General features: G+C 44.2%; 2 protein-coding genes, 1 long non-coding RNA gene and 1 pseudogene across 6 annotated transcripts; 1 reads left to right on the forward strand and 3 right to left on the reverse strand.

Moving 5' to 3' along the window:
* Window positions 1–209: 209 nt before the first annotated feature.
* On the reverse strand, window positions 210–3,581 carry LOC307221855 (gap junction beta-4 protein-like; the record flags this gene model as incomplete). The annotated part of the gene is made up of 2 exons (XM_079986574.1): window positions 3,431–3,581; window positions 210–968 (listed from the first exon to the last, which is right to left on the reverse strand). Exon 2 carries the CDS (start codon window positions 936–938, stop codon window positions 210–212), a length of 729 nt encoding a protein of 242 aa, XP_079842700.1. The 5' UTR covers window positions 939–968; window positions 3,431–3,581.
* A 7,662-nt stretch (window positions 3,582–11,243) lies between these two features.
* LOC307221065 lies at window positions 11,244–11,662 on the forward strand. Its single transcript, XR_013841306.1, has 2 exons — window positions 11,244–11,575; window positions 11,607–11,662. It is a non-coding gene; the product is annotated as an uncharacterized lncRNA (long non-coding RNA).
* Window positions 11,663–12,460: 798 nt separating this feature from the next.
* Window positions 12,461–32,022, reverse strand: LOC307221061 (gap junction beta-5 protein-like). 2 transcript variants are annotated; one of them, XM_079985243.1, is made up of 3 exons: window positions 31,878–32,022; window positions 17,500–17,570; window positions 12,461–14,119 (listed from the first exon to the last, which is right to left on the reverse strand). In XM_079985243.1, the coding sequence occupies exon 3, from the start codon at window positions 14,092–14,094 to the stop codon at window positions 13,258–13,260; it is 837 nt and encodes a 278-aa protein (XP_079841369.1). In that variant the 5' UTR covers window positions 14,095–14,119; window positions 17,500–17,570; window positions 31,878–32,022; the 3' UTR covers window positions 12,461–13,257. The 2 variants fall into 2 exon arrangements, with proteins under 2 accessions (XP_079841369.1, XP_079841368.1); XM_079985242.1 differs by lacking the exon at window positions 17,500–17,570 and having other exon boundaries at window positions 31,878–32,021.
* Window positions 32,023–35,120: 3,098 nt separating this feature from the next.
* Window positions 35,121–44,532, reverse strand: LOC307222746 (gap junction beta-5 protein pseudogene; annotated as a pseudogene). 2 transcript variants are annotated; one of them, XR_013843855.1, is made up of 2 exons: window positions 44,398–44,532; window positions 35,121–37,658 (listed from the first exon to the last, which is right to left on the reverse strand). The product of XR_013843855.1 is annotated as a gap junction beta-5 protein pseudogene (transcript). The 2 variants fall into 2 exon arrangements; XR_013843856.1 differs by lacking the exon at window positions 44,398–44,532 and adding an exon at window positions 41,172–41,318.
* Between the last annotated feature and the right edge of the window lie 99,647 nt (window positions 44,533–144,179).

Consider the following 144,179-nt stretch of genomic DNA (forward strand, 5'->3'; position numbering starts at 1 on the left):
TTTGTGGAGTCAGCGTTTGTAAAATTTTCCAGAATTTTTGTAGTTAGAAAAATCTAGAAAGAAGCTGTCTTAGTTTTGAAAAATAAGACTTTATTTTGAAGTACGAGGGGGAGACCCCCACACACCATAATATTTTCAGTGTTTAGAGCCTCTAAATGACTTAATCCAGCAGTGAGGATTCCCCACTCTTGATACAAATCCAATTAGTCTCATTGACTTGTTAATGGGACTGGTTTTCCTGTGTTATTGAAATGTAATGTGAGCTTCTGTCTCAGGTTTGCTGATGCTGCAGGCTTCTTGCAACTCTTGCTTACAAGGTAGGCCATCTCACAGAAGTTGAGAATAACACATAGCATGGCAGTGGCTACCATGAAATAAGTGAAGAGCTTCTTCTCCGTAGGCCGAGCAATGAAACAGTCAACCACGTTGGGACAGGGAACCACAGCACACTTCACCACCCTTGGAAGATCAAAGTTGGGATATAGGCAGTGGAAGATGTAGAGGAAGGTGAGATCCACAGTTGCCTTGGCGAGGAGGCTGAGTAGGTAGGTCCACCATAGGCCTCCACACTTCTTCCCAGGGTTGGGGTACTGTGGATGGAAGTGTTCTCTTGCCCCTTCCAGGCACTTCTGCTCCTTGGTTTCCTGATAGGCCACATGCATGAGGACGAAAAGAGAAGGGCATGTCACCAGGATAAGCTGGAAGGCCCAGAAACGTATGTGAGAGATGGGAAAGGACTGGTTATAGCAGACATTGGTGCAGCCAGGCTGACGTGTGTTGCACATAAAGTCCTGCTGGTCATCGGACCAGACATGCTCAGCTGCCACTGAGTAGACAAGGAAACGGAAGATGAAGACCACCGTGAGCCACACACGCCCCAGACCTGTGGAATACTTGTTCACACCACTCACAAGTTCTTGGAATGAAGCCCAGTTCATTTTCTCAACTTGAGGCTAGGGTGACAAGAGCTGGAAAAGGAAATAAATGAAACAGGAATGAGTGGGATGGCCTTGATTGAAGCCCTGCAAGCTCGGATCATGTATGTGTTGGAAGTGCAACAGCAGAGATCACCCTGTTTGTAACTTAAGGGTTAATTCTGTAACCAGTAAACCAGCTAACCAAGATGGGGTAATCTGAGCTAGGAGTGGTTCCGGTACTGCTTGCATCGCTGTCTCCAGAAGGTGGTGCTTGTGGAGGGGGGGGGGATGCTACTCTTCCTCCTCCAATGTGAGGAGCCACAGGGGTCAGTTTTATTCCCATGGTGTTTAACATCTACATGCTGAGCGGGGTCATCTGGGGATTTGGACTTCATTGTCATCAATATGCAGATGGCATGCAACCCCATTTATTCTTTACACTGGCATGTGTGGCAGTGGATGTGGTAGACAGGTGACTGGCCTTGGGGATGGACTGGATGAGGGCTACTTTGGGGGACACTGTTATAATAGTGGAGACCAATGGTTCTGACTTATATTGAGGCAGCTTCTGCATATAATAGTGGATGGCTTAATCACTGTCATCTCCAGGTGAGGGTGGGAAAAAGGCTTGCCTGGAACACTGGAGAGCTACTGCCAGTCAGTGCAGAAAATATTGAGCTAGATAAACCAATGGTTCTGACTTATATCGAGGCAGCTTCCTAAGTTCATATTCTCATGCCAGGGTGATGGGGCACCTGGGTGCTGCTGCTGCCCCTGGGCTTTCATCTAGGCTAGGGGTGGTAACTGGATGGTCCTTATCTTCCACACACCAGCCAATCACCTGATAGCAACACAGAATCAGGCAACCTGTTTTTGCCTATGGTGTTTGAAATCAACCTGCGTGGCCAAAGGCATTGTGCTTTGCCAGTCCCAGTGATCTTGCAAAGCCCCATGCACCGTGCTTTGCAAGCCTTGTGCAGCTGTTCCTCAGGAACTGCAGGTGCAAGACCATTTTGGGCTCAGCCACATCTTCATGTGTCCCCCTCTTGATGTTGTATCTTTGAAAGCCGCAACCTGCCCCATATATCAGGCATAAGGCAGGTGGGTGTGCCTGAGCCAAAATGGTCTGGTGGGTCAAATGGGGTCCATAGGTTGGAGGTCCACTGCTACTTTTCTAGGTCGAAATACCTGGTGGACCAGAGTTATACTTTGGCAATTTGGCCTTTGCAAAACAACAAGTAGTGGTCACTAAAGCAAATAGTGTTCTTATCCATCTTTAAAAGGGTCAGTTCCTCCTAAGTGAGCTGCTGCTTGTCAGTTTGTTTAGCTCACTTAGCCCCTCCAGGTCTTTGCACAACCTTCAAATCCATGTGTTTAACAAATTGGGTGTATCTTCCTGGGAAAATAAGAACATGAGTCACCTGGAGTGTTGCCTCCAGGCGCAGTAGAAAGATGCACCCAGGCAACTTGATCTAGCATGACAGTCACAGTTTGGGTGTGAAAAAGAATCTCATGAGGAAAACAGAAGGAAACACCTTCCTTTCCCCTTTGTACATAGGTGGATAGCAAGGTTGATTATACTGACCCACCAGCTGCTTTACCCTGAAGGGGTGGAACAAGGCAACTGGAACAAAGTGGAGTCAGAAGTTACTATTTTGCCCTAATCCCCTCTGCTGTAGAAAACTGAGAGCAACTGGACCTCTGATCTGCTGGGAGAATGAAGCACACCCTCTTCGTTATCAATAAAATGATCTTTATGTGCAACAGGGAACTACAAAACAAGAAGGAGGAACTTCCGGAGCTGAGAAGAGTCTGTCTGTTAGATTATTATTATTTAGTGTGTTTCTATCCCGCCTTTCTCCTAAACTGGGATTTGAGATGGCTTACAACATTTTAAAACAACATTATAAAATGCATTATAAACATTATAAAAGTGATAAAAACAACCAGTTAAAAACAAGAATTAAAATACCAACAATTAAAACAGAGTTTTCCCAAAGGGAACCCATCTAGTTCTATATTTTGTTCTCACGGTGGCCAGATAGATGCCCCAATAAAAGCCCACAAGCGCTGGTCCTTATGTAGCCAAAGGAAGCTCATTTCACACATAAGGGAGGAGGTGGGAGCAGGCTCAGGGAACGCCTAAATTTAAAAAGGGGAGAAAACACATTCTTGATGGGGTGGTGGGACTAAAACAGCAAAATGAGGACTGGGCATGCTCAGTGATCATGCAATGCTGATTGAAAGTTGTGTGGTGTGTGTGTGTGGCGGGGGCAATATGGAGAACTGAGTGGGAGGAGAACGAGATGGAGCTGCTGTAATCTGCAGCAGGCAGCACTCCCCACTCCAACAGGATATAATTATTTATTACCAAAATCCCCGTTTTAAAATGCACGTTCCCGCTGATCTGCAAAATTAATCGCTCCATAGGCATTCTTAGGTTACCCTGCAGCAAAATTCAATAAGTGCTTAGCACAGAGAAGGAAGAGCCCTAGAAGAAACCCGACTCTTACCTGAAGGGAGAGCATTTTGCTGACTCCGGATCACTTTCCTTACGAACGTGACTGTCCCCAAGTCTCCTCTGACTTTGATGACGAGGCGGCAGGGCGTCTTGACATTGGGTGTGCCTCTGGCTCCTGCCAGTGGGCTCAATGACCCATTGTAACGCTCATGGTTCACAAACCAGAGAAACCAAATTAAACTGACAAATTATTTATTTTGGGGCCCAGATTCAAGCTTTAGTGAGGAAAAGTTGGTCCCCACCTCTTCTTTTTTTAATGTATTTTTATTAAAGATTTTCTTGATTTACAAAACTATGGGCAATCTCTCTCTCTTGTCCCCCCCCCCCCATGTAACATTTTTACAAATCAGTTTCATTTGTTGAGACATTAGGAAGAAAAGGGTGAAAGAGGTGGGGAGGAGGCTGGCTGGGTGGGGGTCAGGTGATGATGTTTCTATTTTACTTAATATATGTAGGCTTTGGTGTCAGCGTTGCTTGTGCAGGTTCTTTGCTGTTCACTTGTGTTCCTTTGGTGGTGAGAGAGGTTGGGGTTTGCCTAGGGTGTGGTTGTTCATTTGTGGTTGGCTGTGGTGGTCTTTGTTTTCATGTGTGAGTGGGGTGGGTGGGTGTTTTGGATCAGGTTAGCCACTGGTCCCCATCTTTGATTGCTGGCTTTGGAGAAAGAAGGGTGGTGGCCCTGAACCAGAGACTTTCAGCACACATGGGGATGATGCATGATGCAGTTGACTTGCCGCATCAAAGCCCACCTGGGTCTTGCCTGTACCTGCAGGAGAGACAACCTGGGGACCCCACCTGTGAGTTCCATCACAGAACGAAGGTGTGATTGAAATGCAATGCATACATAAAATATCCTGTGGGACTTGTTATTTGCATTTTATCGAACATTTTCTTTTGTTCTGTCTTTATAAACCTTCCCCCACTTTGACTCCCTTGTTCTCTAGCTTATGCTACCTTGTTGTGTGATCAGCATTCAGAAACCACAGGTATACTGCAGCATGGATGGGGAACCTCAGACTTGTGGGTCAAATGCGGTCCTCCATGCTTCACAAAACTCCCCAAGCCCCACCCCTCTGTGGCCTTGCTTCACACCTTGGGTGTTTTTTGCCTGGTTGGAATATGTCCTTGAACTCTTCTTGATGCCTCTTTCATGTCTGGATGGAGGACAGAGATTGGTATGTGAGCCTGTATGTAGAAACTAGCCTACTGTATAACGGTAACATTTCTTTACATTTAGGACACCATTGTATATTTATATTATTGAAAAAAAACTTTGAATATTTCTATAATTTTTTTAAAAAATACATTTCTCCGTTTCTGCCCACTTTTGCATCTGGCCCCACCCACCATTGGGATGTGGCCCTCGAAAAGTGACCAAGATGGGAATGTGGCCCCCAGACTGGAAAAGGTTCTCCACCCTTTTATTACAGCATCGGGAGATAGGAGGTGACATGGGGGACATGCAGGGAGAAACCAGCATTTCACTCCCAACCAGCATTTATAGAAATAAATCAGTGTGAAGCAAAAAATAATAAAAAAATAAGGAAAGAAAGGAAAGAAGACAATGACTTAAAATTAAACTGATTTTATTTTGAATTCTCACTCACATTTGAATATGGATACCTGTGTCTAAAAATCCAAAATTTTGAACACCAGCATTTATTTATTTTTAAGATTAGAGTTATCTTTTCCAGTTTGGAATATATACTTGCTTTTCATCTGTTCTCCATCTCTCACACTGATGATGCATTTTCCAGGTTCCAATGCCATTTGTCCCATTTGTGTTTAAATTGTCAAGGACTGATACTAATCAAGAAGGGCTTGGACTCAATAATCTTTTGAAGCACTCACAGATGTTTCGCAGATTTGATAGTAGATAATTTTAATAACTCTTGCTTATAGCACAGAATATTATAACTTGTGTTTATAAAATATAATTATCCGTGTGGATTGAAATTTGGAATTTTCAATCTTCCTTTCTTTTGCTCCTCACGTGTAACGCTTATTTGATTCTTGGATTTCTGCTGCTCTGTATGAATCTTGAATCAAGTTCCTGCCACTTAATAATTTGCTGAGCTGATAATTTTAATTGCATCTGTTGGATTAAAAACATAAGTGGCTTGCCCAGTGCAGGAAGGCGGGGGATTGAAATGCCAGCATCCCAGCAGAGCGAGAGGGGAAGATTCATAGCTTCTTTCTGACCAGAGACCTGAGCATGGTACACGTACACCACTTGCTGACTCACTCTTCTCCAGTTAAGAAGCAGTAAACCTGCTTCAGGGAAACTTGTGCTTGACTCTACTGGGTGAACCACTTCTAATTTATGTTTGCAAACTTATTTTCCCTTACGTCATTTAAAATAAAAATAAAAAATCACAGTTGGGTTTAAGATTTCTTTTTTGATCTGATGTTCTTTCTCAAAGTGCCCCTTTTCTAGAGAGAAGCACATTATTTTCTCTTACGTTTACTCCTGTGGACTTGAAGGTACATTGAAGGCACATCTTCCTAGCAATAGCACCATATCTGGAATCCTTCCTTCAAGGAACTCAGGGCAGCATACACAGCCACCCCCTACATTTCATCAGCTCAACAACCCAATGAGGTAGGTTAGGCTGTGTGTGTGTGTGTGAGAGAGAGAGAGCGCGAGAGAGAGAAGGTTCCTCGGTTCCTCAATAAGCTTAACAGTCATGGAATAAGAGGACAGGTACACTTATGGATCAGTAACTGATTGTCATGCCTAATCCAGACTCAAGTCAGGATTACTCCTCTTTACCTGTTGTTGTTGTTGTTTAGTCATTTAGTCATGTCCAACTCTTCGTGGCCCCATGGACCAGAGCATGCCAGGCACTCCTGTCTTCCACTGCCTCCCGCAGTTTACCTAAATACCCTCAAATCCCAACTCCAGTGCTACCTCAGACACCTCCAGCATCTCAGAAGGAGCCATGCCAGTCCCATATGCAGCAGAAGATGTGAAGGACACGTAGACAAGGTTCCTGCCGCACTTGGGGCAGCAGACTCACCTGTGGAATAACATGGGGGGGGTGTCAAATTACCTCCAAGTTCCAGGAAATGCAGGCACTAGAAGGTGCCGGTGCAGTTGGACAACCATTCTTAGAGGGAACATATACCTCATGGCGCAGAAGAGCCAGTGTTTTCTGGTAGGGGTCACATGGTGGGAAGCGGGAGAACAAAGAATTTGGTAGCTGTTCATCCCAAGTGAGGGGGACGTGATCTAACTAAGCTTGGCAGGGCAGCTTACTTTATGGTTGTAACCCCTTCATGTGTTAATTAAACCTGTTGGTTATATGAGGCTGGGTATATCCCTCCAAATACTGTGTACAGTTCAGGTTGCTGCATCTCAACCAAGATACTGTAGAGCTGGAGAAGGTTCAGAAAATGATCAAGAGGCTGGAGCAACTCCCCCATGAGGAATGGTTACAACTTCTTATTCTAGAAAAAGAAGGTAAGTGGGGACATGATAGGGGCATATAAAATTCTGCAGTGTGGAGAAAGTGGATAGTCATCTCTCGTAATACTAGCTCCTGGAATGAACAAAAGGACATAGTCCATGGAATTTGCTCCCCCAAGGGATAGTATTGACTTTAAAAGCTTAGACAAATCAGTGGAGGGGGAAATGGCTATCAACGTCTATTAGACATGATGGTTAAGTTCTCCTGCCACTATTGGAGGCAGTATGCCTCTGAATACTACTTGGCCAGGATGCACAAGGGGGGAAGAGTACCACAGCACACAGTTCCTGCTGGTGGGCTCCCCACGGGAATCAGGTTGAGCATTGTGAGAGCAGGATGTTGGACTTGGTGGGACTTTGGCCTGATCTAGCAGTCTTCCTATGTTCTTCCTATGTTCCTAAGGTTACACAATGAACTTCATGGCTCCACTGAGATTTCCCTTTCCAGGGAAATCACAGGACTACAGAACTTTGGGCGATATCCAACTAAATCATATTCTGTGTTAAACCCATTAAAATCAATAGACTTAAGTCCATTGATTTTAACAGGTCTCATCAGAGTATGACAGATGTACCTATTGAGGTAAGGGTGTTTTAGTGGGTCTGGAATTTATGTGGCTAGTAAGCGAGGGAAATCCTATTTTACGAGTTTTGATTTATCTGTTTTATTGTCAAATCGCTTCAGGATGTTTCATGGGTAATAATCTACAAATGAAATAACTAAGCAAATTAGAGGAAGGGTTGTAGCTCAGTGATAGAACATCTGATTTACATGCAGAAGGCCCCAGGTTCAATCCGCAGCACCTCCAGGTATGGGGGGAAGTGCCTCCTGCCCAAAACCATGAAGAGCTGCTGCCAGTCAGTATAGACAATTCTGAGCTAGATAGACCAATTGTCTGACTCACTTGTTGTTGTTGTTTAGTCGTTTAGTCGTGCCCAACTCTTCGTGACCCCATGGACCAGAGCACGCCAGGCACTCTTATCTTCCACTGCCCCCCGCAGTTTGGTCAGACTCATGTTTCTGGCTTTGAGAACACTGTCCAACCATCTCGTCCTCTGTCGTCTCCTTCTCCTTGTGCCCTCCATCTTTCCCAACATCAGGGTCTTTTCCAGGGAGTCTTCTCTTCTCATGAGGTGGCCAAAATATTGGAGTCTCAGCTTCACGATCTGTCCTTCCAGTGAGCACTCAGGGCTGATTTCCTTCAGAATGGGTTGGTTTGACCTTCTTGCAGTCCATGGGACTCTCAAGAGTCTCCTCCAGCACCATAATTCAAAAGCATCAATTCTTCAGCGATCAGCCTTCTTTATGGTCCAGCTCTCAATTCCATACAGTACTACTGGGAAAACCGTAATATACCATTTTCAAAATATATCATTTTTAATTGCTTTATGTATTATTTAGTATTGTTTGTTTTCCTTTGGGATTGTTCATGATGGAAAGTGGTACATAAATGCTTTGAATAAAGACAGGGAAACTTCCTGCCTAGCAAGTGGGTTAAGGCTGGCAGTGTAATCCTCGTGATTATGATACAACTCTGTGTAGTGCACTTTGGCACACAGAAGATCCCAGCTTCAGTTCCCAGCAGCTCCATGCACAGCTGGAATTGAATGACTCCTTTCTGAGGGCATGGAGAACCACTGCCATTCACTTTGGACAGTTCTGGGCTACATGGCCCAGCAGACCATTATCAGACAACTTCCTGTAACATAGGAAGCTGCCTTATACCAATTCAGACCCTTGGCCTATTTAGCACAGGGTTGTACATAGCAGAAGGCTCTCCAGGATTTCAGACTTGGGGACATTCCCAACTCTAGAGATGCCAAGGCTTGAATTTGGGATGTATTTCATGCTATGCATGTGCAGAACCACTGAGCTATGGCCCCTTTCATAGGAATATAGGAATATAGCCTTATACTGAGTCAAACCCACTGGTAGCTCAGTAATGTCTATGCTGACTGGCAGAAGCTTTCCAGGGTTTCAGACCCAGAATCTTTTGCAGCATGCCAGGGATAGAACTTGGGACCTTCTGTATGCAAAGCAGATGCTCTGCCACTGAGCTATAGCCCTTCTGCTATTTTTTAAAAAATAATTTTTAATTGATTTTTACAAATAATTTCCAAAAATCATACAACATACTTTCTTATCTTATACAATGTTTTGGACTTCCATCAACCGCATCTGAAGATTTTTCAATCTTTATCACTTAATCTACATTTCTTAATTTCTCTATTACTTTTAATTATCTTTAACTAATAACTCTCTTCATAATCTTCACATAATCCATGGCCCTTCTGTATTAACCTATTATGATGCGGTGACTTATGCACTTTGAGTGGAAATACAGGATGGCATTTGAAAACAAACAAACAAACAAACAAACAAACAAACAAACAAATAAACAAACCAGAAAAACAAGGCAGCCTTGGCACAGTAGATAGGCATCCATTTCCACTTTGGGAAAGCTTCTTTCACAGGTAGCGACCGAGAAAGGGAGAACTGAGGTCAGTTTCTCAAGATGCCAAATATGCCACAGGCTCACAAAAAGCAGGTGACAGGGGATCTGTGCCACCTCCTTAATGGCAACTGCCCCATCAATAGCAGTTAATTAGCCACTGGAGAAGGTTGCAAAGGGAGTGGTGGATTTTGCCACTGCTTGCAGAGTTCCAATCAAATTTGGAAGAAGGACTAAGTTGTGGCTCAACAAGAAGAACAAGACTCAAATGAGAAATGGCCAGGTGGAACTTAAGCATAAATGTTGTGCAAGACTCAGCTGATCCTTATGATTCCTCTTGCCCTGTTGCAAACTTGGTTCTTCTCCTGAACCAAGAGGGAAGCAAGGGCTGTATCCAATGCTAGTTCTCTTCAGAGGAGAAATTGAAATGAATGAACATGATTAAGCTAGATCCATTCATTTCAATGAGATCGATAGCTCAGTTGGTAGAGAATCTCAGGGTCCTGGGTTTGAAGCCCATGTTGTGTGAAACAGTCCTGCATTGCAGGGGGTTGGACTAGGTGATCCTCATGGTCCCTTCCAACTCTACAATTCTATGGTTCTACTTTGAGTAAAACTTAGTCAGATGAAACCCCAAGAAGGCAAGGCAAGTGGTAGAGTACATGCTTCATGTGCAGAAGGTCCCAGATTTAGCATCTCCAGATAGGGCTGGTAAAGATTCCTTCCTGCAACCCAAGGGAAGTGCCACCTATCAATGTGGACAAAACTGAGTAAGATGGACCAAACATCTGACTTAGTCTGAGGCTGCTTTCTATGTTCCTACATTTGGTTTTCCAGAACCCAAACATCCATTGCACTTGTGTGTAATGAGGCCTGGGCAGCTTGCAAGCACACCCCACCAAACTGAACACATCCTGCCAGTTGTGTATCACTGACCACCACAAGTCTGATGACCCCTTCTGAAGTTTTGGGTTGCCAATCTGCTCACTACCCCCACAATTGAAATGTGCATATTATGGAACTGCTGGAAATATTGGTTCATGGTGATTTCAGCCATTAATTATTTTATTGTAGATAACCAGACAGTACCCCAACAAATTGGGGTGTTAGAGGAGCGGGTAATACCTCTGGTGGGGGACAACTTGTGCTCCTTCTGGGATAGTTCATCCACCATTTGCCCCCACCCTGCACTCAACTCTCACCTGTGGCTCCCAGTAGCTGCCAGCATGCGACAGTGGCCACACCCTGGGAAATGGCTTCGACTGGCTAACTAAACCAGATGAGGGTAGCCAGTGGGTCTCAAACCCTCGGTGAGTTAGGGACTTCCTCTGCATGCAAAGACAGGCTCTGGAGGATTGAGGGGATGAGACCAATAGTGGGTCTAACGGTTAAGAAGGCAGTTTCTGCATGTGCTGCAGAGGGGAAGTGCAGAGCAGATGGGGCTCGTCAACCTGGGAAGGGAGCCCACCTTGGAGAAGGAAAACACTGATCCTAAACCTCCACTGCCTTCAAGGATATTTGCAGAAGAAGAAAAGGCTAAGGAGCAAACCGTACACAAATCCGGAGTGGAGTCCCTAAGACAGTTGGATGGCACCTTGTACACTTCCTTCTGGCAACTCCAGCAACCAAGCTGGTGTCAAACATATGGCTTTCCTTTCATTTGGACCATATCAGTGAGGCTGAGAGTGGGTTTTGTTGTCTGGGCAGCCCAGGACCTTCATACACACTGACCAAGCTTGCACCCCAGGGAGGTCACTTTGATGCTGCTAACGCAGTGGTTTGAATTCACGTCCAGAGGTGCACTCCATTGTCTCTTGTGACAGACGGATACCAACAACCACAACAGATTCAGAGGTTTTCTATATGTCAACTTAGCAAGAATTTTGTATTCAGTTGAAAGTGTAGACAACAGATGTATCTTTCCCTCTTCATCTGTTTGTTTTGTAACACAAAAAAACTTCAATAAAAACCATTTTTTTAAAAAAAAAAAAAAGCTGGGAAGGTAAATCACAAACCCAGGAAGGAAGATCTACAGTGCAATGTTGTCTGTGTCTACTCAGAAATAATCTGTATTGGATTCAATGAGGCTTACTCCCAGGTAAGTGAGGTTAGGGTTGCAGCATTAGTTGGGAATTTTGAGTACAGCTGGGGATCATTAAACTGACAATAATGCTAAGAGTTTATGACATGAAATAGTTGGAATCTTGTAGTGGAATATGTGAAAACAGAGTTGGAAATAACTGGGGCAGGGACTGATTCAGTTCTCTCACTCACACACCCATATCCACCCACATATATGATCTTTTTTTAAAAAAAATCTACATTTTATGTTCAGCAGTTAGATTTAGTAGGCAACATTCAGTGATGTCTGCCTGCTTGTGTAATGGAAAGCTCCTTGTGCAAGGGAACTGCTGTGGAGAGTCTGCCCAACAATTTGGAATTGGGGTCACACGGTGACCTATAGTGGGAAGGAGAGAAAGGAGAAACCCCACTTTGTGCACAGAGCTGTCTGTTTGTGCTCCATTGGCTCTCACCCAGAGTTTTGTATACATTCATATGTATGTATACATTTATTGTGTAAAGGTAAAGGTAAAAGACCCCTGGACAGTTAAGTCCAGTCAAAGGCGACTATGGGGTTGTGGCACTCATCTCGCTTTCAGACCGAGGGAGCCGGTGTTTGTCCACAGACAGCTTTCTGGGTCATGTGGCCAGCATGACTAAACCGCTTCTGGTGCAATGGAACACCGTGATGGAAACCAGAGCGCACAGAAACACTGTTTACCTTCCTGCCATAGCAGTACCTATTTATCTACTTGCACTGGTGTGCTTTCGAAATGCTAGGTCAGCAGGAGCTGGGACAGAGCAACGGGAGCTCACCCCGTCGTGGGGATTCAAACTGCCGACCTTCTGATCAGCAAGGCCAAGAGGTTCAGTGCTTTAGACCACAGCGCCACCCGCATCCCATTTATTGTGTATGTTATACAGTATATGACTCTCTTTCTCCCTCTCTCTCGATAAATAATATTAATAATAAAAAAATAGAAAATGTGTATATTTTTCAGAATAAGAACTGCAGTGCTGCAACAGGACTAGACCAACACCATTTCTTCTCCATTAGTGATCTTTATTTCAATATTGCTTTTCACTCCTGAGATCTCAGTACCAAGTATGCTAGCCACCTTTCACTGGTGGTGGGGAGGTCTTTAAAAATTTGACTAGATGAGTTATGGGACAGTGTACAATGTAAGTGGTTTAGATGGAATGAGCTGAGGGAACTAGTGAATTTTGAAATGACTATTTAATATATTCTTGGATCAAATATGGACATCAAAAAATCGAACAGCCTGAGCTGGGTTGGGGCCTGAAATACTGTAGGCCATTCCTTTCTCCATCTCCATCTTGCACAAAGGGATGCAAGAAAGCACTATTTTCTGTTCCATCACATATTTTCCAGAAGCAGCTCTGTTTCCCTCCTGCTGCACTTTGGCTTCTGACAGAAAACGGCATTAGTCATCTCACTGTGGCACAATCTTATGTCATTCTTCCCTATTCCCAATCATGTCATTCTTCCCTATTCATTTCAATTAAAAGGAAACATAATACTTTTTGGGGGGTGGGGGGAGAAAACACCATCAGTTACATATCATCGCATATCATTTGTGGACTGAGAACGACAACGACAAATTTGTTGCAATGATTTCCTTTCCAGACATGGGATGAATAAGTGCGCACCAGCAATGTCTACTGTTTTTATTGGAATACTCTGACATGTCTTCTGGCACATCATGCAAATGTCCTGCCTAGCAGCAGGCACTGTTCATTCTGAGAATGAAGTCATATTGTTTTTTTCATAAGGTTTCCATTATCAAATTTCCCAGGATTTAATTTTGACTGGGTAGTTTATGTGCTTAGAGTTCTCTGGGAAGGTGGAGCAGCCTTGATGATGGAGGTAGATGGTTTGTAATCTGCACCATGGAACACCTGCACACCCACTTCATTTGGGTCATGTTTGCTGTTGGGCAGAGAGCAAGTGTCCTCTCTTCTCATCCATTCACTGCCCTGCCTCCTGTGGCTTTCATTTTTGGGCTCAAGACACTCTGTACATCGTTTCCCAACAAGGTAGAAGGCTTCAACAAGGCCAAGGAGGATGCAAACACAGGTAGTGATGACCATGAAAAGGGTGAAGATGTTCTTCTCTGTGGGCCTGGCTATGAAGCAGTCTACAACATTGGGACAAGGTTCGAGGGAGCATTTCACCACACTGGGGAGTGTGTAGTTTGGGTACACGTGGTAGAAGATGAAAAGGAATATAATGTCCACAGCAGACTTGAAGATGAGGCTGAAGAAATAGGTCCACCACAAGCCTCCACGCTTCTTGCCAGGAGGATAGCGCAGTGCATAGTCTGCTCCAACCTTCTTCCTATATTTCTCCAGTTTGGCTTCTCGGTAGGCAACATGCATGATTACCAGCAAGGAAGGACAGGTAACCAAAATGAGCTGTAGGGCCCAGAGGCGGATGTGGGAGATTGGGAAGTAATGGTCGTAGCAGACGTTTGGGCAGCCTGGTTGCTCAGTATTGCAGTCAAAGTCCTTCTGGTCATCTCCCCAAACCTTCTCTGCTGCCACTATGTAGACTAGAAGCCGGAAGATGAAGACCACTGAGAGCCAAATACGTCCAAAGGCTGTGGAATATTTGTTTGCCCCGCTCAGGAGCCCTTGAAAGACTCCCCAGTTCATGGCCTCTGGTTTCTACTTGAAATACCTGAAAAGAAATAAGATGATGGAGTTAGAAATGCTATATATGTCTATGTATGTCTAGCAAAGCAACCTCTAAATCAGGTGTGTGGAACCTGTGTTACTGAACTACATCTCCCATAATTCCTGGCCATTGGCCATGGTTGCTGGGGCTGATGGGAGCTGTAGCAACAGCTGAAGGGTCAAAGGTTCCCCACACCTTTTTGAAGTTGTCAACAACACCTTGCTGCTAGTCCTAAATCACATCAAAGAGATGGAAAGAACCAAAAAGAACTGACGCTTCCCTTAACTTTCAGTCTTGCCATTTCATGTACAAGCTCCATTGTCTTTCCGTATCCATTCTGCCATGTCTACCCGATTTGATCTCCCCTCCTGAAGGTTCATATCAGGTTACAGTAAAAGTCATAATTCCATATATATCTATATCTATATCATCTATATCATCTATAGCTATATATCAACTATAATGGTGTGAATTTGCAATCAGGGACTTTGGACGTGCTGAATTATGATCATCTCTTAAGTGGCGTACAGACCTTACAGCAACAGAATGAAGGGGAACATCAGTTTAAATTATAAAATCAGACTTCAGTTAAATGCCTGCTACAATAAAAAGCAGGATTTTTGTCTCTCTTGTATCTGCCACCAGTTACCCTTGCTTGAAAAGTGTGTGTCCATGAGCTTCACCTAGTTGTTTTCCCCCCCAAGCTTTCTCAGAAAAACAAACAAATAAGTCTGCATTATGAACATTTTCCAGAAAAGTTCAGAAGAAATGAATGGTTTGTAAGACAAGTCAAGGGAACTTGGCCCACCACTAATCACAGCATGTAGAACTTTCTGGGTTTAGCTATGCCCCTCTCCTCACCACAAAGCACAATTGATTTAAGATCCAGGGCTAGAAAACACCTATAGCAATTTATGGACCTAATAGTTTTCTCTGGTCCATGGGGGTCACAAAGAGTCGGACACAACTAAACGACTAAACAACAACAATAGTTTTCAAAATCCATTCATTCTACTACTCCCACACCATGTGCCTCTCACCCAGAGGATTGAATGTTTCAACCAATCTTGCTACATGTTCTTACAGGCCAGGAAATAACCCATATACAACCCACCCTGCCCTCATCTCCCTAAGAAGGAAGAAGTGCTACTGGAAGGAAAGAGTCTCCAGATTTTCTGCAGTGTGTAACGGGTGTATGTGTGTGATGAAGGTGCCTAACATTGACCATTGATGAGAATAATGGTGTTGCAAGTTCTCAAGAGTGTCTCCATTTCGTTCTGCTGTGAAACACTGGGTACTTGGCATTTCACAGGGCACTGATTTACATAGATGGTTTGCAGTATATGGAGATTTACATAGTTTGATGCAAATATAGGAAGAAGTACAATTAAGCAGAAGTACAATATATTTTAGGGACATGGGTGGCGCTGTGGGTTAAACCACAGAGCCTAGGACTTGGTATCAGAAGGTCGGCAGTTCCAATCCCCGCGATGGAGTGAACTCCCATTGCTCGGTCCCTGCTCCTGCCAACCTAGCAGTTCAAAAGCACATCAAAGTGCAAGTATATAAATAGGTACTGCTCCGGCGGGAAGGTAAACGGCGTTTCCATGCGCTGCTCTGGTTTGCCAGAAGCGGCTTAGTCACGCTGGCCACATGACCCGGAAGCTGTACACTGGCTCCCTCGGCCAATAAAGCGAGATGAGTGCCACAACCCCAGAGCCGGTCACGACTGGACCTAATGGTCAGGGGTCCCTTTACCTTTACAATATATTTTGCCATATATTATGGTGCTGGAGGAGACTCTTGAGAGTCCTATGGACTGCAAGAAGATCAAACCTATCCATTCTGAAGGAAATCAGCCCTGAGTGCTCACTGGAAGGACAGATTCTGAAGCTGAGGCTCCAATACTTTGGCCACCTCATGAGAAGAGAAGACTCCCTGGAAAAGACCCTGATGTTGGGAAAGATGGAGGGCACAAGGAGAAGGGGATGACAGAGGATGAGATGGTTGGACAGTGTTCTCGAAGCTACCAGCATGAGTTTGACCAAACTGTGGGAGGCAGTGGAAGACAGGAGTGCCTGGCGTGCTCTGGTCCATGGGGTCACGAAGAATCGGACACGACTAAATGACTAAACAACAACAACAAAGGAAGGCTGTGACTAAGTGACCTATACGTCTGCTCAAATGACTGTCTGCCTCCTCACTATTGATGGACAACTTCAAGACCTTTGTTTTCCCTTCTTAGGGTTTCGTTACTTGGACTTGGACTAGGTAGCCCTTCAAACTGGGGATGTCCTCTTTAATGTTAGGACACGTGGCAACATTATCATCTCAGGAACATGGGGCTGACAATTTCTGGATCCTTAATAGAAGTGTCCTGGTACAGGGCAGTTATCTGGAAGAGAAGCCGGGGGCAGAGTCCATTGATGTTTGGTGAATCTGAGGTGGAACCCAACAGATTTTGGCAGAACGTCCAAAGAAGAGTTGCATCTGAGTCTTCTCTCTGAAATGCTGTCAACATGAATGTATGTGCCTATATGTAGTGGAGAAGTACCACCATATGAGGTCTCACATCAACTGATACAAACAAAAAATAAGTTTGCCACCAGGGGTGTGTTTCAGCTCTGTGTATATCTCAATTAACGAGGCAGAGTTGGGGAATTATTTCACATTTCAATGTTGGACAAAATGAGGGACTCCCCACCCACTGGAGTATCTCTCTTGCTTCAGGTTTCCCCTGTATTTTCTGAGAAACAAAGCCAAGCTGAACAATGAGAGCTTGAGAGGGCAGAACTGGAGAGGTGTGGGGAATCTTTCACTTTGACAGAAAGCTCTAGCTTTTAGTCACAGTGAATTATTTTCCTGGTGAACTCCAATCACAATAATTGGATGTGTGTTAAGTGAACATGAATTTTAGCTGTTAAAGTAGGGAAGATGCTGTGCAGGTAAACTACTTGGGTGGCCTGGTAGTTACTGAGTCATTTCTCTCTCTCTAACAATTAAAACAACAGAACTCTATTTTATTCACAGTGAGAAAATGTTGACTTTTCCATTTTTTTAAAAAAATAATAACTCCAGTGCAATAACTCTGAGCTAGGATAGCTTAGTTGGTACAGAATGAGACTCTTAATCTCAAAGTCATGGGTTTGAACCCCATGGTGGGTGAAGGATTCCTGTATTGGACTAGATGGCCCTCGTGATCCCTTCCAACTCTACAGTTCTATGATTGCCCCTGGAACCATTTGTCAGAGTTTTGGTGGGTATCTAATGCAGGGGCACCTCCCACATGTCCCTCAAACTGAGTGCCCCTCCCCCCAAAACTAGGGCTGTGTGTGATTTCTGTTCCTTCCTCCAATGCCTGTCCTTGCAGGAGAACCACTCACCTATCTTTCGGAAATTTGGCAAGCTTCATCTCTTCAGAAGGGGAGACCATGTCTGCAATCTGCATCCAATTCTGGCAGAAAATAAACAATTTAGAGACTTTTTAAATAAAAAAAAATAAAGGTTCCCTGCACAAAAACTCCTCTCTGGATCTGCATGACAATTGGCAGGCTTAATCCACTCTGGAGGGGCTCCTTTGATTGTAAATTTCACCCACGTACGTGAAAAGATTTGCTTGCTTATTTGTTTTTTGTTTCCAGATTCTCTGTACAAGTCAATGGAGGCAAAACAAAGTTTCAGATTTAACATAAAGGATTTGGGGCCAAATAACAAATTGTATTGGAAGAGCACAGAATAGATCTGAAAAAGATTGGGCTGCTTACGAATGCTACAGATTTAGATACAAGGTGAATGTTGTGGTCACTACACAACTCTACTTACCACCTCAGTAAATGAGAAGATAACATTAAAACTGATGTTTCCCTCTCCTTTAAGAATCCCTTATAGAAAATCACAGGGTGAGAGACCGGGAAGTGGAAACAAAATATGTCTCTACAAAATAATTCATCTTTAATCTATAAAATCAGCCAAGGTTTACGAATTCATCACAGACCTAGCACAAAGACCACAGCATAAGAATTTCCATGCTAGAGCAAACAGAATTTCCATTTCCAGAACTTGTTTCCAACCACAGCCAAGCTTAGGCCTCCGGATGCTCAAAAGCAGGGTGAGATGGTGGTTTTCTGCCCTCATGTTAGGAGGGACAAATCTGTTGATTTTGGCTTCTCTCAGTTTGCCCCATTTCTGCATCAGTTGATAATATTGTTATGAGTTTGGAGTGCCAGACTCCTCTAATCCCCAGATCCAGCAAGTGTTAAAATCTAATTAAGCCAGGCTAGCTTCCTCATGAGGTGATAGCCTGGGTGATGAGCCATTAAGGGAGATTAAGAGGCTCTGTGGGAGATGGCAAATGGGTGGGGCCCCTCACTCAATTTACAGAGGATGAGAAGGACAAAAGCCAGGGATGAGGCCTCATGTGTGCAGGGATTTGAACTTAAATCAGCAAGCTGGAAAGCCAGAGAGGCAGATCTATGCTTGATTTCTGTTTGAATCCAAGGCCGCAGCTATGAGAGAAACAAAACCTTTTTGGTTGATGCTGTGAGCCTCTGCATTGTAGGTTCAGGTTGCATACAGTATGTGTTTAAATAAACCATATATCATAAAGGCACCAGACTCTCTGCTATGCCTCATTCCCAAAAGGAAACACAGTCTCTGGGTAAGTGCCTGGAACCCCTGGAATCTCGCGCCGCTTGGAGATTGGGGTGGTATGTAACAATCTATATATCCACATAAACATTTGTAGTTTTAGGTTCACTTCTCTTAATATACTGATTTTTAAATGTGATTTTCCCACTGCACATCTTATTATAAACAAGTTTCTCTAATATAATGCACTTTTGTACATTTTTGCGTGGGTGGGTGCAAGAGCTACATCACAAAATGCAGAAAGAATATCTACGTTTTCTTTCACATATTGGTTCAGGAAGTGCAAATTGGGTAGGTTCTGAATGACCTTCTCCTGCATCTCTACTACGGCTGGGCGAGTTATCGATATATCTCCCAGAACCGGTATGAGGGGCAGACCGTGATGGCGGTTTCACTCAGTGGTATATCGCTGGCGAAACCGCCACCGCTCTTGAGACCCCTAGCACTCAGTGTGCTGGGGACGCTGTTAAACTGCTCCCACTCCCCAGCTGAGGAAGCCCCAATCCTTCTCCTGCTTGCATGAGAGCAGGAGGAGGATCTGGGCTCACTCAGTTGGGGGCAGGGCGCTTTCTGCTCCCCTGCTGAGCAGCCCCAATCCTTCTCCTGCTAGCGTACAAGCAGGAAAAAGATTTGGGCTCGCACAGTGGGGAGGGGGCAGCGGCGGTGAGCAAGAGGCCTCTTTCTCCAAGGAGGAGGTTGCTTGCCACCCCCGTTCCCCTTGGCCAGTGAGGGGGAAGGGAGTCCGGCTGACGGAGCCTGCCAGGCTCCATTGCAGGACTCCCTCCATCTTGGTCCAGCTTCATCGGCCCCAACTTAAAAAGGCACTGTGGTGAAAGAGCCTCAGCTCCCATGATGAGAGCTGCAGCAGTTTCACCCAGCGCCACAAGGGCTGGGGCCAATGCAGCTTTTTCAACATTGTGGCATATCGCCAAACTGCGATGTTTGGCTGGCGATCCACTGCAGTGTTGAAAACCTAATATTGCCCAGCCCTAATCTCTACCTGATGTGCTTCACTATTCAGAGTTATATGATTATTGCTCCAGATAGCAGTTCCCTGGAACTACCATGCGTGTTACGCATCAAAAGACCTCTCTTCTGTGATTCTGTCTAATCTGCTTTTTATCAAATGTGTTATATTGTAAATCTCAGTGGAAAAGCATATACTTTGATGTCAGACATCTCTGGTGTCCCAAAATAGGGCTGGGCAAATTCTTGTCTTAAACCTTAAGAGAACTGCTGGGTAGACAATACAGTGGTACCTCTGGTTACGAACTTACATAATTCATTCTGGAGGTCCGTTCTTAAGCTGAAACCATTCTTATCCTGAGGCACGCTTTCGCTAATGGGGCCTCCTGCTGCGTGTGCACCTCCAGTGCGCTATTTCTGTTCGCAACCTGGGCCAAAGTTCGCAACCAGGAGCAGCTACTTCTGGGTTAGCACAGCTCGTAACCTGAAGTGTTCATAACCAGAAGCATTCATAACCAGAGGTACCACTGTACAGAATTATACTGAGTCAGACCACTGGCCCATCTAAGGAAGCTTCAGATTCTCATGCTTTGTAAATGAATGAATGAATGAATGAATGATACAATGCAGGGCAGTACATCAAGGCTGGGGAGCATGTGGCCTTTCAGATATTGCTGGACCACAACTTCCATCAGCCCCAGCATGGCCAATGGTCAAGAATGGTCAGTCTAGCAACACCCAGAGGACACTACTTTCCCCACTCCTGTGTTAAATGATTAAGGAGAGAAATAATGGACATGGAAGAATCAGCGGAAGACCTGGGAGGACATTGGCGGAGAGGGAAGGGTGTGTGTGTGGTCATTGCTTGGAATTGCTGTTGTGTGATCTCTGTGTGATCACTTTGTTCACTCTCATCTTTCGACACCAGGCAAAAAAACATTCCTCCATTCCCAGGCCTTTGGCTAATTAAACATGGCCTTTTAAACTGCATGGGGTGTGTGTTTATGTGTGTGTATGTGTTATTGTTTTTGTTTGTTATTGCAGTATGCATTTTTGTGTTTTTGTATTGTAAACCACCCTGTGATCTTTGGATGAAGGGTGGCATAGAAATTTAATAAAACAATCATAATCATAATAATTATACAACATTTATAAGGCACCTACGTTTGGTGATGAATTTAAATGTAATCGCTAAGAACATAATGAATATTCCAGTGCGGTAGCACCTACTCCCTGCAACTCCCTGCCTTTTAATATTAGGCAGGAATCTTCAGCTGTAGTGGTTTAAATGCATGATAAACACTTTTCTTGTTTGGGCAAGCTTACCCTGACATGTAATTTTATTAGGTACTTTTCTTTTTTTTTAACCGATTTTATCTATATTTTAATAAAATCTTATTTTTCTTGCTTTCTAAACTTTGCTTTTATCAGTATTTCCCCATGAATGATTTTGTTTTATGTAAACCGTTCTGAGGTTTCTGTTGATTAATTAGTTGATAAATATTGTTAAATAACACAATGTAAGAAGAATCTTGCTGGATCACCCCCAAATGGCCAAATGGCCAATTTATTTATGAAACATCTAAGTTGCCCACTCTGCTTTGCGAAACCCATTTTATTGAAGCTCCCGCCCTCTCTTGCCTCCGTATTTGCTTTACACACTTTTTTAAAGCTTGACTGCCATCTCCATCGCTCTCCAGTCCTATCAGGCTTTTCTTTGTGTGTTTGCATCCCAATCCAACTCTACAACTTCTTCTGTGCTAGTACATGACGCTATGCATCTCTTATCCAAGAAAACAAGATTGCTTGCATGAAGGGATGGTAGAAAAAACTGTTCACATGTTAATGCACATCTGAAATAATATGCAAACTGGAATACAGTTCTCCCCTTCAAAATTTGCACTTCTCCATATTTTGATTCAGAACTCCAAACAAACAGTGCATTAAAGATGTGCATATTAGCACAAAAGAAGACTAAAGAGTGCAGTAATGAAAATGACATGCAAAAATAGAGGAAATTTAAAGAAAATTACTTGCTAATATGCACATAAAGGTAAAGGTACCCCTGCCCGTACGGGCCAGTCTTGACAGACTCTGGGGTTGTGCGCCCATCTCACTTAAGAGGCCAGGGGCCAGCGCTGTCCGGAGACACTTCCGGGTCACGTGGCCAGCGTGACGAAGCGGCTCTGGCCAGAGCCAGAGCCAGAGCCAGAGCCAGAGCCAGAGCCAGAGCCGCACACGGAAACGCCGTTTACCTTCCCCCTGGTAAGCGGTCCCTATTTATCTACTTGCACCCGGAGGTGCTTTCGAACTGCTAGGTTGGCAGGCGCTGGGACCGAGCAGCGGGAGCGCACCCCGCCGCAGGGATTCGAACCGCCGACCTTTCGATCGGCAAGCCCTAGGCGCTGAGGCTTTAACCCACAGCGCCACCTGCGTCCCGCAATATGCACATACTAGGCAAAATTGTGCACATCTCTTTTTTTGCCCCTTCACAAATACTTTAGATGCCAAAATTGACTGTTAACTGGTTAGATCAGGTGCGGGGAATCTCTAGCCCTCCTGATGTTGATGCACTACAACTCCCATTATCCATGACCCCTGGCCATGCTTGCTGGGGCTGATGGGAACTGGAGTCCAACATCAGCTGGATGGCCATTTTTTGCACACTCAGTCCTGAAGGATGTGCCTTGAGAGATTGTGCTGAGGACATAAGACGTGCAGTTTCATGGCTATGCTTCTATCCAAATCTATTTCCTTCTTTTGCAAATAGTTTCATCAGACAAAGGCGAGTAGTTGCCAGGTACAGCCTAGCAACCACAATTAATGGAGTGAGGTGGCAGTGGGAATGAGTCATGCACTCTGTCTGCATCATCTGGGTCAGCATCCCCTCCTACTCTTCCCACAGTAGGTGAATCAGATGAACCAACAGGCTCTTCAGGTCGGAATCCTTCCATGTCCCTCTCTGGTCCAAGAAACAAAATATTAGTGATAAACCATAACAACCAAAAGTGCTGTAGTTAGATGGATGGACCAAGCTTCCCATTTCTATTTCTCAGTTTCCCAAGTTCTCCACACTTCCTCATCAGTTTGCAATGACCGCTCCCCGCTTAAAACAGGGGGCGCCCTTTGCGTGGACGCGTGCAGCCCCTAGATCTGGAGCGGCCCCAACAGCATAGGCTTGGCTTTGCCTTCCCCCAGGTGGGATACCTGGAGGTCTCCGCCTACCTCAGTCAGTTGTCCAATCCCACCTGGGGGAAGTGTTGCTGGGGACTGGGGAGGGAGAACGCCCAATGCCTGAGCCAAGGTCTACTCACATTTGAAATTTAATAAAGTTGTGGCCAATTTAATCCCATAGCACGTTGTCTTGAGTCGTTATTCCACATGACGGAGGGACCGCACGGGATCTGGGGACTCCGCCTGTCCACGCAATATATTATTATTTTTAAATAAAAAATTCCTCACGACTCTGGGGTTGCGGCGTTCATCTTGCTTTACTGACTGAGGGAGCTGATGTTTGTCTGCAGACAGTTTTTCCAGGTCATGTGGCCAGCATGACTAAGCCGCTTCTGGCGAAACCAGAGCAGTGCATGGAAACGCCATTTACCTTCCCACCGGAGTGGTACCTATTTATCTACTTGCACTTTGACGTGCTTTCGAACTGCTAGGTTGGCAGGAGCTGGGACCAGCAACCGCTGACCTTCTGATCGGCAAGCCCTAGGCTCAGTGGTTTACACCACAGCGCCACCCGCATCCACACACACACACACACACGCACACACATGTTTATTTCCACTAATATGTAGATTTCTATGCACACTTTACTTTAGCAAATAATAATAATAATAATAATAATAATAATAATAATAATAATAAATTTTATTTATATCCCGCCCTCCCCAGCCGAAGCCGGGCTCAGGGCGGCTAACAACACTAAAACAGTACAACATTATAAAAACATTATAAAAATTAATTAAAATCAAAATTGATGGCAACCATAAACTAAAGTTTTGTAAAGATTGCCAAAGGAGGAAGTCAGGCTGCGCCCTGACCAAAGGCCAGGTCGAACAGCTCTGTCTTGCAGGCCCTGCGGAAAGATGTCAAGTCCTGCAGGGCCCTTGTCTCTTGTGACAGAGTGTTCCACCAGGTTGGAGCCGCAGCCGAAAAAGCCCTGGCTCTAGTTGAGGCCAGCCTAACCTCTCTGTGGCCTGGGACCTTCAAGGTGTTTTTATTTGAAGACCGTAAGTTCCTCTGTGGGGCATACCAGAAGAGGCGGTCCCGTAGGTATGAGGGCCCTAGGCCGTATAGGGCTTTGAAGGTTAAAACCAGCACCTTAAACCTGATCCTGTACTCCACCGGGAGCCAGTGCAGCTGCTATAGCACCGGATGAATGTGATCTCTAAGCGAAGACCCCGTAAGGAGTCTCGCTGCGGCATTCTGCACCCGCTGGAGTCTCTGGGTCAGTCTCAAGGGCAGCCCCACGTAGAGCGAGTTACAATAATCCAGTCTGGAGGTGACCATCGCGTGGATCACAGTGGCTAGGTCAGGGTGAGAGAGGTAAGGAGCCAACTGCTTAGCTTGGCGGAGATGAAAAAATGCCGCCTTTGTTATAGCTGTCATCTGCGCCTCCATGGAGAGGGAGGTATCGAAGATTACACCCAAACTCTTAACGGATGCTGCTGGCACTAATTGCACCCCCGCAAGAGATGGGAGTTGCCCCCTCAGTCCCATGTCGTCCCGTCCCAGCCAGAGGACCTCTGTCTTCGAAGGATTTAACTTCAACCGGCTCCCACGTAACCATCCAGCTACAGCCTCCAAGCATCTGATCAATGTGTCTGGGGCCGAGTCAGGGTGGCCGTCCATCAACAGATAGAGTTGGGTGTCATCAGCATACTGATGGCAGCCCAGCCCAAAACTCCGGACAAGCTGGGCGAGGGGGCGCATAAAGATGTTAAAAAGCATCGGGGAGAGTATCGCACCCTGGGGCACACCACACACCAAGGACTGGCGGGATGACAATTCCCCCCCCAAGCGCCACCCTCTGTCCCCGACCAGAGAGAAACGAGCGCAGCCATCGAAGGACTGTGCCCTGGATCCCCACGTCGTCAAGGCGGTGGTCCAGGAGTTCGTGATCGACCATGTCAAAGGCTGCTGACAGGTCTAGAAGAATCAGCAGCCCCGACCCGCCTCGATCCAGCTGCCTGTGGAGATCATCTGTTAGGGCGACCAGAGCCGTCTCAGTCCCATGACCAGCGCGGAAGCTGGACTGGAATGGATCCAGAGCCGATGTTTCATCCAGAAACCTACCAAGCTGTTCAGCAACCGCTCTCTCAATCACCTTACCCAGGAATGGAAGATTCGAAACCGGGCGGTAATTGGATAGATCTAAGGGATCTAATGATGTTTTCTTTAAAAGCGGGCACACCACTGCCTCCTTCAGTTCCCCTGGGAATGTCCCGGTGCCAAGGGACAGATTGATGATATCCCCCAGGGGGGCCCGCACCTCGTCTGGACACTCTCTAATCAGCCAGGACGGGCACGGGTCGAGAGGACAAGTGGTGGGATTTCCAGCTCGGAGGAGTCTGTCCACATCGGCTGGGGATATCCGGTCAAAGTGGTCCAATACAGAACCCGAGGACAGTCGAGGGGCCTCCAGTTCCTTTATTGTATCCAAACTGGCAGGGAGGTCATGGCGGAGCAACAGGACCTTCTCCGCAAAAAAGCTCGCAAATGCCTCACAGCTGTGTGTCAAATTGTTATTTAAATTTGGCTGTCCTTCGAGGGACGTTAAAGACCGAATTATACTAAATAATTGTGCCGGGCGAGAGCTAGCAGATGCAATGGAGGCCAAGAAGTAGGACTTCTTAGCGGCCTTCACTGCCATCTCGTAGGTTTTCATAAAAACCCTATAAGATGTTCTTGAAGCTCCGTCACGGGCACCCCGCCATACTCGCTCTAACCGTCTGAGGTCCCGCTTCATTTTCCGGAGCTCCTCGGTAAACCAGGGAGCCCGGTTTCTGCGGGGTCGCAGAGGGCGCTTAGGTGCGATCTCATTGATGGCTGCCAGGAGCTGGGTATTCCAGGCCTCAACAAGCTCAGTCAATGAGTCGCCAGGGGGAGAAAGGTCCCGCAAGGCTTGATGGAATCTATCAGGGTCCATCAGCCTCTGCGGGCGAGCCCAAATCGGCTCGCCACCTAAGCAGGGTGGGGGTGGAACGTCAATCCTGGCTTTCAGAGCATAGTGATCAGACCATGGCACCTTCATCGAAAGAAACATGATCACATCTATACCGACGCCAAAGATCAGATCCAGCGTGTGGCCTGCTTGATGTGTGGGGCCCGAAACAAACTGGGAGAGCCCTAGTGTCGCCATGGAAGACACCAGGTCCAGAGCCTGTGAGGAGGGAGTGGCATCCGCATGGATGTTGAAGTCCCCCAATACCAATAGGTTAGGGAACTCCAAGGCCCAGCCGGCCACCGCCTCCAGCAGGCCTGACAGGGTGGCTGCTGGTGCGCTAGGTGGCCGGTACACCAGCCAGACAGCCAAGTTCACCTCGGAGCCCCACACTAGGCCAACACATTCAATGCCGGGGATCGATGGCGATGGTAGAGCCCTGAAAGAACAATCTTCCCGGATTAATAACGCCACCCCTCCCCCCTGGCCCACAGTCCGCGACTGGTGGAGGACGGAGAAACCCGGGGGTGCCATCTCTCGTAAGGTAACAGTATCCCCTTCGCGCACCCAGGTCTCAGTCACACATGCCAGGTCAACCCCTGCGAGGTGAAGAAATCTCGCATGGTGGAGGTTTTGTTGCCTATAGACCTGGCATTGCACAACACCAGTGACGGAGGTGAGTAATCCTTGCTCACCCTACCCTCGTCTCTCGGGATGGGGCGCAGATTGGAAGGGGTACGAGCATATCCGTATCTCGATCCCCTTTACATGGTGCTGCAAAATCTGCAGAAGTGCGAATTTCAAAGGATGGCTGCATTCCAGTTTGCATATTGTTTCAGAAAGTGCAAATGAGTTTGCCTTTAAATGATAACTGAATCAAATTTCTCCCCAAATGTTCACATTTGGGAAAAGACAGAAGCCTGAGCAATAGCCACCATTTAGTGGCCTCTGCCCTCCTGAACTGCCAGCACAGGACAATCGATCCCTGAGGAGAATGAGCCCTTAGGGGAATGAGAAGAAGCACTAACAGCTTCTTCTAAACAACTTGTCTTTTCTGTTCTATTGTAACTTTAAAAACAAAACAAAAAAAGGATGCTTATTGTTGTAATAATCTTATATAAATTGCTTTATGAGGCCTGCCTGAAAAGCAGTATATAATTACTGTCAATCAATCAAACAGTCGTCTGCAATGAGCATTCTTTGCAAGAATCAACAAACAGAAGCAAAGCAGCAGGATGTCTTATAAAAGTAGCTGAGATTACATCCTGGAATGGGGTGAAGGGAAAGCATCGTAAGTCCTGGGCACAGTCTTCCAAGCAAACTGGGTGCTCCCATTTCGCAACAACATCTAGTTAACGCAGTGCCTAGTTATAGAAGGAAGAGGAGGGAGTGGTTGGCTAATTCAGAATCACTCCCAACTTGAGATACATTGTGTTATGTGTACTTGAGTGTAGTGGTGAACTGGTAGATCACAGAATCAAAGAATTGTAGAGTTGGAAGGGACCTTGTGACTACACAAAGCTTCTGTAGTCCTTCAGCAAACGGGGTTGTAGTGAGAGATGGAGGAGAGATTTATTCAAGTCCCCTTTCTTCAGCAGATAAGAGTTGACTTGAGACTCCTGAAGCTGTGTGTAGGTCACAACACACTTGCCTATAATTTTGAAGTGTAACTTCAGTGTGCTTAAAATGACCCATAAATTTCTCATTTTTACATTGGAAAAAGGGTACAAAATGTGTGTTTCATGGGAAATGCCGTGAAAAGCATTGGGAAATGGGTGCTTGATGGGTAAAGTGCATCTTACATTAAAAGTGAGAACAAAATGCACACAGTTTGAAAGGGGACTCTTCTGGCCTTCAAAAAAGAAATCCTCACAAAATGGCACACGGCAGGCTCATAATTGAACACCAGCAAAACTGAAGGGGCAGAAAATTATTTGCATTGCAAAATAATATGCAATTTTTGAAGAATGCTTGTGTTTTCCACATCAACCTGCAACTTTTTCAATAAAGTGCATGAAAGTTCACTTTACTTTTGTTACTTTTGTATGTTCAGGGAGATGGGCCAGTATAATGTAGTGGTTAGAGTGTCATACTTGGGAGACCAGAGTTCAAATCCCCACCCAGCTGTGGAGCTCACTGGGTGACTTTGGGTCAGCTACTGTATCTCTTAGCCTAACACAGGTCTGTTGTAAATATTAAATGGGAAGGGGGAAACCACTGATGTCATCTTGAGCTTCTTGGTGTAAAGTTGGGATGTAAATAAGGAATATGTACACATTTTACAGTAAAATACAAATTTTAACCTAAAATACAAACTTTTGTATGTATTTTGCTACTTTTCTTAAGCCAAGAACTGGGTCCCAAAACTTTGAGAAATGTGAAAACCTAAGGATGACTGATTTCTGATCCATATATTAACCTGGACAGTGTAAATTAGGTTGTTTTGCTTAAAATGCTTATAGTGAAATATTTGAGCACCCCAAATTCCAATCACCTTTTTGTACAATATGTAGGCGGAATGTAATTAAGCCAAGGATGAAGTTTCCTGCATGGCTGATTCAGCTTTTCAATCCAGGAGGCCATTCCCTGAAGGATGGGAAGTGACATATTTTGGGAGGCAAAAGAGGTGACACGAGATTTTAAGTACCTATCTCATGTCTGGACAGTTCCAGCACCCGTCTTCTTGTCATTTCCTCAAGGTGCCCTGTGGGCAAAATGGTGTTGTCATGTGTTTGGAGAGGAACAGGTGTGCTTTGTGGAAAACAGCACATAGGCCTTCACCCTGCATTACCTATCACATTATTTGAGGGGAAATAGATATGGGGTTGATGGAAATCGTGGAATCTGGGTGCTCCAAACCCTACCACGTGGCACACAGCATTAGAAACAACATTCAGATGGAGCTGGTACTTGCAAGAAACATTGGAGAATAGAAAGGTGTATTGCCATGGCAGAACCTACATGCTGGCCATTATTCAGACCCTCCTGTTACAATACAAGAGATAGTGTGGTGCAGTGGTTAGAGGACTAGGATCTTGGAGACCTGGGTTCAAAACCCCACTTGGCCATGGTGGCATAGCTGTCAACTTTTCCCTTTTCTTGCAAGGAATCCTATTCAGAATAAGGGAATTTCCCTTAAAAAAAGAGAAACGTTGACAGCTATGCATGGTGGTTACAGATCGGCAGCCAGTGTAGATCTTTGAGAAGAGGTGTAGCATGTTTGTAGGATCTCACTACTCTCCGCAATCATACTGCAGCATTCTGCACCGACTGCAGATTCTGGTCCAAGTGCAAGGGAAGCCCCACATACATTGTGCATGCTATGTTTTGGAAGGAAATAAGGACAGGAGTGGTGCACCATTATAGCTGATAGAAACAAGGGTGAGATACCATCCAACACTTCACATATGACAATAGGGAGCTGCATGTGAGTCACACCCCTAATCTCATACCAAGGCCAGGATCTTGCCTGACACTTGCCTCAGTTCCTCTTTTGTACATTGCTGAAGCATTTGTACACTTTATTTCTTAACTCAGCCATAGCCTGTTCTGCATCAAATTATGTATAGGGAGAGCAGTTGCTCTTCCCCTTAAAAATTTATTCAAAGACATTTATTTGTCTTCTATCTTACAAAAAGTTAAAAATGCACCTTAGTGCAGGGATGGGGAACCTGTTATCCCCCCAGATGTTGTTGGACTCCAACTCCCAGCAGCCTCAGCTAGCATGGCCAATGGCCAGGGAAGAAGGAATTTTAGTTAACAGCATCTGGAGGCCAAAGAAGCCTGTTTGTGCATAGCACATTGACTTAATGTTCATGCACATGCATTTATATACATGTGCAACAACGATTCATTCACCTCTCCACTCCAATATTTAGCTCAGGGGAGGAAGCTGAATTGTGAAAGAGGACAACCCAGTGCTTGGAACAAATTAGTTCAGCTGAACAAAGTTCACAGTTCAAAAATCTCTGGACTACAACTGAAGGTAATTCATTGGTGAACTAAAAGTCAATTAAATTCATTTTGGGGCAGAACTTTGAATGATTTCTACTTCATCTTCACGTTCATGCTCTTCCCCCAGCAGCAGGAGGTCTGGACTCTTATTTTTCATTTTAAAAACAGTAAGTAAATCAGATATTGATAAAGTTAGAAAGCAAAACATTGAGGCAATGCTTTAGGGCTTATTAGGCAGATATACAGGTGCTGCTATTGTTAAGGATGTTTAGTCATTTAATCACTGTTGCTAAACAATCAGAAGGAAGGAATGTAAGGCACTTCCTGTATCTTCCCTGCTGGAGAGATCCATTCTCTTCCAACAGGAGTAGCTTGCACAGAAAAATACAGGTACAGGAAAAAAGAGAATGATGCCATGTGCCTTTAATAGCAGTGTAACTGGCACAAATTAAACAGGGCAAGCATTTGCTTTTATGGAAATACAATAATAAAGAACACTTCATCTGTTGACATTCTGTCTGTCAGACATCTTGTGAACCCTGACTTACTTTTGGACCCTGTACTTCAGCACAGCACCTTGTAATATTCCAAATGTTGAGGATGAAGTTTTTAAGAACTAGAAAGTTCATTGGAATACAGCTGAACTGAATAGCCTGCTTTGTAAAAAAAGGAACCAGTTCCTTTTAAGTATGAACTTTCCAAGCACTAGCACAACTCTTATCAATTCTCACTTGCAAGATTTGAATAAGGCACCCCTTAAAACCAACAGTGATTTCTCAGGCATAAGTAACAGAGAACTGGGATCGTCCCTTGTAAATAAGTTGGAGCATGTAGGATGACGCTGAAGGTGAGGAGAGAGTGAGAGGTAGGGTTTTGGGTGAGCCAGCTAGTGAGGCATGATGGGTCTGTGGCAGTTCAGACCTTCCTTCATTCTTTCCTTTCCATTGTTGAATATTTCTGGTGTGATGTAACTCTCTTTGGCTTGCATGGCGTTTTCTCTTTTAATATTTTCTTAAGAATACTTTTCTTATTACTGTGGAGAAGCATTTTTTTTTAAATAAAAGGCGGAAGCAGCCCACCTCACCATTCACACGGCACACCTTTCACAAACAGTGAAAGACTCATCGTGAGGATCTAGAGGTGGGAAAGGGTGGGGTGCGCAAAATTTGCCATTTCCCCTACTTTCCAACTCAAGTTGCCGAGTAGACTACAAGTCCCATGCTTCTCAGCATGAAAGGAGCATGCCATTTGAACAGTTACGAGCGACCCTATGGTTTTGAATGTTGTGCTTTTGTTTTCTGACCAGAATTCCACTGGGATCTGCTAGGCACTAATGAACAAGATCTGCACTTCCCCACAAGGTCCCCACAAGCATCCACAAGCACTGCAAACATGGAAGACATTCCACCACACCCACCCAGCTTACAGAAGAGAATATTACTCATGCATGTTTGTTTGCAAAAATCCAGATGAGACTCTTTGCCGTTTGCATGCTGATACCTTTACAGCCAGTGTAAATTAAAGCATGAGGGGACTAGAGTTTGCAAAGTCCAGTTCCCCTCTCCTGAAATATGTGGGGTTTCTCAGGCTCTCCAAAGAGGAGAAAGTTTTCAGGGCAGCCTCAGTGGCAGCCTGGTCCCACATTGCAAATCTGAGCTCCAGCCCTGAAGAGTCATTCCATAGGAACATAGGAAACCACTTCATACTGAGCCAGCCTATTGGTCCAACTTGCATTGTCCATACACTGACTGGCAGCAGGTCTCAAGGATTTCAGAGGGGTGTGTGTGTGTGTGTGTGTGTGTGTGTGTGTGTGTTGGGGGTCTCTTTTCCAGCTGTAACTTGAGTTGCTGAGGGTGAAACTTGATACATCCTGCAAGCAAAACATATGCTTTAAGCCTACACTACAACCTTTCCCTGTTCTGCTTTTCCTGCCCCCCTCCCAGCAGCTCAAACTTTTCTCAACAGGCTAGTTTACATTTCACCCTACAGTGGTGACGGGGGGAAAACAACAAACACGCTTACCTGGTAAGAGTCCTGGCTTCCTCACGGGCCTTTTCCCAGTCTGCTGCTTCCTTCCGAAGCATCAAAAAAATATTTTCGCCAGTTAAGAGCCATCAAAGCTCAGAGGCTCCTCCCGGCACTCTGGGAGTGAGGACAAGGCAGAGGAGGAGGAATCTCCAAAAGAAACATTCCATGGGTGGAGCTTTCTAGCACACTCTTGGTTGCTAGCTATCAAGGCTGGGGAAAGCAGAGAGCTGTACCAGGTAAACAACAAGGGCCCCCATCAGACCAGCAGTGCAGAATCTATCTGAGTGATCTGAGCAGCCAGTCCTAGGATCGCGGGAGGTAGGGATTTTATGGTTAGTCCATTCAGTCCCCTAAAAGAGACCCAAGATTTCACTACTTTTGCAATCGTTTCCCTAACTTGTACAATTCCCCCCCCCCCAAAAAAATGCACATTTTATCATGCATTTTCCTCCAAACACATTTTTGGGGTAAGCATTGCAAAATTCAGAAAAACACACTATCCAATTTAAGTGACTTCAAAATGGGTATATTTCGAAGAACAGCAAACTAGGTCTGTTTACTTTAAAATATGGACCAAATGGAATCCTCCACTCCTGGGGTGCAAGTTCAGTGTTCAAATATTGTGATGAAGTTCCTGGACAAACTTGGAACTGGCTATTGTTTAATACAATGGGGAGCTGTCACAAAATGTTGCAATGCATTCTTCTCACCTAACAGGACAGCTCCTGTTCCATCCATGCTCACCTCCAGCATATTATAAATTGTGAAGGGGTTCAAGAAGACCATTTAACTCCCCGCCCTGTTTCCCAGTTTTCTTTTCTAATTAACACTCCACGTGCCCTGGTTTCTAGAGACCACTGAGCATGCTCAATCCTCATTGGGTTTATTTGAAGGGGATGTCATCGTTTTGTATCTCTGCGAACCTTGGAGTTTCCCTGAGATGCTGATATCTCTCTCTTGCTTCTCTGTGGCCTGTTTTGGTTCAGGTTGGCACAGGTGCCTTCTTTTCAGCATTAGGAGGACTGGGGTTAATATCCTGCTTTTCCATTAGCATTGACCCCGCCACCCCAGCAGCCTATAGCAAATAGTTACAACAAGAACAGCAACAGCAACAGCAACCAAGCAAACATGCAATTCAAGTTGCTGGCTTGTTTGATATATAAAGCTCTAAATGGCCAGGGGTCAAGGTTTCCAAGGGATCACCTGTTCACATATGAAACAGCCCCTGCATTAAGATCTTTGGCTGAGGCCAAGCTGCAGGTTCTCTCACGTTAGGAGGTGGAGTCAGGGCCTTTTCTACACTGACACCAAAGTTGTGGAGCCCTCTCCCTTCCCCAGCCTCATTTGTTAGGCGGCTATGTTGCTATCTTTTAAATGAAAAAATTATCATTGAGAGAACAAGCAGTACAGACATTTTGTTAAATAAACAAGCACACTAGAGCTTTAAAGGTTAAGACCCGCACTTTGACTTGCTTATGGTAAGGAAATACAGTGGTACCTCGGGTTACAGATGCTTCAGGTTACAGAGTCTGCTAACACAGAAATAGTACCTCAGGTTAAGAACTTTGCTTCAGGATGAGAACAGAAATCGCGCCGAGGTGGCAGCGGGAGGCCCCATTGGCTAAAGTGGTACCTCAGATTAAGAACAGTTTCAGGTTAAGAGCAGACCTCCAGAATGAATAAAGTTCTTAACCTGAGGTACCACTGTAGTAGCTTAGTCAAGAACTTCGCAACTGTCTGTCAATGTATCTCCACACAACTGCTTCCCATATCAATTTTGAGATTCTCTGGGAGGAGCCACTAGCACCCTTTTCTCCCACACTGCACATCCTCACTTCAACAACACTGTTGGGGAATGTTCTGGGGTGTAGCTGCTTCTGGGGATGCACAAACACCTCTGTGTTCCCCTCCAAAAGTGGGAGGGGCTTCCCATGCATTCCAAAGGAATGAGTGCCAAAGCTCCCTACCCTTCCCCACTGGGGCCCTTGTCAGCAGTTGTAGCCATGGGTGGCACTGCTGTTTTCGGCCTGTCAGAAGTAGCTTTGTCATTCACCCACTGCTAAATGCTTGCCCAGGACCCGGCAGTGAGGATGGTGAATGGTGTTGCTACCACCACCAGCAGCAGCAGCACCCCACACACCCAGTGCAACTACATTAGGGGAGGGGTCAGCAAAAGAGGTTTAAAGACTCTCTCAGGGCAAATCTATAAAAATGTGGTATAAACACCAGCAATTGAGAAATACTGGCCTGTGAGCGCTCCTATTGGAGAACAGCCTTTACCAAAGGTGTCATGGACTTTGAAGACACTCAAACTCAGGGCAGAAGGAAGAAACGAGCTAAGAGAAAGGCACGCTTGGCAAACCCTCACCATGATCAGCTCCCACCTGGAAACCTAAGTTCCCACTGTGGAAGGACGTGTGGATCCAGAATTGGCCTCCACAGTTACCTACAGACACATCGCTAAGACCGTGTTCATGGAAGACAACTTTACTCTACTATGAGTGATCGCCAAAGAAGAGGAGGTGTGTTGGAGAGTGTGGGCCCTTCTGTGATACCATGTCAAGGACCCTTGATGCCCAACATGGATCCTAATGACATCTAACCCTGATGTTGTAAAATTATGTATCTGTAACTTCTATTCCCCCACCCCACCCCGCCATTTACAAATGCAAATGAAGGACATACACGTATTACCTGACACACTTGCTAGGGATAACTACCTGAAAAACATTAATTACAACTTTTATACTACCAAGCTTGCCTAATACTAGGTCTTCAACTGGCCTAGGAACCCACACATAGAAAAAAGCAGCTGGCTTAGGCCAGAGGCCCATCTGCACCTGCGTCCTGTTCTCACAGTAGCCAATCAGAAGCCTATGGGAAGCCCACATTCAGAACCTGAGTGTAGCAGCTCTCTGTTCACCTGCTGCTGATATTCAGAGACATGCTGCCTCCAACACTGGAGGTAGGAAATAGCCACCAGGGCTAATAGCCATCAGTTGCCCCATCCACCATGAATGTCTAATCTTTTGGTCATCCAAGTTGCTGGCCTCTTGTAAGAGTGGATTCCATAGTTTAGCTATGAGCTGCATAACAAAGTGCTTTCATTAATACTAATCAATTTATGGAATGGGAAATTTCATGCCCCACACCACTGCTGGGAGACCCACGCATACTACCTTGAGTTCTGCTGAGGTATAAATGCAACACATTGATAAATAAAATGCCCAACGGGAATTTTTAAAATTATTATTCACATTTTATTGAACATCTCAATATAACACATACACCTTTCCCCCCACCTCTTTGTTCTGCTTGCATTTTAACTGATAAGGCACTTGTCTGTCTACATTCAAAAGTCACAGCTGTATTGTGTGGTACAGAATCTGGAGATAAGATGTGACATGGAAGATAGGCAGGAAAAGAAAAAGCTATTACCCCTTTCACCTCCCCAACCAGCATGTACAACAATAGTGCAATAACAAAACGACAAATCATGAATGGCTCAGATGGTGGGGTGGTACCATAGAGCCACCGTTCCAACACCGGGTTTGCTCTGCTTACCTGGATGAGGCACAGTGGCGGCAAGGTTGGGGCAGCTCAGGTGCATTGATGGTGCCAATCTGGCGCTTCTGCCCACACAACCCCAGTCTCACTGCCACCCTGGTCCATCTCTATACAGTGCCACTGTTGGTAGGTTGGTCCTTGGGTACTACCCTATCATGTCAGCCACTCCGGGACACAGATGGGCATATCTAAATATGAATGAGAATCTCCCAAGTCTCAAATCAGGTGGCAGTGAACTCAGTCTTTCTTAGAGTAGACCACTGAAATTAATAAACACGAAATTCCTTAGGTCCATTAATTTCAGTAGGTCTATTTTGCATAAAACTTTGTTGAATACCACCTATTGATTTCAAATCAATGCTCGATGAAACAAAGGGAAACAAGGGAAAAAAAACCCTAATCCAATTTTATTCTGAGTCTGTGGTAATTTTCACTAATCTATTGACATGGGCACCTGTGCTTTAAATATCAGCATTTTCATTTTATAGGCTTGAATTCTGTATTCATCCTGTAGTCACCTTTCCCCTTATCGTTCTCTCTCTCCCTCCCCCTGCTTTGGGGGACATGATTTGTGTTCAGTTTTCTCTCACCTTTCCTCTAAGGTGCTCAGGGAAGTAAGTCTCACATTTTATCTCCTCAACAATGCAGCAAGGTAGTTTAGACTGAGAGAGAGTGACAGGAAGAATCAAGGTTACACAGCAAACTTCATAGCTGAGAAGGGATTTCACTTTCCAGGGAGTTCACCAGGCTATGAAACTTCGTCATTCCAGGAAACTGGTCAAATGCACTTATTCTGTCAGGCATTTGGGGATAGTTTTGACTGACAGCTTTACACTTAGTACATCTTGTTACTTTGGCATGATGGCTGGAAGAAACTCATCCCTGTCTTTGAACTGACTTGGTTCGTTCTATCTATCTATCTATCTATCTATCTATCTATCTATCTATCTATCTCAGCAGTCAAGACCAAGTGTGCCAGCCACCTTCAGTTGTGGTGGTGGGTAGGTTTTTGAAAACTGGACTGGACAGAAATAGTGCAATCTGCAACGTGTAAGTAGTACACGTTGAACATTATGCAAACAGTAAGTGGTTTAGATTGCAAGAACCAGGGAATTTGGATACAACCATTTAATATAGACTTCTTTGATCAGTATGTATATCAGAAAACTAAACAGTCTGAATTAGGTGAGTGTCGGACAAAGGCCATCCCTCTCTCCCTCTCATACATCACATCCATGTCCTGCCTAAAAGAAAGTGCTGATATGAAAAGTAGGTAATATTAGTTCTGTATAAGGTTCCCATTACCCAGTTCCCCAGGATTTAAGGGTTGCTTATGATGGTGCTGTTTTAGAGGTCAGAGCTGTCTGAGGTGGGCAGGATGTGAAGTTGAAGGGAGAAGGCTTATAGTCGGTACTATTGAATGCCTCCAGACCTATTTCATTTGGGTTATGTTTACCGGGGGGCAGGGAGGAATGGTCTTTCTTCATAATGAATACTTCACTGTCCTGCCTCCTGTGGCTTTCACTCCTGGCTTGGAGGTGCTCCTTACATCGTTTCCCAACGAGGTAGAAGGCTTCAAGGAGGCTGAGGAGGATGCAAACGCAGGCTGTGCTGATCATGAAAAGGGTGAAGATGTTCTTCTCTGTGGGCTTAGCTATGTAGCAGTCTACAATGTTGGGACAAGGATCAAGGGAGCATTTCACCACATTGGGGAGTGTGTAGTTTGGGAACACATGGTAGAAGATGTAGAGGAATATAATGTCCACAGCAGACTTGAAGATGAGGCTCAAGAAATAGGTCCACCACAAGCCTCCACGCTTCTTGCCAGGAGGATAGCGCAGTGCATAGTCTGCCCCAACCTTCTTCTTATGTTTCTCTAGTTTGGCTTCCAGGTAGGCAACATGCATGATTACCAGCAGGGAAGGACAGGTAACCAGAATGAGCTGTAGGGCCCAGAGGCGGATGTGGGAGATTGGGAAGTAATGGTCATAGCAGACATTTGGGCAGCCTGGCTGCTTAGTGTTGCAGTCAAAATCCTTCTGGTCATCTCCCCAAACCTTCTCAGCTGCCACTATGTAGACTAGAAGCCGGAAGATGAAGACCACTGAGAGCCAAATACGTCCAAAGGCTGTAGAATATTTATTCACTCCGGTCAGGAGCCCTTGAAAGCTTCCCCAGTTCATGGCCTCTGGTTTCTACTTCCAGTTCCTGAAAAGACATGAGAAGATGGAATTAGAAATATTGTAACACCCTGATGTTGCCTGTATGAGTATAAAGAAACACCGTATAGATAGGTTGTCAACAACACCTCACCCCTAGACCTGATTCGCTGCATGGAACCAAAATAACCTAAGCCCCTCCCCTCCCCTCCCCCTTCAGGATTACTCTCAAACCATTTCATCTGCAGGCTATCTTTCTAGACCCATTCTGCAACGCCTGCCAGGTTTGATCATCTACCATGAAGGTTCATAGCTGTTTGAGATAAAAGCTTTACTTCCAAATTCAGCAACATGTTACAACTAACAATGGGGTAAGTGTGGAATTGGGGGACTTTGATGGCCTGTCACACACTGCTCCAATTTCTCCCATATCGTTTGGGACTAGTATTTACTGCTGCTTCTTGTCCACACTGACCTGTTGCCAGCCATACCCCTCAACCTTGAGAAGAAGAATTGGCAGCTGGTGACAGAGAGTGCTTGATAGAGGCTGCAGAGAGTATCACTCTGGTGCTTGCTGATGAGCTTCATCACCTGCTGGGGATCATGGGATTGGGGTTTCCTCTGCCTCCCAAACTGAATTGGGAGGCAGAGTAAGTGCTACCCCTAAGACCCCCCACCATAAAGTTGATGATCATGTTTAGGACCACTATTTCTAGTTAAGGACGATGTTTGCTTAAATCCCCTATAAGAACAGCCCACTGGATCAGTGAACCAGTGACCCATCTAGTCCAGCATCCTGTTCTCGCAGTGGCCAACCAGATGCCTGTGTGAAACCGGCAAGCGAAATATGAGCACAAGAGAACTCTCCCCTCCTGTAGTTTCCAGCAGCTGGTATCCAGAAGCATTACAGCATCCAGCTGTGGAGGTAGAGCATAGCCATCATGGCTAGTAGCCCTTTCCTCCATGAATCTGTCTAATCCTCTTTTAAAGCCATCCCAGTTGTTGGACTTCACTGCCTTCTGGAGGAGCGAGTGCCATAGTTTAACTATGCACTGTGTGAAGAGGGACTTTCTTTTATCTGTCCTAAATCTTCCAACATCCAGCTTTGCTGGATGTCCATGAGTTCCGGTGTTATGAGAGAGGAATAAAAACTTTTGTCTATCCACTTTCTCCATGCCATGCATGGTTTTTCTAAACTTCTATCATACCACTTCTTACTTGCTTTTTTTCTCTAAACTAAGAAGTTCAAGACCAGTGCTGGATCTATGTATAAGCTAAACAAGCTATAGTTTAGGGCCCCACTCTCTTGGCCCCCCCCAAAAAAAAAATTAAAGGGAAAAAATACAATTACTTTGATAAAATATATATTTTGTTATGTGCAAATGGCTTTAGATACCTATTAGGTCCATAAATTACCATATAGCATATATCCAACACAAAAACCAGCCACAATTAGTTGTTGACATATAAAGGGCTCTATTACCTTCAGTAGCTTAGGGCCTCATCAAACCTAAATCTGGCCCTGTTCAAGACACTGCAACATTTCTTCACAGGGAAGTCACTCCCTCCCCTTGATCATTTTGGTGGTACTTTTCTGAGCCTTTTCCAATTCTTCAATGACTTCATCAAAAAAGCAACAAGATTCTCTCACCCTGCTGAAGAATCTTGGATGTTTCTGAGGAAATGAATGGGTAATCGAGGAAACTGAGGGGATTTGGCCCAGCTACTTACAACACTTAGAATATAATTTGCTCCAGTCCTTTAAAACTGTAAACTGCCTTGGATGCCTTGGCAAAAAGCTCGTATATAAATGAAATGGATATGCAAATAAAATAAACTTTCTGGGTTCAGCTGTGCCACTCCCCTCACCACAGATTACAAATGATTAAAGAGCCAAGGCTAGAAAACATGCATAGCAATTTAAACACCCAATACTTTCCCCCACCCCCACACCATGTGCCTCTCCCCCATATGGATGTCATATGTTTTGCCTAAGCTAGCAACATGTCCGTACAGGCTAAAAAGAAACCACAATCTATCCACCCTGCCCTCATCTCCCAAAGGGGCAAGAACTGCTAACTGCTGCAGTAAATAAAGTGTGTGTGTGTGTGTGTGTGTGCAAGGAAGATGCCCGGTGGTGAACTCTGGTATGAGACTGGGGTGCTGCAAGTTCTCAAGAGGGTCTCCATTTGCTTTTGAAATGATGGAGACCTGCCATCTCCTATGATGGCAACTTACGCAATCCCAAAAAAGAGGAAACACAACATCAGATGGGAAAGCACCAGTTTACATAGAGTTAGCATATGCAAATAATTAATCAGGAATACAATACATTGCACCATAGTGTGGAAGACTTGGGACTAGGAAACTTATGTGGCTGCTGAACAAATATTGTAGATGGGCAAATTCAAGGTCCTTTGAGTTTCTTCATCTGTAAACTAGACTTTGACTAGACAGCTTTGTAGAGAAGATATGGCCACACTACTAACACATGAACTTAGGGTTGAACATAGGGATTGAGGAGAAATTTGGTTCTATTTGCATTTAAAGGTATACCTAATTAAATCACACTTTCTGAAATTATATGAGAAGCTAAACACAACCATCTTCCCAAATTCACATTTCTTCATATTTTTGGAAGCAGTTCTCCAGCCAAGCCATGTGTACAAAACATGCATATACTGGGGTAAAGTGTACATAAAATACATATATGAATGAGCGTAACATACAAAAATGCAATATAGTAGGGAAATTTGCTTTGCAAATATGTGCATTTTAGGGGGAATTGCATATAAAAACATGTATATTAGGAGAAAGTCATGCTAAGATCCTGACAAATTTTCATGAGGACTTTCTAAAATAAAATTTAAAAACTAGTGTGGGAATGTGAAGAACTGGACTTTAGTTTGGAAAAATGAGAAACCACAACTGACAGATTTCCCCACCCCTAGCTGACCACTCTTGGGTCTGTAGGCAGAATCTTTTTCCACAGTGGTGGAACCAGGAGGTAATCTGAAGCTGGACCCAGGGGGTAGACTATTGATTTTTTGTAAATTTGAGGTGGACCCTAACAGTTTTTGCCAAAAATTGCTGGGTGGCGCTGTGGGTAAAAGCCTCAGCACCTAGGGCTTGCCGATCGAAAGGTCGGCGGTTTGAATCCCCGCGGCGGGGTGCGCTCCCGCTGCTCGGTCCCAGCGCCTGCCAACCTAGCAGTTCGAAAGCACCCCCGGGTCCAAGTAGATAAATAGGGACCACTTACTGGCGGGAAGGTAAACGGCGTTTCCGTGTGCTGTGCTGGCTCACCAGATGCAGCTTTGTCACGCTGGCCACGTGACCCGGAAGTGTCTCCGGACAGCGCTGGCCCCTGGCCTCTTAAAGTGAGATGGGCGCACAACCCTAGAGTCTGTCAAGACTGGCCCGTACGGGCAGGGGTACCTTTACCTTTACCTTTACCTTTACCTTTATCCCGGGGAAGGGTTCTGTCTGAGTCTTTCCCATCAAGTGCTAGTTTTGCATGAATGTGTTAAAACAGAGGAGGAGTGCCCATCATATGAGGTCTCACCTACAGTCCGAAGCGATGCAGTTCAGGACTGAAAGCTGACATCACTGGGCAAAGTCCATTTCAAAACAGGTGCTCCAGTGACAACCCCTATGCTCTGTGCTTCATCTCCTTGCTGCTGCCACTGCCTGATCACTTGCTCTCTAGAAACACCTGAGCAACAACAGACAATAGGAGAAGATGGAGCTGCAACCATGGTGCACCTGGGTGGTGGTGTGGACAGAGTCAGAGGAGCAGGGCATGCAAATGGACAGCAGAACCTAAAAATTAAGTAGAAGCCCCTCCTCTTCACTTCTACTTCATTTTTGAGTTCTGAGCATGTTGCCCCAAGGCCTCCCAAACCTGGAGCCAATACTGCCTGCATCTTTCCCCTTCCTTGCAGCATGACAGTGCCGGATTCTTACAAAGGAACCCATAGGTTTTTAATGTACACATGCCTAGGCACTGGGGAAGAGAAGACACACAGGCAGCCTTAATTGCTTCCTATGGCTAGTGCTGAATTTCTGGAGAGAGGGATCTTCCCTGAAGAGTTTTGTCGAACAGCTGCTGCTCTTTGAAGTCCTCAAGGAGCTGCACGTGAACTGAAAGCCTGTGCTGAAGAAAGTAAGGCATTTAGAGCAGCCTAGAGGGAATGGGTCCAGGTGCCTTTGGAGTGGATTCAAGGTGGAGGAGTGGGGAGGGAGGCTGATTAAAGTTTATAAGAGCATTAACATGCTGTCTGATGCTCCCCTTTCTCAAGCATCTCTTCTAGAAAGCCAAATGGAGACTGAGAAACTGGAACAAAAAAATGTCTTTGCAGGAACACTGACACAAAGATGATTCATCTTTAATCTGTACGATTGGCCAAGGTTTACTAATTCATCACAGACCTAGCACTAAAAGCACAGCACAAGAGTTGCCATGCTAGATCAGACAAACTTTCCATTTTTATAATTTTGTTTCTAACCACAGCCAAGATTAGGCCCCTGGATGCTTTGGGCGTGATGCTGTTAATCTGCCCTTATGCTAGGATGGGCAAATCTGTCCATTTTGGTTTTTCCTAGTTCCTCATTTTTATAGTTGTAGTATGGCTAATTTCTGCAGCAGTGTGTGTGTGTGTGTGTGTGTGAGAGAGAGAGAGAGAGAGAGAGAGAGAGAAAGAGAGAGAGAGAGAAATCCCTGTATAATTTCATCCACATTTCTCTAAATGTCCTCATTTTTGTACGCAATTTTCTCTAATGTCTACATTTTTGCAAACCATTCCCCCAAATATAATGCATGTTTGTAAGCTGTTTTCACTAACATATGGAATTTTGTGTGTACCTTGTACATGATGTTTTTGGCTGTTAAACTATACTGTAAAATTCAGAGAAGTGCAAATTTCAGGAGACAGCTGCATTTCCCTTTGCTTATTGGTTCAGGAAGTGCAGATTAGGTAGGTTCACGTTAACAAGGGAGCTGAATTAATTTCTCCCCCATCTCCATCTGATTATGTTGGAAGAGATTTTCCGTGTAACTATCATGCATCTCTTCTTTGTATCTGCTTCATGGGTTGTTGTTTTTTTACAATCCTTGTAAAGAAATTTTGTAGCAGCAACAGCAGCAGCAGCAGAATCCCTTCCCTTCCTTTCTTTCATTGTCAGTTTGCCCCCCCCCCCGCAACTTCTCTTGGCTTGCTTTTTTGTTTTGTTTTGTTTCATTTTCTTTCAAAATACTTGCAGTATTTGTAGAAAACATTGAAAAACTGATTTGGCACTTCATCCGATACCCATTCCAAGTAACAAAAACTTATTGGAAAGGGGTGTCTGAGACAGGAAAAGCTGGGGAGTATGGACTTTCTAAATTTCCCTGATCCCACAGTCCAGTTCAAAGGACATAGGAACCTGCAAATCCCCTGCTCCCCTGCATGAAATGCTGCTCTTCAGCATGCCCAAGAACCTCAATTTTGTCTTCCTTGATGCTAGAAGCTCCCCCCCGCCCAGTGCTAGATGCTAGATGCTAGAAGCTCCCCCCCCCTTCTCTCTCTTACCAGTGAGGTGTTACTTGTTTGAAAATAGGATGAAACTTGCAGTTAAGGTTAGCTAGTGGTGTGGGGGAAGCTCATTACAGGTATATTTACACACAAATTTGAAGGGATTTGGACTCTTCCTGAAATCTTGGAGAATTTTCTGCATGCAACAGATGCTGTGCCACTGAGCTACAGCACTCCCCCAGATTGCTGTGCCTGGTTAAGCCATGATGAACTTTGTCGTGTTGATTTCAATAGAACCTAAGTCCAACTATCCTATTCTGGATCCAGCCCATATGCTGGAATATACCTTCCATATGGAAGCATAGATAGTGATCACTTGATCTTCAAACTATTGTGATCAACATTTCTGCTCTCAATGAATTCTGTCTCTGCAGCATTTTATTTTCCCTGATTAGTCTTTGTTTTTTAAAAGCTGTAAAACCAACTCTTGACATTTCCTGTAATGTTAAAATGATACATGAGCAAAGCACTGGCTCCTCCTCCCAGCTCTCAAAGATCATTTGAAAAAATACCGGGGACCATAAGATTCCGAGTGTTATCACTTTGTTGTTTGACAATAATTTCACGGGGATCTGCTGCACATGAATTAAAAAGATGAATTAACACTTCCCCACAAGGCAAGCACAACATTCACAAGACCCCGAGATCTTCATAGACACTACAGATGAGAAAAACAACAACAACATTCTCTCACCCCGCCTATTATATATATGAAACTATTAAGCCTGCATATTTTGTTACGAAATTCCAGATGCAACCTGAGACTCTTTGCTTTTACAGGAGGTGCTTAATTTCAAGCAGAAGGGGTGCCTGGGCTTGAGTTTGCCTCAGAGTCGCATCTTTTGGTTTGCGAACTCCTGTATTCCTCTCCCAAGATACGGGGGGCTTCTGTGATTCTTCCCCTTCTTCTGTGGGGAAGGTTTTCAGGGTAGTGTCAGTGGCTGCCTTTTCAAACGTTACAAATCTGATCTCGACCACCGAAGCCCTGATTTACCTTAGCTAATAGTCAGCCTGTCTTTTGTGACACATGTCCCATAGGAACACAGGGAGGCATGTCAGGAGGCATAGGTCCACCTAGTATTGTCTGCCTAGCAGCAACATCTTCCCACCAGGTTGTGGTCCCCACCTTACAGTGAACACCTTTAAAACCTTTTGCAAAAGGCATTCTTGTTGCAGTTCAGCCCACAATGGTGAGGAAAAACAAACGAACACACTTACCTGGTAGGAATTCTAGCTTCCTTGCAGGCCTTTTCCTGATCCGCTCTCGCCTTCTGGAGCATTGAGACAGCCTTTTTCCCAATTAAAGGGCATCAAAGCTCTGAGGCTCCTCCCAGCACTCTGGGAGTGAGGAGGAGGAGGAGGACGAGGCAGAGGAGGAGGAATCTCCAAAAGGCACATTCCGGGGTGGAGCTTTCCAGCACACCTTCGGTTGCTGCTACCTGTCAAGACTGCTGAAAGCAGAGAGCTGTACTCATGCAAATGTCAAGGGCCTCCATCATATAAGCAGCAGAGAACCAATGTGATTTGGGCATCCAGTCCTATGGCTAGAGCAGAGAGGGATGAACAGAGCAGGTCTTTTTGTGTGTGTGTGTGTCTCAGTTTTGTATGCACCATATTTTTCCGTCTAGAAGACACCCCCATGTATAAGACGGCTCCTATTTTTGGGGACTCAGATTTAAGAAAATGGGGAGGGGGGAGATGGTCCCATGTATAAAACACCCCCTAATTTTTGACATTATATTTAGCAGAAAAACCTACACGGAAAAATACGGTACTTAGTGTCCATTCTCCCCCAAAGAGTGCACACAAAACCTGCATTTAAATTGTGTGCAGCTTTGTACACAATTCCCCCCAAATCTATGTTTTATATACCCTTTTTTGTCTAAAATACATATTTTATATGCAGTTTCCCTGTAAGGGTCATATTTTTGTAGACACTGCAAAATTCAAAGAAGTGTAGAATATGGCAGCTGCAGCTCAAGTCCACATATCTGGAGCAAGACCAAATGAGATCCTTCTCCACTCCCTGGGGCTCAAGCCCAGTGTTTAACAGGCATAATGACACAACAGACTTGGGATTTGCTATTATATTATACATGCAAGAGCCGCTATAACGTTGCAGGGTGTTCCGCTCACCCCCTAACAGGAGCACTCCTGTTCTATGCTCCATCCATCCAAGGTCACCTCAGGATACTATAAAATGTGAAGGAGTTCAAGAAGATCATTCAACTCCCTGCCCTGTTTTCCAGTTCTCTTTTCCAAGAAAGGGCTCATCCAAACTTTCACTAGAGCCATACTCTGATTGTATTGTGTACAGATTAATTCCCCCAGGTCTGAGAAAGCTTTTGCGGTTGTTCCATAGCTGTGCCTTGCAAAACTCTGATCCTTCTCACTGAATCAGATCTTCTCAGATGCATGGGAAATCCGAAGAGACATTTTGCTTAAACCGAGGTTCAGTTCAATGGGTGAGATTGGATTTTCACAAGGCATAATCACAGAACCACAAGAAAAGCTCTCAGACCTGGGGGAATTAATCGATACACAATATGATCAGAATATAAATCAAGCAAAAGTGTGGACGAACCCTAACACTCCACATTCCATGAGTTCTAGAGGTACTGAACATGTTTAATCCTCACTGAGTTTATTTGAAGTGGGAGGGTGTCGCAGACCATGCCAATATCTCCCTCTTTTTGCTCAGTGTCCCATTTTGGTTCCAGCAATGTTGGCATAGTTGCCTTCCTTTCAGTATTAGAAGGAATTGTATTTATATCCTGCCTTCCCATCAATTATGCCTCCCATCCCCAGCCAGCTACTCCCATACAATACCCCCCCTGCACTAAGATCCTCAGCTGAGACCATGCTCCAGCTGTTGATGGTGGATGGAGTCAGGGCCTTTTCTATTCTAGCACCCTAACCATGGAACAGCCCCTCTCCCCAAGCCCACCTGCTGCAATCTTTTAAACACAATTTGGAAACGTTTGCATTTGTCCTTCAGGTACTGTGGATTTGAGCCAATCAGAACTTTATAGGTCAAGGCAATGACTTGCATGTGGAAACAAAATGGTAGCCAGGGCAGACCTGCAGCCACAGGCCTGACAGGTCCCAGTTACTCATCTGGCAACCAGTTAATCCTCTGGCAACTGCATCGTGAGTTACCTCAGCACGACTGCTTCCCACACCAATCGGATTAAGGATCTTTGGGAAGAGATGCTGGCATGCCTGTTGCCACACTTTACCTCAGGGCTGTTCTGCAGTGTTCTTGCATGTAGCTACCTCTAGAGATGAATAAACACCCTGGTGTTCTCGCCAAAGTGGGACGGGGGCTTTCCACTTTCTCCAAATCTCTGTGTGCAAATTCCTCAAAGGCATCAATGGTAGGGGTTGCTAACTTTTTCTCAGCCTGAAAAAGTGCATTGCAGGTTGACCAGTCCTCTGAGAGCTGTTTCTAAGTCTTTTTTTTTTTTTTTGCATCAAGCAGTCTGCAGTTTTTCTTGCCAAAAAGGAGTGCTAAACATTACTGCAAAGGGGAAGTGTTTCTCAACAATGCCAAAAATATTCACTAATAAAAAATAAATAAATGGTGTAGTTTAACTTAGCCTAAGAATATTACCGGCTGTCAGACCACATTCAAGAATAGTAAGAAGTTAATTAAAAGCTAAAGTGAGCAGAAAGTACCCCTTGAATAATTAAGGGTCCTTGACTCACTACCAGCAGAAAGTACCCCTTGAATAATTCAGGGCTCTTGACTCGCCTCTGCAGTGGGATCGTTTTAGATTCCAGTGGTGTAACAAGAAGATTTAGTAAGGTCCAAAAGCCCACTCTTCAATACATTCAAGGATAAACAGTGGGGTGAAGCCATCTATTTCCAAAGCCCTTTATTGCTACTTTATCATTCATATTAACCACAGCAATGCCTTAACAGACGCAGAATTCTTGGCTTCAGTTTCTTTAAACACCCTTGCCACAAATGCCTTGAACTGAGGCTATGCAATTTACTATAACTATAGAAATACTTCCATCTTTTAAAAACCATGTTCAATGCGACTTCTCTGGACAATCTGTTATCCTGCTTGAACTGTAATTTCAGTATCTTCACCAAACAGCTAAACAGCATGGAGTCGGAATATGGGGAGGGGGCACTGCTCACCACCCCTTTCCCCTTATAGCTTTTTTTGTATTATATAATATATAATATATACAGGCAGTGCCTTTTCCTTCCCTAGAAAAAAGGTGCTGGTATTCACCATGAGGTTGTTACAGTAAGTGCCCCCCCAACCCACCAGTTTTAAGAGACCCATCTAAAAAGTCATGGCACACAAGGAAAAAGGAACGGGAAGGAGAAGGGGAAAGCTGCAGTTCCCAAATCAATAATATAAATGCAAAATAAGTTAAAGAATAATAAATCTAATATGCTGTAGGTGTTTCTTTGGAGTCCTCAAAAAAACAAAAACAAAAAAACCAAAAAAACAACCAACCCAAAAAACCCCTCCTGCAAGCAAACATATTTTCATAAACATATTTTAAGAGCTTGGGTCTGTAATGTTTCCATTCAATCTGATTTAAGTGCCACTGCAAGTAATACAACAGCCACTTTGCATATGATGATTAAATGTAAATCTAAATTAGAGTGCTACCTGAAACTTGTTGCTTAGCCTACTGTAGAGAAAGTATGATGATGATGATTAATTTTAGTTACAAATTGCTTCCTATGAAGCATCTTAAAATAATTCTACAAGACAATGAAACCATATATAAAACATTTCCATAAATAAAAACAGTTAAATAATTGCATATATGAACTAATTAAAACATCTTAAAACAATATTATTAAATTTGTCAGTCACTTTATCTTGCCTGGGGCAACCCAAAATGACTTAAAATATTACATATATAGAAATAGTTAAAATAAACACATATAAAGAAATGCTGTCATTACATATATCTGTTTTGGGTTTTGGAAAAGATTTCTCTGTGTGATAATTACATAGATAATAGTAATAAGTAACTCAATTTGTGGACTGTAGTCCATTAAACCATATGCCATAACCAATTTATTAGTCTTTAAGGGACCACAAGATTCTTTAAGACACTGGTCTGCAGGGAAACTACATTCATCTTCTTTCTATATTTGTCCCTCATTTTTAAAAGCAATTGCAGAATTACCAAAAGCTAGGAAAGCTCTCACTTAATGACTGATCAACCCATGGGAACTCACCTATGGAGACAGAAAGATTGTCCTAATTTAGGGGTCACCAACATGCCACCTGCAATTCTGGAACCACGTTCACATTAGCAGCCCATGTCATGGGTTGAGGCCTTCCACAGGATAGTCCACAAGTGACTCTCCCAGCTGAAGGGTCCTAGTGGCTGAGACACATGCCATCCCGGCCAAATTTTAAAGGCCATCTGCACATGATCCATGCCACACCTCCCTAAGGAAATTTATTCTACCCATCTCTAGGTATGACCACTTTCCTACAAGGGGATTTATTGTGCCTCGATTTCACCTTGAGCAAACCCAGTACTGAGCATCCCTGGAATAACCATGGGACTTGCATTCTTAGGGATGTGTGTCTGATCACTGGCCTAGCATTGTTAACCCAAACCTTTCTGACGAACATGGCAATTGTTCTCCGAACAGAAGTGTGTTTTCTGTAGAAGTGGGACAGGTTGTCATAGGCTCCCAAATCTTTCTCTGAGCTGTGGTGCTGGATCTAAGACCACAAAGTCATATGACGTATAGTTTATGCATCGTGCAGCAACCATGTTCCATCCTGTTGCCTCTGCATCAGAAACAGAAGGTTCTCAGCAAGTGCTTGGTGGTCTTGTAAGGGATGTGGGTGGCACTGTGGTCTAAACTTCTGAGCCTCTTGGTGGTCTTGTGGAGCAGCCTCTGCAGGTTGCAAGGGTCCCCCACTAGGAGAGTGCCTCCAGGGTGCCATTAGAGGGCCTCTGCAAAATGCTGCAAGGTGTCCTTTGCTGCTTTCAAAAGTGGAGGACCAAATACATCCCTCAACTAGCAACTAACAGCACTCAGGTGCCCATTCCTTTGTTAATTGCTGCTCCATTGGTCCCAGGAGGAATGTGGTGCAAATAATGATATTGAAATGGCCTCTCAAAAGCCCTGGGATCTGGGAGTTGGCAGTTTGACTTAAGGAAGTCCTTCCCTTTGCCACATCCTCATCTTCCGTATGCATAAGCATCACAGTGAGGTGTTTGATGGGTTGCTTTTCAGCCTCACAATGTTCCTGGTGCTTGATAAGATCCTGCTAACATTTGAATGATGCCATTCTAATCTTCATTGCTTCTTATGAAAAACAAACAAAAAGTGCTTCTTGTTTTCCTATAGACTAGTGGTGCTTGCTTTTCCCATGTTCTCTCATGGATGGCCAAAGTCCTCTGGGGAAAGTTTGCTTCCCTTCATCCCAAACTGATCATAAGTTAGTCACCTGTCGCCACAAGTGGGTTGATTACCCCATCCTGGTATGTTAAGAAGGGAGAGCTTGAATTGCTTTGAGACTTTGAGATGCTAAGCTCATATAATGATACCAGACACAGAAGACCTGCTGCAGCTCAACTGCTTTGTCTACTGACCATTAGCTGGTCCATCAGAGGGAGAACTGGTATGCAAGGACTCATGCGGTGGAAGACAGAGTTGTAGTGGGCTGCCAGTGAAGCATTCAGGGATGCCTGATCTTCCTGCAATGTGTGATGCCTGAGCAGAACTGAGAAGTTCAGGAACTCCCTTGTGGTGAGACTCCAATGCTTCAATGGATAAATTTTGGGGCCTTATCACCTGCAAATATAAATGGAGATCCTGGAAAATCTTGCCAGGTCTTAGCAGTCCTACACTATTACTCAGTTGTTGATGCTGCCATCAGTCCAACCAAATAGCTACAGCATGGCCAGAGGTTTATATGTACAATTTCATCTGTTATTTCTTAAATAAATAACACCAGGGTTTTACAGGAAACATTTCTGGGAAGCTACAAAGAAAGACCACTAAAAGTAGCATGAAATCCATCACAGGTCACAAGTTGCAAAAAACATATAGCCAAAGAAAAAAGGAACCAAGAATTGGAGACCAGGGGCATATTTTCTTGGCAGTTATGCATATTGATCAAGCAGTGTGTACAATTTTGCTGATGTGTGGGCATTTTCTGAGGTGCCTTGGAGATTATGTATATTACCCAGAAAACATACAAGACCCTGTCAGGGTAGCACATTCCTTAAGGCCTGTTGGAGATTATGCACATTGCTTAAAAATGTACAAAATGCCCTTGAACTGTTGAAATGTTCTCATTCCCCAATGCACTTTGAAGATTATGCATAATGCCTGGAGAATGTACAAAACCCTGCATATATATATGCAGGGTTGTATACCCCGCAAGGCTAGCGGGAGATTATGCATATTGACTGGGAAATGTAACCCATTATTCTTCCTTTATGGACAGACTAGATTATGCATACGTTCTCCATGAGGTATGGCTAAAGCTCACCATGGATAGTTGTTATACGCAGTGCTTTTTTTTCCTTCTGAAAAAATGTTTAGGTGTACTCTGATTTTCCTACTCATTGAAATACTGTCCCTCAATGAGGCCAAACTTAGATTCACAAAATGTTTAGGGGTATGTGTACCCCTGCGTACCCCCAGAAAAAAGCACTGGTTATATGCATTAGGGTATTATCCCAACAGTGATATGAGTCAGAAAAAAGGCATCTGCCAATCTCCATTGATAGTTAATGACTTTGGAGAAATTTGTTGTTTGCTACCCTTGCATCCTGCTTTTCTCCAGGAAGCCAGGCCTGCTTTGTTTCAGTACTAAAATTGTTGCAAGATCTTTCAATGGTCTATTTCCCTTCTTTTTTTTTTTAAAAAAAGAAGATGTCCCTTTCTTCCAGTGCCATGGCAAAGCCGTCTCTTAGTATTTGTCCATTTCTTGCCTCTGTGGACATACATATTTACACTGCAGACTTCAACTGGCTTAGCAGTTGTTCCTTCTTTCCAGGATATGCTAGGAACTGAAGTTCTGCAAGGGCTTAAATGTGTGCTTTCTAGCAGAGAACACTCAGCACCCTCACCAAAGTAGAATCCCTAAGGATGTCTATGGGTACAGTATGCTGCCTTAGCAGAAAAACCCTGTTTCTGGTGCAGATATGCCTGTTGTATTTTTACCTTTCATCATGGAACATATAGAACCACCTCTCAAAAGGAGCACATCATTGGAGAAGATAGTGTTCCCTTTCTGGCCACAGGGTGCCACCATAGCACCATCAAATATCTGCAATGTTCTCTTTCATAAGTCAATATGAAAAACCATATTTTAAAAGGATGCCATACTTCCTTCCCATCATTCTGACTCGTCAATAGGTGTGGCTCTTTTAGGGAGAAGCAAGAGTGAAGACTTTGGCACAACTCTCGATTAAGGGGTGCCTAAACCAGGGCCCTCCAAATGTTGCTGCGCAACACTCCCATCATCCTTTTCCCCTCCCGCACCTTTTCTGGCTGGGGCTGCCAGAGTACCACGACATCTGGAGGGTCACAGTTTAGGCACTCCAGTCCCTTCCCCAGCCTGCTGCTCTCCAGACGCTATTGGACTGCAACTCCCACAAGCACCAGCTCAATTGGCATGAGCTCAGCAACACCTGGGGGGGGGGGAAGGTTGAGGAAGACTGCCCTGGTCCCTACTGCAACTAAGCCTGTAGCCATGGCTAAGCAAGCACCACTGAAACAACCTTATGCTGATTCCTTGTTCACACCTGTTTCTGGTGATGGGAGGGGGGATTTGGTTAGGTCTGAATTCTGGTGATCGCTGCCTAATTCGCATTTCACAGAAGCATACATGAACTGAAATGCCGAACTGACTATAGCTACCACCCATTTCACAACATATGTCAGTACAAACTCAAGAAGATAAGAAGAGCCCAGATGGATCAGACCAAATGCACATCTGGTCCATCACCCTGTCCTCACAGTGACCCACCAGATGCTTACAGGAAACCTGCAAGGAGGACCCGAGTGCAACAGCACACTTACTACTTGGGATTCGCAGCAACTGTCATCCAGAAGCATACTGCCTCCAACAGGGGAGGAAGAACATAGCCATTGTGGTTAGTAGTCATTGATAGCCTATCTTCCCTGAATTTCTCTAATCTTTCAAAGCCATCCATGTTGATGCCCATCACAAGGAATGGAAGGATTTGGCCATTTTTGTTCTCTCAGTGTCTCAATCTTCCAATTTTAAATTCCAGTTCTCTACATTTTTGCAACAATTTGCAGGGTTTTTATTTTTTATTTTTTAAAAAACACAATTCTCATGAAAATTCATCAGCATTTTAGTGTGAATTTCTCCTGTTGTACACTTTATATGTGCAATTTTGCCCATAATACACATTTTTGCAAAGCATTTCCCCCTAATTTCATGTTATTTTCATGAATACATGCATTTTTATATGCACTTTACCTTAGCGTGTGCATTTTTGTGCACATTGCTTGGCTGGAGAACTGCTTTGAAAAATTTGGAGAAATGCGAATTTGGAAGGATGGTTGTGTTTCGCTTCACATATTGTTTTGAAAAGTTTTGCAGCATGACTGTTGCCATGTTCTGCACAGAAAAATTCAGTGAAAAAGTATCTCTGGAGACTTCAGGTAATGGTGGCTCTTGTTTAATATTATCATTGTGGAAGTACGATGAAAATTGCATGAAAAAGAGGAAGAAATCTCTTAGAATATAAGTCTTCTGAGAAATTTCAGCTCAGCTTGAAATTTCTCAGAGTGGGCACTCACAACTCCTTGCAGTTGATGTCCTAGGCCAATGCATTTTACCACTAAAGCCCAAGCTCTCATGTAAGCAGATGGAATGGCAGTATTATCATAACATTGCAGCTAAGAGCGACCAACTTAGCAGCCACACTCTGGCCTGTCAGTGCTTGTGACTTCCTTAAGTATGAAGGCAAGCAGGGAGCAGGGCTGAGGGAAAGCATTGCCTGTTTGTACAAATGCAACACAATACCTGTATTCTTATGTTCTGATTAGGGAATGACATTTTTCTTTTCTTGGCTCTACTCCTCTGTCTTTTAACACCTGACTGGTACACTGAAATCTAGAAGATGAAATTTTCCTGTAAAGGTTGTCAGGTCCACTTAGAATTTTTTTTTGTTTACCTCTCAGGCTACAGTGGGAGATATGGGGAAATAGTGAAAGTTACAATAAAAAACCCACCCTAACCTTTTCCCCATTTCCACTAAAACTTTTTTAGCTCTGTCCCTCCCTGTTGTCTCCATTGAACTCTCTTTCTCCTCTCCTCTCTCAATTTCCTGCTTACCTCACTCCCTTGGAGTGAATTACAAGTAGAGCTAAAACAAATTGGTCCCCCTCAACTTCAGTGCAAAGTCATTCTCTTCATACTGCAATATCAAATATGTCAAAATTGTGTATTGTGTTGCCAAGGAAATTTAAAAAAATCTTCATGTATGCCACAAATGTGGCAAGAGTCTTAATAGCACAAGGATGGAAGAATGAGGAAATCCCGACTAAAGAACTGTGGCAAGAGAAACTGATGGATTACGCGGAATTGGCGAAATTGACACACAAACTACGTGATAAGGACAACTGTGACTTTAAAGAAGAATGGGAACCTTTTACAAAGTATTTAAAGAAACAACAAAATGAACTGGACTCCTTGGCAGGTTTTGAATAAACATTCACAAACTTTTTATTGGTATTATACAGGTAGATAAATTAAGGATCTTTACAACTTTATAATATGCAGAAAATAACATGTGCTGAAAAACCAGAGAGAGGAGGTGAGGGAAGTCTGGGTGGTGGTGGGAGGGTGGGTTTTTCTTTTTCTGGGGAGAGGGGAGGGAAAAATGGGGGGGGGGAGAGGATGATGTATTTTTGATAAATTGTTATGTTGAAACTCCTAATTAAAAAAAATTGTGTATTGTGTTGCAATATTAATGTTGTGTTTTAATTGTAGTGACTTCCTTGCCACAAGAACTTAGGGTGAAATTGTAATAATAATAATAGCAAAATGCTAAATGGTTATGTGCTGTGCTGATGTCTTAATGTGTTTTGTTTCTACTCTGGAGACAAGGAGTGGGACTCTGGCAATAATGATGGTTTGCTATTGGGTAGGAGTTCAAAAGAGCCGATTGGCTGGTTTGAGATGGTGAGGAGAAAGAAGTTGGTGGATTCAATTTTCACTCACTGTAACTGGAAAGGATTTAAGTAATGTAAACTGGAGAGTGGGCACTCTTATTGACCAGCCTCTTCTGCCAAAATATTCAGTGTTCATATTTGAAATGCAACGTGATTTGATTCTAATATTCAATTTGCTTTATGGCATTTGATTGTAGTATCTGATGTCTGCTGCCATTATTTGATAGCTGATATTTGACAATCTGTGATATGGGACAGTATGCAGTGGCATTTAGCATCTGAGAACTATTGCTGGCATTCTGTAGTGTGAGTTGACATCGTATGCCTTTTGATGTTTGGCTCTTGACGTTTGCCATCTTGCATTAACTAATAGGTGACTCTTACTTTATCTTCAATAGTCAGTTGAATGTACACAAATATAAGCTATTCTACAAATGACATGTAATCCACCATTATTCAGTCGCTGCTGATCTGTATTTTAAACTCTTTATTGCACAGCCAATATGCAACATCAGACATTAGTGAACACCAGTTGCAGTGGAAACCACTGGTTTAATAAACGCAGAAAAACCTAACCCTATTGCAAATATTTGTTTGTATGGCAGGCTTCTGCTCTCTGATGTAGAATATTTAGATTTTATCAGATTTTAGTCCCCTCTGCAAAATATTTCTGGCTATGGGCCTCCACTTTAAATGCAAGTAAATGGCAATGAATTTCAAAATTAGAGAAGTTTGGAAATGAACTTACCCAGTTCAGAATTCTTAGGCTCATTACTAATAGAAACACACACACACACACACACACACACACTTACTTCATTCTCAGCTTATAAATCATGCAATCTCTATGCTGGCAAAACTAGATCAGAAGTAATGTAAGTTAGAGACTGGTGGGGGGATGAATTATTTGTTTTATTTATTTTTTGCACCTTTTAAATTAAAAGGTAATTTGTATAATAAATACACTCAGACACAAAGGAAGAAGAAAGAACACTTAAAGCATTGTAAGGCTATGCACTTCCATGGAATTTGTCATTGCAAAACATACAGAACATTGACCATTTCCCCATAAATATGTTAGGGCAGATTGATCTGTGCTCTCCTGTAATCAGTAAATTCAACCACTGTCATGATTGGTGATATTTTCTCAAGTCAAGCCATTTGGAATAGAGAAGAAGAGCCCACTCATCCTTACTGAAAAGTCATTTGGTATTTGTAGAAAACCTTTATTCTGGATGCACTGATTTTCAGTTTGCAAGGAGTGCCTCCCGCCTCAGAAACAATGACACAAGAGAGAATTCAAAAGTGGCACACCCTGGCCTATACTTCTAGGTTGTTCATTTCAATATTCAACCAGCTTATTCACAAATAATATTTTTCCCATGTTTCCATTATTTTTTTTGTCCCCCAACTGAATTTGAAGCTCTCATTAAGAAATCTTTAACTTTGATTTAAGAGCTTGGGAATGCTCATGTGAACTTTGACTTCATTAAGTTAAATTAGTTTGGGGAATTTTAATATTTTTTTTTGGTAACAAAATTAACGTTTGAGCAATGAAGCCGATGCAGTGTTTAATTAGCTCATTAAGCAATCAAGCTAATCAAATGAGCATTTTTGACTTCATTAACTCGTTGGGTCAAAGGCTCCATGTGACACTGCCAACCAATGACAAGTGATGTAATAAAGGAACCAGCTAAAAATGAATATGCACTAATGAGTTAAGTGATATCAGATCATCTGGGATCAATTTAATGGGCTGAGCTGCATGGTTTATTCACAAATTGTGCCATCCACATCCCTCTGAATAATAAAGAAAGAAACCTACCATGGATTTTAATGAGCCTGGATTGTACCCAAAGTTTATAAACTCACATGGCTAGAAGAAATCCAGTGGACCATCTCATCCAATATTCTCTTGAGAGGGGATATGCTATACCTTAAAGCTTCCCTGGCAGATGCTTGCCCAATCTGCTTTTTAAAACCTCAGAGGAACTTAATTTCACACTCACCCTTGGGAGCTTGTTCAGCCGGCAATGTGCTCTTAAAGCTAAAATAAATACACATCGGGAAATGGAGAGTTCTTCCTCTGTGTGCATCAGATTGTGGGTAGAAGGGACATGCCACTTCAGGCGAAAGATGGGGGTTTACACCTATCCCATTTTAAAACACACACAAACAACTTCTTTTAGGAATTAATGCATCAGGGGACATGGTTCTAACCCAAACTTGTGTTGCTTTTCTGTTTGCATAGTTTTCGACATAGGGAGCTTTCACAAAAGCGCTCCTCGCCCCTCATCTACAGTATGAAGTGGAGCAGTCCATTCTAGCTCCTCATTCTGATGCATGTGGAAATCATGCATTGGACTGTAGCACTTCAGATGGAGGTGGGGTGGGGGTCAACAGTTTACATCTTCCCCCATATTACACATAACAAGATGCCTAATTTATAGAAAGCAAGCCTGTCAGGCTCTTAGCTGAAGCAGTCTCCCTGAAATTCTAGTTTTCTATGTGTAGGATTTTAAAAAAAATAAATTATATGATTTACACTTGCAGTCTGAATTGGTACTGTCCCAGGAAGCAGACAGTACCATATATAAAATGACCAAACAAAGGAAAAAATAACTTGCTTTTAATAACCGTGTAGTAAAGGGCATTTTGATAAGAAAGCTTTGAGCCGGGAGTTCCAGTTGTTTTCAGTGGGTTTGAGCTGAAAAATATATACAGTCTGGAATGGATGGGGTGAATACGTCAATTTAAGTGTCATAATTTCCTCATTTTAGTTACCCATGTTTCCATATTAGTTATTAATTTTTTTAAGTCCTCATGAACATTCAACAAAATTTGATGCAATTTTCTCTCAACGTACACATTTTTGCACGCATTTTTGCCTAATGGATACATTTGGGGGGATTATCCCTAATATATTGTACTTTTGTATGTTATATATACTAATATGCACATTTTTATGCACATGCATTTTTGTACATATTTGCTGGCTGGATAATTTGCAAATTTGGAGATGGGTGTTTGTTTCAGTTTGAATATTGTTTTGGAAAATGGATTAGGTAGGCTCGCCTGCATAGAATTTCTTCCACATCCCTACAATCAGGGCCGGCCCAGGATGCTTTCCCACTTCAGGTAAAACAGAAAGTGCTGCCCCACACCTCCTCCACCCCATATACCCCTCCAGCTACCTCCTCCACTCCTGGCCATCTCCTCTGCCGCTGCCCCCTGCCCCTTCATCGCCAGGAGGCTGCAGCGGCCAGTGGCCATAGAAGAGGCAGGTGGAGGGGAGTTGGGTGGTCTTGGAAGAAATGGTCATGCAGCAAAGGGAGCGGGCAGGTGCAGAGGAGGCCAGATCTGCAGCCTGGGGTCACTGCCTCACCTTGCCTCTGGGTCGGCCGTGCCCTGCCTAGAAGCTGGTGTTACCCTCATTAAGCGGCAAGCTGTAGTCGAAATCATTGCATGAAATGTAAGTGTTGCTGGAAGAGTATCATAATCAACAGCCGTAAAAGCAAGGCAGGGAGACGCATAGCTGAATGATACAGCTAAGCAATGATAGCAATAATGACTAATTAAACAGCCCGATCGCTCTAATAATAAGGTGCAGCGCTTGGGGAAGAAAGAAAGAAAAAACGAGCCAGACGCTCTTCGAAGCGATTCTGTTTGTTCATTTGCAATTCCAAAGGGTTTTCAGTTGGGAGGGGGCAGTGGAGGAGGAGGAGAAGCACTCCTAAACAGCTGCAATTTAAATTACTACTGTTTGAGGAATGGCTCAAGGGATGAACAATCAGGTGAGTTTCCTTCCCTCCCCCTCAAATTATTATTTGTTAACATTACCCACAGCAACTGCGGGGAAAGAGAATTGCATATTGATCTTGGTTTTGATATTTTGCATGTGAGACGGGGGGTGGGGGAGCCCTGGGTGGGTGCTCCTTTAGGGCACTGCACATGACGAGGCCCAGAACATGTAGTAAATGCACTGAAAGATCTCAGAGATTGCATCTTGGGGCAAGACATGTTCCTTGCTTTGTACGGCCTATTTCCCCCTGGCCTGGGAGGTCAGAAGCCCTGGCTGACTGCTCAAAAACCTGCTTATGCTATTTAGGATGCCTAGAGACCACCAGGATGGGATATTGTTTAGGGGTTGTTTCCTGGGGTTGAGATTTCACTGCAGAGATACATTATGTTTCACTGTTAATCTGGATTATGTTCATTGTTAGACTTTATTATGAATGATCAGTGAATTGAATCTTAGAATCATAGAACTGCAGAGTTGGAAGGAACCCAAAGGCTCATCTAATCCAAGACTCTGCAAATATATATATATATATATATATATATATATATATATATATGGTAAAGGTAAAGGTACCCCTGCCCGTACGGGCCAGTCTTGACAGACTCTGGGGTTGTGCACCCATCTCACTCAAGAGGCCGGGGGCCAGCGCTGTCCGGCGACACTTCCGGGTCATGTGGCCAGCGTGACATTGCTGCTCTGGCGAGCCAGAGCCGCACACGGAAACGCCGTTTACCTTCCCGCCGGTAAGCGGTCCCTATTTATCTACTTGCACCCGGAGGTGCTTTCGAACTGCTAGGTTGGCAGGCGCTGGGACCGAGCAGCGGGAGCGCAGGGATTCGAACCGCCAACCTTTCGATCGGCAAGCCCTAGGCGCTGAGGCTTTAACCCACAGCGCCACCTGCGTCCCGAAATATATATATATATAACACACACACACACACACACACACACACACACACAAAGCTACATACAGTTGTTTAATTTTATTGTATATTTGTCAATATGAGATGTTTTTGTTAGTTACTTGCTTGCGATTCTTTAATTTCTTTTGTAACAGTGACTTGTGTAAAACTTTTTTTTATGTTGTGAGGCTGCCTTCAGCATGGTTTGCTATGGAAAGGTAGCATGTCATTGTAGGTACCGATATCCCAAAGGACCAGAAAAGACTTTTTATCTATGCAACAACAACCGCGCAGATGCTACTAGCCCAGAGATGGAAAGAAGACAAAGCCCCGACCAGAGAGGAATAGCAAACCAAGCTGATGGACGACGCCAAAATGGCAAAACTGACCAGAAAGCTCAGGAACCAAGAAGACAAAAACTTTAAGAAAGAGTGGGGAAAAATTATAATTTATGTACGCAGATGAAAACATTAGCAGGATTTTAATAACACTTGTAATGTAACAAGTACTATGGACAATATGAACAGATTTAAAATATGGACTATGAAATAATATGCAGTTGAAAATGTTGACACTGAGACCCAAGGAAGGGATGGGGGGGGGGGAGTCTAGAGATTCAGAGAAATCTCTAAATGTGATATCTACATTTGTAAAACCCAATAAAAAAGCCACATTTGTAAAACCCAATAAAAATAATTTTCAAAAAAAGAGAGAGGAAAGGTAGCATATAAATAAAAGAGGAGCAGGATGTGGCCTGGAATGTTTAATGAGAGTTGTGCTGCTGGGTCAGGTCTGAGGTGAAGTAACTTAACAGTGATGCTATGAGGGAAAAGAGGGCCTAAAGTTGTATATCTCAATGACTGTGTTGAGATATTGTGTATCGCTGTTCAAAGTTGACTAAGGACCTTGAGCACATAAAAAGAGCCCTGCTGAATGAGGTAAAAAAAGATCAGCATCCTGATCTTTCAGATGCCTGTGGAAAATCTGAGAGTAGCACCTGAACGCAACAACTCTTCCTCCCCTCTTGTGACTTTGTAAGGTTTTATGGATATGTTACATTCATCACCCAGATACTTTGTTTACTGTGCCGTATATAAAGCCCTTAAATAAATAAATAAGCTTACAACTCCTCTCTCCTCTCCAGCATGAGACTTCTGAGCAAAAGCAGGTTGCTTTTTGAGGATCTGAGGCAAGGATTTCAATTTGATTAATCCAGCTGCTCTGGGGTGTGTGATGGGAGGAGTGCAGTCTTTTCAATAGTCCCTCAAAGCCTCTCCCTTACTGGCTTCCCAGAAGTAGTGTGGCAGAGTTCATCATCTTTGTTAAGGAAATTAAACCGAGGAGCTAAGTCCCTGGGTGAATTTGCTATTAATACTCAAAATAATCTGTGGATTGTTATCTATTCCTTTTTTTAGATTTGTAATTGGCTTTTCAAATTCTACTGTTCTAGTTGTGCTTTTGGCTTTGTAATTTTTGGGATAAGAAAAGAGAGAAAAGAGAGAAAAAGGAAGAAAGAAATTTCATGGTGGATTTTCTGTCTCAGAAATGGTTCTGTAAGAGACAAGTAGGAGAGGTTCCCAGAGCTGGCCTGTGACATTTGCTTTCTGAGGTGAAAGTCAAGATGGCGCCAATTCCCAATTCAACATACAGTTGTTGACTGGATCGGCAGCTGAATCTTATGTCGACACTAGTGGTCCTCCACTACACTTGAGATCAGTAGGCTACCTTAGGAGGCACAGGGTGTTTGTGGGGCACACACAAATCTGTTCTCTGATAGTAGGAAATGGTGTGTATGTGTTATGAGGAACAGCCAGGAGGAGGTTGCCACTGCATGACCGCCTTCTGCAGTCTGAGGCAGCCTGAGGCAGTCACCTCACTTTGCCTTATGTTAGGTCCACTCGTGGAGGCACTTACCCAGTAAGCAACAGGACACAAAAGCTGAACAAATCAAAGAAGGGCCCTAGAATATCTTTGAGAGGACCAGCCAGCACGTCCTCATGTGCTCTTTGTTGATGGCTTTAGTTCAAGTGGGATTTGAGCAAATGGTCCCTCTTCATGTAAAACATCTGAGAAATTCTGAGGGATCCCATGAGATTTTTCTCAGAGGAGGGTGGGATTCCATGTAACCCCAAAATGGCATCAGATAGTGTGTGAAATTTGAAATGGATTTTTTTTTTGTCCTCAGGCAAGTAATCTAAGACAGGCATGCCCAAAGTCTGTTTTGGGGGCTTAAACCGGCCCACTGGTCAGTCTAATCCGGCCCCTATGGCAGTTAACTTTGGTTGGCTCTTAGGTCTGCCCTCACACACACTCACTTCATCAAATCTGGCCCTCTTTGAAATAAAGTTTGGACACCCCTGATCTAAGGACAGGGTGGCAAACCACTGGCCTGCAGGCCTGATCTGGCTCACTGAACCTTTCCCAACCACCATCATTCCCCAACCCATTTAATCAGTGGCATTTGTGGTGCTGAAGGAAAGCACCATTACCAGACAAAGGCAACTTCCCTCTTTGCCATGCACTGTGGAAACAGGAAGGATCACTGCAATATGCTCTGAATGCTATGCTATCGCTGGCAGCACTCAGGAACAGATCAGAGCGCTCCTTCCTGTTTCCTGAGTGCTCTGCTCTGCACTGGTGTTTCCCACATGGTGATGGTGGCTGAGCAAAAAAAGAGGATAATTGACCATGGCTGGCAATAATGAGAGCCCAGTCTAGCTATGCCTTCTTCACCACTACTAATGCATTCCAAAGGACATTTTTATGACTAGGAACATTTCTCAAAAGGGATTTCAACACATCCCTAATCAGCAATATATATTTCTATATCTCTCTATCTCTTTATATATGCAGGAGCATGGTGCCTATATTCACCAAGCTTCCTGCCTGAGATAATATAACTGTGATCTTTCATTCCCCATTTCCCCCATGCCCACCTCTCATGGCCTGTGTCTTGGCATTGCTTGACAGCTGGGCCCATGGAAGCGAGTGGAGCTGTCAGTGGTGATGGACATTTTTTATCAGTGCATGACTCCAGGTGGAATACACCCCACTCCCGCCCTTGGCGGGTGCATCTGACAGCCAGGTGTGCGGTGTCTTCAGTGAGCCAAGATAGTGTGTGTGTGTTTATGTGCAATGGACAAAGTCTGCAGATTGCTTCTAGGCACAGACGCTTTCTCTGTCATTCACACATTCATACATTGGTGCTAAACAACCAGTGCTTTATTCACACATAACACAATTAAGTGTGTTGAATGTGCATGGATATCCTTTCCTGTCACATGCAAATGCAATCACTCTACTTCCACGTATATTGGAAGACTTCTGGATTCTGTGCATAATGAATTGTCCCAGGAGCTGGGCTTTGCTTTATTAAACCTCACCACAAGTCCCCCAAAGCTATCCTGGAAGGCAAATTAGATGTGGGGGCTTTTTTTGCAAGGTAATTGAGAGATGCAAAATCTAACATCCTTCTTTAAAAAATGGCCTCCAGACCTTTGCACTAATTCCGTGAAGACCTGAAAAACAGTTGACATACCTAGGTGAAAAACAGCTGACACATGTTCAGGTGAACATCTGAACATAGCTGCAATGAACTTGACATTAGTTCTAAAAGGTTTGCTGTAACATAGGGCTTTATAGGGTATTAGATATTGCATGATGCTTTGCCTTTACATATTAGCTTTTCTTCATTTAGGAAAAGGGCTACAGCTCAGTGGTAGAACAGCTGCTTTGCATGCAGAAGGCCCCAGGTTCAATTCCTGGCATCTCTAGGTAGGGTTGGGAGTCTGAATTCCTGGAGATCTGCTGCCAGTCAGTGTAGACAATACTAAGCTAGATGGATCAATGGTCTGCTATGGAATAAAGCCATCCTATCTTCTATATAGTTTGGAAAGTGGTCTGTCTGTCCGAGGAAAAATGTGGGTGCATGGAGAATAAGTTGCATGCAAGCACAACTTATCATTGCTGATCATGGGGTGTGTCTGTTAAGGCACCAGCCTTAGTCTCTTTATCCTCAGCTTTGTGGAACTTGAGCCAGCATGTGATATCCTTAACGCAGATCATAAAATGGCAAGTTTTTAATGAAATTATTGATAATAAATGCCTAAGAATTTGCTGTCCTTTCAAGCCAGCCAAAATCAGCAGCCAGAGCTGACTGACTCTAATGGCAGGGCACGACCGCATAGCAATATCACATTGTTCATTTGTGTTCCAAATTAACGATTACCATTTAGGAATGGAATTCTGAAAATCTCAATGTTTTTGTTAGCTGCATGGATTCCCCCCCCCCCAATTCCTGCTTTGTTCCTTAATCTCAGTGAGAAGCGAGGCATTTTTATACCAGTTCTCTTTAATATTATATGTATATTATAAATATATACATTCCAGGTTTTCTAAAGAAACCAGCACTTAAACATATACATATAACGATGCATATAAATGTACAAAAATACATACAAAATTATGCTGTAGAAATATAATACATAATATACAGTATGTTCCTGTGAGCGAAGTCATTGGGAGACTTGTACTCTCAGCAGGGTCACCCAAGGCAGCAAGGTCAAGGGGGAGGAGCTAGACAAAGAATGATCCAAGAAGTCCTCAGTGGCAGAACAGGCAGAAGATAACAAGCGGTATGTTACAACGGCTGTGAAGGCAGATGAAGGCTGCAACAGATAATAATCTACTGGTTGTTGTGATACTCATGCCATCGGAATAGAGCCTTACTGCAAAGACTGTGCTTTGGTCAGCGGGCACTGATCTCCACATACAAAACAAATTCACACAAAGGCATCTTCCAAAAACTCAATCGCTTTCCCCACCTGGGCAGCTATCTTTCCACAAGGGCTGCCACTGATGCCAAAATCCAGCATCGTCTGAGCTCTGTGAGTGCAGTTTTCTCCCAGCTGAAGTGCAGAGTACTTGAGGACTGGGACATTCGCAGGGAAACCAAAATGCATGTTTACAAAGCTATTATACTACCAACCTTACTGTACGCTTGTGAAACATGGACCACTTATAAATGGCATCTCCAGCTCCTCAAAATATTCTATCAGTTGAGTCTCTGAAAAGTTTTTACATATCACTTGGGAAGGCAGGCAAACTAATGTCAGTGTACTGAAAGAAGCAAAGATCACCAGTGTCAAAGCAATGATTCTTCAACATCAACTTCGTTGGACTGGTCATGTTCAGATGCCTGATTATCGTCTTCCAAAGCAACTGCTCTATTCCGAACTTAAAAATGAAAAGTGTAATGCTGGTGGTTTAAAGAGGTTTAAAGGCTCTCTCAAGGCAAATCTTAAAAAAAAATGTAATATAAACACCGACAATTGGGAAACACTGGTCTGTGAAAGGGAGAAACGAGCTAAGCGGAAGGCACGTGTGGCAAACCTTCACCGTGATCAACTCCTGCCTGGAAACCTATGTCCCCACTGTGGAAGGCCGTGTGGATCCAGAACTGGCCTCCACAGTCACCTATGGACACACCGTGAAGACCATGTTCATGGAAGACAATCTTATTTGGCTATGAGTGATCGCCAAAGAAGAAAAAGTATTTTGCATATAATTACTTGGTTTCTTAAAAAATGAAATAAAATCCAACAATGTACAAGTGGCTCAGATATAGGTGGGCAGTTGGTACAAAAGGCAGTTGAATGCAAGTTGCTCAGTTGGATCAGAACCACCAAATTCCATGCACAAATCTGTTTAAAACTAATTCCTCTTCCATCCATAGTGCAACTGGTAGAGACAGTAGACTGATATCCTTGCCTCTTTTTTGGCACAATAACAAAACTCTCTTCTTTTTATGTGTTATCTAGTTAACTGACAGTTCACTTGGCTTATTCCCAAATTCAACGTAATTTTATTTCATATAATTCAGTAATGCTCATATCACATTATTATATTACATTGTTTTAATTTCATTAAGTTTTATACACTCTATTTAGCAACTTTTTGTTTTATGCTGTTGTGCCAATTCAGTTATTTTCTCTAATAATCTAGCCAATTCCCTCTCTCCTTGTTAATTCAAATAAAATGATAATTCTTAAAAAAATAAAAAATAAAAATGAGCCCGTTGTGACTTTTTAGATTATCTTTATGCCGTTTTCGCCTTCATAATCACCTCATGAAAGAGGCCGCTAATATTAACATTTTAAAGATTGCTGTGATTGGGTTGAGGATAAAGAGTCAATGTCTTCTCAAAACACATTAAGGGAATTCATGCTGCTGCTCTGCTCTGTTTTAGAATGAGGACTTGAACTCAGGCCCCTTGTGTCCAAGTATAGAGGGATGGGGAAACTTTTTAGCCCAAGAGCCACATTCCCTTGAGTTGATCTACTCCCACTCCCACTCCGCCCCCCCTTCTCATAACAATGTCACAGGAGAAATTTGAACCTTGAGCTAGACAATGTACCGTAATAGTCTTTGCAGGGCTGACCCAAGACATTTTGACAGTGGCATAGCATGGGTTGCTAGAGCCCGGGGCCATGCGGAGGGAGGGAAACCGACAGAGCTGCCTAATGGTGTCCACGTCACACAGGAAATTGCAGCCACCTGGATGATAATAATAATAATAATAATAATAATAATAATAATAATAATAATAATATATTTATACCCCATCCATCTGGCTGGAGAAGCCATTTTCAACAGAGCCCAGCAATGGAAGTGCACAGCTATACTGAGGCAGCACCGGGTGTTGAAATTTTGCACCCCAAACAATTTTGCACCCGGGGCAACAACCCCTGTGACCCCCCCATGCTACGTCTCTGCATTTTGGCACCTGAGATGAACCATGGAACTGCCACCTGATGCTGCAGCTCCTTCACCCTTCTGAGCTGCTGCAATAAAAGGCAAGGCGATGAGGGGCAGGAGGAAGAAGTGGATGGGTTTGAGCACCCTGTCTATCAACTGCCCCTCTCCCTTGAGCAACAAGAGAGGTGACTGATATATGGTGGGGACAGAGGGTTTGTACAGTGCAAGAGGAGAGCTGGTGGGCAGAAGAGGAGGCAATGATGGCAGAGGCAGCAGTGGGTTGATCCAACACCCAGGGGGTCCAGATCCATTGCCCAAAGCAAGGTGTTTCACTCTGCAGCATGGAAGGGCCACCCACGAGTCTTTGCATGCATAAATGCATCTGCCTCCACAATCAGTGATCTGGGGACAGAGATCTGAGGATTTGAGGAAGCCCTGAGAAAAGTGTCCTCTGGTAGAAGTGGTGGTGGTGGGCTGCTGGGGTGAGCCGGGAGCATCGGTCTGCCATTTAACTTTCCCGCAATGCCTGGGAGCAACACTACTGTGTCTCACACAGAGAGGCAACAAGCTGTGAGTGGCTGCTATGGGTGCAATTGAATCAACTGGCTTCCTGCAGCTCTTCTGTGGCACACTAGTGCATAATATGGGAATCAAGGTGACACACATTCCTGCTTGAGCCTGTAGAGGGGCATTTTCATAAATCTTGAGACCCAAGAGAGAGAGCAGCCTCTGTGCTTTTTGTAAAGTCACATGAGCCATACAGTCTTAGGCAATGCTAGATTAAACCCTGTGGGGGCCCCTAGGCAGTTGAAATCTTGGGGGCCCCCTCATAGATGATCTCCTAATACATTTTTGTAATTTTATCTCAAGATCAAACCAATATTATTTTGATCCATTGTCTCCTCTCTGGGCCCCTAAAAGATGTGGGGCCCATAGTCCAGTGTCTATTCTGTCTATTTGGTAATCTGGCACTGGTTTTAGCAACTTCCTGTCCTTTTCTGTTCCCGAGCAGTGATTGCTGGGAAGTGAACATGACAAGGTCTGGGCTGCAGTGAAAGGCAGGGGGCAGGTGCTAATGCAGGTGACATCAATTAAGCGAGCCCTCTGCTAGCAACAGCCGGGTGAAGGAAGAGTGATAATTAAGGAGGGACTCACTACTTCGCAAGCCAAGAGAAACCTAAGCCTTGAAGGATAAAGAAGGGCGATGCTGGGGCATGGTGATGACAGACAAGAGAGCGCCATTGCCTTTGTCACTCTGAAATCAAATGCAAACTTTTCTCAACATGGCGTTTCTTAAGTGGGGCTGCAAGCTTTGATCAGCTCATCAGCATAGTTAATGGCCTAAAGGAGGGATGGGGAACCTCAGCTGAGTCTGTCTATTCCTGGCACTGAGATATACTGGCTAGGCCAGGAGAAGTGAGTTATGCTGGCATAACCCTGAATGAGTCCCAGCTCAGATGGGACAGCTAAGACACGCCTATTCCAAACTCACTCATCCTGGCAGATTTTGGATTTCGATTGTGCTGTTAAGGGCAGGTTGTTGCTCCTAATGGGATGGGCCGGCCACTGAATCCACTCTGGTTACAGTTCTGAGCAACCCCAATAGAGAATGAGAACAGAAATTATTCCATAAACGACAATAAACAATGCATCACACAGTTGTCAGAGGAATTCAGTCTTTGCACATTCCCATAGGAACTGACCTGATCAACTTTACTACCCAGATTAATGAGAAAACTCAAATACAGTTATCCACTTTTGCTCCTCCTACATGTTCTGACGCTGGCTCAATCATAATCATAGAGGAATCACAGAATTGAGGGTTGGAAGGGATCATGAGGGTTATCTAGTCCAACCCCTTGCAATGCAGGAATCTTTTGCCCAATGTGGGTCTCGAACCCACATCATGCTCTACTGACTGAGTTGTAGAGGTCTCTGTTTTTATTTAAAATTGCACTAAATAATTCAAAATGCATTTAAAAATGTGTTTCAATTGCAGATTGCTGTACACACTAGAGAGGAGGCAGGGATGCCTTCACTTGTATTACCTGTTTGGTTTTCCCATCTCTGCAACCCTCACTGCCCCCCCCCCAATCTCCTACTCATGAAGCTGTCACCTGCACATGTGCAATGGCTGTCTGAAATATGCACACACAAAGAGAATATGGTTTAAGTTTTCCTTCTGAAGCTGGCTTGAGGGAAATGCATCAAACAGCAGTATTTCTCAAGAAGCTACAGCATAGCTCTGCATCTGGGTAATGTCATGTGTACACTATCCAAAAGTCAACAGTGGAAGCACTGGTGGACGAAGGGGCGGGGGGGGGGGGGGCGGTCCGCCCCAGGTGCCATCCGGGGGGAGGGTGTGACATCGTTGTCACCCCTGCCCCCATCCCTGGGATGCTCGGTGCTCGACACGCACCCCACCGATGGACACCATGGCCCCCGCAAGCAATGCGCCATGCACCCTGGGATGCATATCAGCTGTACCCTTGGATGTACGCCGCTCCCGGTGCTGGAACAAGTAGCTTCGCCACTGAGCGGAAGTGCACTGCGGCAATGTGTACACAGCCTTAGTTCATCCTGATATTCACTAAATCAGAATGGGTTCCCTCACCACCATTGCTTTTGTGTATTCACCCAGGTCTTGTATTTAAAGTATAATCATATTATTTTGAGCATCTGCCTATCTCTTGTGCCAAACATTTCACCCCTGTCTATTAGCAGATCCTGCTTCAGAATGCAAACTCTGCTGCAATCCTGCCTGGAGGGGGAGAAGACCTGGGTTCAAAACATCCCACAGCCTCTGATGGTATCCAATTGTCAGTGCTCACCTGATTACAGTTACGCCAAACGTTCCTCCACCGAGCTACCATCTGAAAAATACCCAGGACCCTATTAATCTGCTAATATTTATAATTGTGGCTGCAGGGAATAACCTCATTTCTGTTGAGAGCTTAATTAATCATGGAATCAAAATGACTCAGGAAGAAGGTTTCACTAAAGAGAAGATAAATTTGTTCAGCTGGCGGGAGGAAGTGGAGCAGCCTGGGTCGGGCGGATCCTATATCACGGATGCCAGTGCCAGCCAAAAGCTCACATGAACTCGCCACAGAGAGGACAAGGGGTGAAGGTGAAGTCATCCATCAGAAACAAATAGCAGCAACATGAGAGCATGCCTTGAGTTCCAAATGGAGATGGGATGGCAATGGGGGAGGAGCGTTGGACTTATTTCTCAAATGTTTCAGAGAGTTTGTAGCTTGTTCTTGAATTGGTTTGTTTTTGGGAAGGTGAGGAGGATGAATTTCAAAGTGGATCTCCAGTAAAAATAATAAAAAAAGGAAAGGTAAAGGACCCTTGGACGGTTAAGTCCAGTCAAAGGTGACTATGGGGTTGCGGCACTCATCTCGCTTTCAGGCTGAGGGAGTCAGCGTTTGTCCACAGACAGCTTTCCGGGTCATGTGGCCAGCATGACTAAAATGCTTCTGGTGCAACGGGACACTGTGACAGAAGCCAGAGCGCAGTGAAATGCCGTTTACCTTCCTGCCACAGCAGTACCTATTTATCTGCTTGCACTGGCATGCTTTCAAATTGCTTGGTTGGCAGGAGCTGGGACAGAGCAATGGGAGCTCACCCCATCGCAGGAATTTGAACTGCTGACCTTCTGATCAGCAAGCCCAAGAGACTCAGTGGTTTAGATAACAGCGCCACCCACTTCCCTCCAGATCTCCAGTATGATTGGTGCAGGAGAAAGGTCATAGCTCCTTGGTGGTTTTCCTGACTTCAATCTCTGGTATCTCCAGGGAGGGCTGCAGAATAATCTTCTCTGAAATCCTGAAGGGTCAGTGTATATCAGGTGTAGGAAACCTGTATCTCTCCAGATGTTGTTGGACTCAACTCCCATCAGGCCCAGCCAGCGTAGATAATGGTGTGGGATAATGGGAATTGTGGTCTGACAACCTTTGGAAGGCCAGAGTTTCCTCACCCCTGGTGTAGATGGTTGAGCATTTAGATGGACTAAAGGCCTAGGGACTGCTAGGGAGGTGGTGGTGGTGGAATGATGCATTAAGGCATAATTAGCCGACATAATGAGCTGAGAGAGAGCACAGTTTATATTGTAAACCGTTCTGTGGTCCTTGGATGAAGAGCAGTATAGTTAGTTAGTTAGTTAGTTAGTTTGTTAGTTAGTTAATAAGAATAACCCTCAGATGGCAGATGAAAGGTTTTTCTGTTTTTTGTTTTGCAAATGATCACGTTGAAAGTTCATAATTTACCAAAACCAATTCTGAGCCTAAATAAGTTCAAGTAATCACTAATCTGACTGTACATGGAATAAACAAAATTTCATCTGCTTTTGCGAAATGGCAAACCTAGCCTTATTTTTACAGAGTGCACTACCTTAAAATCAAACCAGCTCCAAGTGCAAGGTATTGTGATTCATACCTTACTTTATCTGTCAGAGGGTAGGTACCTTCTCTGTATTCTTAAAGTCCTGTTTAGGCCACTGTGAAGGAGAAGAGATGAGCTGTGGCAAGTAACACCCGCTTGTTAAAGCACCGGGAATGATTGCTTCACTAAAAGTCAAGGATGAAGAGCTATCTGTACTTGTGCATTTGTTATTGATCCAGGTTGAAATCAAATCACTAACCTTGCCAGTCGAAGTGCTTATATCCCATTACCAGCCCTTTCTCCCCAGATCATAATCCCCCATCCCCTAGCAAGTCATATTAGCTTGAAACGGTGTCTAAACTAGATAGAGGCCGTGCTCCTAATCCCCCAGCAACAGGACATTGCTGAGTGATTTAGCCTGGAGTGGTGAAGGCAGAATGATTATAATCACCAAAGACACACTATAGTTCTGAGCAATTCGTACCACCTACCATTCGAAAGGTCTAGATCCCATCTTGATATTTAGAGCAAGCAATCAAATCAAAGCAGGGATTCCTGCCACTTGCAGCGCTTGTGCTATTTCTAATAAGCATCTGGGCAGGACTGCTGGCCCTCTTAAGCCATCTTGCAATAAACAAGAAGTGATGTCCGGCATTTTGACATGTATCCTCTTCCTCGCCTGGTGTCTGCTGAGTAGCAATGAGGAGCTGTTCTCTGAATGGACAGTAGGTGGCAGTGGAGACACATCGAGGGGACTTCTTGGCATGCCCTTCCTGTCTCCAAACAATTTTGGTAGAGTCAGGATGACAGAGCAAAAAAATGCCTTTGCGCAAGGAAGACTCACTGTCCGGATTCATCCCTTTAGCAAGGAGTGCCCCATTCTGACTTACTATCTGTCCTGGTCTCCAGATGTCTCAATTGCAGCTGGCCGGGGAAGTCAGAGGGGGGCAGATGGGAAAGGCTAGCAAGTACATTGCACACAGCAGTTTGGCATATCAGTTGCAGTAAAGCCACAGGATTCCTAATCACTTGGTAGGCTTTTGCTTCCTGGATCAACCAAAGGGAAATATTCTAATTCCCTTGTGAAGAAAAGCCATGACGTAGAGGGAGGAGTTCATGGGAGATCTTGAGTGCTTCCAGACGGGGGTTTAATTAGGTATGTCTGATAATTCCAACAAAAGCAGAAATGGGAGTGGAAATTGCTGATGCTCACTTACTCGGCCCATGTCTGGGACAGAAATCAATCCAGCAAACACAATCGGTCTTCACTATTAGTGCTGTTTTCAGTCAGCAAAAGATACACAGTTGATTACATCCCCCCTACCAATTTGCATTGTGTTTCCTGTGCATTGAAATGAACGGGGTGGAACAATAAAACAACCATGTAATTAAATGATGTAAATCATGCAAGTTACGTCACTTTGCCACAGTGGTCAGTGAGGTGAATAACATAGCTTTGGGCAGAAAACAAACTGCAGTGGAACGGAAACAATGCCGCAGGCAACAAATGCAGAGAGGAACACGAAATGATGCCTTCTCACACCCCTAGGCTTCCTGCCAAAAGCAAAATATCACAAGGGGGGCATTGAAAACTGTTCATCTTCTACCCAGGTCCTCAGCAGACCCAGACCGACTTGGGCTATTGCTAAATGCCCTCCCTCAATAAACCAACCAACTTGGGTGGCGGCAGCAATGGAGGCAAAAACACACCAGGCACTATTGCTTCTTCCTTCAAGCCTGTCAGAATGAAGAAAGTCTGTGAATATTCTATGCATTAAAAAATAAAAACAAAATCAAATTTCTTCACCAAAAAAGTGAATTTCCTGAGGTGTATAAGATATGCCTATCTGCATAATTTATTGACTGTCTGCTAAGAAGGAAAGCCAAAGAACTACAGTGGTGCCTCGCAAGACGAAATTAATTCATTCCGCGTGTCTCTTTGTCTTGCGGTTTTTTCATCTTGCAATGCACGGCTATTAGCGGCTTAGTGGATTAGCGCTATTAGCGGCTTAGCGGCTATTAGTGGCTTAGCGGCTTAGAAAAAGGAAAAAAAAAAGGAAAAAAAACTCGCAAGAAGCAAGTCCATAGGGAAATTCGTCTTACGAAGCACCTCAAAAGACGGAAAACTCTTTCGTCTAGCGAGTTTTTCGTCTTGCGAGGCATTCGTCTTGCGGGGCACCACTGTATCAAAGGAAAGGTAAAGGCAAAGGACTCCTAGACGGTTAAGTCCAGTCAAAGGCGACTATGGGGTGCAGCTATGGGATTGAAACCTCAGTCTTAAAGTGATTGCGGTTCATATAACAGACTTATTGTAGATGGACGAGTGGTCTAGGCAGCTTCCAACACTGTCATAATTACAACCCACGTTCTTTTTTTCCAGGTCTTGACTAAACCACTTCTGGTGCAAGGGGACACCATGACAAGTGCCAGACTGTGAGGAAATGCCATTTACCTTCCTACTGTAGTGGTTTTTATCTACTTGCGCTGGTGTGCTTTCGAACTGCTAGGTTGGCAGGAGCTGGGACAAAGCAATGGGAGCTCACCACCGCTGTGTGGATTCGAACCACCGACCTTCCGATCGGCAAGCCCAAGAGGCTCAGTGGTTTAGACCACAGCACCACACACATCCCTATCAAAGGAACTACTGCCCTGGCTACTGAAAATCTGGCTGAGTAGCCCACCCCCTTTCTGGGCTCCTTGAAATAAATATAAAATCCTTAGAAAAAACCAATTCAACAGTTTCTAAGTTCTCCTGCTCCAGAGGCTAAGACCCGAACCAATGGCTTCAAGTTACAGAAGAGGAGATTCCAACTAAGCATCAGGAAGAACTTTCCGATGGTAGGAGCTGTTTGACAGTGAGACAGGCTCCCACGAGAGGTGGTGGACTCACCTGTCTTGGGGGGTTTTAAGCAGAGGGTGGATGACCATCTGTCATGTATGACCTAATTGAGATTCCTGCATTGCAAGGGGTTGGACTGGATGACTCTTAGGGTACCTACCAACTCTACAATTCTATGATTCTATGGGCAACATCATGGATGCAACAACAGGACGGTGCTTTTGTGGATTAGTTAGTGTCCCAAGCATGTGATGCCAGTGCATGGCAATGCAGATTTATCTGCAAAAAATTAGAGAGGCTGGTTTCACATGTGCATAGTTCTCTTCTTCTTCTGGCTAGAAGCCGTTGTGGCAGGACAGGAGACAGGGATGTATAGCAGCAACAGACTGTAATAAATCTATGCTTTTCCTCCAGTAAAACCTCTGTGCTACCTACAGGACCTGCCAGGTTTTGCTTTCCCCCTTCCCATTTCTCATTCAAGGCTGACATGCAAGTGAGACTGGTACTCGCCAGCCTTAATGGATCTGACTGTGAGAAGCTGTTTGCACCTCAGTCCCTGGAATGTGCCCTCCAGGTGGCTTCTGCAGCAGCAAACTCTGGCAGGTATCGGTAGCGCAGCTTCTTCCACAGAGGCAACAGTAGCAGAGATGGATGAGATTGTCATGCCCGTGCAATCGGAGGGGAATGGCCCTCGCTGGTATTTCCTCTCCTACCTGTAAATATCACTGCGGGTTTATTTTATTTTTTAATTCTCAGATTCTAATATCCCACTTTATCGCCTCAAGAGATTCTCAGAGAGGCTAACAAAAGGTTCTCACAATAAGTTCACATTCAAGTCTCGTATCAGAAAATGAAATGACATGGTGTCTGTGTGGTAACAGTGCCAGGATTATTCGTGCAGATTATTTCCTGTCTTCCCACACTGTTGGCTTTTGGCCACTGCCTGCGAGGTAGCAGAACTCACTGGGAACTTCTAGTGGGATGCTGTGGGGCCAACATTGTGCAGATGGCAGTGAACCACACCAGGTCAGGACTGGAACATGTGCCAGAAGCCCCCAAATTCTTCTCCAGATCAGATTAAAATCGAAGGGTCCCCTGTGGCTTTTGACTTCCACATTCAGTTTCTCCAGTGCCCACTCTTCAACACAGTTCTTATTATAGAAGCCAACTCCTAGAGGCCAAGGTCCCTTCAGCCTCCCCAATAAAATATTTGAGGGGGTTGCCCTCCCAAGTTCATGGGCATTGCCATTCACAGAGGACTAACCACTACACAATAACTTTTTGTTATGTGGGGCAGGGCTTACCTGCCCAATATTTTATTCAAGTTAGCACCCCTGGTCCCTTTCAAAGCCATGGGAGTCTGTTCCACTGTTGAAAAGCTCTCACTCTCAGAAAGCTCTTCCTGATGTTTAGCCAGAATCTCCTTTCTTGTAACTTGAAGCCATTGATTGAGGTCCTAGTCTCTGGAGTAGGAGAAAACTACAGCCCTTTAGATATTTGAGGTGGCTATCATATCTCCTCTCATTCTTCTCTTATGCAGGCTAAACATACCCAACTCCCTCAACTGTTCCTCATGAGACTTAGTTTCCATCTCTACATGTTCAACTTGTCAACATCTTCCTTAAATTGTGGTGCCCAGAACTGGACACAGTATTCCAGGTGTGGTCTGACCAAGGCAGAATAGAGCAGGACTATTACCTCCCTTGATCCGGACGCTATACTTCTGTTGATGCAGGCTAGAATAGCATTAGCTTTTTTGCTGCTGCATCACACTGTTGACTCATGTGGAGCTTGTGGTCTACTAAGACCCCTAGATCCTTTTCATGTGTACTACTGGCAATCCAGGTATCCCCCATCTCATATTTGTGCAGCTGGTTTTTACTACCCAAGTGTAGATCCTCATATTTATCCCTATTGAAATTCATTTTGTTAGTTCTCCAATCTGTTGAGGGCATCTTGAATCCTGATTCTGTCTTCTGTGGCATTACCTACCTATCCGAGCTTGGTGTCATCTGCAGATTTGATGAGCATCCCCTCAATTCCTTTATCCAAGTCATGTATAAAGAGGTTGAACAATGGACCTAGGAAAGAACCTTGTGGTACCCCACTTGCTACCTTTTTCCAGGATGATGAGGAACCATTAGTGAGCATTCTTAGGGTCCAGTCAGTCAACCAGCTACAAACCCACCTAACAGTTACCCCATCTAGCCCACATTTCACTTGCTTCTCCACAAGACTATCATGGGGGATTTTGTCAAAAGCCTTAACGAAATCAAGCTACACTATGCCCACAGCATCCTCCTGCTCTACCAAGCTTGTAACGCTATCAAATGAATGAATGAACGAACGAATGAATGAGATTCGTCTGGCTTGACTTGTTTTTGAGAAACCCATGCTGGGCCTTAGTAATCACAGAATCCTTTTCTAAGTGCTCACAGACTGACCATTCAATTATCTGTGATCTGTTATAGGACCTTTCCTGGTATTGACATCAAGCTGACCAGTCGGTAGTTACCTGGTTCAGCAATGAGCAGAAAATTTACCTTGGTTGAGCATTGGCTGAGTTTGTGGACTGAATAACAAAGCAGATCTGGATGATTCAGGTCTCTCCTTTCCCTTCCCAAGCCAAGCTTGAAGCCAATACTCTGCGCCAGAGTCAGACAGTATGATCACAGAGTCCTGTGCTGCTCTGTAATTTCAGTAGTCCTCTAGACATATAGCTCTATGTTTCCCCATATATTTGCACTTCTCTAGGTCTATGGGCTTTGTAAGAAGTAAAGCTGTCCAAAATGTTGCCCATGGAGTTCTAAAGAGATCAAGGCCTTTTAAAAAAGCACAGCAACAGAGGTTTTAAAATTATTATTAAAAAAGCGAAAAGCTTCATTTAAGTTTTTTTTTTTTTAAACCCTAAGCTAACCCACCTTTTATGAAATTTGTCTGGTTTTGTTTTGTTTTGTTATTCTTTCACTTGCATATTCTGTCTGTTAATTTGTCCATTAAATGCCAGGTCCCAAAGCTGCAAACGCCAGACTTCATATAAGTCTGCCCGTAAAGTTCCCACAAACCTGGCGATAATAAGTCTTGCACGTATCATAAGGGAATGATAAAATCCTTGAAGCTTGGGCTTCCCCTTTGAGTATGGAAAGAAGACCAATTTTGGGGTCCATTGCCACTAGTTGTTCTATTGTCTGGCACCTGATTCTTTAAAGAGGGACCTTGATAAAAAGTGACATGTTCAATTCACTCATCTAATATTGATCAAACAATAGTCAAATATTTTAAGTGGGTTTTTTTTTTTTGGAAGATTAACAAAGAACAGAGGAAATTATGATAATTACTATCTATAGTGGCAGACCAGCTGTTTTTCAGTTGATCTGCCATGTGTGAACTCCTCTTTGAAGAATGCCTGGTAAGCTTTAGAAGAATCCCAAGGTTGGCAGGGAAACCACTGCTATAAACCAACCCATGTAAGATTGTAATGTTACTTCCACTAGTTATTACCGCCCTCACCAAACTGGTGCCCTCCAGTTGTTTCGGTCCCAGTGAGCATGGACGTATGGTGCTGGCACTAATGGGAATTATACTCCAAAACATCTGGAGGGCACCAGGTTGGCGAAGGCTGAGTTGCCATGTCCTTCCAATGTGTTGCATCAGGGTAGTAGCTACAGTACCCCCCTGTTCTACTGTCAGGATAAGTAGCACGTAGCTGTTGCTGATGTATCTTTGAGAAGACATGAAGCAATAATTTACATTGCCAGACTATATTGCCCCAAATAGTTTGGGACTGGCTGCTTCCTTCAGTTTCAACCTGAGGTCTTTCCTGGACCTGTTGCTAGAGAGAGATTCTTTTAGGTTTAAATACAATTGGTCAATCATGACACATTCTCCATGTGAAGTATTTGCCCCACCAGTGAACTGGAAGGGTTGGAGAGTTGCCATCAACATTTTATTATTTAATTCTTTGAACATTAATAGACACCCTTTCATTTTAAAATAGCAAAGCGGTATGCAGCATAAAATCAATACAATAAAATAATAATGTATTAAAAACACAAATACAATAGATATCCAGAATTTCTAGCAGAGCTAGTACAACAAACCAGGGCTTGGGAATGCCCTTGGGAGTAGCTATTTTTTTAACAAGCAGGTGGGATGCCAACACCACAGCAGCATGCTGTATCTCTATGGCAGTGGTAGGGAACCGCTAGCCTACAGGTGTAATTAGACCTGCGAGGCCTCTTCATTTGGCCCACCAGGCTTCTTCAGCGAAGGACGAAAAAGGGGATTGGTCACATGATGCTATTGTGATGTCAGATGATTGACAGGTGGGTGACCCCATGCACCTGTCAAAGTTGTTTGGGTGGGATGTGTGTGTTGCAGGTAAGGATTTGTCCATGGACTAGAGGAAAGTCATTCCATAGCATGGGAACCACTATGAAGAAGACCAAAACAAAATCCGGAGTGAATTTGGGAGTTGTTCCCCCAAATTTTACACAAAGGCAAAAGAATTTATGTATCATTTGCCCAACTTTTCAGTGGACATTTGCGTGTCCTGGAGTGGATTGGTTCTGAAAAGCAAGTAGCTGATTGTATTCCGTACTCAACTGGAGCAGACATTTTTAAAGAGCTGCTTTATGAGTTGGCAGGTGGGAGGTGGGGTCTGCTTTGATACTATGCTTTGATATTTTGGTTTATTGTCTTTTGGTTTAAACCCTTTACGGAATGGTTCTGGAGCTGTAATATAGATTTATTTCCAGGTCTTTCCTGTACAAAAGTTGCACATTTCTCAGTTTTACTTGGGCACACTTTCTTTTAGCAGAAACGAGGCAGGGGGAAGTGGTGGAAGATGTTTGTGTGGTGGCATCGAATAGACACATGGATAAAACCTATTTGTGAATTGTGCAGTAAGATGAGATTGCCGAAGTGATTGCTGAGTGATGGACACGAGTGATTTCCTCCCTGCGGCCTTGCATTGATGGATGAAGAAGAATTCATGTCACATTGCACATTATATAGCTTCCCCACTTTCCCCCTATTATTAAAATCCCAAGAAATAAGGGGAGGGGGGAAAATGTACCAGAGGGAGATAGATAGGCCACAGCACGTAATCTAGCCATGTGAGAGTTGATTCTTGAAACAGACCTGAAGTACAGCTGTCTCCAACCAAATAATGTGTACAGAAGTGTATATGTTACAGGAAACTGTGCATAAAAAAATCTGTATTATAGAAAATAGCATGTATTCATAATCTGATGCAGAAATGAGGCATGGAGAAATGAGAAATGGAAAGAAACTAAAATTTACAGATTTGTTAATCTCTATTTCCATCCTCCGTTGTTCCTCCTAGTGTCTGATTCGAACCCAAGCAACTTTCTCCAGGTGATTCGTGTTCTGTCCCACTTCTCGCTGTGGCCTCTCTGCTGCATGCATGGTCCCGGAGGGCCCAAATTCAGTGTGAAGCTCGCCATGAGGAACAGTTAAACATCTATTGGGCACCCCATTTAAATGAAGCCAAAGAGAGAGTGAGGCAAGGAAGAAGGGCTACCCCTATGCTATTCATATAATCAGTTATCAGAAATCAACATATTCATATATGCTCACACATAATCAAGGCTTACAGTATTTGAAAATCCATTTTGAATCAAAGGGAAGCTGTGCCTTAGCTAACTGCATATTGCTTGGAACAGCAAGATTTAGAACCGACCTTTCCCCTACTACTTCTGTGAACCCTGGACATGGGGAAGACGTGAATCAGAGATTCTGGTACAAAATCCCCTCAGATACAGGCTAAATTAGTCCACAGAACAGGAAGAGCAAAACCACAAAAACTCCAAACTCCCTGTCCTGTCATAACTAGGGGAGAGGTTAGACAGAGCGTCACTACAGGCATCGGAAAGCAGAACTTGAACTCGGTGTTTGACCAGTGCTTGACCAGGTGCTGGACGCATGGCCAGAAGCTTGCTAATTGGTTATTCCTTGCTGACAATATCGTGACTGTCTCATGATTGTCTCATGATTTATGATTTGCTGTGATCTACTCAGGTATAAAGACCTCTGGATTTCTGTCAATCGGGGTCCCAGTTCCTTTGGAAGAGATTCCAACTGGGTCCTTATTGCCTGGCAATAAACTTCACCTTCTTTTTCTCCTATTACTGAGTCTGCCTGATCCTTATTTTGCACCTAGTGAGTTCCTGCTCACGCTCACCTGCTACAAGAGGAGGGGAAGGGAGAGACAAGCATAACAAGGGACCTACAGGAATAAATGGAGTTACCCTCCAACCTCTCTATTTCACTCTCCCCAAAGCCATGCTTCCTCCCTATGTCACTCTTGCTCTCTCCAGCTTGTTCCCCTCCACACTCCTGCTCCTTGTTCTTCCTGAGCGCCTTTGTCTGGCTGGAATGTATCCTTGAACTCTGATAATGCCTCTTGCATGCCTGGATGGAGGGTGGGAAGATGGGTTTGTAGAAACCTCCTGCTTGTGCATGGTTGGAACGTAGCCTACTGTACAAAGGCACAAGTCGCATTCATTGCTCCACCCACTTTCCCCTCTGGCTCCACCCACCATGGCATGCGGCCCCCAGAAGGTTACCAATGAGGGAATGCTGCCCCACCTTAAGCGTAGCCAACCCTAAGCTAGAAGGACCAATGGCTCAGCTCAGCATTAGAACAGCTTGGTATGAAAAAGCTCCTCTTTTTGTCAAGTCACGAACCATCCACTAGTCACCTTTGTCAATTGCCCCAAAGGTCTCGTGTTATGATATCGGCAGCCCTGAATTCTAGTGCTGTGCTTCTTTGCCTCTGCTGCAGCGCATACAAAGGTGTGCGGATATGTATTATTCCAGAATGTCCTTATTTCACTTGTACAGGTCAAACCTTGAAGCAATTGCACTGTTAAGGATAATGCTGCTTTTCTTTCTCTTTCAGCCATCCCTGGCGCCTGGCACCTTTCTTCTAATCTGGACATCCCTAGTGCATCTCATTTCCCTCGGGGGCAATTGCAAAGCGGTGTGTCATTACTACCCGCTTACATTTGTTTTCCTTTCATTTCCTTTTAGTGCCCTCCTGTCAAGTTGTGTTTGACTGAAAATAAAAACCCGGGTTAATGTTATCTTGCATCTCAATGTCACTACTCAAGGTTTTTTACGACATCAATTAAATCTCCAAGCTCAGCCTTGCTTTTCATTTTGTCTTACTTCTTTCTTTCTTTTTTTTTTTACCCCTAAAGCAAGAGCCATAACTCAGAGCTTTTAAGTCCCAGTATAATCTTTCCTTTTTCTTTCTCTGTGTAAGAAAATGATTCTTTTCTTTCTTTGTCTTTCTTTTTTTGTACCGTTGGTTGAGGAGAAGCACCAGAATTGAGTGCCATTAAAAGTGTGGTATAAAAAGGAGACTTCGGATAACAATCAAGAAGGGGTGGAGAAGATGCCCTCTACACAACCCCCTCCAAGAGGAAAAGTGTTCGGAGGCGTCACAATGCTGGGGCCAAATCTTAACATGGGTGGGGTGACAACATACACATAAGAACATAAGAAGAGGCTTGCTGCTGGATCAGGCCAGGGGTCCTTCTCATGCGACACCAGGGTCTCACAGTGGCCATTCCAATGTCCTTGTGGGAAACCTGCAAGTCAGACCTGGGTGGAGCGCTAGCACTCTTCTCACCTTCTTATTCCCAGCAACCGATATCTCAACATTGCCTCCTACAATGGAGGAAGGACCTCGCTTCAACAGAGCTGCCAGGTCATAAAGGATGTTAATGGCCAGTTCACTGTATGTGGTGGGGATCAATTCAGTCTGCTTTTTGCAGCAAAGAAGCTCAATCCAACACTAGAGGATCAGAACACAACAGCCGGCCAGGCTGCACACAATAATACATTTCTTGCATGTTAAATAAATTTTGCACAAAGGTACAATTGAGAATTTCTAATGTGGAGGTGGGCTGACTTTAGGTTTGCAGACCTACTTTTTCTTTGTTTTATTACGAACCTGAGATCCACCAACTGGAGTCAGGCACAAAAGCCATACCCTTAGATGATGATGATTAAAACTGAACCTAGGAATTTGCTTTGAGTAACAAGACTGAAGTAGGCTCACAGTTCTTCCAAACAAAAATCCACTCCTGGTTCAACTGGGCAGCTGGTCCACTCCTGGGCAACTGTTTTATTTCTTAAATCCAGAAGAATCGTTGCAGGCTGGAGGAATTATTTTGTTACAAAACAACAGGAAGTCAGAAATCCTTGCTGATGTACTGGAAATCATCCAGAGATCTACCATTTGATCTTGTCCTGTCATTTGCCCAGCCCTTGTCCTTATCTCTCTGAAATCCTCAGTTGTCCTTAGAGCTCTGAAATCAAGTCCAGGTCATTCAGAACTTCAACATCCAGGGTGAAATTTTGGTGGAGAGAAAGCTGGAAGTGCCCCAACGTTGTTCAGGTTCTGTGTGTAAAACCAAAACGGCAGAGATCTTTACCTCTTTTCTCTGGCATATAGCCTTCTACATATTCCTTTGGTAGACAGAGTAAAACCTGAACAGAGCTTTCAAGAGAATCAACCGGTTGTTCTCCAGGGTCTCAGAGGAAAGTGAAAGGGGATGAAAACCAATGCTCCCTGACCCCGAGCTCATTGATGCAAAGTCGTGGCCTTGCGATGCTCTTCACTTTAGTTGAGTTTCACCATCACTTGGCTGTGCGTTGTTCCAATTACGCAGTGGCGGGTGAGAACTAGAGGCTAACGGTGCCTTTCATCCCCTGCCCGCAGTTATCCGCTTGCAACTCTTTCTGTTCCTACTCCATTATGATACAGTGCATAGCACTTTGTTCCTCCAGTCGTCGAGACCTGCAGATCCGGGGGCACATTGACACCAGATACTGAGTGAGTATCTCTCGGGAAACTCCAATGAGCCAGAGACAATGGAGAGGGAGGAGAAAGATGCCTTCTTCCTTGACACACGCTGGAAATGTTGACCCCATCAAGAGAATGATCGCATGTGTGTAGAAAATGAGATCTTCTCGGGCACCTTGCAAACATGGCTGGGCTGTAACTGAACGGAAAATGCCACAGCAAAAAAATAAAATAAAATGAAGAATAAGAAGAATCCCATAATCACAATTTAACAGCCTTCTAGTGCATATATCTGCAAGAAGCATAACTCTAAGAATAATCTGTTAAATGATTTAATCACAGTAGGTGGCAAGCAGTATATGATGCAGGAACATTGAATATTTGTTTTCACCGTAATTTGCTACCCTGCCTATCAAACGGGACCAAAGCTGGAGAGGTTGTCTCCTTGTATCTCAGGGTGTTCCATGGGTAGTCCAGCTTTCAGATTGGTGGCAAATGGCTAAGGACCAGAGGAGGTTGGTCTGTTAGGGTGAATGGGGCACTGATCCACCAGCCGCACTGTCTGCGCTCAGTCAAGCCCCACCTGCCTGGCTTTTACTTACACCCAACACAGAGAGTGCCCCTAGCTGTCAGCTTCTTCCATGGTCTCAGTGTTGTCCCTTGTAAAACTGAGCAGGGAGGAGTAGGAGGACAAAACCAGAACTTATTGGCTCTGTCATTGGTTCTCTGCCTTCCGCCCTACCAGTCTCAATGAGCACCTGCTGCTACCGCTGCTACCGCTGAGCATTTCCCCAAAGTTCTCCCTTGTGGAATTCGATGTTGACTATACTGCAGATAGGGAGACTTCACCAATGTTTGCAAACATCCCCCTCCTATCATTTGTTGTCCCTTGTTATTTGATTTCATTTTTTGAAATTCAATGGTGTTTGATTACTGGCAGGTACTGCTATTAATGACAGTATTTCAAAGGTGACGTGGAGTGCTGTTTGTCACCTGAATTAAATAGATTGCAGGTTGTAATATTTCACGTTGGATGCCTGCTCAAACAATCAAGAAATGCCAAAAAGAAAAATGAGAAAATCTGGAACATTGTGAATGAATCAGTGAAACTGGAAAGGATACCCACACACCCTACATTAAGCTGATCAGCCAATTCTGTCCTGTTTGGTGTTGCTAGATGCATACACACCATATATTTAAAGCACTTTCCCCTCTTCCCAAAAAATCCTGGGAACTTTAGTTTACTCTCAAAGTGCTACAATTTCCAGCACCCTTAACAAACTACAGTTCCCAACATACTTTTTTGGGGGGGAGGGGAGATGTGCTTTAACTGTGTACATAACCTGTCAGTGGTCATAGATTTCTTTCCTTACATTGTGTGCCGTTCCATCCTGTTGGGAACATTTTTGCATACCCCCCCCTCCAAATGCACAATCCATTCACCAACAACAACAACAAAAAAGGAATATAAGAAGCTGCTTTATACTGAAACTGTTGGTTCACCTAACTCAGTATTGCCTACACTGACTGGCAGGGGTTGTCCAGGGTTCCGAACAAGGGACATTCCCAGCCTTACCTGGAGATGCTAGAAATTGACCCAGGACTTTCTGCATACAAAGGCACATCTTCTCCCACTGAGCTATGGCTGCCCTTTCCCCTTTTGTTCACATTGTTTCTACAAAATACATCCTTCGTGTGAACTTTTTACAGATCCCAAAATCATAGAACGGCATGATTAAGCTGGGAGTTCTGCTCCTCGAGAACCTTTGAATTTGTTGGAGCAGATCAATCTGCCGCAAAAAATTAGATCCAATGAACCTTGCCCAAGAAGAGGAGTTTGCTGCCTCCTGCTTCCGCCTGTGCCAGGAATGGAGGTCTCCCTCAAAACCGCAGGGAGAGACAGACAAAGATAAACAAAGAATGATGGGAGGAACTAATTCTCTGAATTCTTCTCTGGGTGGGAGAGGAACAGACTCTCACCTGCAGATTGCTCTGTGGTCTGGCACTTACTACCCTATGGAATGCGAGGGTAGGCAAAGGCACTGGGTGCATGGATCACTCCTACTGCCGCAACACCCCATATCCATTCCTGGAAGCAGACAATGTCCTGCTAATTGGGCTTTAATCTGTGTAAAGTACGGGCACATGCGAGAGGCAATGAGACTACAAACTGTGGATCATCTCAGCTACAAGGATTTAAAGGTTGGAATTGAGATAAGGTTTCATTCGGTGCCAGAGATGGTGGGGGGAAGGTAGCCTACAGTTGTTTTTCAAAGTTTTTCTTCTACATTTCTGGTTTAGCAACCCTCCTCAGAATGCAAGGTAAAAATATAATATAAAAAGTGAGGGTGGAAGAAACGGGATTAATAACATGAAATTAAACATCAAACGAACTGCATGTGTGAGAGGAATGGAATGGAGAGAAAGATTGACTCTTTGAAAAGACTATGTTGGAATATAGAAAGACCACCCACAATCTGTTATTTTCAAAGGAATGTGAAGGAGACTGAGACAATTTGGAATGTACTCTAACCAGAAAGATAACTGACTACATTTTTTTCATTTTGAAAGGAGGAAAGGAGTCTGCCAGCTGCAAGGTCAGAGGTTTTCTTTTTAATCATTGGTAGTTGGAATCAGACCGCTCTTCCTAGGTTGGGGGAAAAAATGGTGAGGGCAGTTTATTTGTTGGAACAGTGGGGTCTCTAACAAACTCTTGAATTATGGGATGAAGTGACGCAGAGGCTTTTGGAAAACTGTGAGACAACCACTTCCCCCAAGTCACAATGGGAAATATCAACAGTTGGAAGAATGAAGGACACAATAGCATATATGGTGGAGACAACTATCTTGAAGGGAATGTAATTGAAATTATTAAGATTTTGAAATTCAGAAAATAAAAAACAAACAAACAAAGAGGAGCACATCAAAACTAGCACTTTAACTAAATTGTATAATTTGCCACATAAATAATTGGCTTTAATAATTGTATTAATTGGATAAAATTGGCATTGTTATAATGAGGCTGTTATTGGAAGGATATTGGAAAATCAATAAAAAAATATTTATCGAAAAAGAAGAAGAAGAGGAGGAGGAGGAGTTTGGCAACTGGCCTGTAATTACTTAGATTTTTTTGAATCCAGAGAGGGTTTCTTGAAGGGTGGTTTTGCAACTGTCTCCTTCAAGTAGGCAGGGACGTGCCCCCCCCGTAAGGAGGCATCAGTCACCTCCCTGGCCCAACCTGCTGTCCCCTCCCTGCTATTTTTATCAGCTAAGAGGGGCAAAGGTCCTGAGTGACCCAAGAACCTTGTCCACATCCTTGAGCCTTACTACCTGAGACTTATCCAACACAACAGGACTAGACTGTGCTCGGGACATCTCTCAAGATTCATCTGCTGTAACAGGAGAGCCAAGGTCCTGGCAGATGCAAGCAATTGAATTCTCAAAATGCTTTGCAAACAGGACACAGCAAGCTGCTATTGGTTTTACCACCTCCTTCAGGCTGAGGGTAAGAGGCACAACACTACCCAGAAAATCTCTACTGGATTGCACAATGAAGATGCAATGGAGGCAGCAAAGTATGACTTCTTTGTTGCCTTCACTGCCACTGGGTAGACTCAATGATGAGTCCTCACCAAAGTTTGATTGCATTGGGCTGGAATTTTCCTTCACTTGTCTTTGAGCCATCTGCCAGCTTGTTTTCTCTCCCTAAGTTCTAGGGTACGCCAGGGAGCCAAATAGGCTCCAGGAAATGGGAGAGGGTGCTCAAGGGCAATTATGTCAATAGCCTAGCCATCCAGATGTTCCATGCTGGCTGGGGCTGATGGGAGTCCAGCAACATATGAATGGTACCAGGTTAGGGAAGGCTGGTCTAAACAAAAAAAGCCCCCAATGCCTTTCCTTGTTGAACTGGGACTCCACCCCTATTCTCATTTGGCTTGGCATTTTCTGCACCTTTTCCAGTTCCCAGAGAACCACAGTGACCCAGAAATCTAAAGAGAGCAACAAGGACTAGGAAGAAGAGGGCAGTTGGGCTAAATTGAATAGTCAGTCCTTTGCCTGCAGGCTTCCAGTTAGAAATTATTGTCTGCAAACAGACCTAGCCTGGTTGAAATCAATGGGATTTAGATAAATAGTTGGATGCATTGATTTCAGTAGGCGCCCACAGTGCAAAATGCAGAGCTTCCACATCTGAAAGATTAGCAGTGTGCATTCATTTTGGAACTAATGAAAAATGGAATCAATTGGTCTAGTATTCAGTTTTCAGCCACCCCAAAACAAATGAAATGAGCGGGTACAAATGGGTGTGTGGGTATGTGCCATTTGTAGTTCTTTGTTCCATTTAGGGATTGGGGTGTTACTTTACACTGGTGACTGTGGAGCCTTTTCATCAACTATTTTATATATATATATCTATATATAGCTTTCAGGCGAGCCTCTTGAATTACTGAATGTATCTATGTGGGGTTTATTTGTGATGGGTTGGAGAATGCAGCCACCATGGAAAAGCCCATTTCCTAGGCCTGCCAATCAAATGAAATTGAAAGTGGGCTTGTGAGCAAGCTCTCCAAAGCTGATCTCAGGTTCCAGGGAGGTTCATATGGGTGCAAATAAACCGCTACAAAATAATTGAAGGCAAGGATGAGGAACTTGCAGTCCTTCAGTTGATGTTGGACTACAACTCTCATAATCCTTGACCAATGACCATACTGGTGGGGACTGAGAGGAGTTAGAGCCCAGTCACATATACAGGTAGGTGGGGGCAGGTTCCTCATCCCTGGTTTAGGGCTTCAAGTGCCATTACCAGGGTGAAGATGAATGTATTTTTCATTGAGCATTAACAAAACAAGATGTTACATGGACACACACAAAAATCATCACAATTTTATTTAAAAAGCAAATGTGGTGTTTAGTAATTAAAACGCTTGGGGTAATGAAACCATCACTATAAACAATTTAATGTACAACTGCTGGAGAGTGAAACCAATCTGCTAAATGAACCCTTCATTTCTCTCCCTGCCCCCTGTTTCATTTGACCTTAGTAAATCCACCAAAGAACAAAATGAATCTGCTTTCCTCACTCACATCTTTATTTTAAAAACCTATATTTTGCTCTTCATCAGCAGACTCCAGGGTGGGTTACAACAATAAAATACATAATAATCAAATACTAAAATCAAATTTTAAAACCACACCTTCTTAGTTGCTGAAGGCCCGTGTGCCAGGGACAACATATATCAAAAGACCTGGTGAAAAACAGCCAAGGAAAAGAAAAGAAGAGGTTTTCAGCTGCCATCTAAAACTGAGCAAAATTGTCACCAGCTGAATCTCTGAGGGGAGTGCATCTTACAGTTGGCGTGTGATAGCTTAGCAGGCCTTCGTGAATCCTCTCACCACTTTCTGCTTCTGAAAAAAAAGAGGGCTGAAGATATGTTGCTTCCATCCTCTGCAACACACAGGTTGAAGTTCAACTGGGATGAAGAAAACATGGACTGGCCCAATTGATTGGCTAAGACAGTGGGGCTCTTTACCTCCCAGGCCGCTTGCTCAGGTGGTCTGAATCTGCTACAAGCACTTGGCGTATGTTTCATTGACACACTTGGAAGTCCTCTAGGCATCCTGGAAGAAGATGTAGCTGTAGCTTTTTCTGAGGGTTCCTAAATAAATAAAAGCTTGCACATGTTAATTTGGTTCCAAGAGACGTTCGCGTTGGCCTCCTGCAACAGTGCAGCCTCTTCAAGAACACTGTCTTACTTCATAAGTGTCTGGGATCATAGACTCTGCCCTCTTCATCTCCCTTTTAGAGTTAAAAATTTATGGCTCCACAGATGGGCTACTCTGAGCAAACCTCTAATCTCTTTTGCTTGGGATGGTTCATTGCATCAAGAAGCTGCTAAAACGGAAAGGCTACATGGGGAGGAAAGCAGCTGTCTCCATCGTCCGGCACTGCTTGGAGTGCGTAATTACATAACACCCCCTTGCCTGAAGTTTATGCTTGACTGCAATCTATATAACCTTTTTAAAATTAATCTTGTTTCTCCCCCCCTCCCCATGCCCCCACTTCTCTCTCCGTCTCCCATGCACACAGGCATGCACATAAATATAGCTGTCGAAATTCTAGGGAGAAAATGCAGTTTTGAAATTTATTGGGATTTGTAGCCTGTCTCGTCCCTAAAGCTCAAAGCAGGCAACACTAATAGGTTAGTTAAATGAAGTAAATGAATTCAATATGAAAATTCTAACACCGTGGCAGCTTAACGCTACCCACCAAACAACCCTCCAAGCCAGAAGAAAGAAAAAAAGGAAAGCCTTCCTATTTTGGAAAATGCATGAACCACTTGATCAAAAAGTTATCAAGGCGCTATCCAAATTAAACCAAGGACAAGGCGCAGCTACGGCAGGCAGGTCGCTTGGTTGCAGTTTCCCACACTATGATGGGAGGCACTGTATTTCTGTTTAAATTCATTCATCCATTCATTTCAATGGGTCTACTTTGAGTAGAACTTAGGTCACATCCACACCATACATTTAAAGCACTTTCATACCATATTAGCATTCACGGTGACTCCTGGGAACTGTAGTTTAAGAGTGTTGGGAATTGTAGCTCTGTAAGATCAGCATCCTTAACCATCGAGATTTCCCAGGGGTCTCCAAGACTTTCTTTGCGAGCCCTTGTGCTAACCCCAAGAATTTATTTAAAGGCATAAAAGAGTGCTGTAAGTGTATGGTAGAGCATGGAGTAGAATCCATAGTACTTACTTCTAAGTACTAAAATACTAAGTATTTTAATATAGATTGGCATCTATATTAAAACACACAATTTTATGAAAAACTGGGTATTCATTTTTGGTGGTGCATAAATAACCACCTTACCCCCAACTGTGGAATTCTCCTCCCTGCGAGCTGCATCTGGTCCCTTCAGCTTTTTACTTTCCACCGTCTGCTTCTATTTACTTATTTATTATATTTATTATTCACCCCATAACTCAGTCCTATGGGTAATGTGCAGGGAATTTGAAATGAATCTTAAAAGACAAAAATACATAAAGCACCACAATAAAATCTGCAACCAGCAGAGAGAATAAGATGGTCCTGTTTAGGCCAGCCTTTTTATTAGCTAGCGGCATGACTTTATGCTGACTGTGGTGTTTGCGAGTCATCGGAAGGTTTTATCAGCGCTGATTTACCTTCATTTTAAAATTATTATTTTTAAAAAAATACTTTCTATTTGTAAATAATGTTTAACCATGTTTCACCTATTTTCCCACTCCTAAGAAGCAAACATAGCATAGCAAAAAAATGTAGTCAATAACAAAATAATCAGAGCACACACATGAGCCAGTTACTACAGCACATACAATAACAGCAGTGTCGTTCCTGCCCATAAAGTGTGTTAGGAACCAATGATAAATAAAACATGGCCCAGTGGAAACTTTTGATAGTGAAAGTGAACTACAAAGCACCGTCAGGGACAAGGCAGGGGTAGACAATGTGTCCCCCTCCAAATGTGGTTGGACTCCAACTCCCATCAGCCCTAGCCAGGGTAGCTGATTTTATTTCTTGCATTATTTTTATTCTGACAATTTACATACTGCTTAATTACAATTGGCTCTGAGTGGTTTACAAGTAGCCGCATACTATGAAAATAAAAATCGGAATTCAGTTCAAATGCCAGCTGGAATTGAAAACAAATATTTAGCAGGAGCTGGAAGTTCCACAGGGAGGGGGGCCTGCCTGGCCTGAACTCGAAGGGAATTCCACAAAACTGGCCCCACATTACTGAATACCACAGTCCTTGTGGCTAGGAGCCAGGTATCTAAGCATTCAGAGACTACTAACAGGAACTCCACTGAAAACATCAGTGATCAGGCAGGAATATAAGGGATCAGCTGGGCAGTACAGTGGTACCTCGGGTTAAGTACTTAATTCGTTCCAGAGGTCCGTTCTTAACCTGAAACTGTTCGTAACCTGAAGCACCACTTTAGCTAATGGGGCCTCCTGCTGCCGCCGCGCCGCTGGAACACGATTTCTGTTCTTATCCTGAAGCAAAGTTCTTAACCTGAAGCACTATTTCTGGGTTAGCGGAGTCTGTAATCTGAAGCATATGTAACCTGAAGCGTATGTAACCTGAGGTACCACTGTAGTTGTTATAAACCATAGTATCCAGGGTGGGCTCATTCTGGAGTAGCTGCACTAACACCTGTTTAAAGGCAGCAAACACCACTCCATCACCTAAAGACATGTCCACCGCACCCTGGGCTCATCCAGTCTACCCAAACCCCCAAATGGCTTTCAGCAGGGGGGATGAACAGGAGCCAAGAAAGCAAGAAGCAAAATGCATCATTGCAAGAGTGCTGTCTGCGCCATCGGGCTGCATAAACAGCAACTGATCTGACAGAGTATGTGAAAGCACAGGACTGGGCACCTCAGTGGGAGCTGCTACAACAGTGGCATCCAGGGCACCGCAGAAATGAGTGCTAATTGCTCACAGCATGCTGCCGAGTGCTCCAGAGACCCATCCATCACTTCTGGTACGACCAGCCTCTGGACCACCTAAAACAACTCTGCTGGCTGGCTCTTTGAGGACATGATGGGAGAGTGATATAACATCTGGTATCCAACTAAGTTCTACTTAGAGGAGAACCCACCAAGACTTGACTAACTTGGGTGCATTCATTTCAGTGGGTCTACTCTGAGCAGAACTCAGTTGGATACAGCCTCTGGTCAGCTTCAAAGCATATTTTCTCTCAGCCTGCCTCATTGTCTGCATGCTCTGCAGCTCCAGAGAAGACCCTTGGCAGTGATTGTGTCAACAGTCCTTCTAATCTCACCCGTTCCATAGTGAGACCAAAGCCATGATAGGATCATCGGCTCTATTCCTTGAAAAATCCTTCAGAGCATTCTGGAAGCTACCAAGTTTCAATAGTCAGGGATTCTGGGAGTGGCAGTGGGATATAAACTATCTTAATGAATACGAATAAAACAAACAAAGGCTGTAGTTAAAAGCCAATAGAGAATCTGAGAGGCAGAAAACATTGAACACTGTTAAGCAGTAAGTAAATTAAAAGCTCGGTAAGAAACCATGGTCACCAGCAGAACACCAGTGTAGGAGGAGACAAACAAAGCTCCTGCAGAAAGGAGTTCTATATTCTGGATGCCACAGCCAAAATTGCCCTCTCATACTGCAACTCAGACATGGGTGGCACTGTGGGTTAAACCACAGAGCCTAGGACTTGCTGATCAGAAGCTCAGCAGTTTGAATCCCCACGATGGGGTGAGCTCCCATTGCTCGGTCCCTGCTCCTGCCAACCTAGCAGTTCGAAAGCACGTCAAAGTGTCAAAGTGCAAGTAGATAAATAGGTACCACTCCGGTGGGAAGGTAAACGGCATTTCCGTGCGCTGCTCTGGTTCACCAGAAGCAGCTTAGTCATGCTGGCCACATGACCCGGAAGCTGCACGCCAGCTCCCTCGGCCAATAAAGCGAGATGAGTGCCGCAACCCCAGAGTTGGTCACGACTGGACCTAATGGTCAGGGGTCCCTTTACCTTTACTGCAACTCAGAAGGTGGTGGAACACACAAAAGGGCCCACTCAGATTACTGCATTGGAGGCTGATCCATTAGGTTGAATGGGGCATTGCCCCACCAACCTCAGCCTGCCCTCTGCCAGCCCACACCTGCCTGCCTGCCTTCTTACTTGACATCTTTCCGCAGGGCCTGCAAGACAGAACTGTTCCACCAGGCCTTTGGTCAGGGCACAGCCTGACTCCCTCCTTTGGCAATCTGCACAGAATTTTTGCTTAATGGTTGCCATCAATTTGATTTTAATTAATTTTTATAATGGAATGTTTTTAGAATGTTGCATTATTTTATTGTTGTTAGCCGCCCTGAGTCCGGCTTCGGCTGGGGAGGGTGGGATATAAATAAAATTTATTATTATTATTATTATTATTATTATTATTATTATTATTATTATTTACAACCTGCTCCAGAGGCTAGGATTGCTGGCCAGCTTCCTCCTCCTTAGCCCCAGTGTTGTGCTTGTAGGGGAGGATGGGGATAAAATTAGGAATGGCTGGCTCTGCCTGTCATTCACTACCTGGCTCCAGATACTGTTGGCTTCCCTGCCTTCTGCCCCACCAGTCCCAGTGAGATCCAGCCACCCCTGGATTACCTTTCTACTCATTCTCTCTCCCACTTCTCTGTCCTCTCTCAGGAAAAACGTGAAAGTGAGAGAAACCAAATTGGGAGATTTGTCCCTGCATAGATGCCTGTCAGAAGAGCTTTTGAACAGAAGTGCTCTTGAACTGGCTAAACTACTTCAAAAAGGAAACCACTGGTTTCCAAGCTCCAGACAGCTTGGAACATGCAGCCTTTCCCCCCTTAACCGCTTCAAATATTTTCTCCTCTCCCCCCAATAACTGGTTGAATGCCTTCCCTAAATCCTACCCCACATGAATGGGTTGGATGATTGGCAGAAGGCAACCCTAGACTAAAATCAAATGATGTGCAGGCAAGTGTACCACAGTTGCATTTCCCTAGTGCAGAGGTGGGGAAACTTTGGCACTCCAGATGTTGTTAGATGATAACTCATTTCTCAGCATTAGCTATGCTGGCTTGGACTGAGGGGAGTTGGAGTCCAACAACACCTGAAGGGCCACAACTGAGTTCTCTGCTCTGCTCAAGTGAGAAGACCCTACCAGAATGAGCTATTGTTCTTCACCCTTTCTGCTTCGTAACTGATGTCTCTGAAACCTTATTGTATCCCTGCCTGGACTTGGCTCCCCCCCCCCATAGCTGTCAAGCGTCCCTTATTTGAAGGGACAGTCCCTTATTCCAGCGCCATGTCCCGCTGCTGTCCCTTATTGATGGATGTCCCTTAAATGTCTCTTAAATGATGTCCCTTAAATTTCAAAGGAAGCAGCTCCTCTCCCTCCCTCCCTGCCGGCCAGGGAGGAGGGAGGCTCCAACTGTGTTGCTTGGCTGTGTTGCTCACCCAATAAGAAGTCTAAGAACGACTGGGGGGTGGCGCTTGCATGCCTTGTACTGATCAAATCGGCTGCGTTGCCTGGCGACTCGCCTTTGCTCAGCGCTCCCCAGCGGAGAGGTGACGGTGGTTTTCCTTGAGGCTTCGTTTGGCTGCTGGCTGGGCTTTCTGCCTTTGGCTCAGAGAGACTCAGAAGTTGAACATACCTGTGCTGAGTGCTCAGATCAGAATCGGATGGATACGTCATCGACGGCCCACTCACCTTGCCAGCGAAAAGGTCTGCCTGGAGCGGGGGCACATGGTGGGGGAAAAGGAAAGGAGATCTCGTGGGAGGGAGGCTTTTGAATTTGTTTTGGAGGCTCCTTTGATTGACTTATGGGGGGAAAGAAAGGAGCTGGTTGGCTAAAATGGTGGGTGACTGGTGATCTCGTGGCAAGGGGGGAGGCTGTGTGTGTGTGTGTGTGTGGCTAGTTAATGCAAGCTGAGGGGTTTTTTGAATGCTGGATGCCATTTTGTTGCACGTGCTGCTTCAAACTTTGCAGTGCAAAGCCAGGCTGGGGAGCCCTCTTGAGGCTGCATAGGCCTTGTGGTGCATGTGATTCAGATTCTATTCAGTTGAACCTCTGGTTACAAGGTTGGCTGGACAGTGTTCTTGAACCTACCAGCATGAGTTTGACCAGACTGCAGGAGAACAGGAAGACTGGAGTGCCTGGAACAGGTGAGGCTGCAGGTCCCTTATTTTGGCTGCTGATCCCTTATTTTCAAGGCTGCTGGTCCCTTAGTTTCAAATCTGTAAGTTGACAGCTATGCCCCCCCGGTCCCTGCCCCTCACCTGGCTCATGGACCCTGGAGGCTTGACCTCTAGTGAACCCCGAGTGAACTCTGACCCCTAGTGAACCCTGACAATGGCGTAAAGGAGATCCTCTGCAGTGTAATTCCACTCCTCCCAAGCACCTGAAAGCAAACACAGAGCATGGCTAACAGGAAAGTTTCTGTGCATTAGATCATTTCCATCGACCGGTTTTGCTGTCCCTGAGCCCACAAAGGAATGGATTCCTAATTAGCTTCTTACTTAAGTAACAGAATAATGATGACTCGGACCCAAAGACCCAGAAGGTATTATAAAAAACCCAATCCACAGTTGCTTGGGATGCTGAAAGTAGATTTCAAGTCTGGCAGACCACAGGCTTGCAAGATCTGCTTTGTTTTCTTCTAGAAACTTGAAGTCTGAGAATAGAACTCAGGTGCAAAAGAAAGGTAGGCTGGTAGTGGAGAAGACAACAAAGTCATTAGAATTTAGGAACAAGGCACCTCTGATCACATGTTCAGCCCAGGAATGTGTTTTCATGGTCAGAACAGAGCTCACAAACCTTTCTCTTACTTCCCCCCCATTCTTGGGTTTTTCCTTAGCTTTCATCTCAGCAGCTTGATTTTAAGAAGAAAAATCCTCACATTTTTGTAGTTGCTATTGTTAAAACAAACAGTAATTAAAAAATGCTTGATGACCTACTGCCTATCACCCAAATAATTACTACTAGATCCCAGTATGCCTTCTGTCCACCCTTGCTTTGAAGGATCATGGCCTTGGGGAATTCTCTTAAAACTATCCACCAAGTAAAAGGTAAAGGTACCCCTGCCCGTACGGGCCAGTCTTGACAGACTCTGGGGTTGTACGCCCATCGCACTTAAGAGGCCAGGGGCCAGCGCTGTCCGGAGACACTTCCGGGTCACGTGGCCAGCGTGACATCGCTGCTCTGGCCAGAGCCAGAGCCGCACACGGAAACGCCGTTTACCTTCCCGCCGGTAAGCGGTCCCTATTTATCTACTTGCACCCGGAGGTGCTTTCGAACTGCTAGGTTGGCAGGCGCTGGGACCGAGCAGCGGGAGCGCACCCCGCCGCAGGGATTCGAACCGCCGACCTTTCGATCGGCAAGTCCTAGGCGCTGAGGCTTTAACCCACAGCGCCACCTGCGTCCCCATCCACCAAGTAAAAGGTAAAGGTAAAGGTACCCCTGCCCGTACGGGCCAGTCTTGACAGACTCTGGGGTTGTGCGCCCATCTCACTTAAGAGGCCAGGGGCCAGCGCTGTCCGGAGACACTTCCGGGTCACGTGGCCAGCGTGACATCGCTGCTCTGGCCAGAGCCAGAGCCGCACACGGAAACGCCGTTTACCTTCCCGCTGGTAAGCGGTCCCTATTTATCTACTTGCACCCGGAGGTGCTTTCGAACTGCTAGGTTGGCAGGCGCTGGGACCGAGCAGCGGGAGCGCACCCCGCCGCAGGGATTCGAACCGCCGACCTTTCGATTGGCAAGCCCTAGGCGCTGAGGCTTTAACCCACAGCGCCAACTGCGTCCACCAAGTAGCCACATGCAATTAGAAAATCATGTTTTATCTTAGGTTCAATTCAATGGTGGAGATCTTTTCTGGTCCAGAAGCCATACTGCTATTGTTAAATTGGTAACTATACTACCCCATCCTTTAAAGGATTGTATGCTTCCTGTTTCTTTCATACCTTTGCGTCAAAGTGTTTTACATACATGCAGGGACACACACACACACACACACACACACACACAAGTGGGTGAGTGGTGGAGGCTTTTATGTTTGTTTCTTTATTAAAACATTTCAATGAATGATGTACACATGAATGATTTCTGTATATGGGAATGAAAAGGTTCTAAAAATTAGTAGGAAATTTTAAGATAGTATAATTAGTATAATGTTAAGTTTTGTACAACAGGAAAATTGAAAAGGTTAAGGCATTGGGGGTGGGTGGGAAGTCTTATGTGTATATATGTAGGAGTGTGTGATAAATTGTATTGTATTTTGAATTGACATTGTTTTGTAATCCCCCCCAAAGACCATATATAATTGTTATGTTATCAAGTAAATACAATAAAAAATTAAAAGCAAAAAGAAAAGAATGATGTACACATAAACTCAATTTTAGATAAAAACTGGCTGTAAAAAGGAGTTAAGAGCTGGAGAAATAATCAACAGCAATGATAGAGGTTTAAGGATTTCCTAGGTCCTTCTGGAAGGGAAGGGAATTGCTAGGTAAGCACCTAGAGGTACAACAATAAGGATGCAAGAAGAAGCTAGGGATGGACAAATCCGCCAATTTCCATTTCCCCCAGTTTCTCATTTTCCCCAATCTTCAGTTCCATATCCATTTGCAATCTTTCTTTTGAATTTTTTTATTATATAAAAAAATCACTTGTTGTTTAAATGTACATTTCTTCCAACGTACACATTTTGTGTATGCAATTTTGCTCAATATACACATTTTTACAAAGCAATTACCCCAAACATAATTCATTTTGTATGTTATTTTCACCAATGTGTGTATTTTATGCACATGTGCCCTAATGCATATGCTTCTGTCAAGTTTTTTTTTTTAATTGGAGAACTGCATTGCAAAATTCAGAGTAGGCTACAAGGCTAGCATTAGTGGCACTGAGAAAACTACAGGTCTCAGCACTCCTTGTACCTAGCCAGCAGTTGGAGCAGCATGATGTTTGTCAGAGCATGTGTGTGTGGGGGGGAGAGACCTGTTTTCCTGCATCCATTGTTCTGACACCATCATTGCAGCATCAATGAAGGTACAAGAGGGGGTGGAGATGGAGCAAGAGTTTTTAGAGGAGGAAAGGGAAGCGAGTGCTGGGCAGGCAGGCTTTTCATAGTGGGTAGGAATGGATTTTACCCTTCCTCTTCCCAGTGACATCAGAATGGAGATGGAATGGAGTCTAAAATTCTCCCCAAATGAGACTTGGAATAACTCGAGCTGTTTCCAGGTTGTTGAAAAATAGTTTGATTTTGCTGAGCATTGCTGAATGAGTATCACTAGTAACTTCTGCCTGCTGTGCTTCAGGCTTCAGCTTTTACAGCATATGGCTCCAGGACTTGAACTGAGGACCTTCTGCCCCCAAAAGTACCCTCTGGGTTCAAATTGGGGTATGGCCACTCACAGCCCTGTCCTGGCTTTGCCAAGCAATCCTTGACGGGATTTAGAGACATGAGAGTTTGTCAATTTCAGTTTCTAGTTTTCCAAGTTCACTTCTCCACATTTCACATTCGTTTTTGATATTTTAAAAACAAAGGTCTCGTGAGAATTCAGCAGCATTTTTTGTGTGAATTTCTCCTAATATTTTATTATATTACAAAACTCAGAGAGGTGCAAACTTCAAAGAACAGCTGTGTTGTTCTTTGAAAGTGCAAATTGTTTCAGAAAGTGCAAAGTAAATGCAGATTGAATAGAATTTCTCCCTCATCCCTCAATTGGGTAGCAATGGAATGTAGAAGGTGAAAAGTCTTTGTTTTTATGTTCCAGCCAGCCAGAAGCCTAGGATGCCCTCTTCAGCCTCCAGTGGCTCCAGAAAAAAAAGTTTTGAAGGAGACATAATCCCTGTGACCTCTTTCCTGTACCATTTGCTGGAGGATAGGACTTGACTAGACATGATCAGTCTGGACAGAAACCATAAGAGCAACCATCCGTCAGACTTCCGCATTGCTCATTCTCCCCTCAAAAATCAGATTGCGTATCTTTTGCCTTATGAGGGGATGTCACAGGAGTGATGCTTGAAGGATGCCTTGCGAAAGGTAGAGGTTTGAGTGAGATGATGCGAGAGCCACAGCTGCCTATCAAAATATGGAAACAGCTGTGCTTATCCTGAACAAGGGAGATCACACACCCTGTACCACCTGTTCTTGCCTGGGAGCTGAGGAAAGCAGGTGGTACCTCTTTGGCACAGCCGCTGCAAAGATTAATTGCTCATTCCAATAGAATTCCAATAGAATATGAGAAGAGTGGATGACATGTCATCTCCATAAAGCTACTGACCAGCACTTCATCAATGTCTCCCAGAGCCATAGATGGCCTCTAGCCTGGCCAATCATTTCCAAATTAGTAGGTTTGTGCTTCTGTCAGTTTCGTTCAATGTTCTTCACATGCATCACTTGAGGAGGAACCTCCCTTTGAGCTTTCAAATTTCACTTTAGGTGAAACCCTATGGCAATCAATGAATCTCCAGAACACCCCTGATAAATGTTGCAAGTTGCATCCATGCTCTTTCACTTCCTGCAAATGGATTTCAACAGGAACTTCTAAATTCAAATTTCACTGTTAGTGAAATGTTGCTGCCAACTCAAGACTCGTAAGACTAACGGAGTCATTGCAGCACAAGCTTACATGGAACAGGCAATAACTGCAAGAAACAGTCTAGAAAGTTGAATTCTTACACTGTGGAATTAAAACAGTTGAGAAATTGAAGATAAAGGAAAAATAACCTCAGTAGTTACGAAATAAGTTTAGGGGAAGGTTTGTAACTTAGTAGTGGTGCATCTCTTTTCCATGCAGAAGGTCCCAAGTTCAATTCCTGGCATCTCCAGATAATGTTTGGAAAGACCCCTGCCTGAAACCCTGTAAAGAGCCACTGCTGGTCAGTGCTGGTAATAATGAGCTAGATGGACCAATGATTTGACTCAGTATATGGTGGTTTCCTTTTTTGCTCTGGTAATCCCTCTCGCCTGCTACAAAATCGCTGAGATGAGCTTCCACTTAACCATCTGCAAACATAGGAACATAAGAAGCCACCTTCTACAGTGTCAGTCCATTGCTCCACTCAGCTCAGTGTTTTCTACACTGACTGTCAGCAGCTCTCAGAGATTTCAGGCAGAAGTCCTTCCTGTGCTCTACCTCTGCACTGCAAAATGGTGGAGGGGATTTCCCTTCAACCCTTCTTGGATTAGCTGCAACTGCTTGTTGGCTGCTCATTCCTTCTTCCAGGATTTTCTGTAGCAACCAAGGAGCAAGCGTAGCTCACCGGAAGAAAATATGTGTTACTAGCAGAAGATTGCAAATTCAATCACGGGCACCTCCAGTTGAATAATGAACAAATAGCTGCTGGTGGGAAATACCTCCATCTACTTAAGACCTTGGAGAGCTGCTGCCAGTCAAAGTCGGCAGTGCTGGCCTAGACGGGCAAATGTCCTGGCCTGAAGGATGCAAGAAGCCGCATCATTCACCATTCCATCCTACATTCGTCACACACAGCACTGTTTGCATTCCGCTGCAGTTCATTTTCTGCCAAAAACCATGTTAGTCCTCTCTCTGTCCACTGTGGCAAAATTATGCAATATATGTAATTAAGTGTGTAAGTTACATTGTCATCATATTATTCCACCCCCGTTCATTTCAATGCAAAGTAAATACAACACAGATATGGGCCAAAACACAATCCATTACTTACCATTTGTAGACCATTTGTAGATCGAAAGCAACAACAACAGATAAGAATTGGATTGATTTCTGTTCCAGACGCGGGAGAAATAAGTGAACATCGGCAATTTCCTCTTCTGCTTCCGTTGGGATTGTCTGACGTGCCTAAGTATAAGGCAGCTCCCTGTGTTCTTAAATGTCACAACTTGCTAACTTCAGTGTTCACAATGCAGCAAGATAAAACTGGCAGCTGCTGCTGGCTGGCTTGTGGGTGGGGTGAAATATCTCTCAGCCCTCCCTCTAGGGCGGCCAGGTTGCAGCCCATTAACTTTAACGTTGCATCTGGAGGTTTTGTAGCCTCCAGTCTGTCCTCCCTCCAGCCCTTTCACTCACCTTCTTTGCCCACCTTGTATAGCAAATGGGGCTTAAATATGGCTGCAGTGCTAGTAGGACCTAAGGAGAACAAAAAAGTTGGCTTCCTCAAGATGCTGAACTGTGTGGCTTTTCTCCTGAGGATTAGCGCTGTGCATGAAGACCTGGATATTATTTCTGTCTTTATTATACAGTTTATTAGAGCCAGTGTGGTGTAGTGGTTAAGAGCGGTAGTCTCGTAATCTGGGGAACCGGGTTCGCGTCTCTGCTCCTCCACATGCAGCTGCTGGGTGACCTTGGGCCAGTCACACTTCTTTGAAGTCTCTCAGCCCCACTCACCTCACAGAGTGTTTGTTGTGGGGGAGGAAGGGAAAGGAGAATGTTAGCTGCTTTGAGACTCCTTCGGGTAGTGATAAAGTGGGATATCAAATCCAAACTCTTCTTCTTCTTCTCTATTAAAACAGGATCAACTAAGCTGCCAGGGTGGGGAACTTCTGGCCTGAGGGCCTGATTAGGGTCTATGAGGGAGTTTTCCCCAAAGCACACTCACTTGCCGAGCACCAGGTGTCGTCTGTGATGTTAGGTGTGGGACAAGTAAGGACGTGGCTGCAAAGGAACATTTGGGGACTTACAGTGAGCTCCCAGTTGTTCCTTGGCAAGTGGAGCTCACTGACAGCACACCCCACTGGGATTGGCAGCACAAAGCCCCACCCACCTGTCAACGTTGCCCTGAGGATCTAAGGAGTTAAGAATCAGACCCACTGCTTGGATCCAGTTCACTGCCTTCCTTACATGAAACATCAGTAGTTTTTAGACTTTCTGCTTTCAGAGACTACATTTCGCATTAACTTGTCTGCCTGGAAGAACCTCTTGAGTTGGCATTGGGACACTCATGCATCCTACAGGTTCTGGAACATCTCCAAAAACCAGAGGCGGTGGGTGTTGTGCTACAGGGGGCAATGCAACAACGCTGTACAATGGAGCGTGAGAGACGGGGGCCACTGAATTTTAGCATTGCACAGGGTGCCAATGAAATTTGAGCGTCCAGAGTCTGGGCTCCTTTACCATCGACTGTGTGATGAGAGGCAAAGATTTTTACAGGTGCGCCGTGGAGATATATATATCCTGATCTGTGGAAACCACCCCCACCGTTCAGCATTTAGCAGGGGACATACCAAGTCAAGGTGCTTGGAGAAGTGTCTTTTGAACAAGTGTGCCTCATGGTGCTGACCAGTGGGGCTCAGTCTAATCTGTTTACCTGCCTCCACTCAATGGCAACCTGAAATATACAGCAAAGCTATCCAACCAAGCAGCCTGAGCCCACCACAAGCCCATCAACTACCAATAGTGCTGAGCAGGTGAAAAAAAGGGGGCTTCAAAGGTTACTTGAGGAACACCTAAAACATTTGTACACAGCCCCCATCGGAAAGGCCAAACCTATGTGGCAAAACAGTGGATAGGTGGGTAGGACTCCCATGCAGAACAAACAGGGGTTCAGGTAGGCACCAGCCCTACAGGAAAATGCCAGTTCTGAACTCCAAGAGGAGGTTCTTGCTATCCTCCCTCCAGGAGGCAGTCTCTTGAGACTTGCTCCTCTGAGAGGTGGCACAGATTTGAGCCCATCATTAGGACAGGAATGGCAGTTTCTCAAAATACACATTTTTTAAAAATGTGCTCATACTTCATTGGTGGGAACCAATGACACTGCAAGCAATAGCCTCCAGAAGATCAAAAGAGACTATGAGGCTCTGGGAAGGAAAATGAAGCAATTAAATGCACAAATTGTCATCTCATCTGTCCTCCCAGTTGAACGACGTGGCCCAGGGAGAGAAAGAAAAATAGTGGAAGTGAACAGCTGGCTTCGCAAATGGTGTAAACAGGAACGGTTTGGATTCTTAGATCATGGACTGCAGTTTCTTGAAGATGGACTTCTGGCAAGCGATGGGCTGCACCTCACAACGGTTGGGAGGAATGTTTTTGCCAAAAATCTCAGAAACCTCATCAGGAGGGCTTTAAACTGACTAATGTGGGGGAGGAAGACAGTGCTCCTGAAGGTAGGAGTCTATCAATTGATGAACATGATCATCCAAATGTCATAGATCAAATGGAGCAAACAGCACGCAGACCTATTGGTGGGAGGAAAAAATCCTTAAATAAGAGACACGGGGGAATGATTAATGGACTTCAATGTCTGTACACTAATGCGCAAAGCATGGGTAATAAACAAGATGAGCTTGAGCTCTTGGTACAGCAAACTAAATATGACATAATAGGCATCACTGAAACCTGGTGGGATAAGTCCCACGACTGGAATGTAATAATGGAGGGTTACAATCTATTTCAGAGAAACAGACCAGACAAGAAAGGAGGAGGAGTGGCGTTATATGTCAGGGATGTGTATACCTGTGAAGAGATCCAAGATTTAGAACCTCAAAGCCAAAGTGAGAGCATTTGGGTCAAAATTAAGGGAGAGATGAATAACAGGGACCTCATTGTGGGAGTTTACTATAGATCCCCAAGCCAAACGGAGGACATAGATGATGCCTTCCTGGAACAGATGGCCAAGCATGCAAAAGGAAGGGAGATAGTACAGTGGTGTCCCGCAAGACGAATGCCTCGCTAAACGAAAAACCCGCAAGACGAAAGGGTTTTCCGATTTTTTAGCGGCTTCGCAAGACGAATTTCCCTATGGGCTTGCTTCGCAAGACGAAAGCCCATAGGGAAATCTCCGGAGACAGCGGGGAAGCGCAGTGCGCCTTCTCCTCTGTTCCCGGACCTGTCCTAAGGCTTGCGGTGGGAGGTCCGGGAACAGAGGACAAGGCGCGAAGGGCTTCTCCTCTGTTCCCGGGGCTTGCGGTGGGAGGAGGGTTTTTCCTCCCCACCGCCAACTTTCAGAACAGCCTTCTGAATGTTGGCGGTGGGGAGGAAAGCCCTCCTCCCACCGCAAGCCTTCAGGACAGTTCCGGGAACAGAGGGGAAGGTGCGCAGCGCTTCTCCTCTGTTCCCGGACCTGTCTTGAAGACTTGCGGTGGGAGGAAGGTTTTCCTCCCCACCGCCAACATTCAGAAGGCTGTTCTGAAGGCTGGCGGTGGGAAGAAAAGCCCTTCTCCCCCGCCAGCCTTCAGAAGAGTTCCCGCCTAGGCTGCGGATAGTAGCCTGCTGCCCCTCGCGCGGGGCAGACATTCGCCGCTTGGGGAGCCCTGCAGGGGAAGTCCTTCAGGGCTCCCCAAGCTGCGAATGTCTGCCCCGCGCGAGGAGCGCTCTGCTTAAGAGTGCCCCTCGCGCGGGGCAGCAGGCTGCTATCCGCAGCTTGGAGAGCCCTCTGGACCTCTTCTGAAGGCGGGCGGGGGGCAAAAGTCTTTGTCCCCTCTGCCTGCCTTCCCGGGGGCTTTTAAATCGCCCCGGGACAGCGGAGAATTCATCCGCTGTCCCGGGGCGATTTTAAAATGCTGGCGGGCGGCAGCGCTGCCGCCCGCCAGCATTTTAAGATCGCCCCGGACAGCGGAGAAGTCTCCGCTGTCCCGGGAAGGCAGGCGGGGGGAAGCAAAGACTTTTGCCCCCCCACCGGCCTTCAGAAGAGGTCGGGGGACAGACTGTCCCCGGACCTGGTCTGAAGGCGGTTTCCATAGGAACGCATTGATTGATTTTCAGTGCATTCCTATGGGAAACTGTGCTTCGCAAGACGAAAAACTCGCAAGACGAAAAGACTTGCGGAACGAATTAATTTCGTCTTGCGAGGCACCACTGTAGTAATGGGGGACTTCAATTACCCGGATATTTGCTGGATGTCAAACTCAGCCAAGAGCAAAAGGTCAAACAGATTCCTCACTGTCCTTGCAGACAACTTCATTGTCCAGAAAGTGGGAGAAGAACAGCCATTTTAGATCTGGTCCTAACCAATGTTGATGACCTGGTTAGTGGGGTAGAAGTGGAAGGATCATTAGGCGCGAGTGATCATGCTCTTCTGAAGTTTACTATACAGCGGAAAGGAGCAGCCAAGCATACTAGGACTCAATTTCTTGACTTTAAGAAAGCCGACTTCATAAAACTTAGGGAAGTGCTGGGTGAGATCCCATGGACAGTAATACTAAAAGGAAAGGGAGTTCATGATGGCTGGGAGTTTGTTAAGAGGGAGATAGTAAAAGCACAACTTCAGGCAATACCAATGAGACGGAAACATGGAAGGTGCCTAAAGAAGCCAGGTTGGCTATCTAAAGAACTTTTAACTGAGTTAAGATTAAAAAAGGATGTGTACAAAAAATGGAAAAGGGGGGAAACCACCAAAGAGGAATTCAAACAAATAGCCAGCACGTGTAGACACAAAGTCAGAAAAGCTAAAGCACAGAATGAACTCAGGCTTGCTAGAGAGGTTAAAAGCAACAAAAAAGGCTTTTATGGGTATGTTCGTAGCAAAAGGAAGAACAAAGAAATAGTGGGGTCACTCAGAGGAGAAGATGGTGAAATGCAAACAGGGGACACAGAAAGGGCTGAACTCCTCAATGCCTTCTTTGCCTCAGTCTTCTCCGATAAAGAAAACAATGCCCGACCTGAAGAATTTGGAGCAAATGATTCAGCAGAGGAAACACAGCCCAGAATAACTAAGGAGATAGTACAAGAATACTTGGCTAGTTTAGGTGTATTCAAGTCTCCAGGGCCAGATGAACTGCATCCAAGAGTATTAAAAGAACTGGCAGATGTGATCTCAGAACCACTGGCAGTCATCTTTGAGAATTCCTGGAGAACAGGCGAAGTCCCGGCAGACTGGAGGAGGGCAAATGTTGTCCCTATTTTCAAAAAGGGGAAAAGAGAGGACCCAAATAATTACCGCCCAGTCAGTCTGACATCAATACCAGGGAAGATTCTGGAGCAGATCATTAAGTAAACAGTTTGTGAGCACCTAGAAAGGAATACTGTGATCACCAATAGTCAGCATGGATTTCTGAAAAATAAGTCGTGTCAGACTAACCTGATCTCGTTTTTTGACAGAATTACAAGCCTGGTAGATGAAGGGAACACAGTGGATGTAGCCTACCTTGATTTCAGCAAGGCATTTGACAAGGTGCCCCATGATATTCTTGTAAAGAAGCTGGTAAAATGCGGTCTTGACTATGCCAGCACTCAGTGGATTTGTAACTGGCTGACTGACCGAACCCAAAGGGTGCTCATCAATGGTTCCTCTTCATCCTGGAGAAGAGTGACTAGTGGGGTGCCACAGGGTTCTGTCTTGGGCCCGGTCTTATTCAACATCTTTATCAACGACTTGGATGATGGACTCAAGGGCATCCTGATCAAATTTGCAGATGACACCAAACTGGGAGGGGTGGCTAACACCCCAGAGGACAGGATCACACTTCAAAACGACCTTGACAGATTAGAGAACTGGGCCAAAACAAACAAGATGAATTTTAATAGGGAGAAATGTAAAGTATTGCACTTGGGGAAAAAAAATGAGAGGCACAAATACAAGATGGGTGACACCTGGCTTGAGAGCAGTACATGTGAAAAGGATCTAGGAGTCTTGGTTGACCACAAACTTGACATGAGCCTGTCAGAATTCAGGCTCGATCAGAGGTATGTGCCTATCTCTCCAGGCACCGGCTGAATTCTTTTGACCTCCCTCCGGCGACTCCCGGCAGGAAATACACACGAGGTCCGTTCCGGCGATTTTCCTCAGGCTGTGAGAAAAACACACCAATTGCTTCTCCTCCTTCTCCTCCCTGCATATCCCCAGGGAGGGGAATCAGACTCAGACAGAAATGTATCTACATTGCGTTTATTCCTGTCTTTCACTTCAGTACAGAGAAAACATGTCTGCTCTCTTCAACAAACAGAGAGAAACTCCAAACTCCACCCATGTACATCCTGTACAGGTCATATGACACACACACTGAGCTAACATCCGGTGCTCAGTACAGAATGGACTGCCCCTTTGTTCCCATGGCAACAGTCACACACTTCCTGTTTGGCTTTCCAGCCACAAGCAGCAGACTTGGCTGCTATAGCCTTTGCTTGCTGCTGCATTGCTGCTTTAGAATAACATACTCCCCCTAAAGTATCAATGCGTGCTGCGAGCAAAGCGTCATCCAGAGAAGAAAACAAACAGTTGTTATATGTATAACACTCCCCTGTTGTTTCAGTTCCACCCTTGGAACTACCCGCCACTGGTTTTACCAATGTACCTCTCTGGTTGTGTGACTTCCAAGGAATGAGTGCTTCTGCATTACCTTGGTTAGCAACTCTCTGTTGTGCCTTTGTCTCTGACTCAGACACAGCTTCAATTTGACCTTGGTCGTTTACAACAGCAACACATGCAATAGCTTGGTTGGCAAACTCTTTTGAATACCTCTTGGGTGGTACACCCTTCGTTGCTCTCTCAGACCTACGTAAGAGGTGCTGCTCTCCCTTGCTTTCTGGTTCAGCCTCTGAACTCTCTGAAGAACCAGTACTAAGCTTAATCAGTGGTTCATCCTCCTCTTCTGAGGGTCTAGTCATTACGTGAGATTTCCTCTCAATGACTGTGACAACTGAGCTGTCTGAGCTATCGCTGTCATCATCAGTACTACTGAACTCAATAAGATCAAACTCATCATCATCATCAGAATCATCATCATCTCCTGTGGGAAATGTGTGAACAATCACTCTCTCCTGTTCAGGAGCACTCTCTAGGAATTTTGTGAGAATCACCTTACCAGATTCAGACAAAATTACTCTGTAGAGACCCTTTTCATAACCCACAAAAATGCCTCTGGCATTCTTTACTCCACCTGGAGCTTCTGTCCTCACATGAGACCCAAAAACCTTGAAATGGGCAACAGAAGGTTTTCTGTGGAACAGTTTCTCAAAAGGAGAACTTCCCAACTCTTTTGAAAACTTTCTCAACCACGTATAAGAATACGACATTAGCGACTCCGCCCAGTACTCATGTGGCAGATGTGAACTAAGCAATTGCGCTTCCATTCCCTTTTGCAATTCTTTGTTCACCCTAACACAGACACATCTCCTCCAAGCTTCTTCGGAAGCTGCAATTTTGTGTCTTATCCCTTTCTTCTTCAGGAACCTCTGGAAATCCTGTAAGAGAAAAATTGGCTTCTCATCTGTGCAAAGACAATCTATGTCAGTATCATGCATATTTTTAACCTTATCACAAAACTCTTTAAACCTTTCTAAGGCTTCTTTCGGTCTCTCCAAAAGATAAATCCAGACAAAACCTGTAAAAGAATCAACACATATTAGGTAATACTTTGCATTGCCTCTAGATGGTGCTAAAGGACCAATCACATCAGCATACACCCGCTGAAATGCCCTGTCGACCCTTGAGGTGACCTGCTTGGCGTTCTTCTCAGCTACACCTGCAAAAGAAATCATGTTAGAATCACAAGAATTACATTCCATGTAATCACTTTGATCAAAAGTCAACAAATACAGTCCATCTTTCTCTTTGGCAGAAAGATACAACTCTCCATCTTTGTAGATCTCGCAGTGTTGATCATCATAGGACAGTTTTAGTCCCTTCTTGGCAATCTGCGAAACGCTGAGCAGATTGTACTTCAACTCTGGAACCAAATAAACATTGTTTATAGTCAAGTTCAGACTTTTAAGATACACAGTCCCAATTCCGGTGGCTTCCAGCTCTCGACCGTTGGCTTGTTGTACAACGAAGCTTTGCTTCTTAAACGACGAAAACAAATCCTTGCGATGGGTCATGTGAACCGTCGCTCCCGTGTCTAAAACGAAGGAATTCCCCACTTGTGGTGTGGCTTTTAGGGACATCAAAGCCTTTGCAGGCTTCGCCTGTGACTTGGCATGACTTCTGCCTGACGCCTCAGACTTCGTGGAGCTTCCCTTGGCTCCTATGTTCTGACGTGGCTTCTTGCAGTACCGCTGAAGATGCCCAGTCTGTCCATAATTGCGGCATCGGGCAACGTTCAAAGCTATGGCGTCTCCTCCAGTAGCTACAGCAGTGGGGGTGTCTGAACTCCGTTCTTCCCTCCCCCTGTCCTTCACTTCCAGGGCGGCAAGTCTGTCATGTTCACAAAGAACCACGGCAAAGACCCTGTCCGAAGTTAACTGAGCTGCTGGGAGGGACCCCAGCTGACTGGCAACCGTTTTGTAAGTCCGATTCAGGCTGTTGATCACCATGAAGCAAAACACTTCCTCCTGCAGACGGAAATTGCGTTCCACCATCTGCTGACGCAGAAATTTCATTTCCGTCAGGTGCGCTTGAACATCTCCATCAGGCGCAAGCCTCAGGTTAGTCAGCTTTTCAAAATACAGCAACGCTGAAGAACCTGCATCTCTCTGATGTGTCCTTCTCAGCGTGTCCCAAACATCTTTCGCGTGCTCTAAATCTTGTATATGAATAAGCTGAGAATCTGACACGCACAGAATTATAGCAGTTCTGGCCTTCACATCCTGTGACTCCCAAGGACGCGTTGGTGCTGCAGGGATGGGGTTCTCAATCACCCCAAACAGTCTCTGATTCTGCAGCAAGGCCTTCATCTTAATAGACCAAGATGCATAATTGTCACTGGTCAAAAGGGGTGGAGAAGGCAGGCCTCCCCCCTTCTTGGCATCCATTTTGAGTCCTTGCATTGACTCTCAAACACAAGCCTCTAAAATCCAATAGCTGGCTTGTTTACACTCTGTGCACCTGGCAGCAATAACACTGGCTGCTTGGAAAGTCCCCTTTCACAGTTCCTTTGTAAGGGCCTAGTCAAAACACGAGCTGTTTGTGCCTCTCTGGGCATAGCCTGACTTCCAGCCCTTATCTTGAAACTGGCCTGCGTTGCTAAGCAACCACATTCCTTTCCTTGGACAGGAAAAACCACAGGAATGTTTGGAATGCAGACTCTTCTCTCTCGGAGCTGTTTTTCCCAAACGTTGCTCCCATGAAGCAGAGAACGAATCAATCTGCATTCACACTTTTAAGCCCGAAAATCTCATACCTGGGCTCCGTAGCTTGGCTTTCAGCTTCTTCTGGTCAGCTTCTAGCTGCAGAGAAGCAGCCTCCATCTTAGGCTTCCATGGAGAGGGATGAATACAGTCTCCTTGATGCAGACTCCCATGGATCGTAGCAACCATCCTCTGCTACCAATGTCAGAATTCAGGCTCGATCAGAGGTATGTGCCTATCTCTCCAGGCACCGGCTGAATTCTTTTGACCTCCCTCCGGCGACTCCCGGCAGGAAATACACACGAGGTCCGTTCCGGCGATTTTCCTCAGGCTGTGAGAAAAACACACCAATTGCTTCTCCTCCTTCTCCTCCCTGCATATCCCCAGGGAGGGGAATCAGACTCAGACAGAAATGTATCTACATTGCGTTTATTCCTGTCTTTCACTTCAGTACAGAGAAAACATGTCTGCTCTCTTCAACAAACAGAGAGAAACTCCAAACTCCACCCATGTACATCCTGTACAGGTCATATGACACACACACTGAGCTAACATCCGGTGCTCAGTACAGAATGGACTGCCCCTTTGTTCCCATGGCAACAGTCACACACTTCCTGTTTGGCTTTCCAGCCACAAGCAGCAGACTTGGCTGCTATAGCCTTTGCTTGCTGCTGCATTGCTGCTTTAGAATAACAGAGCCAACAGTGTGACGCGGCAGCTAAAAAAGCCAATGCAATTCTGGGCTGCATCAATAGGAGTATTGCATCTAGATCAAGGGAAATAATAGTGCCACTGTATTCTGCTCTGGTCAGACCTCACCTGGAGTACTGTGTCCAGTTCTGGGCACCACAGTTCAAGAAGGACACTGACAAACTGGAACGTGTCCAGAGGAGGGCAACCAAAATGGTCAAAGGCCTGGAAACGATGCCTTATGAGGAACGGCTAAGGGAGCTGGGCATGTTTAGCCTGGAGAAGAGGAGGTTAAGGGGTGATATGATAGCCATGTTCAAATATATAAAAGGATGTCACAAAGAGGAGGGAGAAAGGTTGTTTTCTGCTGCTCCAGAGAAGCGGACACGGAGCAATGGTTCCAAACTACAAGAAAAAAGATTCCACCTAAACATTAGGAAGAACTTCCTGACAGTTAGAGCTGTTCGACAGTGGAATTTGCTGCCAAGGAGTGTGGTGGAGTCTCCTTCTTTGGAGGTCTTTAAGCAGAGGCTTGACAACCATATGTCAGGAGTGCTCTGATGGTGTTTCCTGCTTGGCAGGGGGTTGGACTCGATGGCCCTTGTGGTCTCTTCCAACTCTATGATTCTATGATTCTATGATTCTTTTGAGCAGAAAAGTGCACCAGAATAGTCCCATCTGTATTTTTTTGAGCAGAGAGCTGCAGTGGGTAACTAAGTTCTAAATTGTATGTGACTCCAGGAGGTGCTCATGAGGTCGGTTCATTTCAGGATTCATGAAGATTGAATTCCCCAGGTATCCCGCCTCACAGCCAGTGTAAGTGAGGAAATGGCTGGGCTTGTTGGTCCTCACTGTCATGCTGAGCAAATGAAGAGTGAGTTATTTAACATATATATTGAAACTCTGGCAACTGCAGGAAGGAAGGAGAGGTTAATTCATGGTGTAGAAGGAAAGAATAATTATTACAGCTGTAAGTTAGCTTTATATGCAGTTAGTGTAGGATGCTTTTGAAAGGGATCCACTGAACAATCCCCAGCCATTAGTGGATGTTTCAGCTCAGGAGTGGGAAAACTTTTTAAATCTGAAGGCCGCATTCCCTCATGAACAGCCTCTCAGGGGCTGAATGCCAGTGGTGGGCACATCAAGAGGTGAAAAGCAGGTGGACCAATAGTTGCTCAGGCTGCTGGTGGCCGAACTTAAAAATGGAAAGTGTAATGCTGGTGGTCAACAAAAGAGGTTTAAAGATTCTCTCAAGGCAAATCTAAAAAAATGTAGTATAAACACCAACAATTGGGAAACACTGGCCTGTGAGCGCTCCAATTCGAGAACAGCCTTTACCATAAGTGTCATGGGCTTTGAAGACACTCAAACTCAGGACGAAAGGGAGAAATCTGCTAAGAGGAAGGCACGCTTGGCAAACCCTCACTATGATTAGCTCCCGCCGGAAAACCTGTCCCCACTGTGGAAGGACATGTGGATCCAGAATTGGCCTCCACAGCCCCTTAGGGACGCACTGTTAAAACTGTGTTTATGGAAGACAATCTTACGTAGCTTTGAGTGATCGCCAAAGAAGAAGAAAACACTTTCAGAAGTTTTGAAAACATGTTTTTTTTTTAGGGGGAGGAAGAACACAGGCAGCATGGAACCCTTGGACCACATCATAGCTTGTAAGTACTTTAACATATTTCTGGTTGGATTTATCACGAGTTTCCATTAAACATCCACCTGGAAATGGGATGAGACAGCCCCAGGTCTATCTTCCCTGAGAACTGGACTTCAGTGGGTCCTTCCATCTCTGTTTCTGAGACTGGGACATATTGATTCTGGTGCTGCTAATTGAATGGGGAAGGTTGGTAGCTGGGTAACCTGCCTTTCAGGAGGTTTGCCACCACTACTGATATTCTTATTGTGAAATTCCTGAAGAACTTCAGATGAACTCTGGGGCTCCCTAGAACACCACTGGTCTGCATGATCTCCATGGCATATCATTAGTGTTTCCAGAGGCACCAGCAGGACCAACACAGACAGGAAGGTTTTCTATGCTGCTACAAACAAATTTATTGTGGCAGAGTTACAGGGGCATCCATCAGTTGGGAATCACTGGTGCCTTTGAGAGGAACATCTGCCTGGACTTTAAACTCCTTTATTCATTACAAATCAGGTGTCCGCCCCTGATGAGCTCACAGCTGTCAGATGTAAGCTTATTGGGCTACTGCCGGGCTAGTGTCAGTGGTGGCTTATTAAGCAGATGAAGATATATATTCAAAAAGCAGAAGGTGCAAGCTGTTTGCTAACCAGATAAGGGATGGCCCCTGCAGAAAAGGACTGAATGGGAGACAAGATTGATGACTGAACTTCCTGCCAGTAGAACTGGGTTATTGTCTTTTCATACTGCACAGAGAGCCTGATGATTCCACAAGGCATCATCAAGGAAGTAGTAGGCATCAACCAGCCACATGCTTACAAAGACAAAGCAGGACACTGGTTTCACAACACATGTAACTGTCAGCAGCATCTTAGAATGATAGAACTGTCTCGTTGAATATTCCTGCTTGATGCAGGAAATTGAGAACTGGAGCACCCCTAGCTGATGTCTGCCCAGTCTCTGCCTGAGGACTTCCAATGCAGGAGAACTCCCTTGCCCCACCCCTGTAATGGGTCCCACGGCCTTCTGAGGGTGTTTCACATAACCAGTGTGTAGCTATTCTTTCCCAGATGGCATTATACATCGCTAGTATGAAGGCTTGGGAAGAAGGGCACAACATTTTTGTGTGTTTGCTACATTTATGCACACACACACATATATAGATACTGTTTTCTCTTCCCTTATATAGTTTTTCTCCTGACTCCTATTGGACAGGGTGGATCCTGTAATGAAAGAGGGCAACCAAACTCTGTAAGTTCCCCTGCAGGGGGGGGGGCTCAGAGAACAAGAGGCCACCAGCGGTTTGACACTGCAGCTGCCTTGGGTGCAGTGGCAGAAAGTCGCTGCATAATCATAGCAAACAGATGAAAAATCCATGCTCAGCCACACAAACCTTCATACTCTGATTACAGGACTCTGGCCTGTTTTTGTTTATATACACTATTTTCTCTTCCCTTATATAGTACTTCTCCCAACTCCCCATGGTACAGTATCCCCTCTTGCCTGCCTTTTCATCCCTCTGCCACTTTCTCGATTACCTTCTGTCCTGTTAAAATTCTTTGTTGTCCTCACAGAGGCAGTCCAAATTTCTTCTGTTGTTCACCTCTTTCCCCCTCCCCACTGTAAACCTCTTTCAATTTTTCTCCAAACTTTTCTGGGTTTTTGGTATGTATTTATGTGCTGCTGTTTCACCCCCCCCCAATTGGCTATAGTGAGGAATCAAAAACCAGTTATAACTTTTTTTTCTGCATAAGTGGATGGACTCCATCCTCCTGGGTGAAATAAGTCTGTCAAATTTCTTAAAAATAATAAATCCCTTACTTTTCACATCCTGGAAGCACCCGTCATGACATAAAAAGTGAAAGATCTATGATTTTAACTTGTTAGGAAAACATAAATATTGGGAAAGAAACTGGTTGCCCTAATAGTCCACTTATACCATCCTGTGACAGCCAAAACACAGAGGATAATGATGAGCCACGTGAATTAACCCTCTTTCCATTGACTTCAATATGCCTCCCTCAAAACACTATGATTGGAGGGACTCAGAAAATAATTCATTGTTACGGAAAGCCGGACCCATCTGTCAAAACAAAAGATTCCCCACTTCTCCACCCCTCTTGGGCTCTAGGCATTTCTCTTGTCAGTTTGGTTTCATTTCTCAGAGAAAAGGGCCATGACTTTAATGTTTCGACTTGGAAACTTAGTGGGGTCATTGGTCTGCCTTAAGACAACCTGCTTTGGAAACATGAAATCACGACCCAAATCACACCAATTTGCCTCATTATTCAAGATATAAACCCATAGACCACACACACTCCTGGTGTATAGAAGGGCAACCAAAATTATCAAAGAAATGAAGCAACTCCACTATGAGGAAAAGTTGCAGAGTCTGAGACTTTTTCATTTTAGAGAAAAGATGAATAAGAGGCGACATGGTAAAAGATTAGAAAATTATGGCATGGTTGAACTATAGAACTTGCTCCCACAGGAGGCAGTGATCACTACCAGCTTGTTGTTTAGTCGTTTAGTCGTGTCCGACTCTTCGTGACCCCATGGACCAGAGCACGCCAGGCACTCCTGTCTTCCACTGCCTCCCGCAGTTTGGTCAGACTCATGTTTGTAGCTTCGAGAACACTGTCCAACCATCTTGTCCTCTGTCGTCCCCTTCTCCTTGTGCCCTCCATCTTTCCCAATATCAGGGTCAGGGTCTTTTCCAGGAAGTCTTCTCTTCTCATGAGGTGGCCAAAGTATTGAAGCCTCAGCTTCACGATCTGTCCTTCCAGTGAGCACTCAGGGCTGATTTCCTTAAGAATGGATACGTTTGATCTTCTTGCGGTCCATGGGACTCTCAAGAGTCTCCTCCAGCACCATAATTCAAAAGCATCAATTCTTCGGCGATCAGCCTTCTTGATGGTCCAGCTCTCACTTCCATACATCACTACTGGGAAAACCATGGCTTTAACTATACGGACCTTTGTTGGCAAGGTGATGTCTCTGCTTTTTAAGACGCTGTCTAGGTTTGCCATCACCTTTCTCCCAAGGAGCAGGCGTCTTTTAATTTCGTGACTGCTGTCACCATCTGCAGTGATCATGGAGCCCAAGAAAGTAAAATCTCTCACTGCCTCCATTTCTTCCCCTTCTATTTGCCAGGAGGTGATGGGACCAGTGGCCATGATCTTCGTTTTTTTGATGTTGAGCTTCAGACCATATTTTGCGCTCTCCTCTTTCACCCTCATTAAAAGGTTCTTTAATTCCTCCTCACTTTCTGCCATCAAGGTTGTGTCATCTGCATATCTGAGGTTGTTGATATTTCTTCCGGCAATCTTAATTCCGGCTTGGGATTCATCCAGCCCTGCCTTTCGCATGATGAATTCTGCATATAAGTTAAATAAGCAGGGAGGATAAGACTGCCAATGGCTAATAGCCATGATGATGACTATGCTCTGCCTCCACAGTCAATGGTAGTAATGCTTCTGAATACCACTTGCTGGAAGCTACAGTTGCTGGAGAGTGTTCTTGGGCTTGCAGGTTTCCCATAGGCATCTGACGGACCACTGCGAGAACAGGATGCTGGAGTGGATGTGGAACTGATCCATTAGTCCCTTATAGGTTTTCCTCCTGTTTTTTTCTTTCTTGAAAGGGGCGATGGTCTGAGCATTGCCTGTTTTTCTTCTGTGAAATGGGTATTTTGTGTGCCCTTGACATTTCCTTAGATTGCCAAATGGTCCCTTGGGGCCAAAAAGCCTTAGGTCCAGAGCAACTGCTTCATGATAGGCCTTCAAACCCTTAACCAGAGCTCCTTTCTGTTTATTCTCATTCTTTGCTTGCCTATCCAGTATAGCTTGAATAGCGTCACCAAGGCAAAATTGCACCAGAAGCACATTAGCAGATCTCTCTCTCTCTCTCTCTCTCTCTCTCTCTCTCTCTCTCTCTGTGTGTGTGTGTGAGAGAGAGAGAGAGAGAGAGAGAGAGAGAGAGAGAGAGAGAGAAGTGGAGTGGAGTGCAGGGGGGGCAGTGGTTTTTGAGTCGTGTAAAAAGCATAACATGGCAAACTATTAGGTTGAAAGAATGGGGCTTTGGGGATCATGACAATTACTGTATTTAATTTCCCCCCTCCTAATGCTGAGAGCCAAATGGGAGATTCATTTTAATTCATTCAAACAGCAAGAAGCAGCGCCTGTCAGCCTGCACCTTTTAATCGATGCTCAATAGAAAGAACGGAAAAAGATGGTGGGGGCTTAAGTGTCGCCTAATGAATGGGTCCCTGGAAGGTCAGCCCAGTGCTCATTAGCTAATAGAGGAGTTACTTGTTTTGCAAATTGCTTGCCCATTTGGAGCAGCTATGTGTTAATTTTCACGGCTGGGGAAACTGAGAAGGATGCATGGTGGTGGGTGGGGGGAAACTGTTTTTGAAGACTTCAATCTGTCATCGGAAGTGGGACAGAAATAGAATGAGAGAGAGAAAGAAGGAGCCTTGTCAGTTTCATTAATTCCGGAACACGTCCTGCAGCTTGGGATCAGAAATTACCATGATCACAGGGTGGGGAGAGTGTTATCGGATGAAAGAGAACGTTTCCTTCTTCTTTTTGCTATGCTATAGTAGTTGGAACTTCATATTAGGACTGGGGATATTTGGATGCAAAACCTGCACAGTCCTGACCTAGGACCGGTAGTTTCTCAAACTAACCTAACTTACTAGAGGGTTGAAAATGGGGGTAGGGGGATGAGGAGAGCTAGGCTCACCATCCAGAGTAACATGCAAGAAAGGTGAAATTAAAAAGAATGTTTTCTTTCCATCAAGAGGATGATTGCTACACCTGCATCCTGATTCAGTTCATGTTTACACAGAACTCAGTCCCACTCAGTTTACTGAGACTGATTCCTAAGTGAGCATGCGGAAGAAGCAACAGTGATCCAGGATAGGATTCCAGGATAACTGCACAGAAGGGAACATTTTGGCAGGTTCTTTTCCCTCCATCATATCTGCAGACATGTGTCCTGTCTGTCAGGCATCTGAAACCTTGATGCACTATACCCTCTCTGAGATACCTTGCAGCTGAGGTTTAGCAAAATTGATTTTCACGAATTCAGGAGGAATTTGTGCAACAGTTCTGTCTTGATCCAGCAATGCCGGTTCTGAGATATGAGAGTCAAACTACCTCCCTTTGTTTTTGATAATTTGATTTCTCTGCTGTTAAGCAAAATATCAGAAATGTCTAGGTACACTTAGTTTGTCAAAATAATTATTCTGTCCTGTTGTGGATTCCACTCTGGTCATCCAGCCATAAAAGATAATTTAGGTGGTGGTGGTGGTGGTGGTGGGTCTGCTTTCCCAAAAATAGATGTTGATGATGATGATCAAAAGACTAGGTAAACAGGAATGTGTTTAACTTTCCCCTGAAAGCCATTAATGAGGGAGGCAGGCGCACCTCCCCAGGCAGGGCATTCCACAAGCGAGGAAACTGCTGCAGAGAAGTGTTTTGAGTTATTAATTTATTTTTATGTTGCCTTGCAGCAGGAACACCAACACTCAAGCAAGCAATGCACTCCTAAAATTCTAGATTATGTTTTAAAATAACGATTAAAGACCCCACTGCCTGTTTTATTTCCTTTCCTTTTTTTAGTTTATTTCTAAAAGAAAAAGGAAAAGAAAGGAAAGGAAAGGAGAAAGGAAAGGAAAGCATTGCCTTCCAGAAAGCACTCTAATATCAGAGATTTCTCCAGGAGAAAATTAGCTCAAATATCTAACATCAGCTTGATATTTTGAGGTTAGATCCTTCACGTATTCAAAGAGGGCAGAGCGGCATAATTAATTTTCCCTCTGTTTGTTTCACAATGGACCTAAGATCAGGCTCCATTCCCAAGACCTGGAAAGTAGCGAATATAACACCAAATTTAAAAAAGGGACTGGGGGAGAGGCAATCCTGGAAACTAAAGGCCAGTTAGCCTAACAACTGTTCCAGCAAAACTGGTGTAAAGCATATGAAAAAGCATGTTTTGCTGAAGCAGAACCAGTAGGGTTTCCACAAAGTCCTGTCTAACTAACCTTTCAGAGCTCTTTTGCAAGTGTCAATAAAGCACATGGATGCAGGTGGTCTAGTTGACACTACGTGCTTTGATTTTTGAAATGCTTTTGATAAAGTCCTTCACTAAAGACTCCTGAGTGAGCTTAGCTGTCATGGAATAAGGAGACTGGTCCTCTTGTGAACAGGCAACCAGTTAAGGAACAGGAAGCAGAGAGTAGGCATAAACGGGCAGTTCTCTCAGTGGAGAGATGCATGAAACGGCATTCCTCAAGAATCAATATTGGGACTTGCACTTCTAAAGTTGCTAATAAATGACCTGAGAAGCCTTACAGCCTGTCTGGGCTTCCTGGAGAGACCATGTGATGTTGCAAAGAGTCTGCAAAGAGTCTGCAAAGAGTCCTGCACCACTTTGAGCAACGATGGGACTTAAAGAAGAGTTTGTACTAATTGAAAAGAACCTTCAGCTGTCTTGCTCAGTTCCAAAGGTGTATGCACACATAATGCCCTGTCCCTTGACATTTGTATGCTTGTGTGTGAGGTTCTCCTACTCCCTGTGAAAGGTGCAAAGAAGTCCTGCTTTTGTAGGGAGAGGAGATTGTAGGGGGCAAGTGGGGTTCAGCCTAATATAAATGGCAATAGTGCATGCATGTGAATAAAAGAGAAATCTGAGAACTAGTAATTGATCAAAGGAGGAATGATAGAATACTTATGCAATCAACCCCAGCTACAGCAGTGGAATTTATTTTCTTTTGCTGGTGATCTGGAAGAAGGGGAGTCAGCTCCCTCCTCAGTCTGCCCCCCACCCAAGTCCTCAGGCCACCCTTCTATCTTCTATAGGCAGTGCCCTCCCTGTAAGTTTTTCAAGTTATTCTACACCCAGAATCAGCCACTAGCTCATTCTTTTTATTCATTTCCCTCTACACTGGTGAAAACTACAAAGAATATTTTTTTTTGGAAGAAGAATCTCTGGTGAATTAGAAAGCAATCACTGCAAATTAGAATTTGATGAAACAATAAGTCTCTTTATTAAGCCGTTCCAGGCTCATAGCTTAAAAAAACTCCTCATTTGTTGCTGGCTTCTAGGGAAGGGTTTAATCTTTCCCCCTTCTTTATTTCATTTTCTTTTGTTGCAAAGACATTTGCACACTCAACATTTTACCCCTTGCCTGTGGCAAAAAGAGGTAATTATGGCCTAGGCTGGGGCATGTGAGGGCCTTAGCAAGCGGTGCTGGGATTCCTGGAAAGACCTTGGCTTGGGATATTGGAGAATCCTTGTCAGTCTAGGTTAGATGGAGAATTCCTGTCTTCTCTCATACTCACCTATCCACCCACCCCTGAAGCAAATAGGTCAGTGAACTCCAATGAGAACAGGAGCAGAAGTGGTTTATTTGCCCCATGTCTGGAATGGAAATCAAGCCAGTAAATACTATCAGTGTTTGTTGTCATCATTGCTCTCAGTCTGCAAATGATACACAATTTATTATGCCCTCCTCCGTCTGACTGGCACTGTGTTTCCTTTGCACTGAAATGAATATGGTGGAGTAACATAAATACAGTGTGACTTACATAATGTACATAATGCACATAAATTATGGAGTAAGTTATGTAAGTTTGCCCCATTGGGCAGTGAGACAAAGGGATATGCATATTATGAATACGGGGCAGAAGAAAAATAAATAAATGCCTCTTTACATCCTGAAAGGTAAACTTCCAAAATGGCAGGCTCATGCAGCTAGGAGAAGCCTTGCCTGAACCTCTCCTGGCAACCCAATGCTGTTTAAAAGCAGCCATGGATCCTGACACGCACCTGCAATACTACTAGTGGGAGCAAAGAGAGAAAGTACACCTGCCCCACTGATACTTCCATTCCTAAATCTTTTGCCCTAAGGAGTATTTGTGGTTTCTTTTCCTTTTTTCCTTTTTTGCAGGTGCAGCTGGTTCAAATCACCCCATTCAATGTAATGAAGACATGACATGAAGGGATTTAACTGGCAGCAATAACATAAACATGGTGTTTGTGTGTGTGTGGTGTGTGTGTGTGTTGGGAAGCAGTTAGGGATGGAGGCAGTGGAGGCTGGTTCACTAGAGAGAATGGGGCACTGCCTCACCACCTCAGTCTGCCCCTAGCCAGCCCCTCCCCACCTGCCAGCTTTCTTACTTACAACCATTCCAGGTGTGGCCCTGACTGTCAGCTTCTCCCTTCTCAGTCTCAGTGCTGCTCTTGTGGAACTAAGCATGGAGAAGGATGGGAAACAAAACTAGAGTTATAATTGTCTCCGGCAGCCATTTGCTGTGGCCCCACCGCCTGTTTGCTTCCCTGCCTTCTGCCCCATCAGCCACCTCTGGAGACTGGAGGATTTCTTTTGGTTCACATTTTTAATCTGTGGATCAGGAGACAGTTATCCTATGGCTATCACACTCTTAGGGATTTTGTGATACACTTCTAGGCTACAAAACAAAGAAACAAATTGAATTAAAACTGCATATGGGGGGCAGGAAGGGTCACAAACTCTTTGCCCCATGCTGACAATTCCATTTGCCCTGATAGTGTGGAGCAAGGGTTCAACCAAACCTGGTACTCTCCAGATGTTTGGGAGAATAACTGTGAAACACCCCAGCCAGTGTGGCGGATGGGTGATGTAGTCCAAAACATCTGGTTGGCAGGTGGGCAAAGTTTGGATTAGATTCACATGCCACAGGACCAATTCAGGGTGCCCCAACTCCTGAAACAGCTTTGGGCTGGGGAATACACACACACACACACACACACACACACACACATTGAGGCATACAATCTTATTATGTCTATTTTTCTTCTGAGTGGAATGCAAATTGGGATTAAGTGACATGCCTCCCCCAAGAAAACACAAGGAGTTAGTATCAAAGATTTCTTATATGTCAAACCCAGAGGTTGCCCAAGCTGCCAGAACTCTTTCTTTCCCCACCCTCCACCTCTTTCTGTCTTGTTTTCTTCTATTTCCCCTCCTCCCCATCACTAACTATGTATGCTGGGAAGTCAGAAAAACTCACATGCTAAGTTAATGTAGCTGGAGCTAGCTGGCGTGTAATTTAATTACAGCATGCTTAAAAGATTATATCTATGATTAACAGAATTTATATGGATTAGCGCTGGCTGGGTTTTAAACTGCTGCCAAAGCTCCAGGAAGCAGGGAAGCAACTGGCAACATGTTGTGGAAACTGTAAAAGGCTGTTTGGGGTCTGACGGTGACTTTTTCATTGAGGACACTTTGACTTGATTCAGATGATCTGAGCGGGGAGAGTGTGTTGGGTGCGGCGCTAGGGAGGGGAAAGAAATTTGGTTCAATTTGCATTTAAAAGCAAATCTATCTAATCTGCAGTTTTTGAAACATTACATGATTCAAAACACATCAGTTCTTCAAAACCTGCGCTTCTCTGAATTTTGCAGTGCGGTTCTCCAGCCAAGTAATGTGTACGGAAGGAAATATGCAGTTTTTATTTCCCACCCTCTCACAAATTATTAGGATGGTGCATAGCAATATTGAAACATTTTTTTTAAAGTATTAAAAGTAGCACAGAACGATAATTAAAGCAGCTGGCTACTCAAGAAACATTTAAACTTTAAATTGAATGCTTCTTGGGAGGTGGGTGTATATGGATGTTATATGTATTTTTAAAAAATAAAAAAGTAAGGAAGTTAAAGACAGTTGGACTCTCCTTCCTGTTAGGTTTCCTGTTATGCCACTGTGCAGTGCTTGGAGTCACAAGACTCTGTTTACATTCCAGACTGTTGGAAGTCTCACGGGAGACGGATGTTGATGTTACAGGTTTCCTGTTTCTTTGTTCCAGTTGGTTCTCTGTCTTTCACAGAGAGCAGATGCATATTCTCTTCTGTCCTGTGTAGTTAGCAATAAAACGTAGCGATGTCGCTCATATTTCTACTGCCTGTTTATATACTCTGCATAATGGGAACGTGCCTAAAGCCTCATTAAATGCTTAGGTCGTTAATCACCATCGGAGGAGGAGAACCTGATGAATTCTGAAGTACAAAGAGGAGGAGAGCTATTTCAGTTCGGTCGTACGGAACTTCTGACACTTCCTTGGAGGTTTTTAAGCAGACTTTGGTTGGCCAACTGTCATGATGCTTTAGCTGAGTTTCCTGCATTGCCAGAGGTTGGACGAGATGACCCTAGGGGTCCCTTCCAACTCAACAATTCTATGATTCTATGTTTGTTGAACTGCGGAATTCACAACTGCAACATGTTGGCGATGGCTGCCAAATGACAAATTCATGGAGGAGAAATGCATCAATAGCTCTGAATGCTGGCAATATACTACTGTCAGGATCAGAGGCAGTCTGTCTCTGAATGGTAGTTGCTGGGAATCACAAGTGCAGAGAGTTCTGCTGTGCTCAGGTCCTGCTTATGAAGTTCCCACAGGATCTGGTTGTTGGCCACTGTGGGAACAGCATGCTGGAGCAGCTGGGCATTTGGTCTGATTCAGCAGGGACTTTTCTTACATTTTTATGCAGTGTTGAAAGAAAGAAAAAAGAGAAGGAGTTAACACAAGGAAGCAGTTTAGCAATTACTGCCTTATTGGTCCTCAGCAGTTTTGCAAGCCGTCCTGGTTCGTAGCAGGATGCTGGAGCTAATGGGGAGCACACTGACTGTCACAGAACACACTAGTGCAGCAGTAATTAAATGCACTCTTATCGGTGCGGTTGCTTAAGTTAATGTGTCACATTATAAAGTGTGAGCAATTTTCCTTACTTTTAATGCTCTCAGTAAAAGTTCCCCGGAGCCGAGATGAAGTGTATGATGATAAATTTTAAAGCTCTTTCCCCATAGTGCTCTGCGTGGCTCAGAGGCAAGTAAAGTTTGGTCCGAGGTGGAGAAGGCAAGTAGATTAACGGGATGATGGCGAGGAGGGGAGGGGAGGAAGAAAAATCCACATCAAATGGATGGCAACTACTTTCGAGGTCTTTTGCTTTTAGGCAGAAATGACTTTGCCCTAAAATCTCTCCACTTTGCCAGAGAGAAGAGAAACAATTTTTCTCCACAGGGAGGAATGTGCATTTAAATAAGAAAGGACATTACAATGACCATTTCTATTCAGGTCAGCATTAAAAAAAAAGGTGGCTCTTGGAATAGGACCCATTAGATGATGCATTTAATTTACACATCAAAAGATTTGTTCTGGCCTGGCCTGGCTTTCTCCTTTTACTTTTCTCTTAGGATAAAAGTATACAATAGAAAAGGCATTTTCAAAGTGAAAGCTTTTTTTCCTTCCTTCCTTCCTTCCTTCCTTCCTTCCTTCCTTCCTTCCCAAAGTATACCACATGATACCCAGCAACTAAATTTCCATCTTTTGCAATGGATGCCATACTTATAGTATGCAAAATCAAAACCTAAATTACACGCATGCATTCTTGCATATTTTCCCCCCAAAACATAGTCCAGCTCCCCCACAAGGTCTGAGGGACAGTGGACCAGCCTCCTGCTGAAAACGTTTGCTGACTCCTGCCCTATAACATAGGATCAAACATAGAGATCAATGACCAACATTTTGTGTGGGGCTCTAGCTAAGCAATGTGTGATCTCTCATGAGGAACGTCACTGGCCAGGTAAAAACTTATTTATTGTACTAGAAATTGTTAAACTTTCTAGGAAAATTTAAAAACTTAGGTTTGAGCTTGCCTTTCTTTCTTTCCTCCCTCTCTCCTCTTCTTTTTCCTCATATGCCATTTCTTCTTAGATTGGAAGCCTGAGACAGGCACTGTCTTAGAAAGGGCTTTTGGAAGTCATTCCTGAGACCTTCCCCCCTCAGGGTATAAATGCTGTAAATAAATAAAAAATGGGTGCTGAGCACGCCTTTCCTTTAGCTGGGCAATTCAATCCAAGCTAAGAATCCTGCAGTCAAGGTGTCTTGGCTAGTGTGGATACTTTTAAAAGACCCCAGCCTAAGGTCCGTGCATTGTAGTTCCATCAGCCAGCCAATGGATGTACTGCATATGGGGCTGGATTCCCAGCAACACTTTCTGCATCTGCTGAAGCAGATTTTTCACATGTGGAAAATGCACACAAATGCAACACGCAGTTCCTCTCTTCTGGTCTAGTGCAATACTGTAAATCCAGCATCCTAAGAAAAGCCTGGAATTTATGACCACAAGATGCTGTGAGGGTTCCCAACTTGGATGGCTTTAAAAGGGGATTAGACAAATTCATGGAAGAAAAGGCTATCAGTGGCTGCTAGTCACAATGACTGTGCACTACCTCCAGTAATGGAGATATGAATACCAGTAGCTGGGAATTGTAGGAGGGGAGAGTGGTTGTGTGTTCAGGTCTTGCTTGTGGGCTTCCCACAGGCATCTGGTTGGCCACTATGAGAACAGGATGCCAGATGGACCTGATTCAGCACTGCTCTTTGTAGACTGGACTTCTCATGCACCTCTTTGTCTTTTTACCTTTCAGCATTGCACCACAGCTGGGTCTGTGAGAGTTGGAAGCCAGGCAATTCATTACTCCTTTTATGAAATCTATGTCCAGAGGAAGTGCTTGCCCTGATGGTCCATTCATTCCATCAGCTGCTGCCCTCTATTTGAGTTCCAGGGAACCACAAAAAAGAACAAAAAAAGAACGAGGGAATAAAAAAAGAACAGCCTTTGGCATGCTCATAAGAGGCCATTTCAAAATCTAATTCCCTTTTGCTTCTTCCGTGGAGCAGCTCAGCCCTCTTCCACTGACTTTTAAGGTCATTAGCTGGAGCCAAAGTGTGGACCTCGACTCCCTAATGACTTCCAATAGACTAATTACCCTATTGATTGATAGCCTAATCGTTGCTACTGTGACCAGTAATGATAGTCTTAAGTCCAAGAGCTGGGAGCAAAAGGACAGCTACAGACTGTAGGATGAAGAGGGGAGAAGTGATCAGGGATGCCTTGGAGACAAATTGCTGGGGGCAGGGTGGTAGAGAGCCGTCTAGCATAGAGTCCACAATGTGACCTACATAGATACCTCCAAATTATTCTGGGATCTGAGCAGCCAAGCAAAAGTTAATTAGATTACACTTTATCTTACAGAGAGGTCGAAGTCTTTGAATGTGTATTGATGGGGGACCTTTAGCCTTCTGTTTGGGACAGCAACCTGCAGAGAGATAGTGGAGGACAAAGAGGTGGGCAGGAACATGTTACCATTGCACCCAGTAACCTCTGTGTAATGACAGCAACCCTCTATGGCTTAGAGAAGTATTAGTCAGGACAGCCTGTCTTGGAATAGGGGCAGGGCTCTTTCCTAAATTCTCTACATCTTCACCAGTTTCCTCCCTGGTTTTTAGGATTCTGAATTCCTTGAAAACACAAGGGCTTTGTATGAAGAACAAAAGAGCCTGCTGGATCAAGCCAATGACCATCTAATCCAGCTTCTGTTCTTACAGCAGCCAACTTGATTTCTGTGGGAAACAGACAAATATGACTCTGTCCTCCTGTGGCTTCCGGTGACATTTCTGAAGCTTTATTGCCTCCAACCATCAGAGGCATAACCTAAGTTCTGAAGAGGGTTTCAAACAATGCTTTGTTCAACATGCTTTGAAAACTTCCCTGCCCTCGGGAATCCTGTCTTATCAAGGATGGTCATGGGAATGTTTCTAAGCGTGTCCAACTAAATGCTGTTAGAAACCCTCTTTAGACCTTTGCACCAATCACCAGAAAGTCTGGAAAGGTGCTTTGATGTCTGTGGGTGTGGAGGGGTGGGGAGTGGGGGTTGAATTGGCACTCCCGTGCCTGGCCATGGTTTAAGCCAGGAGGTCACCTAAATTAGTGCCGTGCCCAAATCCATCCTCCTGTATTTCACAGGTTTTCCTTCCCTGTGAAAGAAGCTTCTTTTTTAATGCCTCATTCTCAGGGTACTCGAGAATTTCTTTAGAAATGTAGTAGGTACTGGGTTTCAACTGACCTTATTATTGTACGATGACTGAGGGTGGTGGGCGGGCTTCTATTTCTGAGTCTCTGTTTTGTACAAACAACCCCAGCAACCCTTGTATCCTTGGTTTGCTATGTGGAGGGGATCATGTAAGCAGCATCCACCTGCAATCTCAAGTGATTCGGCCCCACACAGGTTTACCTCTTCAATGAGAACTAGGCCACCATCATAACAACTTTCTTTTATTGTGGTTTTTTTTAAATGCTTGTGCAATAACAGGCAGTGAATTTAAAGGATGGAAGCTAGCAGGTAGGCCACTGATTAAAAGAAACACTAAACAAATATTGTCTCTGCTTAGAAGCTGGATGACATGGTTCCAACATTTACAATGAACAAGGAGAGGGGGAAGAAGGTTTTTTTAAAACAAAAAATAAAGATAGCTCTGGTTGCCTAGAAACCAATGCTTGTAAGTACCTCTAATTAATTATGAGGCAAGGAATAACTCTTCTGCACTGAGCAGGTGGTGGGTGAATCGGAAATCCATCCGTGTTGCTTCTGAGAGGGTGTGATATGATGTTATTCTCAGCATATTCCCATTTAACCAGGTTGGTCCTAGAAGCTAAAATGCCAAGGGAGTCACAGGGAAGCTACTCTGCCATAAACCTGCCAAGGCCTTACCCTGCCCCTCATCCTGATGCTCCATTTCTGTTCATCAGGGTAGTCTGTTACTAAGGCAACAGAAGCCAAAAGGTATCATTTTGGAGTTTCCACAATGTTTAAAGGGGTCACTTGAGGATGGGGGAAGAAATGAATTTGCAAAACAGGCTACAAAAGCAATTAAGCTTACTAATAGGTGGGGAGGGACTTGATATAGAGTAATATGAACATGAATAGTGTGGAGAGAATAACTTTCCCCCTCATTCTTCCATAATAGAGAAGGCAGGTGAAAAAGAAGAGACCTTTCCTACATCTTTCAGCAGGGGGAGTTCTACACAATTGGTAGTTGTGTAATATCACCTGACACTTTCCTTAAAGTCACCCACTTATTGTTTTAAACTGCTTTCATATTTTGAGTTGACATTCTAATTTTTTAATATATGAAATTCCTTTAACAGTTGTTCTATACATACTTGTTTTCTAGATGTTATTGTACATCGCTGTGGGAAGCCTTATGGGTTCCTCATACATAAATGAAATAAGTACATAATGTGTATTCCTAGTACTGCGTAGTAACTCGCAGGCTCCATCCTTTGTCCTCCTTAAAGTGAAAAAGCAATTGCAGAGCCTGGGAACACATGAAGGACTAACAGTAGCTGTTGTTTCTTGTTAATCTGGAATCCTGACCTCTCCATTTCCCAACACAGAAGTGGGTAAGCTCAGGGACAGGGCCCCAAAATGCCACCCACCTCTCTATTGAGCTTGTGGGACTCTTCTCAGGCCACACCCTCTCCCCAGACACTCCACTCATTCGCCTTGCTTCACATCTTCAAGTGTTTTTGCCTGGCTAGGACATGTCCCTGAACTCTGATAAGGTCTCTTATTAGCATTAATGTGGGATCAAGTTGAGAAAATAGCCTACTGCAGATAAGATGGACTGTTTCAAGAAGTGGCAGAGAGATATTTCTAGATTTGTCTGGCAGGGCAAGAAGCCCAGAATAAAATTTAAAATACTTATGGATGCAAAGGACAGAGGTGGATTTGCCCTGCCAGACCTTAGACTGTATTATGAATCAGCAGCTTTTTGCTGGCTGAAAGAATGGCTGCTTCTTGAGAACACTGACATCTTGGACTTAGAAGGTTTTGATAATGTTTTTGGGTGGCATGCATATTTGTGGTATGACAAGGTCAAAGCACATAAGGCATTTAAAAATCATATTGTCAGAAAAGCACTGTTTAATGTCTGGACAAAATATAAAGACTTACTTGAAAATAAAACCCCAAGATGGCTATCACCTATGGAAGCGAAGGCTCTGAAAAAACTTAATATGGAGACCAATTGGCCAAAATATTGGGAAATTCTGGAACAGGAGGGTGACAAATTGAAATTGCAGAGTTATGAGAAGCTTAAAGATAAGGTGCGAGACTGGCTTCATTATTTTCAAATAAGGGAGGCTTATAATTCGGATAAAAAAATCGGCTTCCAGGTGGAAAAATCAAAACTAGAAACAGAACTGTTAGAACCCAAAGCTAAGACACTATCAAGAATGTATAACTTGCTGTTGAAATGGAATACTGAGGATGAAACGGTAAAATCTGCTATGATAAAATGGGCACAAGATATCGGATATAACATTATGTTTGCTGACTGGGAGCAGTTGTGGACCACAGGTATGAAATTTACGGCATGTAATGCCCTAAGAGAGAATATTATGAAAATGATGTACAGGTGGTACATGACCCCAGTCAAGCTTGCAAAAATTTATCATTTGCCCGATAATAAGTGTTGGAAATGTAAAGAAAATGAAGGTACATTCTTTCACCTTTGGTGGACATGCCCAAGGATTAAGGCTTTCTGGGAGATGATCTATAATGAAATGAAAAAGGTATTTAAATATACCTTTCTGAAGAAACCAGAGGCCTTTCTCCTGGGCATGGTCGGCCAATTGGTGCCAAAGAAGGATAGAACTTTCTTTATGTATGCTACAGCAGCAGCAAGAATACTCATCGCAAAGCATTGGAAGACCCAAGATCTACCCACCTTGGAAGAATGGCAGATGCAAGTAATGGACTATATGGAAATGGCGGAAATGACTGGCAGAATCCGAGACCAGAGAGAAGAGCTGGTGGAAGAAGTTGGTGGAAGAAATTTAAAATCTATTTACAGAAACATTGTAAAATTTTTGAATGTTGATGACGTTGAAATGAAATGAATTGGTTCTAGTAATAAGGCAAAATAAGAACATGTAAGAATGGATTGATATTAGATGAAAATTTGAAGTTATAATATATGAGGATAAATAATTAAGGGTAAATTAAAAGGGTATGAATTTGCTGAACCAATTTCTAAATGGAATACAAAAAAGGGAGGTGTGAGGAAGTCAGGAAAATAAGTTAATGAACGGTGATAAATTAAAAAGAGGGATTCTTTTTTTATTTTTCTTTGTTTTGTGTTGGATATTGGTTTTTGTATTTTTCTTGTGTTTTTCTTTTTTTCTTTTTTGTATTGTATTGTAACTTTCTGGGTTTTTTTGTTAAAAAATCTTAATAAAATATCATTTTTTTAAAAAAAGAAGAGAAAATAGCCTACTGCAAAAAGGTAACATGTATATCCATTGTGTTGGAGGAGACTCTTTAGAGTCCTATGGACTGCAAGAAGATCAAATCTATCCATTCTTAAGGAAATCAACCCTGACTGCTCACTGGAAGGGCAGATTGTGAAGCTGAGGCTCCAGTACTTTGGCCACCTCATGAGAAGAGAAGACTCCCTGGAAAAGACCCTGATGTTGGGAAAGATTGAAGGCACAAGGAGAAGGGGACGACAGAGGACGAGATGGTTGGACAGTGTTCTCGAAGCTACCAGCATGAGTTTGACCAAACTGCGGGAGGCTGTGGAAGACAGGAGTGCCTTGTGTGCTCACGAAGAGTCGGACACAACTAAACGACTAAACAACAACAACATATCCATTGCTGAGCCCAGTTTTGTCTCTGGCCCCACCCACCAATGGCATGTGGCCCTTGGCCCGTCAAGGTTCCCTGCCTCTGCTGTCCCAAAATAAATATGTCTGATATCTTTGGGTTCCGCTTTGCAACTGCTCCACTGGGAGAGAAAGCCACACCCTTCATGCTCCAGAACTCACAGAACATCTTGCCAGCCACTCCAATTAGCATTCCAGGCAGGTAGCCTGACCAAGCTCAGCCCTCGACTTTCTCTTCTCTCTAATTTGCTACAGAAGTGAAGCAAATTGCTAATAACCCTTCCAGATGGCTGGCACGTGAACATATTACCTTCCAGCCTGCAATTAGGCTACAGAGTTTGGTGCTCGCGCAGAGACCATTCTGCACTCCCCTCCCCACCAACGCCTTGATCTGATAGTTTTTGTCTGCAATTGCTGGCAAATCCCATCTGCGGGAGGAGGACAAAATGCTGGCTGCCTCTTGAAAGGGCCATTATTGGAGCTGGCTTTGTCAATATCTTTCTGCATTTGCTACAATTTGCTTCTGGCCGAATTGACAGGAAGTAGGTTTTGCCAAGTCAGATAAACCAGAGGGAACTGTTTGATAGTGTGTGTGGAGACAGCACCACTTGGAACAATTGCAGTTCCCTCCTAGAGTTTCAGTTTGCTTTGAGAGACGAATGTGTTCCCTGCAGATGACACAGGGGCAAAATGAAGAACATGCCTGAGATAATCCGATCGAAACTCCTCTCAGACTTATTGAGATCTTTGCTGAGATAGCATGATGATGTGGCGCACTTTGCTTACATCTGCTTACAATGCACTAAGCTCTGGATTGCTATTAGGTTTACCAGTCATCGGTGCACTAGAACAGCATGCCTTCTGTACGTGCCATTCCTTGAGCCACTGCATCATGGAAGAGTTACCTGCCAAGCATACAGTATTTATTAGGGGTGTGCATCAGCTCTGTGTTGGAGCCAACTAATCAGGTGAATCATGGTGATGTGGAGGCCTTTATGACCCTTCCAAGTTGAAGTACAATTTAATACTACCTATTCCCCCCGCATCCCTGCACACACTGAGTTGGATCAGGGCCTCTACATAGCTCCATGTCACTCTGTTGCTTCTATGCTTTTATATACCTTATGTTTTCCTTGTCTTTATGTTTATCTAGATCCATAGGCTTTGCAAGAAGTGAGATTGCCCAAAATGTTGTTAACACAAATCAATTAAGTTTCTAAATTAAAAATAAACCACCACCTGCTTTAAGAAAAATGGGAAAGATACAGAGCTCTTCATAACTCCACAGGCAGCATTCTAGACAGCCTCATGCTGTAAGGCCCACTGGAGGACACAAACAAGAAAACACACAATTCAGCCATCTCTTAAGTTTCCTAGATCACTCGTCCATCTACAATAGGTCTGTTATATGAACAGCAGTTACTATAACAGACTGAGATTTCAATCTGAGGACCACTGAGCTTCTTGGGCTTGCCAGTCAGAAGGTTGGCGGTTCAAATCCCTGCAATGGAGTGAGCTCCCATTGCTCTGTCCCAGCTCCTGCCAACCTAGCAGTTTGAAAGCATGCCAGTTCAAGTAGATAAATAGGTACTGTTTGGGGCAGTCCCTGGTGAGAGCATGCCACTCAAATAAACACAATGTCTAATTGTGCAAATATTTCACTGGTTGCAATTTAAGATGGAAATCTTAACTAAAATGGGTGTTCCCAGGTCTAGCTGAAAGTAAGGGATCATTCCTTCACATCTACTTAGGGAATCTGAGCAGGGAACATTTAATCTATCCTTCTTGCTTCTGGCCAGAAGGGTTAAGTGCCCACAGGCCAGGCACCTCATGTGAAGGCTATTGTAAGAAGAGGGGAGCCTAGTGTGATGATTTCAGCTGGGGACACACAAAGTCAGGAGGACAGACTGATGCCTCTGATGTGTGCAATTCTAAACACACTCACCAATGACTGCAGCACTCCATTGGACTTACTTCTCCATAGATATGGTTAGGATTGTGCTTTTGGTAAGGCTTGACTAGGGATCCACTCCAAAGTTATCCACAGCTTGTTGTGAACTGCTCTTCTGAACAGCCAGTGTTAATGATGCAATTGCCAGTTGGTACTATATGCATTTAATTTTCTTCGGACATTCCTATCTGCACCCTACCCCTTCCAATGCTTATGCCATTCCCCAGACTCTGTGTTTAAGGCACAGGGTGTGATGGGAGTTGTAGTCTACTGCTCCACAGGTATAGGCTGGGTCAGAAGCAGGGATACCCAGTCCAGTCCTGAATTATGTTGGAACATAAGTACAGATTTCCTCACAGATACTGGGTGGAGAAAACTGGTTGCAGATCTAAGCTTTCACTTACTGCTGGAAGAAGCAAGCTGGGGTCCTGGCAATGCTGTGGGATACTTTTCAATCACAAAGCTGCTCAGCTGAAGAATAAAGGATGGCTGGGAACTGTCAGATGGCTTTTCTCAACAGCTAAGCTGCTTACAAGGGCTTGGGTGAGTGGGCTGGATGAGATGGAGGAGAAGAAAACAGGAGTAATGCCATTTCCAGACAGCCGAAACGAGCTGGGGAGGGAACCCTCAAAGTTCACAGCAGAGAAACAAGGCATGGAAGATGCCTGTTTTACCTGTTGAGAGATGAGGGCCTGCCTGGCCGTGCCACAGTTTAACTTTCCCACGGCCACTCCCCCTCCTGGCACTGATTGGTCAGTGAGGCCACACTCAGTGTGGCCCTACCCAGCACCGGAGAACTGGCCAGGATGACATGGAAGGGGGTGTCAACTCTCCACCCCCCTGTCGGATCACTACAGAGTCCCAGATGCCTGGCCACAACACTGCCCACCAGATGAGGTGAGCAGATTTATTGTTTGCTCTAATACTGAACTTGGTTGGCACGTGCCAATCACTTTGTAGGCAAAATGGGGCTAATGAGAAAGAAGGGGGAGGTACTATATCTCCGTGCTTGGGTGAATTTTCAGGTATGTAAAACTACTAAGCAAATCAGAAAATGATTGTGACATTTGTCATTTGCTTTGCCGTGTTCCACTCACAACTGGGACTCTGCAAACAAGGGGAATTTTTGGTTAAGGATGGAGAGAATGTTGTTTGGGTTGAATTTTTAGAAAGAACATACCCAATGTCTCTCTCTCCCCCCCCCCCCCCGGACTAATACATAGATTGGAATGCAATTTTTTGTATATATTGTGATTCTCTAAATATTGCAACACTGTTATTGGCTCAGGCAACATCATTATTGCAAAAATTGGAGGAACACGATATCTGAAGGACAATTACATTCCAATCTGTGTAACAGTCTTGGGGTGTGTGGGTGTGCAAAATTGGGTACGTTTGCTCAACAAGGCAGATCAAATGAAGTTACACATTTAGAAATGCATACATCACAGATATGCATCAGTTCCTTGTCCACCATTAAGTCAATGTTGAAAGAGCTGAGGGAATCTACAAAGGCTGCATTGATGGAAAAGACCTATCCTTTTGCAAAGGAGTTTGCAAGACTCTTCAATTTTGTGATGGCCACAAGTACAGAGAGCTTTCAAAGGAGGCTGCAACACCTGCCATCCCTTACCATTTGTCATGCTGTCTGGGGCTGCTGGGATTTGGGAGTCCATCAACATATGGATGGCCATAGATTAACCACCCCTGCGCCAGGGCACCGGTCTTCTGCTGGTGGGTTGTACAGTGGGGATCGGGAACCATTGTCAGCTTGAGCTCCGTTTCCTTCTGCGCAATCTTCCAAGGGCCACATGCCAGTGGTGGGCGGGGAGAGAGGCAAAAGTGGGTGTATACATGTATACATTTTACTTTTTTGTACAGTAGGCTAGTTTTGGAAATCCATCTCTGTCTTCCATCCCAGGCAGGCAAAAGGTATCACTGCAGTTCAAGGACACATTTCCAACCAAGCAAAATCACTCAAGGAGGATGTTAAGTTAGGCCAGTGTGAAGTGCAGCCTGGGTAAACAGGGTGTGGCAGGGGATTGTGAGTTGCCTGGGAAGTGTCCCAAGGGCCAGAGAGAGAGGTCCAAAGGACTACATTTGGCCCTAGGGCCTGAGGATTTTGACCCCCATTGTAAAGGTTCAAAGTCCTTTAGGGTGTTGGAAATTTGGGTGTTAACTCAGTTTTCTGAGAGAGGTTTGCATAGGCTAAGACAGACAGAGTGGGGGACCCCCATATTCCCAAACTATCCCTGTTCTTTTATTGCTTTGCTGACTTCTCTCTATGTCTTGATGTCTAGACTGATAAATCTTAGTTGCATCCAGTTTGCAATTTCCTGCTCTTCCTCACAGTCTTTTTTCCGGACCTTGAGGCGAGAGGTCATCTTGCATCTAGCTTCTGCAAACAGAGGGATAAGCATGGCTTCTTTGCTTCTCCAACTAGATAGTTAGCTAGAACTACATAACTCATTCCTGTCAAGAATGTGCTTCCTTAAAAAACATAAGCTTTTTTACTTTATACCAAGTCTCAATCTGAATACTTTTCAACTAAAGCTGTGCTCCAAGCAAGGATTAATTTGACTGAAGTTAACTACTTCTTCTGCATATAAGCTCTATATGCTGACATAGGGAAGCATATCTGCCATTATTGATCTTCTCTTGGAGGAACCCACAGAGTTCCCATGAGCACAATTCCAAAATCATTACATTCAATGGTTCTCTTTACGTTTCTATTCTGTAGCATACATGGATGGGCAAATCTGTCCATTTTGCTTGCTCTCCATTTCTCATTTTTCCCTCTTCAGTTCTCCACATTTCCTGATCAGTTTGCAATTTTTGTTAAAGTCCTCATGAAAATTCACCAGCACTTCTGTATGAATTTCTCCCAATATACACATTTTTGCATGCAATTCTGCGCGTGCACACACACACTATTTGTAAGCAATTTTATTTAATATAGTGCATTTCTAATGTTATCTTCGGCAATGTATATACAAAGGTTGTGCTGTGGTTCCCTCCTTGTTTTAGGGAATGCAATTTTCGTGTATTTGCCTTTAAATGTGAACTGAACCAAATTTCCCCACCATTCATAGCAGCATCTGTCCTCTGTTGAAAGCATTTCTGACCCAGAAAATGGACTGCCCAGTGTGTACCACATAGTGCTGATTTAAAAGAAAAGACCTCTGCTGCCTCCCCGGCCATCAGCAGGGCACCAATTCTCCATTGATAGCAGGAGGACTGTGAGCGAGAAGTGAGCAATCTTTCAGGACTCATCAAACACTCTGGTCGTTTGAGGTTTTTATATCTGACTATCTCCTACATTAGCCATTTAAATTAAAACATTTATAATTAATTGAGCCAATCATGCCCCCTCCCCACCCACCCCTGCTTTGGGGGATTTGGAGCGTATGAGCTGTCAGTAAATTTTAGTTTCTTAAGCAGTAGAGTAGCCATTTCATTTACGGGCATCTCGTTTCCCTGCAAGGCATGAATCAAGGGCAGACAAAGAGCAGCTTTAACATGAAAATCAATTGATAGGAAAGACAGATGAATGCATATTTTTCAGAAGCGGAAATGAATGGAAAAGCGAGGATGTCATTAGGAATGGACCCGAAAGACAGCAAGAGAGAAAGAGAAAGGAGTGAAAGGGAAGAAGAGGGAGGGAGGTCAATATCCTAAAGAGATAATTGGGAAGAGAAAGAGTGCAGAAGAATGTAGTGAAATTGGGGTTTCTTTGTACCTTTGTACATGCAAGTAATGCAGGTCTAGTATACCTGAATAAAGTAACTGCTAAATTCCCTGCTAAACCATGAAGCTTGCTTGCTGACCTTGGGCAAGTCATTCTATCACAGCCTAACATACCTGCCAGGATCTTTCAGATGTGCAGTGTCTCCTGGAAAACTGGCATATATTGAGGCAAAGCATTTGAATGGGATTAGAGATACAGCTCATGGGAAGTGGGGTGGGTGGGGATGGGCAAATATGTCCATTTCAGCTTCAGGTTCTTTCCAATCTTATGTTCAGTTCTCTACATATCCACATCAGCTTGGAATTTTAAAAAATAGGTCGTCATGAAAATTCAGCAGGATCTTAGTGCAATTTTCTCCTCATAGGAACGCTTGCATTTTGCCTAATGAACATATTTTTGCACAGCAATTGCCCCTAGAACAATTCATGTCTTTCTGTTATTTTCACCCATATATGCATTTTTTAAGGCACACTTTACCCTAGTTATGTGCATTTTTGTACACATTATGTGGCTGGGGAATTGCATTGCAAAATTTGGAGATGTGGAAATTCTTGCATATCATATCGGAAAGTGTGCATTAGCAAAGTTTGCCTCCAAATCCAAAAGTGGATTGAATTAGAATGGATCACAGGAAACAGCTTGTGGAAAGTAGAGGGTGGGATAAGGGGAATGGGTTGTATATCACTATTCCATTGCTGTAACATTGTAAAATGGGACTTCCCACTTTGGGCAATTAGATTCTCAGAATTAATTGAAAAAGTTTTAGAGCTCTCAGCAAGAGGTGGAGGGGGGCGGGTAAGTAATGTGCTGGAGGAAAAGCCCATAAAGAAGCCAAGCCGCCAGCATTCTCACTCAAGTATTAAATAGAATCATCTGTAATGGAAGGGAAGTTAAATAAGAAAACGTAATAAGCAGAGAGAATGGGTGATGGGGGGCTTTTCTCTTCTGTAATTCAAAGGAAATAGAATTGATCCTGCTGGGTTTCAGTTTGTCATTCAGTAATAATCATTTCCTGATCAACAGGTAGGAACAATTCAAGCTCTTTCAATTACATTATCATCCTGCTAAGTGTACCTGTAGCGACTGCTGAAATCATCTGCTCATGATAAGAAGTGAAATGCTCACCAAACGTTAGGGATGCATGGAAACTGTAGACATGTATTTGTATGTATTTATTGAATTTACATACAACCTTTTCTTCCAAGGAGCTCTTCCTCTCCCCATTTTATTCTCACAGCAACTCTGAGAGACAGTGACTGGTGCCAGGTCACCAAGAGAGCTTCATGGCTGAGTGGGGCTTTGAACCCCAGTCTCCCAAGTCAAAGTCCAGCACTTTAACCACTACACCACACTGGCTGTTGGATGGGAGTTGTGGTCCAAAACATCTGGAGGGCACCAATGTTGGCTACATTTGGTTGACATTGGTGGTAGCACATCTCCAAGCTTTCAGGCAGGAGACTTTTCCTGCCTTCCCACGGGATGTCAGAGATGGACCCTGGGACCTTCTGCCCCCTGCAAACTCTATCCCTGGAGGCTCACCAAAGACCAAGGACTCTGCACACTGGCTCTCAATGCTGCTCATAGAAGCTGCTTTTTCTGCTCTGCATATTTCTCCCAGCTTTGTGTAGGTTCCTGAAACACAGTCCCTTCTACTCTCTCCCAGTGGTGGTATTTGTGGACAGTTTAGACATGGGTGGCTTCTTTCTATCCCTGACATGTGACAGAATGACACATCTTGGCATTGTGTGTTTTTTCCAGGCAGAGTGACAGAATACATTAACACCAGCATGGTGCCTTCACATTGCTTTAGTGTGTGTGTGTGTGTTTAGAGAAGGCAACTGCAAAACATCAAAGCCCTGCTGACGCCTGATGTTGGTGGAATTCATCATAAAATCTTTGTTTATGTTCCATGAGTCAGGTGGAATAACAAAGACCTGACAGTCAAACCCCCTCATGCCCTGACCGCCATCGCTCTTCACGGAGAAGAACAGCCGCAACATACCTGGGAACCCGTCAGGAAGACAGTGGGGCTACTGTGACAATGATAGGGACATCTGTGGAGGGGAGCCGGCCCATCTGGAAAGGGGGGTTGAGAAAACCATTAATCATTCAGTGAATGCATGTAATTGATTCCTTTTCAACCTGCACAGAATATTCTCTTATTCTGGCATTTGCTTCCAAACCAGCATACTCATCATGTTCCAGGGGTGGGGAACTTCTCTCCTGTGGGCTGAATGTGGCCCTCCAGTTTTCTCTATCTGGTTCTTGGCACTATCTCCAGGTCACACCCGTCTCCACAGGCCACACCCCTCTCCAGCCATGCTTCAGACCCTTTTGAAATGCTTTTGCCTGCTTGGACCTGTCTCCTTGAATTGTGCTTGTGCCTTGTGCTTCTGTGGATTGAGAGGTGTGTGCATACTATGTGTTTGTGTGTGTGTGTGTGTGTGCATGCACAGATGTAGAAACAGTTTGGGGTAGATGGAATGGAAGCTACTGCATAAAAGTAAGAGGCACATCCATTGCTCCATCCACTTCTGGTTCTGGTCCCATGCAGTTTTGCCTCTGACTTTCCCCACTTTTGCCTCTGGCCATAGCCATCAATTCCATGTGTAAGGCTGTTAAGGAGACATCATTTCCCATTCTGCCTTGAATTCGTGGCATGCAGCAACATTTCCATTCTGCTGCAGTTTTTCTTCTGGCAACAACTACACTATTCATCTTGTTGTCTGTACTGGCAAATTTACTGAACTTATGTAATTTGCATAATTAGTTACACAAATTAAGTTGTCGCCATGTTATTCCACCCCATTCACTTCAGTGCAAAAGAAACGCTATGCAAAAAGGAGGGAAAAAAGTAATCATTTACATATCATTTGTGGACTGGAAGCAGCAGCAACAGCGGTTTCGGATGCAGGGAGTAAGAAGGCATTGCTTTCCATTCAGCTCTGTATTTAGCACATGAGGCACTGTTTCTGTTCATCTCCTGCCAACAACTACATTTTTCGTCTCACTGTCTGCTGTGGTGAAATTCCATAACTTCCATAATTTACATAATTACACACAACTCCTACTGGAATGCTCGTTATCCAAAATATCAGAATTCTACTCAAATCTTGCTATACAGATTTAGATATCCAAACAGCCAGAGTTTGTCCACTTCCTTGCATGTTTGTATTTTGTTGGTCAGCAGCAGCCATGTTAGGCAGAAACCATGGAGGGAGAGAGAGAGGTCTGACAAATCAGGGATCAGGACAGATTGGACAAATCAGTTTCCCCTTTGTTTGGTTTTTGCTGATTGGCTGCAGCAGTTTCAGACAGAAAGCATGGTTGGAGAAAGAATGGATTAGAAATATTTCCATAGGAAATAATGCGAATCATCATCTTGTTATGTGAATGCTCATCTAACGAATGATTCTCTGGGAACACATTGTGTTTGGAAAGCAGGACATGCATGTATATAAATTACCTGTTACATTGGTATTATTCTATTCCATTAATTTCAATGTGAAGGAAACACAATGAGAATGGCAAGGGGCTTAATAAACTATGCATCATTTGCAGACTGAAAGGAATAACAACTGTGAATGCTGATTATATTTGCTGGATGGATTTGACCTGGGCTGAAAAACTGAACTCCAGAAACTTTTGTTCCCATTTTTTGTTTTCATCTCTGACTCCCCTATTTGGGTCAACTTTCACTCATGAAGCAAACATGAAATTAGGTAAATAGTTTTCACTCAGTTCTGGTTCCCACTTTACTGCAGAAGTTTGTCAAAAGTCCACTCAAGAGCTATTTCTGTATTCCCCCGCCCTCTCTCTCATCTACTAGGAATCAACATTGATTGAGGATCAATAGTAGCCTGTGCTCATGAAATATTAGGTAGGGATGCACCATGTATCCTTGGCCTTTTTGACTCTTGAAGTGAGAATCATGTATTTGAAGTTGGTTGTTCAGAATAAGGCAAGTAGTTTCCAAAAAGGTTTAATGCATCCACACATACACAACATTCATTCAGTGAGGTGATGGAATCATAGAATTGTTGAGTTGGAATGGACCCTGAGGATCATCTAGTCTAATAATAATAATAATAGTAATAATAATAATTTTATTATTTATAACCCACCCATCTGGTTGGGTTCCCCCAGCCACTCAGGAATATGCAGCTCTCTCATACAGGGATCAAACCTGTGACTTTGGTGTTATCAGCACCATGCTCTAACCAACTGAGCTATCCACCGGGAACCCCACACATACCCCTCCTTTTAAAAAAAGTTCTGTAAAGCATTTCCAAATTAAGTCTATTTCTCTGGATGGAAAGAAGCATAATAGTCCAGACTCTTCATCAACAGTTTGACATATGTTAAACAGGAAGGTAGTCAATTCTTTGATGACAGAAAGTAGCTAGCCAGTCAGCAATTTGACAGATAACTACAGAAGGCAAAAGTGTGGTCTGCACCTTGATGGGTAAAACAATGATAAGCAACAGCCTGGCACATTGTGATATTACAAGTTGAATAAGAGACAGCAGTGCAATACAATAGCACATTGAATAAGAGACAATACACATTTGTAGGAATGCAAACTGAAATGCAAGTAATGTGCACACTAACCACTTGGTTATTTGTGATATAATGGCAATTTAATGCTTATATTTACATTTTTTAATTTAAAAAATCTACCTTGTAAACATAGGAGGTCTTGTAATTAAAAGTCAGGATATGATTCTTTTAAATACAGAAATTACAGCTCCAGTCCTCTACATACACAGTAAGACTTACTTCTAAGTAGGCATACATGGGACTGCAAAGCATCAAGTTTCCTGGCTCCCTCCCACAAACATGCAAGCAGAGGCTCTTAAAAACGAGAGGAGATATTTATTCAGGCAAATGACAGCACACACTCAATAGCAGACACAAGGCTCAGATGTCATGGTGTTGGAGTTCAAGCGAAGGGCAAGTCATTCAGAACTAGCCAGAAGCAACAAATATGTCACGACAAGTTTCCATGCCTTGCCCACCAAGCTATTAAAGACAAGGTGCGGTACGCACACTTGCAAGGCTCGCATGTCATTCAAGGATCTTGGAATTTCAAATGGTCACTCCTTCATAGGTGGGGTCCGATCTGCAAAGGTGCTATCTGATTCTAGGTGACAAGACTGCACCCACTTGTTTGGGTTTCTGGTCAGTTGCTGCTGCCCCCAGTTCTGCCTTCCTGTTGACTGCTCCAAACTTTTCCCAGCTTCCACTGTGGTTCAGTACTGCACAAGAATGTGGGGTGGGAAGAGTTAGCATCCCCGCTCCCCATTCCAAAGTGGCTGAAGTTGGGGCAGAAAGGTGGGATTCTCCCCCCTCCAACCCAGGTTTCCAACATTCATTCCCCTCCCCTGTTTCTTTCTCTTTGTGTGTCAGGACCCAAACAAATGGATTCAAATTAGAAGGAAGGTTCCAATAAACATTAGGGAGAACTTTCTGGCAGTAAGAGCTCTTCGACAGTGGAATGGACAGTCTCGGAAGGTGGTGGACCCTTCATCCAACAGAGGTTGGATGCACATCTGTCAGGGATTCATAGAACTGTAGAGTTGTAGGGTTGGAAGATATCCCAAGAGACATCTAGTCTAACACTCTGCAATATAAAAATCACAGCTAATGTAAGGAGATTCCAACTAAACATCAGGAAGAACTTTCTGATGGTAAGAGCTGTTCATCAGTCAAACGGACTCCCTTGGAAGGTGGTGGACTCTTCTTCTTTGGATGTTTTTAAGCAGAGGTTGGATGGCCATCTGTCATGGGTGCTTTAGTTGACATTCCTGTGTTTTGCAGGGGTCGGACTGGATGAGCATTGTTTTCCTGTGACAGTTGTGTGCCATTTGGAAGGCTATTTTATGGAGATGCTGAACTGTCACATAGCTATAAACATGTGGCCACTGGGATAGTTCTCCTATAACCAGCCCTTTAAGAGCCATTTGATTGATTGATTAATTAGCAAGTGATCAGGCTTACCCAATTCATATGAAAAATCTCGTATTTTAAAATAAATTTAAAAAATAGATGAAGCAAAATCACAAGTGATGCATTATAAACCCTTGGGAGTGTGAACAAAGATATTAGAGGAAGTAGCCACTAATCCCACTCACTTTAAAGTCAAATTTAATACGCAGTCTTGTAATACTGGGCACTCTCCATTACCTTGAAGAAGGACTAATAACTATTGATATAATGTGATTGTTCTGCCAAGCTGCAAAGGGAAGTAGATTGTTGCTGTGGAAAGCACTTGGCAAACATAGTTTCAGAAAGCTCCTGGATGAGTGGAGTTCAGAAGCTCCTTTCAGAGTGCTATCTTGCAGAGCACATTCAATAAGGCTCTTCAGGCACTGCCTCACACCTGACATCATAGTCATAGAACTGTAGATTTGGAAGGGGTCTGGTCCAATGTCCTCCAATGCAGAAACCACACCTAAGAAATCCCTGGCAGATGGCCAGCCAATCTTTGTTTCAAAACCTCCACACATCTGTCTGTGAGCTGTAGGTCAGTTTAGAATTTGCAAAGAAAGAATCATGGAATCATAGAATCATAGAGTTGGAAGAGACCACAAGGGCCATCGAGTCCAACCCCCTGCCAAGCAGGAAACACCATCAGAGCACTCCTGACATATGGTTGTCAAGCCTCTGCTTAAAGACCTCCAAAGAAGGAGACTCCACCACACTCCTTGGCAGCAAATTCCACTGTCGAACAGCTCTTACTGTCAGGAAGTTCTTCCTAATGTTTAGGTGGAATCTTCTTTCTTGTAGTTTGGAACCATTGCTCCATGTCCGCTTCTCTGGAGCAGCAGAAAACAACCTTTCTCCCTCCTCTATGTGACATCCTTTTATATATTTGAACATGGCTATCATATCACCCCTTAACCTCCTCTTCTCCAGGCTAAACATGCCCAGCTCCCTTAGCCGTTCCTCATAAGGCATCGTTTCCAGGCCTTTGACCATTTTGGTTGCCCTCCTCTGGACACGTTCCAGTTTGTCAGTGAATTGTCAGTTTGTCAGTTTGTCAAAGAATTCCTATTTCACACTCATTCCTAAATCCTTACCCATTGTGCCACCAAACCTTCCTAGAAGGTTAAGGCTGTGAAGGAATGTATCTTGAAAATATTGGTGTTTCACTGGACAATTACAAGAACCCAACATTATTATTTTCAGGGGAAGGGATGTGGCTCAATAGCACTGCATCTGTTTTGCATGTCAAAGATCCCAGGTCCAAACCCCAGCATGCCCAGGTGAAGTTTCCAGGTCCAAAGCTGGTCTTCTTGATTTCAAAAACGGATCAGTGTGTTTTAAGATTAGGGATTTGGCTCCGTCTCTTCTTCAACTACTACCACTTAAATTTTGGCTCAGAAAGTACATAGACAACTAAACTTTTAACAGCCAAGGAGAAGGATGCATCCTCTGGCCTTCCTGTTGGGAATCTTTCTGGTTGCAATCGCTTCGCAGACAGCAGAGTATAATGAAAAAGAATGCAAGGTGAGGCAGTGAGCTTGGGAGCAATTACCGAGATCGCCCGGCAGTCCATTTGATCGGACTCGTGTTCACCCTCCCTGCCCATTCCCTGGTATCTTTTCCCAGGCAATACATTTGGAATTAAGGACAAATTGTAATTACTTTCGTTGGTAACGAGAGCTTCTGAAGAAAAAGAAAGTGATAGATTCCAAATTTTATCAGAGCTGACAGGGAACATTATTTGTGTTGCATTAGTACTGGCACATTGTCAAACTTGAAAGGCCCTAAAGATCTCTTCCCTCCTGCTCTTCCCTACAGGGGAAGAGTGGTCAACCAAGGCATTCACAAAACGAAACCTAGAAATGACAGACACTACCCTTGCTTCATGAGAAACCCATGCAGGTCTTTATTCTGAACAGGGAGGGGCAAATGTGTCAGTTTCAGTTTCTCATCTTTCCTTTAAAAATATATTTTTTCTTTTCTGTTATTCCATTTTATAATATTCAACAATGAATGTAAATCCACAAAAATTCAACAATGTTTTCTGTGACTTTCCTCCCTTCTGTTCTGCGGTTTCTTATTTTTCTATCATATTCTTACTACGTATCCAAATTTACCCTTTTTACCAGTTTATCCTTTTTAATTCCCTTAGATTTCTTACAGCTTGTGTTTATATCAATGTTTTCAATTGTTTACAGTTTGTTTTCATATATTCAATAAATTTTCCCCATTCTGCTACAAAACAGTTATCATCTTGATCTCTTAATCTTCTGGCAAGTTTCGCCATCTCTGCATGTTCCATCAGTTTTGGGGGGTCAGTTCCTCTTTCCAGTTTTGTCCACATCTTTAATCTCCATGGAGAGATCTGCAAGTGCTTCAGGGGGTTCCAGTTCTGGGTCTAAAGCTGTTGAGTCGTTTAATGTAGCCAATATCCATCTGTGAGAGTCTTTGTATTGACTTGTGGTACCCTTCAGAATGGGATTTATATCACAAAGTTCCCATATTTGCCATCTCACTGAAGGATAAAACCACTGGATTTTCAAATTTCTCTACCTACTCATACCTTTGCAACATACTTATGACAAGTCTGCAGGAGTTTACTCGGTTGCTGCTGATACTTCTCTGATTCCTGGATGATACATTCAGGAGAGAAGAGCTCCTCAGAGAGTCTGACCAAATGTTCATCCATGTTCTTCACAATCTCCTTCTCTATCTCTTTCCCTTCATTCGCCAGGCACTTCTCTTCATCCTCCAGAAACTGATGCACTTGTTTGAACTCAGCCACAGTCGTTTCCTTATCAGTTCCCATTATTTTAAGAAATAAAATTATTTCTCATCTTATAATTATTTCTCATCTTTCCTTTCCTGTGTTTTCTTTATGTAACAGCATAGGAGCCAACTCCAGTGGGTCATGGGTGCCTGAGCATCCACAATAATCTAATTGTGAGGGCCAAGCACCCACAAAGCCATTGAGAAAAGCCAGCAGATGGCAGCGGAACAACCTCTGAGAGAGAAGCAGTTCAGCTCCTTTCTTCGCAGCCAGAGAGCGAGGCACTCTCTTCACATGTTCATGTTGAGGGTGTGTGTCCTGGCAAAGGCCAGGCAAAGAGACCTGGAAGGCTACATTTGACCCTCAGGCCTGAGGTTCCTCATCCCTTCTCTATCCTATTTCCCCTGGGATGCCCGTAGCATCTATCCTGTGGTCCCCAGGATTGGTGCCTTAGTGCTTATGTTTTCATCTGGCCCAGCTGCAACATTTTCTGCATCTCACCACACTCAACTTTTTTTCAGATTGTTGATCTCCCTTTTTCAAATTAACACTGACTGCATTATATTGGAGGCTTTTTTTTTATTTTAAGGTGGGAAGGGTAATTAAGTGCCACAAAATTAAAGACTGAGAGGGAAATGATGTAAAGAAATTAGTTCGGATATTAAATGGGAAGTTTATATGAGACCTTTACAGCATTTTGTCAAGCAGAAACCAACTCATTTATTTCAAACGTTAAAAAGGAGCCCTCAATCAATCTCAGAACTTCATTTAACACCGTAATGAATTCAATTGACCTTTATGTTGCAGGGAAACTGTGTTTAAGGAAGGGGGAGGCAGCAACTTATCTGAGTGGCAAGTTTATCACTATTGGCAACTGATGGTTGATGAGGGGATTCTAATTCCCCTTGTTTAGCTATACTCACACTGTCGTCCCTGAGCCTGCTGAACAGACTGCTCAAAAATTCTGATTCCAAAGGAATTTTTTTTTTTAATTACATCAGTGGAATGCAAATGTGTGTTTCACTGAGACATGGGGGGGGGACGGACCTGGAAGAGCCAAATTTGACTTAGCTCTGCCCCCCTGTGGACTTGGTGTGATATCAGGCTAGACTGGAGGGGCAGGTGGAGGTGCTGCTGTAGACCACAAGAGTTTATTTTCCACCACTGGGAAACCCCTCGTTCTTGAAGTGAGACTGGAGGGTCAGCATCTGATGTTGGGCCAAAGGGACAAGTTAGGAATGCTGTTAGGATACTACTCACTTGGTGCTTAAATGTCTCCCTGATCAAGCTGGCCAAGGTTACCGCTGGGGTGGGGTTGAAGGGACCCAGGACCGTGGTTTTGGGTGACTTCAGAATTCATGCTGAGGATCCCTCAGGTCTGGTTCACAAGTTTATGTCCTCCATGGCAACTATGTACCTCTCTCAGAAGGCCATTGATACAATGCACAGATGTTCATTGGTCATACCCTTGATTTAGTGTTTGCCCCCATGCAG

Source organism: Podarcis cretensis (genome assembly GCF_951804945.1).
Source record: "Podarcis cretensis genome assembly, chromosome: 8".
Taxonomy (NCBI): domain Eukaryota; kingdom Metazoa; phylum Chordata; class Lepidosauria; order Squamata; family Lacertidae; genus Podarcis; species Podarcis cretensis.

Coding starts and splice junctions, on each gene's coding strand:
- LOC307221061 (XM_079985243.1), bottom strand. CDS start 14,094: ATGAACTGGGGAGTCTTTCAAGGGCTCCTGAGCGGGGCAAACAAATAT.